We start from the raw sequence: 144,179 nt of genomic DNA, 5'->3' as shown, positions 1-144,179 counted from the left end.
GGGGTGGGATGATAATACACAGGATTTCAAACAGAAGACAATTGTTTGTTTACCATATTCTAACTGTCACCGTTGGTTACTTTGATTTGAGGTGATGTTAACCCAACCTCGACCCCATAAACACAGCAACACAACACTGGCGCTCTAACCAGATGTTCTTACATGGAGGAATCACCCCTGAAATGGAGTTAAGACATTATTGTCCCTACAACTACAGGCCATACTGCTCCCACTATTATGGGCAACAATTCTGTCTTCTACATACTGTATGCCTATATGAATGAAAGTGGAAATTTTTCAGCATTACATCCCTTATTTATTTATTTTTTTAAATATTTGAGCATATTATAAAATGTACTATGTGTCCCAAAGTGTGTTTCTGCTTAATTTACTTAAGTAAAGGCTTTGGAGCCTCTGCAACATATAGTCTGTAGACATATAAACACAAGTAGCTACCTGCTCCAAAGTTTGCATTGTGTCATATCAATATGTTCATATTTAGTTCTATAATCTAGACATTATATAAATGTCAGTCAGGGAACTAACAAGGCAGCGACAGCGATGGCGTCACTGTTCCATTCCAAATGCAGAAAACAAATACGATGTAGCCAGCTACCTCCAAACTGCCACAAACACATTCATGTTTCTTATCTTTTGATATTACAAGGTTTTCTCACTCCTTTTTGTACATCCACAGTAAGTGAAAGTATTCCCTGTGCTCACTGCATTCGCCACATGCAGGGCCTCAAACGCTGTACGCTCCATGTTTGGGTAAACTGCGTAACAAATTGGAGAAAAGAGGCTGGAGCTGGAGCTGGAGACACAAAGTAAACTCCCTCCTGAACAATATTGTGCTCTATTATTAATACAAAAGCATCGGTCCCTGCTAAGATGTGCGAACATGCTCATTGATGATATCAAGGTGACTGAACACACACAGAGCAGCGGGCCAGCTGCTGTGCAGGCTGCATGGTGGGGCTCACGCTGTGGACTAGGTGCCTGGCTGCATAATTGGGAATTATTAAACATGGCTCTAGCAGCGAGGTGATCATGAAATTGTATTTTCCCGTCTTGAGGGATGGAAGCAAGAATTAAAATGTTACCGTTTGTTAGGAAGCGAGGGGGGGAAAAATTGAAGAGTCTTGTCCTAAACCTCTTATGATTCAATTTCTCTTAAGAAACAAAGGAAATGCATTTGGACAAGCGGGGAGATGGATGGTGTAGACTATTGTCATAAATTGTAGATTGTTGTAAATTGCAATCTGGATAAATATTTCAGCAGCAACTGGACTGACATGATGAAATGCAGGTTGAGAGATTTTCCATTTTTCTACAGGTGAAAGAAATGTTTTTGTAATTGTCTGTGATGTTGACAGACCTTGCACGGCATTTAGTTACCTTTATTTATGTGTCACCAAATCATATTGAACATTTTTAAGCCTTAAACTAAAAATTCTAGAACTAAATGTGTTGTAAATGTTTGGCATCATAAATCTAAAATACAAACACTTCAGATACCTTTGTTTGTTTGTTCGTTTAATTGGTTTTATTATTTTGTTTCTTGTTTAAAAAAGAAAAAAAAAGCATGTCTCATGGTAACTGAAAATGGCCTGGCCACTGAAAGATTTATCATCATAAAATGTGATGATAAATATCAAAGAATATGTACTTTTAGTGAGTCAGGAGGATTTGAATGGGGGACAGAGGACAGGATAACTGTTTAGATGCACACTCTTGTCTTGTTTAATATGGATTCACAACAAGGCGTCGTCATTTTATCCACCCTGAAATGTTGATTTCTTCTAAGTGCCATCTCACGTTTCATTTTCAATATACAAGTAGGATAAATAGGGATTTTGTGCACAAATGGTTGAACTAATTTGCACACACTGATAAAATCATGTTGTGTGTAAAATTTAATAATCATAATTGATAACACTTCCATTAAAAACAAACAAACTTTAGTCTAATACCCTTAAAATCAATGAAATGGAACATTTAGTCCGGTTATGAAACGATGGTGCCACTAATACTGTTATAAAAACACACGTCATGGTGATGCCAAAAAAACAATCTACGTTATTTCAGTGCACATAAGTTCAGTGCTTTTCTCCAAACCAAAAAATCTCATAGACCTAGAATTACATTTAAATTAAGTTAGACTGATGCCTATGTTAGTGCTGCTTTATGAATCGTGCATGCGAGCTCAGGCTGTGTCACTTCTTACAGAGTCAACATTAAAAACAACATAAACCAGCCAACAACTTTCTACTGTTCCACCAAATATTAACTTAAACTTTGCAAATCAGAAAAGTGTGACAGGTCATGCGCGTGTTTGAAATGATTTCATCTCACTGGAATCATTAGTTTGAGGCTGAGAGCAGAACATTTTCCTTTGTAGCAGCAGTTTCACATCACGATGCAATAATATTTTCCAGCATAATCCAAAATGATGTTGGAGGGGGGAAAAGCGGCGAGTGGCTTGATGTGGCAAAGAAGCAGAGGATGTTAGTGATTGTCCTATATTGCTCATGCTCTCATGGATTACTTAATTATCAGCCTGTGCCGACGTTCTGCTCTGTTAATGGTAGGCAATATGGCCTTTACCTCACTTAAGGAATAAATTGTATTGCTCCATCTCTCTCCATCTTGTGGCGAACATGCCCTCCCACACACATATAAACATCCCTTCCCTTCTCTCTTCACTGCTCATACAGATCATTTAAACTGGAATGGCATAGTTACTGAAGCAAAATCCCAATGAGAGCCAGCGCTATTCACAATAACAATTTCCTTAATTGGGCATCTCTGCCTATTTCCCCACAACCTGTTTTATTCGTCTTTGCAGAAAAAAAAGAAAAAAAGAAATCATGGATGGGATTCTCATTGACACATGCTGGGTTTATGATTTTGAATCATGACGAGTGCAACTTCTCAGGGAAATTGTTATTGCCTCAGCGGGAAGTGTTGTTGTGAGCAGAGGTTCAGAAGATTAGAAAAAAAAAAGTTAATCATGAGCTCAGTCAGTCGTAAGCTGTGGCAGGTGCCGGCTGCAGGGTCGAAAACAGAAGAGTAATGTACACGTTGAAGGTTAGAAAAGCAGGGCAGAGGACAGTCCTCGGTGTCATCGGCAGGTCAGTGTCATTAGCAACCACAGGACAGAGGACGCAGCGGTGGAGGAGACGTTAGTAAATAGAAAAAAAATGCATTATTTGATATTTGTATCGTGTGTTATACAGTCCATGTCCACTTTGGAAGCTTTGAGCACTCTGTTCCTCAGTTTTACAGAATAAATGGTACAATGTTGTGTAGCACTTCTCTCAGACACAGAATGGAGCATATCAAAATGTACCAGGAAGAGGAAACCTTGTTGTCGTTTTAATCGAGCTGCTTTGAGCTTAAGCATATAAGAGCAACCCAAAATATACAAATGTTTTACAACTGTCAAACGTAGCGAGCTCCAACCGTCAAGTGACATCACTTGAAGCAATTCATCTGTTTGCACACAGCTCCCTCTGGAGACTCAAATATACATGTTTTTGTATGCAGAACTACTCAAAATTTGTAAACATACTCATAGAGAAAAGTAGTGGTAAAAGCTAAGAGAGACATTTTGAGAGATTTGCTTGTTTCTTTTATTTCTTTTTTTTTCTTCTTCCTCTAGATTCCGTACAATTTAATTTGTATATCACGGAATCCCAACATACTTATACAGTTACAATTATGAAACACTTGGAGACAGGGAAGGGGGAAAAACAACTCCACACTCACAAGTGTTTTTCGTTCCCTGTGACACAGGAGCTACTGGTCTAGTGCTGCCCTGTTTGATAAGTTTGTGTCACTTATGTGCAAAATTCAAATGAAAGAATATTGTGGAGCATTTTCTCGCCCGAAACTCAGTGGTGAGGTTGCAAGGTAGTCCTTTTCCCTGTAAATTAAATTCCAGTTTGAGAATAAAGTGTCTGTACCAGGGGGTCGAGTGCAGCCAATGCTGAATAAAAACCTGTATTTATGTACTGCAGTCTTCTCAGAAAGTGCAGAATGGTTTGTCTCCCTGGTCACTTGAATTAAAAAAAAGAAAAAATTACTTTCCCAGTCAGCATGGACAAGACCTGAAGAATAACAGTCAATAAATATCCATGTGCCCATGATTAACAATGTAAGAATAACTGTGTATGTCTTTTTAATCTTTTAAAGTACCCTTTTCTGGCCGAAATAATAATAATAGTACAAAATGTGCCAAAACCAATCAAATGTCATTTGACATGCAGTACACAGAGTTAAGTGATTAAGTCAAGTCATTATTGTGTAATAATAAGTATGAGCTGCAAACAATGTGTATTTACAACAGTCAGTGTGGGGGGGGGAAACCTTTCAGATCATTTATTTAAGTATAATACCAATTCTACAATTTAAAAATACTCCATTGCATTAAAACCTCACAGAACTATTTGAAGCAAATGCAGTTGAAGCGTTAAAGTAAAGGGTTTGATCCCTCTGACTGTTATAATGTGTGACATAATTACACTGCAGCATCAGTGTGGGAGCAGCGTGTTGCTGATGTAGGTGCTGCAAGTGGAGTCTGAGAAAAAACTCTTTTTTATAGATTTATAAACTATAAAAAAATCCCTGTTTGCTGAAGCTGTTAACAACTGTGTACATCTGCAATGTACACACAGCTCTTATTAAGGTGTCAGAAGCTGGTTTAACCTTACATAAATAATGTAACGTTGAATATTTCTGACCACTGACTGAGAACAGTACTGTGGATTTATATGGAGTGAGTTTCACTCTCACTCCAGCAAATTGGCTGTGGCAACCTTAAAATCTCATTTGCCAGATATGTGTGTTTTCCCCTCACAGGCCTGTTTGGAGTAAATATCAGGCATTAATATCCACACACAGATCTTTTTCCAGAGGATTATTGGACATTAATTACATTAGCATTTTCTCCCTTACAACAAGGTGGCTTCTTATCAGTGATCTTCAAACTGCAACTGGGAACTATTGATCTGGGCCATGTTGTCATTCAGATGATAATTAGGAGTGGGTGAGGGGTCAGCCTCCAATCCGTTTGAACATCTGGATGAGAGTTCCTCAAGGACAATGGAAAGCCGCAGGATGCCACGCCGCGTCGCCAAGTCCCGCGCGTCTTTATGTGCCTAAGTCCATTATACAAATTGTCTAATTAATTCCCACATTCCATCAGAGTGGCCCAACAATCAATGGAGAAAAAAATACTGAGGAGAAACCCAGTCAGTGTGTAGTTACAACATGTGCATACGGAGGATGCACCTGCTGTGGGGATTCAATCTTTTTGTAGGAGGAAAACCTACACTTTATATTAAGACTTAATTCATTTTTATTTCAAATTACTTTTACCTATAGTGCACTAGATTTATTATTATTTTTTTTTTTAAATACATGGTCTTCCTGTAGAAGAAAAACTATTAACATTAATCTATAAAAAATCCAGACCAACAACACATGTGGTGTTATCACAGGTTAGGCTTATCTATAATTAAAACTGTATTTTTAAGGCCATGCAAATTGAGATATTAACAGACCTAACATATATCCTTCACATTGTGCGGGGCACAGAGTTCAAAGGAATCCTTTTACAGAGATAGTGCTTTGTGAGATGTAGCGCAGTGTATTCTTTATTTCACGAGTAAATAAAGGGAATCTCCATGGGTGTATTAAATTCTGTCACTGCTGCATTTATGTTATCGTTAATGCGATGAATAATTCCGTTTGCACACTGCAAAAGTGCTTACAGCACAAGTTTGGAAGAATCAACTGAGCAAATTGTGTAAAAAAAATTCCTAAATGGTCTTGTTCGGGCTGTTTAAGTGTGAGAAATCTCTCCTGCCTCTCTCAGTGTTTTGTACCAAGCTGTACCACTGCACTGTTTGACCACTTGGAACAATGGCCTGTTAATCCAAAGTTCCAAGGAAACAGGAGGAGAGCAAGACAACAGATGTTGCTTGTGCTGAAAATTTTCCAAACTGCAGATAAGCATTGGATATGAAAAAAAAGTGACTGTTTTAGTCAAATTATTGTTGACTGTAAATTGTAAAATAACGTGCCTGCAGGTCCTGTTAGTCAGACAGTGTGAGCTGTTGTCACCACAGGAAACAGCTTATCATGGTTTCTGTTAACATGCTGCAATGTAAATGAACAGCTAAACTGTACTTGATCCAAATGTGCATAATGCAAAACATAAATGTAAATCAGTGTGTGTGTGTGTGTGTGTGTGTGTGTGTGTGAGAGAGAGTGTGTGTGAGTGCCTGGGGAGGTTGCAGACAAACAATGCAAATATTGCCCCCTTGTGGTTTGTGTGCACTCATGGGTGTTGAGGGAAGCTGGAACACATCTGGGACAAAAGGGACAAAGCACCTGTTATGGTTTGATTTCAAGACGTAGGGAGTGAAAGAGGAGTTGTTTCTTTTTAACTGAGGGTGACATCATATGATAATCATGAGCAAAAGGTGGGGGGGAATCTGACTTTTTAGGTGTTGTTTGAACTGAGAGATAATGTTAAGGAAATAAATGATTTCTTTCTGCAACAACATTAACAGCTTTTCCTTCTCATGTCCACCTCTCTCTCTCTCTCTCTCTCTCATGCTCCATCCCTTTCCTTTTCTCTCTCTCATTAGAGCAGAGTAAATTTCAATGTCACTTAAAGTCACGGCTGTAATTTATTGGCTCCTTAATACTGATGGACAAAGGTCGTGAGCAGCGCTGTGAGGCGTTCTATCAGGTTTATCTGTGCGGGTCATTAACCTTGACCTGGTGTAAATGCACTTCAGTCCAGGAAGCTCCCCTCGTCCTGCATACAAACGTTTCCATGCCCCCAAGAAGTTCCTCCCTGCGATGGCCACTCACTCCGCTGCCCTGTTAGCTCAAGTGCTTTAAACTTGCCTTAATTGTCATATGGCAGCCAACGCAGCCTCCTTAATTGATCTGACCTTTCACAGTGCTTTCTAATTTCCAATCCCGCTTTCATTGTTCCATCTGGTACTTTTAAAACGACATCTGGCCGACTGTACTTTAGCCGGTGATCTCTGTACAGATATTTTGAAACTTAATGTATGCTTCAACAGATGTTAGTTTTTATAGGTGAGCGAGGAGCTGGACTGTGCTCTCCAACATTGGCACATGTTCATAGCACTTGCCGGAGCAATTCAAATATTGACAACAGAAATTAAAAGCTAGGTCACCAGTAAATTCTCTGCTTTTATGTTGGACGTCCTGTTGTATAAATAAATTAAAATATTAATTCACTGCTGCTTGCACTAATCACTGTCCATATATAAAATATTAACGTTGAATTATTTCACAATTTTCTGTTGTGAAAAGTTTTGCTAATTTGTCTGGTGGCAGTTTAATAAGGTATAAGCTAAATGTAGGAATGTAAAAAAGCTGAAACAACACAGTTGCAACTGAAGAATCAAGATTTTTATTTGCCACTTGAACATGCACAGTGGGGCAGGCATTTAGAGTCACAAGTATAACATAAGAGAGGTAATGTGTTGAATAAATAATAAATGAAACAACAAAAACCATCAAACCTGAACACAGTACAGTTAAATAATATAATCAAATACACTTATAGTATATAATAATACATTTTCCAGTGGAAGGTTTCACTAAAACTCCAAACTCCACTCATTCTTTCACAAAGCTTCCATAATCTTCTCCTTTTTTTAACCCTTTCTTGTCTATCTCCCCTATCTCCAAACATGAATGACGGACTTGTCGCAGACTTCCATCCCCCTAAATTGAAAACTTCATTTTCTGCTCTGACATTTTTTCCGAAAGATAAATTTCCTATAGCCTGTATTTTCATGGGTTAGCGCTCAGCCATGCTTCTGTACTTGCAGGCTGTTAAATTAGTGCCATATAATTGACTGATTAAACGCTTATTGATTGCTGAGATCCGGATGATGGAGGCTGAGGATATGGATACTCATGCCCTTGCATTTTACACTGTCCTCTGTTCATGGGGGAATGTAATAAAAAAAACTGGACCCTAAAAATAATAATACTGGCTGGTGCTACATATTCTGGACTGAGGGTTGAACTTTCATCATAATTGCCAAGTAATAACTTTTTCTGAGCAGACATTTTTATTTTAATAAATGCATATCAGATATGGAATGTATTACATTTTTACAGATTTCTGCCCATTTGATAACAAAACAGGGCAGTGCTGGGCAGCCTCACAGGGCTTTAAGAGAAAGGGATTGACATGCGGCAGCCTCAAGGTCAAAATCTGCTACTGAAAGCCTCCAGTCACTGATAGACACGTCTTCCCTCCTGAGCCGTGCTGGAGCAAACACACCACAGAACATCTGTTCGCAAACAGCCCTGATGCAGCCACACTGACACTGAACGCGCACCTCACCACCCAATTCCCCGGTCGGGACCAGATGGCGGCCCGCGCAGCCGCTCCCTCCTCTCCTCGTCCAGGACAAATCATGAGAAAGAATGGCCTGCAGGTACCGCCCCAGGCACGCCTGTGCCACTCACCGCTGACCACCCTCTGGTGGCTTCCAATGTTCCCTCCTGTCAAAAGACAAATTGTCCAACAGACTGCTCTTTTATGAATTCACCCTGCGGTCCATTTCTCAAAAGAGGTTAAGGAAAATCCTTGGCCTGAGCTGCTCAACTTTGAGACAGAACTCTGTCCTCTGAAAAGTTACAAAGCCTGGAGACAGAGACAAGCGACGGGCCTATAGGCAGGTTTACCATAATGTCTGAGTTCAAGTGCTATGGACACTGCCTGTCCAGTGTATGAGAAGCCGCTGAACTTCTTGACTTCTGAAATATGTGCAGTGGTGCCATCATAAAACGACGAGGAAGGAAAGAGGGCATAGGAGAACCTATTCTTCACAAATCACCTAATAGTTTATAATGACCCAATTATTGGAAAGTAAAATAAAAGCTACCCCTGGCTTCTGTCAAATGTTTATTTAGTGTCAGTTTGGAGAAACGGAACTTAAAGTCTGAATAGAAATGGCTGAGGTTAACCGCTGACACGGCTTCATTTCCGTCTGCTATGCAAACACGCAAACACAGACGTACAGTATGTACACACAGACATACACATCAATCACCAGGCAAATAACCAAAATCATCCTGTCATCATTAAACCAATTGTTCTGTTGTGATACAGCAGCTGCTTTCTTTCACGTGATGGTGGGATGTTTTTCACTTTCAGAGAAGTCTGGACTATTTCAGCTCTGTAAAGAAATCTTTTTTTTTACAGGTGACCTGGTTAGGAATGTCACCACAGATCAGGGCTAAGAGTGATTAATCTCCTCTGACATCCTATTGGCACCTCTTACACACCATTTTATCTTGAGTCTGCATTGGACAGATGTTTGGGAAAAAAATATGTGTCTGATGATATATAAATATCTGACTTATGCATAACAGTAATACCATGGAGCCATTAAGTGTGATTCAGGGGTTTTACCTCCGTTTTGTGGTCATTACTCATCACAGCTACCACTAATATCACTGCCGAATGTTGTGAGCGAGATCAAATGGAAGAGATTTTCTTTGGCCATTGTGTCACTGGACAAATAAAGCTTTATGTAGCTCACAGCTGCTTGGATGTTTACATCCAGCATAATTACAACCACAGCCGTTATAATTACAGTATAAAAATGAGGCCAGGCAGGTTTAATAGGTCAAAACATATGTCACCACACGGAGACCTTGCCTATTAATACTTTGTCATCATGTCACATTAGCATTAGCATTTGTATTTACTGAACATGATTTCAACGAGACTCAGGGTGGACCACACAGGATTCAACAGCACTTTTCCAATTGGGGGAATTGGACACTGACAAGTGTGGGAACAGTGGAGTGAACGGAAATGTTGAAAAGATTATATTGTGCTGCAGCAAGTAAAATGGGCCATGTGACACAGCTTGCGATCCAAAACGTTTGCTCTTACTGAAAACATGACTGCCCGTTTGGACTCAGTGAAAAACTAATTTTAGTCTCAATATCTTATGAAAACCTACGCCACTTTATCTACCATTAGGCAGCCTGAAAGTGATGTTTGTGTTGCTCCCCTCACTAACATCCATAGCGAAAATCAGTGATTTTCTTTTTCAACGTAACACATAAGTGCTTGATCCACTGCTGCCCCCACAATCCCCCATAAATAGGTGAGCCTTTTGTTAAGAGGCTAAAATCAGTAATTCCTTGTGCCCCCACTGGCACCCATGTGCTCGTGTCTGAAGCTGTTTCTCTAAGTTGGGGTCACACACAGCGCAGTCATCTTTGACCTTGTGTCAGTGCCTCATCCTGGACGAACCCTTTAAACTAAAGGTGACAGAGGGAATAAGACTAACAAGAAAGTCTCTTCAGTGTCACAGGGTTAATTATGTAGAATTGAGCAGTGGGTGGCGGCATGAACCTTACACTTCAGGAAGAAGAAGAAGACATTTAAGCCCCTCCCCCTGTGCAAGACAATTGCTTCCTGCAAACAGCAGTTACTGACTAAAGAGCAAAGGTAAACCTGATTTGTGCACATGAATGTTAGAAGTGGACATTGTTTTTGCTGCTGTTTCATTGAGGTTAGAAGAAATTACACTGTTGACCTATGTGTGCTTTTATATGGTGCTGTCCAAAGAGTTGTTTTGAGTTGTGTTGTTAGCATGAAGCTACAACATGGTTGGAGATGTATTTCATTAAGGTGATTTTTCATGGAATTTAGTGGAGCTTATTCCCATTTTAATTGGGTACATTATGTCCACATGTGACAGAACTGGATTATACTGTTCTGACCTGAATCAGAAGTGGGTTGTCAGTGGTGCTGTGTTTTATGAGATTATGCTGATGACTAGATGAGAAAAGCAGCTAATGGGCTAATGTCTACACTGTGATTGGCAATCATAGAAGTTAACATTAGTTAGCTTTGTTTGCTGCCAAGTCACATGAAGTTGGCTAGACTGTCTTGTATCAGAGTTGCATTCACATCAGGCACATTTTTTCACCATTTCTCCTCCTAAAACTTTCTAAAACTCCAGAAACCTTCAAAAAAGTAACATCCTGGTGTTGTATATTGTAAAGCAGATACTTGATTGGCTTAGCCAAAGGCCCTCGACCTGCTGTACTCTAAATAAAGAAGTCGATTCACCTAAAATAACAACCACATATTTCTCCATTATGGTATTATGGATGTAATTTTGTTTGACACTTTTTTTAAAACAAATGCATTGTATTTAACTTGTGGTGCTCAAAGCATTGACACGGTGCATTTGACAAAAACCCTGCTTTGATATGTTCTCCCAGAAACAATGTCCATGTAATTTTGGATAATCCATAGATGTAAAAGTCAATAGTTTCTTTTTAAATGTCATCATTCAGTGCTGTAGTGTGTCAAGACATATAGTTCTGTTCTTGTATTTATTGGGGTGGCGACAGAATGTTTCACTTTGCCAGACAAAGGCATAATAATTTTTCTACATAAATTCCAGGGTTTTTTGTGTAAAAGATTCCTGTTGATACTCCAGATTTTTGTACACATGGAAAGGTGAGGTCCTGATTACGTTGTTTGGGTATTTTTAAACGTGACATAATTCCCAAAAACTGTGGGACAAGGTTTTAAGTAAAAAAAAAAATCAGTCGTCCTTCAATGCACATTAGTTGTTTTTATTGAGTACTTACACCTACAGAACAATGTGGTATTCACTCAAAATAAACAATATCCATGTTCATCTTAATGAAGACTTTGGCAACATCTGCTTTATAAAAAAACAAAACACACAATCAAGTGTTGCTCTCCATGATGACGTACATCTGTCTCAGCTCCGTTCAGTTCCGGAAACATTAGAACTAATATTTACACCAACTGAGAAGATTCATAAACATCAAATATCAAGTCAGGCATTATCAAAGCCTCACAAGTGCTCTTACTGAGAAAATATTGCTAAATACAGTCAGCCATTACATCGCCAGGATGACTAAGGCATTTTTAGACAGCTTCTATTGATATATGAACTGCACTGCCATTTCCTGAGCAACACTTCTTGCATGTTTACAGTAAAACTCAGGGCTCTCCAGACACCCACATAAGAGTGCACTTGACCGTGTGATGCACTCTCTGAGAAAGAGTTAAAAACATCTTGAGCAAAGCAGGCCCCTACGGCGAAAGATCTCCACCAAAATGTACTGGTGTTTTTGATCGAGATTGAGCTAATTAGAGCTGTGTTTTGTGGTAGAAGCAATGGAGGGGATGTATTTTTCAAAGCACTTACAAGTCTGATGGTGCAAAGAATCTCTACCTGACGAGGGCATTGCCACCACAGGTATGTGGTCTGACTGCCAGGAGCGCCCCCAGCCAAACAGCAATTTAGCACTCAACTGCAAGTGTTTACACTGCACTTTGGCACTGCGGCTTTTTCTTTTGATATAACTTGCTGTCTTTTAATATTCACTGTGTATTTACATTAAGAGTGTGAATTTGAAAACTCGCAAATGGAAGAGTAAGCCTTTGAGGTTTTAGTTTTAGCCCTCTGGGGCCACAGTGTGAGCTTGTACCAACAGAGCTATGGCAGAAACCCACTCACAGAGCACAGCCAGTTGGATCTGCAGGGAGAGTAGGGATGAAGGGACAGGATAGGTTGGAGGGGAGAGGGTGAGGCGAGCACTTCTCTGCCTTCAATCCCACATGATCTCACTGTCTTGGAGAGTATATCAGGCAAAGCAGTGTGATCATTAAATGCCCATCCTGCAAATCTTTTTAATTATTCTCCTTCCTCCCTAGCTTTTTAATGAGAGGGGTATTCACAGATAATGCAAGTAATTGGACAATGGGATTCGCTCATTCAATTATTGACCACTGAATCTGCTCAAGGGTTGATGGGTAATTTTCATTCTCCGCTCTGGCTCTGAGGCTCAGTGGTAAGCATCCTGGTTTAAAAAAACAAAACAAAGAATACTTCTCCTGGTGGTATATCATTTAAATACATTCTTGGGCTCCATCCAAGGAAATATTATATTATATTATATATATTATTAGTTTGAACCATGAAAGGTTTAGATTTAAATGCTGTATGGCAGGCTTATAAAATCTTGCTAAGTAACTTGTGGTATGTTTTCGGTTGGAATTCTGTATGTTAAGTGATCGGCTTTTGTTTGAGCTATTGAAATCAGAGAAGCACCAGTCAGTTTAATGGTCTGCTCCGAATCTGACACAGTTCAGATGCATTCATAGAGTTCAGTGTTCATCATAAAAGGCAGTGGTAGGAAGAGTTTGGCAGTCTTTAAAAAAAGGGGGGTGGGTCGTTCTTGCCGAGATGTTAACGTAAAGACACAATGCAGGCTAAAATAGGAACCTATTGCACAAGAGGTAGTTAGCTTAGCAGTGTGGCTCCAAAACAAAATTCACCAAGTAGTAACTAAAAACCTAAATGTTATTTGTTTTAACAATATGAGAAAATCATATTTCATATGATTTTATGTATATGTATATATATATGTGTATATATATATATACATACATACATATCTCATTTGGGACTCCTTGATGTCTCTGCTACGTAGTGAAATACAGGATATTATTTTGTGACATGAGATGTTTCAATTCTGAAAAACTGCTATAACCAGCAAAAAGATCACCTTTTATCACCTCATCGTTATTGATTCATGGAGGAAAATAAGAGTAACTCGCAGCAAATGTTTGTGTAGTTAAGTATTCTAAGCTACGATAACCAGCTGCTAATTCTGGCTTCATTTTTAGTGGCCAGTCATTAACCAGATGTCAAACTATTTCTTTAGATTAAAATTACACCGTTTTTTTCTTATTTTCTGGGTGTTCAGAGGATCTAAATCTGACTTCAACACCACACAAGCAGTTTAGATGTCATGTAGGCCTTCAGACGGTTATTTTGGTTTAAAATAGCTAATTTGGGATTGTGAGTAGCTGAGTAAACACTGTTTCCCCATATAAAAAAAAAAGGAAAAGTGACTGTCCCCCCCCCATCTGAACCCCCCACTTCATGCTCAATTGAAAAAAGCCAGTCTCTGGATAAAGCATTTCAAACCTGAAGGCAAAATCTACAAACCACAGTGAAAACCTCCAGAGAGAGTGAGAATTCCCCCACTGATCATCCAATTTGGCTGATAGCAGTATGTGTAGAGGAGAAAAAAAGAGAAAACAAGGAGATGGAGAGTAAAAAAAAAAATCTCTCTGGAATCTTCCATCACCCTGCTTCTTTGTGGCGGCCCACATTGATCCAGCACATTAATCATGTGCAGACAAACAGCGTGTTGTGTCTGTTGGTAATTGTGACTCTCAACCATACTTAGCCCACAGCTACTCTCAACATGAGCTGATAAACCACTCTATTACAACAGCACAATGTAGGACACGTTCTGTCAGTCGAAGCTTCAGAGCAAGGAGCTTCCTGTAGCAATATCACAAAAGGCAGTTTATCTGTGTGCAGTAAATGGAATTACATACTGTATATTCTACCAAGGAGAGGCAAAGATATTTTCTCAGTGGCACTGCTCTATTAGAAGAAACATATTTTTACACTGGGAAGAACTGGCTTGCCGTTGCCAGCTTTCCAGCACAGCGTTTGTGTTAACAGCCCCCCCTCCATCACTTGTGAAATTCACACCTCCAGCTAGAGTCATTATCATAATTGTTACCAAATACTGTAACTCCCAAGTTTTAATTGCAATACCATTAATTTCCAATCTGTATAATCCCCCTGCATAGACAATTTAATTTCCAAATTGACACACCAACTCAAATGATTTCATATAAACACACTGATAAAAAAAATAATAATATCTCAAGGGCGAGAAGGGACGGAAAATTATTTCAATATGGTTTCAAGGCAGACAGACTGTATCAAGAACTAGTCACCGTTACTCCTCCAAGGCTTTAAAACAAATATGCCCTTCGACTGATGTGTTATCATTGTCTCGGAAAAGCAAATAAACTATGCTTTGGCTCATTTCTTTCTAAGATAAAAGACCAGTCGTTTGGGCATAGTGGTCCGGGCCAACAAAATGAAATTATAAACCATTCATTGAATCACGCACACAAGTGGTAACTTTTCTAATAAAAGATCCTCAAAGTTTAATTAATAGCAGTCGTTAGCGCTCGTTTAGAACTTATCGATTTAAACATAGCAATATGTTAAAATAATGTATCCTGTTCCCGTAACGACATCACCCTCCCTCAGCAGGGCCTCTGCTCTCACCACATTGTAATCAACAGATTGTTAGACATGCATTTTCTGAGCCACTGTCAAAGCCTGATGTATGGGGTTGAAGAGAGCATTCGTAATCCATCCATTGCTGAAATTTATTATCTTATTTTAATTGTATACACAAACATTGAGGTGATTTAGGTGACATGGTGGAAAGATGAAATCCGTTTATATTAAAAGGGTTGCTCACCCCTGGAGCCCACTGCCAGCAACACCTTTCAAAGACTGCTTTTAACAACATGGTTATTGTTTTATTGATCAGGGTTTTATTACATATTTGACACACATGTTATGTGTTAATCGAACTGCATATAATTTTTTGACATATATTTTACGAGATTATGACTGCAATTAATTTAATAACTATTATTTTTTCGATGATTTCAGTCTTAACGAGGTTTGTGGGAGAGTGCTCCATTTGTCTTGGCGGTGTTGTCACTCATGCACTCTCTGGCACGGTGGCGCAGTGCATGACCCCAATGGAAGGCGCGGAAATGGCCAATTGGAGCTAGCGTTTGCACTCCCCGGCTCATCCCAGAGCCACCTCCTTTTGTTCTAGGAAGTGATATCACTATTAAGGAAGCCATTCATAGCCATATAATTCCTCCTTTCTACACTTAAACACTCCAAGCTTATGAGAAAATTATACAACTGAGGCTTTGCTCAAAAGTACCTTGAGGATGTGTCATTTTTCAGGCAGTGTACATTTAACCTGGGAGGGGGGGAAATAACCTTTTTGCTCAATATGAAGAAGGATTAATATCTTTTCTTAAAACACAAATTATGCAACATTGGCTTTGCACACAGTAAATCAAGAAAACTTGGACGTCTGCTGATGATACGTGGGCAGTTATGGCGGGACAGGAGGACAGGAACATAACAATGTGTCAAACTGAGATAAAGCTTGTACATCTATAAAGGCAGACACAAAATGGGGCCACTGTTGGTCAATAGCCTCCATCTGTGTCTCCTCTCATCTCTAAAAAGTGCACAGCTGCTGAACACGGCACAATTTATCTATCAGAAGAATTATTAATTAATAGTTCATCTCATCCCGTGTAATTGAGGACAGATCTGGAACACCATTAGCAGGGATAATAAAGAGAGCGATACCTCCCGCCCACCTGAGCGCACAGGGAAAAGCCTCCTCTGCTCCGGTTCTTTGTGGCCTTGTCAGCAAATGTATTCTTTTGCAGTGAGCAGTAGTTAACAACTTATAGGTTTGTCAAACCAATTTCATTCTTTTTTAAATCTTCATAGCAATTATCTTTTTGCATAATCAGTTTCAAGACCTTGGGGGTCTACTGGGTCTTGTAACGTCTTTAAAAATAATTGTTCAGACAGTAATTTGAAGTTTTGTGGAAATTGCTTAATAATCAGATCCCAAAGTCAATATTTGGCTGAAGAACTAAGTTGTAGATGGAAAAGACTTCATGGGGCTCTGACAGGAAAGACGACCAGCTAAAAATAAAATGATAAGTTGGAGCCAACTTCAATTTAAAGGCATGCATGTGTGCACTGATAATCAAACCTCTGTCTGCTTGCATGCTCGAGCTGTGTGCGAGTCTTCAGCTGTACAGGTTCACATCAAGATAAAGTACACGCATTTGAAGTCGCAGTAAATTTCCACTGTGTTTTGCCATCAAAAGAAATGAAATCACAAAGATTGTTAGTCGGAATAAAGCTATGTTATCATGTTATGACCTAACATGAAATATATCCAACTTAAATTGAGGGGGCGTGGATTTTATGTTTGTCCGAATTACCCTTGTTATGTGAGGTATTTGAGCCTGTCGCGATGACAGTAATGAGAAAGATAAAATGAGAGAGCTGGCATATCAATGACTCGCCAGACAGAAGTCCCTGTCTGATGTACTGCTCGCTGGGACAAAAGATCTGTGATCCCAAACAACAAGGACAAATGGAAGAAAACACGTATAGGTCTAACACACAGGCTCCCCTTGACTCCTAAAGTATGTATGAATGACCCTTATTATTACCCTGACATGGTAAGGAGCTTTGCTTTATGAACACTACTTAAGGAGCATCTCATAATGTGCACTGACTAAACCCAATCATAATCCGTCTCTCCCAATAACAACAAGACAACGCGTTAAAGAGAACGTCTGATGTCATATTATCATTACGGTTATAGCAAAAGTGCAGGCGACTCTTAGCTCCACCTAATTAGTCTTTTTAAACAGCTTATTGGTGAGAAAAGCATCAGTGATCAATTCAAGCATTTAGCCTGTGAAGCATTGGTTGATTCAGTGCCAACACTGATTATCCGGAGGAGCAAAATGGTCTGTAATAATGGGTATTTCTCATGATGCTTCTGTGAAGCTGCAGACCTTGCTCATTTCATATTTTGTTGAATGTCGCATGTCATTCCAATCTAAATGTAAAGCTTAGAAATACTATAAATCAGAAAGGTATGTATTAAAGTGTTGACATGAGTGTGGGTGTTTCAGATTTATTTTTAAGGCCCGTTCACAGCAGTTTACAGCAGCAAATAAAACTAAACATTATAGAAAAATGCTTCCAAGTCAGCTATTGGCAAAAATAATACAAAACTTATGTTGCTTGTTCTCCTAGATGTGTTCATAAGGATCAGAGTCAGCATATAAAAGCACATGTCCCAAATCCCTGTGATGGAAATTCACCATAATCAATGTATTGTATTTATTGTGATGTGGGATAAAATCATACATTCGCATAGTTTAATGGATTTCCAAAGAAATGTCTATATTTATATTGTATGTAGCCAATGTAGAAAGATATTATGAATCCTATCAGCAATAGTAAAAGGAAAATGTGAAAATGATACCCAGTCCTATTTTAAGAATATTACTTTAAAAACATATTCTTAAAAATGTTTGAAAACACCTCTTTAAAGGTTTACTATTGTTTGAGCATCTGTATCCAGTGTGACACAATAAGACCTCAGACATTAATGAACCTTTCAGCTATGCAAATTAAATACAGAGTATTGACTGACTAAAATGAAATAGATTGCCTGAAACCAGTATAGAGGCTCCAAAATCAGAGCAATACGCCTCAATGTTAATAGAAAAAAAATCTATTTAGCCTTTTAGTGGGTTGAATAACTTCAAGGCTTTTTACGAACACCCCATGGATCATCATGATGTCCCAGGTGGGACTGTTGCCGTAGGAAACACTCACTTCCTCCATGGTGGAAAGAATCCCCAGTTGGTAAAAGTCATATACTGTTTGACGCCAAAGAATCCAATTTACCCCATCCCCATACTTCTTTGATTTCCTTTGCTTTGTAAGGTCATTTATCTACAATCTTAATTTGGAAACTGTGATTTCTTCCCTCCGTGACAAGCAGCAGTAGTTTCTTTCCCCCCACCCTTGTCAGCTGTCATAAAGGTAGGTAGGTGTCCTCAAAGATGTAGAAAACCCTGACTTCATCAGACATGTTCAATTAGAGCAAAATGATCTCCTAAATGAATTATTGTGCTCTTAATGGGTTGAGCAGAAACGCTCCCCAGAGCACACGAGGTGAGCTCTGCTCCAAGGTACAGCGCTGTAAGTGGATCAGAACATGTTGCTGCACAGGAAGCTCTGTGGTAGTTAATGATAATGATAATAATAAGAAGAATAATAACAGCACAAATGCATACTCTTTGAGAGATCTTTACTCGTAGTAGAGCAGTCAGTCTCTCAAACATGGATACTTCAGTTTCATATTTCATCCTTTTTTCAAGTTTGACTCAGTTTCTCAGATGTCATCTTTCAGGATTATCGTCTAATCTAGCAGTGTCAAAAGCACAGAACTGACACGCCAGAGGGTCCAATCTGGCCCGCAGGATATTATGATGAGAATCTAATGTGAAATACTATATTCTTTACTTCCAGATACCAATATCTGATATATAATATTTTGTGCGTTTGTAGATCCACTGTGATCTGTAAAAAGCAATGCATGTGCGTAAATGGTAAACTTTATAATATTGTTTAAACTGCACTTATTTTTCTCCAGAAATGTCAGATTGTTCATAATGTTTTGTAAAAAGATACTTTATTAAATGTAAAACAAAGGGAAACATTTGGATTTCTTGTTGTTTTATAGGTTGTGCACCCCTGATCTAATCTTTTGAGGAAATAACTTTTGAAGAAAGGTGTTGCCGACTCAACTGTGCTTAAATTTAACCGTTAAGTTGATGTGAAGACAGACAGGTGACATATATTTGATGTCTGACTCTAAAACACTAACAAAGTTTTCAATTAACTATAAAATTCATGTAATTAATTTACATAATTAGATAATGCTGTTGGGCCAATGGGGAAAAAAACAACCCATTTTTTAATAACCTGTATCTGCTTCATGTTTTTTTAATGAAGCATTAATAAGCAGTGGATGAATGAAACATATTGACTTTCTGATCAGTTTTAATATTAATGCGAGCGCATTCGACCTTGTAAAACAGTGTTATCAATTAAGAATCTCCATTTTGATTGTGATTACCATACAATCATTTGCGCAAACCAAATACTCATATTTTTGTTGCATCATCCGTCACATTTTGACATTGTACTTTTTTTTTTTTGAAGAAAATGACATCTGCCTATTAAATTAAACTTCACCCACCAGGGTTAACTATTTGTAAAAGAATAGATTGAATATGACATCAAGTGCTGTTTTCCTTTGTCTTAGCCGGCCTCAAGGTGACATGGGAGTCTGCTCTCATCACCAGAGCCAAGTATGACACTTATTCTCTATGGAACTCATTAAGGGACAAAAGAGGACCTCTGCACCGGCAGCATGTTCAACAAACTCAGGCGCTATATTAAAACTAAGAAAAGAAGAAAAAAAAAGACAAGGGGAAAAAAATTGCAACTTCCACTCAGTTCAGTGAAGCACCTGCCAGGGCCACACATGGCGTAAATGTTAAGTTGTCCTTCCAAGGTGATATTTTTCAGTAAGTCTCTTGTGGTTAAATTATGCCTGCGTTCATGAGAGTTTCTGTAAATACAACCAGCCGGCTAATGAGAATTTCACAAAAGTCATTTCTGATAATTAAATAATTAAATATCATAATTGCATATCTTTCTGTCATGAAACAAAAAAATATCTTTTCATAATTCATCTTTAAAGTGGCAACAAGATAGATCATACTAAAGTGATTGTACTGTGCACCAATATCTTTATCTGGACTACAATGCAGATTAAAGTGTAGAGTGTAAAGTGTAGTCATCACTGGCTGCGCTGTATGTCTGTTAGTTCATGTCACTGTTTGACAGCCTTGTAATCCGCTCACCTTCCTGCACCAAACGAAGGATTTTTACCTCTGAAATCACAAGATGACACATCTGTAAAGCAACAGTCGATCAGCCACATCTGTCTGCTGTGATGGCAAATTAGTGATTAACGTACGCCGTGAAGTGCCAGTTTAAAAAGGAAGCGGATTCTCTTCAATGCATTTGTTTGCTTAGTTTCAGAAAATGCTGCTAATGATAATAGGAGCAACAATTTCTCTAATGAGACCAATGACGAGGCCAAAGTGAAACTGAAAGTATGTTAAATGTTGAGTTGTGCCCACTGAGAACCAATTAGGAAGTGAATGAGTGTGTTTTCAAGTGTCTCAGTTTCTTCCAATTCAGACTAAAATTGAGCCCTGGTTTTCAAAAGGAAGAGGGTCGTGTGGCTGGCGGACATATCCACAGCAGAAAAACAGAGTAGTGTAGATGTAGCCTAGCCCTAACCAGCTGTGTGAGTGAAAGGGTTAGACAAACATCAAGGCAAAAGAGTGGGAACACATCATCACTGAAGGCCCTTTGAAGATCACAAGAGCACAGTTTAATTTTCCCTTTTCTTTATCACATTGTGTCGTCATCATCACAACACAATGGAAAATGAAAGCAGGCATAAAGAAGAAAGCACCACAAACTCTCAGTGGAAGTATTTTCAGGAGTTGTATTTACAATACGCGCAGCATAGTGGGGGCTCAGTAGACAAATACTCTCACATCTTAATTTTTCAATTAGCATGGCTCTTGTTCTCTAAACATATGCAAACACAGCGGGGCATCCATTAAAATGCAACTCTAGTGTTGAGCCTAATTAGAGTAAATTGGTTGGCTTGTATTCAGAGAAATTTGAATGCAGCTCAGTATCCATGTTTCAACGTGCGTTTTAGCCCCAACAAACAAACTGGCACTCGCTCGCTGCCTCATGAATATGTTCAGCAGAAGCCTTGAAGGAGCGAATGAGTGTCGTGTGGGTGTGTATTTAATAAATATATTCATATGTGACCTATTACTGTACCTTTATGTTGAAATTTTAAAGTCATTGCAATGTCAGCATGCCCAAAGTACAAAAGATGTATACACCAGAGACTTGAATTGTGATACATGTAGTTTGTTTCTTGTTTGGCGATGAACTTATGCCATAACGGTAGATCGTTGTTTTCTTTTTTTTCATAGTTTTCTCCCAAAAGCCCAGCACACTTTGCTTAAATTTGTCCCTTATACACTGAAAAAACTGTGTAAAACCTTAATTGAAACTGAAAAGTAACAGTTTCTCTTGTATAGAAGTTTAGCAAATTAGAATGCAGAGGCTTGATAATAACAACATGCAACATGCGTTTTCATGTTTTTATTTCAACCATCAAGGCAGTAAGAAAGGTTTTTGTGAAACGGTGTTAATTTGTCTTTTTCAATAAAAGCACGTTATAGTGAAAATGATGTATTCAATTTCTTTCTACATAGGCTTCTCACTTTCTGCGTTTGTATTAGCAGTGAACTTAAATCAGAAAGACAAACAAGCAGGCTTGAATCCATCCGTGTGATTCTCCCAAATGGGAAATCATTTCAAGCTCTCGTTGGCAATGCAGTCAATCATACTGAGTGTGACTGGTGCAGTGTTCTATTTATCAAGGACTAAGACTATGTCAGAGATGACAACTCGATCTCAAATGTGAACATGACATTTCCAAAGCCTAAATCCACGTCTTTGAAGCCGTAAATCTGAGGAAGCATTTGGAAGGAAATAACAAACCCACTTTTTTTTTTTCCCCTCCTTATCTTTCTCTTGTTGTGAAAACACATGTCATAAACACTTTAATAGTGTTTGTGCAGAGGAAGATGTATTGACGGCCCAAAATTACAGAAAGAGCATTTCTTTAATGCGAGCCAAGCGGCGGCACAGAAAAAATGCAAAGACAGGATCATAAAATGTAGCCATTGACTGTCATAAAGTAGGAGCAGAGCAAGGCAGCGGCGCTCCTTCTCTGTAATTAAGATATCGCCATGAATTCCCGCATATGCCCGGCTATGAACTGACTATTTATCAGGTGAGAGAGAAGAAGCAAGTGACAGGAGACTTTGCAAGGCAATTTTCAGACGACCCTCGGGCTGCACACAAGTATCTTTTTAGTTGTTGACGTTCCGGACCTCAAAAACGTCTGATACGATCAAATTAATTATTCATGTGTGACATTTCAACTGAACTTACTTGTGGCCTGTTGAGTGATGTGATGACACAGCTGTCTTGTTAACATTTGCAGCTCTGCGCACATGTGCGTTAGTCGTTTGAAAGGAGGTAAAGAAAGAAAATTACAGAATTCCAATTTAATTACGTTGATACTGTATGGCGTAGTATCAGTTCTATTAAGTGCATACTGTACATACCAGAACACATTGGTATGTACTATACTTAATGAATGGGAATATCAAGCAAAAAGGCCTATATGCTGGTATTCATCATTTCAAAGAACCAACGCCTTTGAAATCACAGAGTCCATTGAGAGAGTTGCAAACACACACACGCATATTCTGTCAAGAGCTTTCTCCTAAAACCTTCTACTTTCCCCCAAAAAGACGTGACAAGACATCCCAAGGGTCATCATTTTGATTACATCACACTATCCATCCCGTTAATACCGTAAAGGTTGCAGTAAAGTGTGTGTCTGCAGTCCAGGGGGAAAAATTATATTTTTCTTTCCACCGCCTGTACAATAATAAATAAAAAGCACTTACCCTGTGATAATTGCTCAAGCGGTGAGTGATTGCGTACAAGCGCACAAACACACACTCAGACTGAAATCCATTCAGGGAAAAAAACACAGGTTATTACTCAGTTGGTAGCCACCAGTGTTGTTGCAAACTGTCTCATGTTTTAACGTCCATGTCCATAACGGCCATTATTCAAACTTCATTTGGGGACCATTTGTATTCTGCCGGAAAAGTAAAAATGAAAACATTGAAATGAACGTCTAGTTTTTTTCTTTTTTTATTCCAGTGCTCTCAAAGTGAGTGCTTTTCTAAAGGGACACTTGTAACAAATTAAGTTTGCGCTGAGTTAATCTAAATGTCTAATTTATGCTTTCAGTCTTAAAGGGGATTTTGGCAAATCCTTCGTATTGCCACATAACCATGTTAGCATTAACTGTTGACTTGCCAATATAAAAACAATTGCATTCCTGGGCTAGAGCTGCACTTTGCAGTGGAAAGCAAAGCGGACTACAACACAGTGAGTGAGTTCTCTTGTTCACTGTTTGTCTTGTTTTCTCCTTCAGTAATTCTTGAAGCCACGCCGCCTCAGCAGGCGAGGAGGGGGAATGCGTTATTCAAAAGGTTCGGTTCATCTCACTCAAGTTCAGTGTGAAAGCAAACCCTGCCTGGCTGAATGTTGCAACCCAGAGTCCCCAATCGCACCGAGCGTATTAGGTGTGAAAACGACCAATCGCTGTTTTGTTTCTAGAAAAGTCAACGCTCTAACCACCTATATAGGTATATTTGTTCCTTAATACTAGACACTGGAGCATGCAGTCTGACTTAAAGAAGTAGCGCTGCTCACAGGATATGTTATAATTATAATAGTATATATTATTAAATAATATAATAGTAAAAAAAATACTGCCAACAGTATTTCCTTTGTGCAAATGTAAGCACATTTAAGTGTTTACATTCCGTAATACAACACGACGTCTTTATCTGTGATTAGCTACAGTAATGTTCGGTCAAATCAGCCAATGAGTGTGCTCAGTTAAGACTATACAATCTCCGGTTCTGCGCCATTCCCCTCGAATGGCAGCCTGATAAGATTGTTTAAAATGTAAACAGATTAAAAAATAAAAAAAATAAAAATAGACAAAGGCCTAATCATCTTAAAAAAAAAACAACAGTGGAAAAGAGATAAATTGCAAGACTGCCCAGAAATCTCAACTGAAGCCAATTACGAAGGAAACACTGAAGTCGAACCACTCACAAGAAACTCGCACGTAGTGAGAGTTTGAAAAGGGGGCATAAATCATGCTGCATTCATGCCATAACGGGAGGTCAAAAGTCAAGAAGAGCTTCCAGTACTCTGAAGTGATGATCAGTCCAAGTTGGTTGCCATTTGTTAACAAACTAGATGCATTGAAAAGTTTTTAATGAGTTATTTGCAGTTCATTAACACATATAACCATGTAAGACTGAGTGTGAACTGTCATGGTAACAGTCTATTGAGGTTGTATCGCACTTTGGACAGCGGTACCTGCTAATACTTTATAAATAGATACGACATGTATATAAGGTGTATACAGCAAAAAGAAATAATGCTATGTTGAATTATATGGTGGTGCTACTGGGATGTCGGGGGTTCACCAACATCATTAATAAAAATATTGAAAATAAGTTAGTACTTATTAGGACTGAAGAGATGACATTGTTGTCTTAAATTAAATGACAAAAGACAACACAAATAAAGAGTTTACGACATGTTATGAATGCAGAAGTTAAACCCATTTTAGATTAGGGAGAGAGAGAGAGAGAGATTAGCGAAGAGCAACAATGGTAAAAACACAAATTATGATTGCATATGCATGTACATTTGAGAGTTACGACGGTAACTGTTGAAGTTTTTATGACTTTGAATGACAACAAAAGATTAACATGCAAGGACAGAGCAAAGGGTTGTATCATGTAAATGGGGATGGTACTGACCAGGGCACACTGCTATGTTGCAGAGTTTGGTTTGAATCTCGGGCCGTCCGCAAATCACAGCCACCCCTCCGTTCACACACTTCCTGGTTCGTGTCCTAGAGCCTCGCCCGCAGGTCACGGAGCACAGACTCCATGACGACCACTCGTCCCACAGCCCATGCACTGCGAACACCCACAAACGCGACGCACAGACGCACACACACGACACGACACGACACGGGGGATGAGGGATGAGGGATGAGGGAGGGAGAAGCATTCCATTGCAGGCCAGAGGGTCAGAGAATGGGAGAAACATGAAAGAATACATGAGTATTAGCACAGCACAACTTTGGCGTTACAGACAGGAAAAGAGCAGTTTATGTTAGCGCATGAATGTTAGGAATGGACGACCTTGCATTTGACATCATGCGGCTCAAGTCATCACAAGGAAATGAACATGGTATGAAGTTATTACAGTCATCAGTTATTATATAGAGTAAAGCAAATGATCCAAGGATGCCACTGAGTTCAAACACATTAAAATATGAAGAATGTTTCTCCTTTTCCCCCATTTCCTTCTTTCTTATTGTGAAAATTCCATTTTTGGCAACAAACACAGTTTGCCATACATCTAAATAGCAAAAATGATCAATTCTGCAAATAATAAACAGCTGTACCCTATGAGTGAATATAAACACACACAACTGTGCACACATTTACAAAGATAATAGTCAACAAATCTGACACTGACTATAATCTCTAAACCATGAATAAATAAACACAAAAGACCACGAAATGGATGAACAAGGCAAAGTAGGAAGTTATGAGCGCATTTTTAAAGAATAGTAAACAATTCCATAAAGTCTGAGAGAATGCCAAAAATGTGTTTGTTTTGGAATTTTCTGCGAGACACCGTGAGGAAACCACAAGTCACATTCATAGTGATGGAGGAAATAGAGCAGAGACACTTGAAGACAGATAGAAAGCAAGATATGGCAAAGGGGAGGTAAAGAGGGGAGGAAACAGAGAGAATTAGTAACAGCAGGATGGAGATTGCTGGTCCTGTATTGAGCAAAGCTAAATAAATCATGCTGATGAATAATTAAGTCTACACTGTGAAGGAAGGCTCAGAGGATTAGAATGCTGGGAGAATGGAAGGAGGGCTGGTATATAACAAGATATCAGCAAAATATGGATCGATGCGTCTTTACATGTAGGCTGATGCACAAAGTGGCTGCATGTTGCAAGCAGGGCAGAGGAGAAAAAAAAAAAATCACAGCTTTTCCATGTGAGCATAAATGTGCTTCTCTTTAATGAAAGGCTTTTCAACTGAGCTAATTTGTGGGGCTGACGAGACGGGAGCTACTTGCACCAGCTGTACTTAAGTTTAAACTTTGTCCGTATATCACAAGCGTGTTCTGCGCTCACTTCATTGAACTGGAATTGCATCATATGAAGAGGTTGCTGCGAAGAAATCTGTAGTTACACAATATTTACACATGCTGAGTGTCAGTCCAAACTAATATTAATATTACTAAAAAGCTTGGGGATACAAATGAATGTACAAAAATCCCCCACAAAACAGATCTCACCTCAGCATACTTTTATCTATAATCAAATCTCATAACTATAACTATTTTCCATGTATGTGGAATAAATAAAGGCATACCAACATTTATCTAATTGAAATAAATGAAAGAATAAATAGACTTCAAACTTTTAAAATTGACATTCAAAGCAACGCGCCAAGAAAGATGTAAGGTGGTATTTTAATATTGCTAATATCTGATGTCCTGAACTAAGTCTGTCAGTCTTTTCAATCAAATATGAAACCAATTAAGCACAGAAACAACTTAAGGAGCAACTGAACCAAAAGCTGACATCAAATTCACCAGCTTTGCTCTTCATGCAAGTCTTCCAATCAACCACTGCACCACGACATCAGCAAGTCAAGGTCCTTCTCTTACCATGTTGCACCTTTCTCTTATCTTTGCACTACACAGAACAAATGACTGACTCCACCTCTTGGTACATGCCTTCTTTACTCAACTATTGCGATGCGTCCCCACATGCACAGTGACGGTCAGGAACGTGGTGACGCGTCTAGTCTTCAGTCAGCCCGAAAGGTCACATGTCACTCTGCTGCTCATTAACCTCGAGTGGTTATGCACGGCCACTAATGACTGCCAATAGACACACTCCTGGCTGTGCAATTCTCTGCATGAACTCGGTCACACCGGCTTCTGCTCCAAGAAAAGCAGTCCAACATTGCTGCCACTCCGCACGAGCCAATCACAGTGCAAATCACTCGGGGCTCCATGAATGTGTAACGAGCCACCATATGTAGGGGGCAACTCTATCTTCAAGAACCTCTGGAAGACCTCTATTCTGAACACCGTTACAGGCATTATATGCCTGTTGAATAGGTTGTAACTGGAGGGTTGCTGGTTCAAATCCAGGATAGGTCAAGCTGGGGTGTCCCTGAGCAAGGTACCTAACCCCCATTGCTCCTGTGTTCACCACTGGTGGGTTAAATGTAGAGGTCAAATTCACTATCACTAATAGGTGAGCGTGAAAATAAAATTCATTCTAACGCTAATGAGCACTTAATGTGCAGTCTCGGAGCACTTCTTAATCTGATCAACTTCCTGTTTACGGAATAAAAAGATTTAACACTTAGTGCATGGTTTCCTCCTAACGTGAAGCCGTGGCGCCCCTCGATCGCTCATTTACAAGTAGCTTTAAAAGCGTCTGACCAATAATTAAATACGACGTGAAAGTAAAACAAATCCGAATAAATCATGGCAATAATAAAAAATAATAATAAAACAAAAAAAGACCCTCATAATAGAGATAAGCAAGAAAAAAATGGTTAATTCACAGGTCTGTTATTTATTTATTGATTTAATTAATTAATTAATGGTTAAACTACAGCATGACTGAGTTTCAATATAAAGTCTGAGCAAAGTCAAATTAGGCCAAACGGTCACGTTTAAAGCAGCCCTGGTTCGAGGAAACATTATATCGGTGATATCAGGTAAAATGCTTCAACATCCGGGAGCTCATGCTAGTAAAAAAAAAAGAATAATGAAAAAAAAAAAATACTGTCTATGATGACAACAAGTGCATTAACATAATACAACCGCTCTTTCATTTCAGCCGAGCACATTAAAAAAAGAGAGTTTATTGCCATCAGGGTTGCGATCACAGAGGGAGGTAGAAAAGAGTATGTTTACAGCAGCAGGCACAGGAGAGAGAAAAAAAAACACGGAGCCGCGCTAATCAAACAACAAAGTGACAGATCTGTGCCTCCAACAGCCAGTAATAAAATCATCAAAAGTTCATGAACCCTAGAATTTCTTGTTTGTGTGGGGGAAATAATGTGCACAGTAGGAAGCACATGGACAGACTGCATAGCAGCCTGGGTTTATGATGCAAATGCAAATGAGCACAGGAATTAGAAGACACAATTTCCAGGCTATATTAATGACGGAGTCTGTAAATCGCTTCTGAAACAGTCCATGATGTTATTTGTTGAAATCCTCTTCACAATTGGATTGCAATCAGTAAATAGAGTAGTCTGGGCGAAAAAATGAATGGCTTTTTGTTTTTTGGTTGTGTTTATTATTGAGAGAGCTGGATTTCTTCATATTTTTTTTTACAAGAGAATTCTAACAAACCAGATTCTTGAAAAGCAATTATGGACTTAAATATAATAAATGGTTTATATAGGGCTTGTCAGGTCTAGATGACCACTTAAAGTGCTTTCATACAGTTTTTTTTCACCTATTCAAACATGTTTTCATGGTGCCAAACCCTGACCTTACCTCACGTAAACAATGTTCTACACACATGTATACAAACAGTGTCAATACAATCAGAACAAACCAACGGATTTAGTTAAATATAACGGTGTGGCAGTTGTGACCTTTGTTTTCTAATTCCTTGCTTTGAAATGCTTAGCTCAAAATAGGGCGGATCAAAAACATCACTGATCTTTTCATCTGCAGTGCCGAACAGCATGGCTGCAGTATGTGTGTGTGTGTGTGTGTGTGTCATGCCTGCGTCCATGTGCGCATCCTTAACCTCTTGTGGAGTTGTGAGCGTTTGACTGCTCACTGATCTGGACATTGTGTATTCATGATGCGCCGTTGTTCCTGCTCTGCTCTGTTTTAAATGTCACTAACTCTCTCGCAAATGAGCGGAGGATAAAAGCGAGCACAAGTAGGGCTGCTACTTTACTTTGCACACTCTGGCGCATGGAAGCTGTATACTTCAGCACACACAAAAAAAAGAAAAGAAAAGAAAAAAAGGTTAATTTGCAGGACCAATTACCGTCTTGCTTGCTTTGTCATGAGCCAGACCATTACTTGAAATTGATTAACTGTACCACCGTAATTTAGAGTTTTAACCATGAAAAAAAGGGGAGGAAAAAATGTCCAATTTCACTTCATCGGTTTTCTGTCCAAGTTACTTTTCTTTGACGTTCCCTTACTTGTGTCGAGTCTCATGCACACGTGTGGACAGAGATGCTCTGACACATATGGTGTCCACTTGCACCCACAGTTGTAACACACACACATTGAATTACCTAAACTCATTCAAAAAGACAAATAAATTGGTTTAAAAGAATTGGCACGCAGTTTTAATTTAAGTACAGGGAGGGCATTCACCCCACTTACACCCGACGGTATCAACTTTAAAGTGCAGTCAGTTGAGGTTTGGTTCAATATCTATAATATTCAAAGATTTCATTCTATTTTTCATTTGCATACTGAAAGCAGTGCTTTACTGAACTGCCAGTGGTTTAATGGGGTTTGGCAGGATATTTCGTTGTGCCAGTGTTCATCACATTATATAGTAAACAAGCCAAGCTATCCTCTAAACTAATGATTGTGAACTACACTGATCACAGTTCAGGGGTATGTAACAACCGTCTTTGCCGACAGTGAACAGGACGACAAACGCTCGGGACCACAAACTGTGAATTCTTCTACGCAGAAGGTAGAAGGTAACGTTATTTCAGTGCTTTTATAGAAGACAGCTTCCTCCAGCTCCAATACCCCGTCGCACACATCTTCAATTGATTAGGCAACTTGGTGTAGTCAGACTTTCTGTAGTTTTACTCCAGAGAGCAGTGAGAAACCTCAGCTGACCCCTGAGGTCTCTGATTGATGATCTGAATCTCCAACTTTGAAGAGACAGTTCCAGGACCTTGTATATATCGTACTGTGTACAGTTAGGGTCACATATATTTGGACATAATTTGTCATTTTGCCCGCATACACCACCACTATGAATTTGAAGAGAAGTGTGGACTCAAATTAAAGACTTTAATCACATCTTGACTGGTTCATTTTTAAATTCATTGTGGTGGTGAACAGAGGCAAAATGACAAGATGCATGTCCTTGTCCAAGCACAGTATGGCCTTAACTGTATTTGTTTATAGCGTCTGAACTTCAATAAAATAAAACAAGCCCATAGATGACAAAATGATCAGTCACTTCAGATTCAAGAAACAGTTAAAGGTTTCTTTGCGACCAACCCAACATCCAAACATCCCCGGTCTACATGCATTTTGTGTGATCCCACCGAGGCAGAGTGCCCCAAACATCCTTCCACAAAACATCAGAGGAGCAGGGGAAAAAATTCAAGAATTAGCACAACATAACACAGCAACAAGTATCCCTTCAAAGGCACGACGGAGAAAATTAATATCAACACAGAATGGAAAATGAGGCACTTAGACATACAAATCTCATTGGCAACATTTGCATAAAAACAAGATTAGCATATGCACCGACAGGGATGGAAAATCTTTTTCTTTTTTCTTTTAAAGGGGTTTTGAGATGACACTGACTTCTAAGTTGGATGCTAATGTGCACGTATATAACATGTAGGTACGCACACGAACACACACACACACATACACACAAGAACACTGCATGTGGATGACATCACTAAGACTCAAACACTGGTAAACCAGTAAACCAGCAAGTACTCATACCATATAGTATGGTCGAAAGCTCAGCTGCAGAAAATTTCCGTTTCAGAAGTTGGCAAAAACGCCGATATCAGATCTACCTTCAGCCTGTGTCTTCGTCTTGTGTATCTCCGTGACAGAACGCTATTTCACGTTGCCTGTGCCACCGTAGCCGATCAAAAAGGCCCGCTGACACAATGTGCAGAAGGCTCAGCTTGAGTCGCCACTAAAGGGAGTTTAAGCCAATCAAACGTTTGTTCCCAGTCTTTAATGTAGGAACACAGTCTTTTCTTTTTTGGAGCAGAGACAGCAGCTGACGTCCCAGCATCCTCATCGTTCTCACTCGCTAGACTCCTGTGCTCCGCAACAAGTGCGCACAGCGCCCTCACCTGAGCCAGTAACTTCCACCATCACACACACACAGGCAAATGGCACAAACACAGAGACCAGATTTGAAGTGAACGCGTATTTCTATTTTGAAAACGCGACACATGTTACAGGATGTCCCGAGTAATACGGGAAGGTTGGTAAACCTCGGCAGTACATACTTTATGTGGCAGTCAGCGATGACTCAACACACAAATAAAGATGCCAAAAACAGAACCTCCTATGTTGGAGGTAAAAAAAAAAGAAAGTGACAGAGTTAAATATAGAGAGCTTCTGAGCTGTGGAAAGTGGAATACACTTGCTGATATGGAATATAGGTGTCATGTTTGAGAGACTCTCTCTCTGTCTCTCTCCACTGGTCAATAGTGGGAATTGAAACTATTTTTTTCTTCTACAAATTTATTTACACATCAACATTGCATCCTCCATGGGTGAGTGCTACGCAGGGGTTGTCAATGTTTACAATGTGTTTCTAAAGCTGCATTCAAGCTAAACACAATGGCGAGTTGAGACCTGACCTGAGTATTTAGATGCTACACATCTCAGTCGCCCATATTATGAAACATATAACCATGCAACAATGCTTAACCTTGTGCATTTGTTGTCGTAGTAATAATATCCGAGCGTTTACTGTTGTGAGTAAGACAGCCTGGATTAACGGACAAAAAACACAACACCACGAGATCTTCCTCCTCTTCCATCTCACACACACACACACACTCACACACCTGGCGCATGAAGGTAAAGGTTTGAAAACACAGCAGTGAGTGAGGCCATGTTTGGTTATCATACCTGAGCCAGTGATGCCAGGTTCACCTGGACAGGAAGCGGTGTTGTTGCACATGCGCGTTTCCCTCAGGGCACCGCTGCACAGTGTCCCATAAGGTGAGGAGACGCAAGATCGTGTCCTCACTTGCCAGCCTTGGCCACATGTGAGCGAGCACACACTCCACTGTGACCACTCCTCTGCTGCAGGGTCGCCTGAGGAACAAGCAGAGGGGAAGGATGAAGACGATGATCAGCTGGAGTCTTAGAGTCTCTTCAGTGCGCTCTACTCTTTGGAAGACAAAGAAGAAGGACACTATTATTTGAACACGAGCTTCTCTAGCTCATGGTTGGCAAGACGTGAATTATTTTGTGTGACATTTTGGTGTTCATTTCCACACATTTCTTTGTGGGGGAAAAAAGGGTTTCTGTCTTTCTGACGACAGGTCTTGCGTAGATTTTCAGTCATTATTTCCCAAGAACCAAAAAAGCTTTAAAACCCATGTGTTTCTATTGATTTCTGTGACCAGTTTTGTTTTTCTTCCGTTTTTTTTTTTACTTAATTGAAAACCAGATAAAATAAAATGTCAGATTGGTAGTGGTGCCACTGCAATATCCTGCCAATAAAAAAGGACAAATAAAGTCATAATCAATACAACTGTCAAGAGGACAGCGGGAGATTATGTGCAAGATATGAGAAAGGCTTTGTGGTCACAAACAGATCAGGGTAAGATCCAGCTCAAATTCATCAGCCAGTGATTATAAAGCATATAATCATACTAATTTGTAAACTTCCATCATGTTGCGTTCTCACATGTTTTGACTGCATGATATATGACATTCCTGTTCACCATATGAATATGGAAGATAAGTGATCCTCATTATATAAGCTCCTTAATGGATATAAACTTCTACTTAATATTCATGGGCATGAAGTCCATGTTAGAAGCGTGTTTTACGGTGATACCTAAAGACATGAATATTGATGGAATTATCATAACAGGAATTCATTTTCTGCCTAATGGCTTTAGCCCCAAAGGCCAGCATGTTTATGTGTACAGATGCGCTCATATTTGATTTGTTAAGACCATGATGATTGGTGATTTTTGCTTTCTCCAGGCAGCTGTGGAGTTACGCCTCTGAAAAGCAAAGAATTCTTCTCTCTGTCTTCCCTAAATTGTTTGTATGCGCCACGTCCTTTGATGAAAGAACCATCACATGGCACAGACGGGAATCAAATTAATTGCATGTCCGTTAATCGCATTACATCTTCATTAACATGCCATGAGTCAGGGCTTAAGCTTATCATACATGCCTGGAGGAACCAAGGAGGGGGAGAAGAACGAAGAAGGACAGGACAGAGCCAGGGGTTTCCCTCCGGTACTCCCTCCTCTGCACAATAGTAGCAGTGCCACTTTTCGTGTGTGCATGTATATGTGAGCACGCTAAAATGAGTATGTGACCTATTCTGGTGTGGCTGAACCAGCCGACATGTAATAATGTATGTATAGGGCAGATTTGTGCGCACACATAAATGTCATCTCATGAATAAACCTGTCTTTTCCAAATTGTATTAATTATGTAGGATTTAAACTCTTACACATAGAAGCTCATACATTCCACACTATCACATATGTGGTCAACTACTACAGTGTGGCACCTGGGCTTCTACTGAGCTTTAAATAAAAGACTATTATCTATAAGGTCTTAGCTAAGATTTATTGTAACGGTCAAGCGGAATGCTTTTGTTCAAGGCTGTGCACACATACAGTACATACATCCGACTCACCTGTTAGTGCCTGAAACACACCTGGAAGGGTCTCCTCGTTTTTAAGATTTATTGTTTACGCTCAGGCTGAGTGCTTTTGTTCAAGGCTGTGCACGCATACACTATATACAACTCACCTGTTTGTGCCTGAAACACACCTGGCTGGTCAGCTGATCGTGGTCTTTGGGTCTTCACCTTCAGATCATCGTCGTCATATGGATCTGAAATAGATCAAATAAATACTTCTACTTGAATATAATTATATTGATACAATTTTACATTCCAAGATATTAAATATTAAACATTTAACTGTAGGAAGTGGAAGATACTAGCATAATATCTCATCTCTTATGATATGCCTGGTTTGTTTACTACATGTTATTTTGTCAATTTACAGAAACTTCATCAGCATCCAATTTGCACATTAAGGGAAGTAGGAAAAAAAAAAGTACATCCACAACATGACTCTGACAAAACAAATATGCAGTCACCTACATTTCCTTGGCTTGATTCTTGTTGCTGAATATTAAACATTTAACACATCGACACACTTTAGCGCACATCTTGAGGATAAGGATAATAAGATGTCAGGTCTACAGTAACTAAGTAAATCTGAAGTAACTAATTCTGACTGGCTCATTAGCTTAAAGGGAAATCCTTGCACGTCAACGCAAATATTCATAATTCAGTGGGACGGTATTTATGTAGCAGTAAATAAGATTGAAAGCACTTGTATTACATTAATAATATTTTGTATAAATAAAATAACATGCGGCGACAACTGGAGGATTTTATGAAAACCTGCATTGCATTGCAAATGATTGGTGTGTGTGGCAGCAATTGCCTTGAAAATTGAGATTAATATGGAGAAAGGGAGCCTATGCAATACATCTTAATTTGTTTTGTCTTATCGCATTTTGATACAAATAAAGAGTGGCACAGGCACAGACTATGATCTGTGCAAATGGATTTATAGGCCAATTCAACATGGTCTGTGTCAGGTTTTCAGGAACCACGGCAACCCGAGGAATGAGAAAATGGACTACTGCAACACGCCATACATGAAGCAGATAACAGAACAGGAAGAGGAACTTACCATCACAATTAGAGATTGATGAGGTACAATGTGCCTCATCAATGGTACAAAGATGCTAAGGCAAGGGGGGGTAAGTCAAGACCTACCATTAGAAGGTCTTGAAGTTGGAGCTGCTAACTATCCCACTTACAGTATCATTGAGAAGCTAATACATGCAGCTGCATCAGTAATCCTTGAGATGCCTGGTTAGCCATCTATCTGAGCTAAAGAGAGGTGAGGTAAAGAAAGAGGCTTCCTAAGAAATACAACAAGCTGTCCATATCTGAGGTAGTAGAGACTGCCAAACAAAGGCTCACAGCCCTGGCCGTCCGTCTTCACTAGAGGTGAAGTAGGCCCGTGACTCAATACCTCACATATGGATACTGGAATGCTTGGAGCTGTATGATATTAACAGGACGATAATGGACTTCATCAGGAACTCAGTGGGACCTTCGGAAAATGACACTAGAGGCCAACTCAAAGACCAAAGCACAAGTGAGCCTCAAATGTGGAATATACTAAGGTGATGCTCTGACCCCTCCTTCTGTTCTGCATAGAACCCTGCAGCCAGAACATCACAAAAGGGTGGCTTCGGCTACGATTCGGAAGTGGGACAACCGTCAGTCAACTCCTCTACATGGATAACATCGAGCTGTATGCCAAGAGAAGCTGAGACACTTTAGACTTTAGACTAGATTTAGACTTGATAAATGCAGTTGGGTGATCAGAACTGACAGAGTGGAACAACTTGAAGGCAACACAGTAGATGCGCAAAACAGCTACAAATACCTTGGAGTACCACAGATGAAATGGGAACAATGAAGAGGCCACAAGAAGGACTGCTACAGCCAAATACCAAATACCCACCTCGTAAGACAGGTCCTCAACAGTCAGTTGAACAGTCACAACAAGATCCAGGCTATCAACAGCCATGCACTACCACTATCACATAACCTGCTGGCATAATTGCCTGGTCAAAGGAAGAGAAATCCCCACCATGCATTAAGGGTTTCACCCTAAGTGCAGCACCCTGAGACTGTACACTAAGTGGATGGAAGGTGGCCAATGATTAGTGAGTGCCAGAGCAACTATCCAGAATGAATCAAGTAACATCCAAGAGTACATCAGTAAGATGTCCCCCAGTGATGACCTGCTGAGTGACTGCCTCAGGCAGCTGAAACCCAACAAACCATGGCATGTTCCTGACAAAAGAAGTGGCTGATATTGGAAAAACATACAGCACCAATGACTGGAGAAGAATCATGGCTGCACAGGAGTAGGGACGAAGCAACAGACGATAGAAGCTGGGTCTACCACACAAGGCAGGTGTAGGATGTGCAGCAATGCCCGCGAGACGGTGCAGCACATCACAGCATGGTGTACTTTATTGCTTAAACGCCCATCATAAGCAACATTCTGATATAGCCTTCCCCAAAAAAGAAGCCAATTTTAACCTCCCACTATCTAACACTCCCGTGTTCCAACTGCTCTCAGGAAGGACACTTGTGCTTAATGGTCTAAGCACAATATTTTACCCCAGGAACATCATCATAATTTGATTTGCTGCTGTAGATTGCATTTGCAGCTGGCTACAGCCGTGGCTTAAAACAAATGCACAATCTATTCCAATTGTGGAAGAGGCTTCTTCGATGAAATATAACACCTTAACAGAAAACACCAAGCGAGTGCAGTCGTCTCCAACACATAACGTGTTTCCATGCGAAAAGAAAAAGGACCAAAAAGAAAGAAAAAGTGTTGCAACTAATGTGGCAAGAGATTCCCATGGCAACAGGCCTGAGATTTGAACATATTTATTTATTTTTCCTTTTTTTTTTTTCAATAAAGCAAAGTCAGTTATAAACTTGCATGACTGCAGGTTTTAAAATAAGTTAACAGTCACAATAAAAGCATTAAGCCTTGCACGGGCATACACTGCTCCAGTGTTTCACTCATTGCCACTCTCATTTTTCACCAAAACTGCCAAGACTGAATTTCAACACCGACTTAAAGTCCAACTGGTGAAAAGGATTCATGGGTAACATCAGTAGCAAAAAAAAATCAATGTGATATCAATTTATTTGAGTTTAACTTTAAAGATTTGGGAAAATGTACTGATTTATCTTTATTTTTATAGCAACACAGTAAGTGCTGGTCCCAATTGGGAGTTTCTGAATTATTTTCTGGCACAAATTAAACCCTGTGTGTGGGTGTAGCTCCTACGCCTCTGTGCTTCTGAGACAGAGAGGCCAGTGAAGCAGGACAGAGGAGTAATGTCTCGCATAAAATGACCAGTGAGGACTACTTCTCTCCTATCTCTTTATTTCTTTCCCTCTCTCTCTCTCCCTCGCTCAGTTAGATCTACAACACAGGAGAGGATTTTAGATGAACACCGCTGTGGAGTCCGGCACAATCGAAAGTAAAGATCAATATGGATAAACCCCTGAGAGTAGTGACCTTTAGAAACCCCACGATATTGTTTAATGTTCTGGACTGCACTTTAATGGACACATCATCACACACTTCATCAAATAGTGTTGCTCTTAGTTTTTCCACCCATTTCAGCCGTTTCTTCATCTCCAGGGGAATTTTCCAACTCTAGTTGGAAAAAATATAGTATCACTTCCAACAGCGAACAGGGATAATGATGCTGTGCGATTTGTCAGGTTGTGTTGTCTTACTGTAGTGATTGTTGTTGTTGATATTATTCTAGCTCTGCTCTGTTTTTTGTAAAAATGCATTATAGAAATGTTGCACAAAGATTATTTCTACTCTTTATTTCAACTGGCTCTGTCAAGCAATACTTTAAGTTGTAGTGTGTGATGCGTAAGTGTCATTTGGCTGAAGTGTCAGTTCAAGAATCTTGCACCTGAGAAAGTATGTGGGGGGAAAAAAATAATGTGACAATGGCAGTCTTTGTCAGTCAGTGTCAGGGTCTGAAAATTGCAGCTGGTTGAAATCAGCCTTAATTAGATAAAAGATGACATTGAAAGTACAGACCATCCCCGAGGAACTTCTAATCCTTTGTTTTCAACCCATTTCATACGTCTCTCCTCTCTCAGAGCAACACCTTTCAGTATGTAGACACCGATTACACTTAAGTTCCATCATCTCGACTGGCTGGGTGAAAATGTTGCTCTGTAATAATTTGGGTTCACCGTTTTTCCAGAACATAATGGAATTCTCTGCCTGATATGTCAAGAGTTATTACGAGGTTGTAGATGTCAGTGTTTTCAGACATGAATGGTTACCTGCAGTTGTTTTGATTTCTGCGCGTGTAAATAAACCATTTTTAGCTTACACTACAAAGCCTGCAATTTCAGCCAATTATGACAATGATCAGCTAGTGTACAGTTCAATCATAAAATGTCACCTAAGTCACAAAACAGGCACATGAAGTCAAAATCTGTGACATTTTCATTCAAGCAACTGTATTTCAGTCCTGTCTCCTGTTGCCAAATGACATTGAATGGAAAAACATGTCTAGTAAAAAGTCGAAAGGGCTTTTCAGCGGATTTATTTTTGAAAAACACAACAAAAACCAGAACAATTCTGATTTTTTTAAAGATTATCATTGTTATTATTGAAAATCATTTTATTTATTTACCGAGTTGTAGACCAGCCGCTATGGATAAAGCATCTTCACCTTCCTCAACTCAGTATGAGGAGCAGAATACTCTGAATGAACGCACAAAAGCTTTGAGACACGGACACACTGAATGTTGAAATGCACAAAGAGCAATGACACCAGAGATCAAATTCACCTTGATGTGGTGCGTGCACACACGCACAGCTACACAATAGGGAGTAAATATGGCTGATAAATAAACATCATGGAGTAAAGTGGTTTCGAGCTCCTACAAAGCATCTGGCTGGGGAAAGGGATTGAGGCAGAGCCAATGAGAGCCACAGGCTCCTTTGTCGGACTGAGTCGGGATTTAATCCTGCTGGGAAGACCGTGTGTGTGTGTATGTGTGTGCATATGATAATATGGTAAAACAAGTGTTGTAAGTAAATGGCATGAACAAAAATGTCCTCTGCTCGCTACTGTTCGCTCTTTCACTGCAGTGTATATGATTGAATGCGCGCACACACACACACACACACGCACATACAGGCGAACACACACAAAGAGAGAGCGAGAGATTTTTCAGCTGTATATCAAATCTGAGCTTATAGCTCTCTGGTGCTGTCCATTTACTCCAGGGTCCATCTGGGAGAGTCCAAACTGATAGAAGTGCACGATAATGGACTTTTTATAAGCTACTGGACAAACAGACTCACTCCATCTCTCTCTCTCTCTCTCTCACTCACCTCTCTCTCTTTCTCAGCAGGCAGATATGAACCGCGTTAGTCTGACGATGGAGACCTCAAGGTCATTTGTGTGCCTTCAAAATGGAATCAGAATCTAGTTTTCTCACTCCCGGGGGCTGACTGTTGTTTTTATTTCACAACTACACACACATGCAGACCCACGTTTAAACACACAGTTCACCACAAAGCCTTGTGTGGTTCCAAACTGCCGAAATGGCTTTGTTTCGATTCACTTTCATTCTCAATCTGAAATTGAGAAATTGTCCACTCTTCTTTGTCTTATTAAATATTTTCAAATCTTCCAACTCCCACACAGCAGTCATTCGGTCTATTATTCTGCCCTTCATCCCCCCCCACTCACCTCAGCCTTTCTTTCTCCCAGGTCTCTAACAAGATGAGAATTTAGACGGATTTACAGTCCAGCAAACTCCAGGAAAAGCTACAGAGCCACAATCAAAGAACAATCAATGCAGGGATGGTCAGAACAATACACCAATTCATTCAGAGTTGAGGAAGCAAGACGACTGTGCTGATCAGCTACCAACAGTCATGAATCGTGTTTGATTTTAAAACATTTAAAACAGGCCAGTGTAGCATTATATACGTTCATGACGGGGAGTGTGTTGAATGGATCACTGTGAGGTAAGCTCAAGTCCCTGGTGAACTTGTATCTCAGCCTCGGTCTGACATGTGTTATTCAAAGATGCCACGGCTGCTGTTGATAGTTTCAGAATGGTCTTTAGCCGAGTTAAATTACACTTTAAAAATGACGTTGCCATAAGAAAATTGAACCCTTCGTGCTCACTCGGCATGGACCTGTGCCGCAGGTGCACCCGTGGTCATTTGCTGTGGGAATAATACACAACTCCTTATATGTACATCCTGGGGGGAGGCGTCTTCTTCTTATGTGTCGTTGAGTCAAGTTATGATATTAATGTCGCATTTTTAGTAGTGTTTGTTCATAAAAATGAGTGAACTTTGAACTGTGTTGAAAGTATTTCCAAATTTCACAAATTCAATGATTTTTAAACATTCTGAGAACTTTTTGCTCAGGTGTGTTTATATAGTTGGTAAAAATTATACAAACCAAAAATCACATTGTCTAGGTTGTACTGGAAAAAAAAGGATATAACACTCTATATTGCACATTCTTATACCGAACAGCCCAAATTATCTGTGTTATAAGAGTTAAGAAATCCCCAAATGTCTTACTATTCATCAAAACATGGACAAAGAAGTCTGCAAACAACTGACTCAAGATGTGTTGTTCTTTGCATTGGTGCTATATGATCAACCAGATCATCCCATACTTATTTTTGGGAACAGTCCAGGCACTTCCTAATTAACTGCAAAAACCTACTTGTGCCACAAAAGGAAAAACAAGAAGGATTTATATTCTGGGGGCACAAATGTATTCAATGTCTACAGATACACACGCCAACAGAGACATTACAAACAGACAAGACGACTTATTGAAAAAGCAGTCATGACGCAAGTGTTGAAAACCTATTGCTCAGTTTTAAATAGATTATTATACCTTCAGGTGATATTCACCATCTTCTGTTTTTGTGCTTCACAGCGTCACCAATTTCTGAAAAATGTATTAATCCTGCAGGTTTGGAAGAGTTTTGCATCAAGCTAAGCAGAAGCCTTTACTTGCTAGAAGAGAAAAGGGTTAACTTGTGAGCTTGGATGTCAGCCGCCAATTTGTCACATGTCACCTCCCGTTCTTTTATTCTCATCCTCTTTTTTTTTTTTACCTGGATCTCATCTCTTTACTACAGTAGACAATGTATATGACGCAGTCGCACAACAAGGATCGATTAGTTCTTACATACGGTATGCTTCTGCAGAGGGATGCTGTTGCCACAGCAACACCATCATGCTGATGCTGTAAAGAAACGAAAGGGGATGTAGGTGGGGGGGCTTGCAGGGTGTGGAGAACAGGAGGTGGATTATAAATCAGTGTCCACACTCTGTTTTCTGGTCTTCTGTCTGATTACGAGGTGAATGGCGTCTGCTGATGGCTGCTCTGAACACTGGTGACAGGCAGCTGTTCTGCTACTGCTGTGTTCCTGCCCCCTACTGTCTTTTACCATGTATTTGCTCTGCCACTTTAATTCTTTTTTTTTTTTTATGTTGTATCTATTTTATTTATTTTCTTGCATTTCATTTGTCTTGTTAATTTTTGATGTAAGTAGTATTTGTCGCATGTTTTTTTTTCTGTTCTTAAATAGTTTTAAGCCTTGACCACAAAAAAAAAAGTTGTAGTTCATTGTTGCATCTATATTTATAGGCTTTATGTAACTGCCTGTTTCTCACGTAGAAGCTCAAATGTTAATGGCGGCCATATAATGTTTATTCATGCAACGCATCAAGTCTTCTTTCTGGTGATCAACCACGAATAGGAGTCGGCTGGCTGACTGTGAGAAATCTGTGAATGCCATGAAAAATGAGCCACATCTGCCCATTACAGTGACATGCATTAATGAAAGTGCTGCTTCATAAACACAGGCACACTCACAGACTTAGGCACCCGGCTCACAGGCCAAAGCTAAGGAGCGCCTACTCTGGCAGGTGTTTTTTCATGACTCATAAGAGAGCACGAGAGGAGACTTGGATAGCCAGACTGTCCTTCGTGATAGAAGGGACAGTAAAAATGAGTCAATTGCCCGTCATTAGAGGGAAGCGTCAGCTGTGCAAGACAGTAGGGCAATCTTTGGAGCATTGCACGGTCAGCGCACACAGACATACACTGACGAAAACTGACACACCCTTTCTCTCTCTCTCAAACACACGCACACACGCGTGAGTTTTTAAGCATTGCTTGAGTCACTCAGACAAGCAGAATCAGTCAGTGGGAGATGGAAGGATAAGCTCATGTGAGAAGAAGCAATAACCATTCATTTATTTATCACTGCTGTTACAGTGCTTTTAAGAATGGATGTCCCTGGGTTGTTCCCGTTTGTGTGTGCGTGTGTATACTGTGGTGTGTTCCGATTAGTTTTAATATGTGCTCATGTTTATTTTGGACTGTTGTGCATGTACCAGTTTGTTCCAGATGGTTTTGTTCCTGTCTTCAGTTACAATAGTCTTTCGCTCAAGTGCAACTGACTTCCATAATGTACTGTAAAAGCTACAGTGTGTTATTTCTCTCTGTGCCTGCAATTTCAGGGCAAGGCTATTTCATGTGTGTATGTATATATATATATATATATATATATATATATATATATATATATATACACAAACATATATATATATATACACACACATATATATATATATACACAGTATATACAGTATATATATATATACACAAGTTCTGATACTAAAGAATGTACATCAGTAAACCCATTCACACCAATGATTATATTGACTTCGTAGTCTGACTTAAATCACAGCCCTTAAATAAGATAAGAGTATTGAAAACAGAACATCCTACTAATTTTAGAGAGATCGTATCTGGGTACTCAACTGTCTCGTTTCAATCTTGTTTCCCACTCCTGTTATGCCCATGCTTTTTGGGAATATTGTATTTTGTTTCATCTATTGAATTTATTTGAAATGATTCCATGTTTTTGAGAGGTGCATCCCAGCTCTTGCTTGGGATGCACCTTTGGCTCCTTGAGCACCATCATCATTTTAATACCTGCTGGGTGAGGTTGAACTTGCACCGAGATGTGCATGGTCTGAATAAACACAGTAAACGCTTGTTTCTTTGGTTTTTCTTTCTATTAACCAATGTGGCTGCGGATCTGGAGATTGCTGACGCACATTCTGTAAAAGCATGGAGCCCATATTATAAGCTTTATGGGTGGTGAAAAATAAAGGGTTGGTTTGCAGTGAGAGGTAATCCAGACACAAGAACCAGACAGACAGATATCAGAGTGTCCTTCGAAACAAAACAAAATATGTTCTCACAGCCTTATACAGACATACACACATGCACACACGCACACTAATCTTTCTCTTTGCAGGGCTCAAGGACTGCCAGGGCCCCATCAGTTCTTGAAATGAAGCCTCTCGGCTTGTTCTTTTCTTCTTCAACATTGCAACAAAATGTTCCAAGCAATTTAGTCCGAGGACAGAAAACAAAATGTTGTGCAGGAAAAAGCTCCTGGAGAAACAGAGCAAAGAGTTGTCTGGCTAGTTGATCGTACAGTGCAGTCATTCAGCATGAAGGGAACTCCAATGCTCAAGAGCCAATTTCAGCCATGAAGGTCAAAAAGGCTCTAGAATTGTGTATTTCTTCCCCCCAGAAATGCTGTGTAATTTGTATTAGCTACTGTGTTGCTGTGAAACTATTGTGCTCAGCTAAATGTTTCAGCCTTGAATGAAGAAAATAACACTGTCCTAGATTGGAGAATCACACGTTAGTGTTTCCCCACCATTGTTTTAAGAGATGGGGACCAAGTCAATACTTGTAAGTTGGAAAAAACTTACACTGCTGAAATCTTAAATGAGACAAGGCAACTCAAATTGAGGACTGTGGATGACTGCAAGGCTAGTGTGGAAAACTGGAACAATAAAGCTTTCAAAATTATGTCTAAAAGAGAACTGTTTAAATTAAACAATACCCATTTTAAATTAAAAGGGGACAGACTGCACCAGTGTTAAAAAAACAGCCATAAATAAGCCCCTGACTATAATGAAAGATTACTTAACCAAAGGGGGGGAAAGGTATATCTGTGTGTGTGTGTGTGTGTGTGTGTGTGTGTGAGTAAATGTATGTTTGATGGTAAAGACTTCTATGCAAAGTGATTTGTTATACAGTAACAAATCATGCATTTTTAAAACACAATACTCCAGAGGGAACTAGACGTATACAATATTGCACAGCTCGCATCCAACTGTATTACAGGATCAAAAAAAATTTATAGTGTTTTTTTTTTTCGGTCTTTACAACGCCTTGAGGAACCATAACACACTTTCAGCAAATCCCAGAGGGATATAAAGCCCTAACCCCTGCAGTGATGCCACACATAACACACCATGCTGCGAATAAAAACGAAGAAAATATAAAAGATCAGTGTGTATTACGTGGCATATGCTAATATTGCACGGAATTACTTCCCTTATTTGAGCCTACTTCCAATTTCCCTATATCTTGCCATAGTCATTTGATAGTGAAATGTGAATAAATGGGGAAACCCTGGAGATTAGTGTATGGCATTTAACTATGAATTGCAGGGAGAAACCTTCCACATCGTCTCACTTCCCAGGCTTCCCTTTAACAAAAAAAAAAAAAAAAACAGAACAAGAAAAACTGTCAGGCAATGACACTCCTGTCCCTTCAAGGCATAAATGTGCCACCCTAACTTCAGTATCTCCTTGTCACTATCAGTCACTCTTGCACTTGCTTGCTACATATCTGGCACTTTCTGTTGCAAGCATGGTTTTCACGCTTTCATGACTCTCTGGCTCTTGACCCCCGTCAGCCACCTTGACTTACTCTCCGCCTTCTTTAACCAATCAATCACTCTTCTTCCGCCGCCGCCTCAGCAGTTACGTGGCACTGGGCGAAATTATCACCTCCTCTGCCATTCCTCTGTCACCTCCTCTTGCCTTTTTTTTTTTTATCTCTGCTGTCATTTCTTGCGTTGGCCCACTTTCAAAGGCCCGAACAATGAACTTTGTGTGCATGTCGTAGATTGTACAATTTCGAAAAGGGCAGAGCCCACATGTCTTTTTATTTGACTAGATCAAAGCCGGGAGACTGCACTGTACTTGCATAACAGTGAACTGTAACATTACCTCATTGATTTATTTTTTAGTTCTAGTTTGTCCATGAATCAAAACAGGCCACAGGCAGACCAAACCTTCAGAGTTTAACTTCCATTGTAAATGGGTTTTACAATTGCAAATGAGAAGAATGAAGGAACACAATTAGGCCTGGTTCACAACAGACACGCCACATGTGCTAGACCTGCAACTAACAATTATTTATTTATTATTAACTAACCGAGTGTTGTTTGGTCCATAACGTATCATTTTAAAACGACAGTACTGAGCTAGCCAATAACAATGTAGCCACTTAACGTTCTGAAACGCACAGTGGGTTATTAAAAGACAGCGTCCAGCATTAAAAATACATTCCCCTGTATGTGACTTCGAATGAACACCAATGTAATGTAGATTAAGGACGTTAATGAAAACTCACCCCATAAGAAACTGAAAAGTCTTCCTGCATACTTCACTGCCGAAGTTCAGGGGTGCTTTCTTTTCATCACGGACTTCTTGGTTGTCTCAGAAGTAACCACTTATTCTCAAGTCCTGCCATTCTCTTTCTCTGTCGGCCAATCCATCCGCTTGTTGTTGCTCTGGAGAAAGTTTGCTACAACGAAGTCTGCTAGCTTAAATGCTAACGAGTTAGCGATACAGTCCGCTAGCTTAAATGCTAACATGTTAGCAATAAAGTCCGCTAGCATAGTCCGCTAGCATAGCGGACTTTATGTCTTCGTTAAGACGTACAGCCACGATTTAGTTGTTCTGCAATGCGACTTTTCCCTGTTCAACGGTAAAAACACACGCAGCTTTTCGAAGCAGCAGCATATTAAGTAGCCATGTGTTTCCTCTGTGACGATCAGCTGATTGGCCGAAAAAACAACAACAGCACTGGAATATGACATCAGCACACCCTAACTAGGAATCGATTCAAACAGCCCTAATTCAAAAACAAAGTGTATGGTTTTAAGAGCCACAATAGTGTGCTATGAAGCATGTAGTGGCTTTTTCGAAACTTCAACTTGCATAATTTTGAAAAAAAAACAAAAAAACAATTTCCTTTGTTTATTCAGTTTGTGCTGGGCCAACTTGTCCTTGGTTCCACATGTCGAACAATGTTGAAATATGTTGACTGTTGTTTCCCAAACCTCAAAATGACGATGTTTGAATTATTTGTCAAATGGAGCAATGAAAGCAGAATTTTTTTCACATTTAAGAAGCTGAAAAATCAGAAAGCTAGTCCTAATTATTATTATTATTGTTATTTTTTAAAAAACCTCTAAAGCTGAATAATTGATGATCAAAATAGTTGACAATTAATTTATTTATTAATCGATTAGTAATCAATGAATCGCTGTCCCCTACTGCATTCAATTTTAATTTTAGCACCAGTTAAGAGATCAGTGTTCACAATACACGTTTTTGATTAGCGATAAATCAGAAAGTGAAGTCATACTCATACGTGTGGTGTTATGAGAGACACAGCAGACATACACAACCGGCGAACACACACACAGCAACACACACGCCAGGCATCCAATGTGACCCAAGCGTAACCGATAAATGAAAGCGGTGGTCATCCACAGTTTTGTGGCTTTGTAAAGTCAACCACACTGTATCCCTCTGTATATTTGTGCCTCACTACTCCCTTGCTGTGATTATCCATAAGTCTTACTTCAGAATTCCCTGCGTCAGCCGAATGTCACGCTGATTAATCACTTGATTACCTCGAGCCAATAGTCGCACTGATTAACTGTGCCACATGATGACTCCCTGGTCGACTCCCCAGAGAGTGAGGACTCCCTTTGCATCCATTCCGATGGAAAGCAACTCATGACCAGGGGACAAGTGAGTAAGATGAGATCACACACGACTCAGCAAAAAGAACCCTAATCTCACTTCCCCAGAAAGATAGAGGAAAAAAACTCAGTGATAAAATTCCTTGAAAGGTTATAAAGATTATAGAGAAATAAAACATCTTGAAACTGACTAAGATTTTTTTTTTTTTTTTTAGGTGAAAATGAGCTTGTTTAAATAATTGGTATTAGAAAAAAAAGAGAATGTGATATAACATACACTATATGATGTACTATGAATTTGGGTACGTCAAGACATGGTGTGTCACTACTGTAGATCCAGAAATATCCACCAACCGCTTTTGCCTTGTACCTGTATCTCACTAAGTTCAGCCATTCCAACATCAATTTACTCTTTCAATCAGCGCCTAATGTCAGATACTCGCTGCAAAACACGCACACAAGTCACAGCAGGTTGTAAAGTCTACTACCAACAATATGTGGTATGTGTTGGAGCGGGATAAAAAGAAAAACAAAGACAAACTGAATGGATGATGAGTTTGAAGATGAGTCACACTTCTAATGTCTTCTTCTCCCCTACAGACGACTTATACGATTTGGACGAGGACTTCACAGAGCAGTGGAGAGGAAAAAAATAAATAAAGTGAAATGAAAGAAAAGACAGGGACAGAGCCTGAGAGGATGACAGCACGAACTGGACTCATCTAAAGCAGTGATTTAATGCTCTGGAGGTTTTTGTAGAGAGCACAAATAGCTGCACTTAAGTACTTGGAATGGTGAATTAATTGTAATGACAGGTGCATAAAACATAAACAGAAAATGAAATCATTAAGTGCAATTTACATGACTGCGTAAGTGGACCTGAGAGTTCTCCCATTTGTGCTTTTATCAATAAAAATATGATATTATGGGATCTGTGTCAAACCTAAACTGCTTCTTTTTTTGATGTGCCAACCCCTGGGCAGTGCAAGCATCATTAGACCCATCACAGTAGTAATGACCCCTTAGGCCACAAAGTTGATAAGGGACAAGACAGCTGTCCAAGAAAAGTATCGCGAACTAGTCTCCAGCCTTGTTACGCTTCATCAAAGCCAACAGCTGCATGCATGCAAGTGCTTCTTCCCTTGTATCTATGAGTGCTGCTGCACAGACACCAAAGTGTGTGCCTGCATCTGTGAGCACGGATCTGCCCAGGGAGAGGGTAATGAGGACCACTGGGGCTCGTTTAAACAACCAGGGCTCACAGCCATAGAAGATCTTCATCAGTCCATTGAGTAGGAGAGGAGAAAAGCAGAGAAGCTCCAGTGTTTCCCAGTCTTATCATCGCATCAGCCACATTCAACATACCCCCACCCCGAAACCCAAGGAACTGAGAGTTATCCAATGAGTGTCACTGTTCCATTTGGTCTATATTGTCTTCATTCATCACCTGGCTTAAAGGTGTCTCCTGGATTGAACATGTACGTTTTACTAAATCAACATACCCCTAAAAGAGGCTCTTATTGGCTTTAATTTGTATTCATTGCCCCTTAAAGGTGAAGAGAATTATTTGTCATTTGGTCATTGTAGTTGCATGTTTCTTATTGAATTATTTTTTTCTCAATCTATCTGAAGGTGAAGTGCAAAGACACAGGAAAGAACACAAGAAGACACACACACACACACACACACATACTGGCCTCATCACCTTACATTGATTTCCCACTGGCCAACCAACTGCTTAGCCATCTTTGTGGTGACAGGTTGACCCATGAGACCTGTTAGATGCTCTCACTCACTCACTCACACACACACACACACACACACACACACACACACACACACACGCACACACGCACACACACACACACACCCGCACATGCACAGCACTGTCCTGCAGCCTTTAGGGAACTCCCTGAAGTATTTATTGACCACAGAGAAAAGTGGCTATTAATCTGACAGAGGCTTAAAAGCCTGTCACCACCTGTTTGTGCATGTGCGCCTGTTTGACACGCGTGTACACAGGTATTCCTCGTCTGTACACCCGCATTTCCATATGCGGTGTGCGCCGTGATTGGACAATACAAACACCAACCTACCTAAATTAGCATAATGCGTAACCGTTAACATTAAGAAATAAATCCCCGCGCGCACAAATGAAAAAAACTGCCTTCGCGTCCGTCGCACAGTTAATCCGGATGTGTGTCACTCGGTCCACGTGGCGCCTTTTTAAAAGGTGAGGTGAGATTGTCAAACCTTGCATTCCAGCAAATTATCGTCAAACTGTTACTTCTGCCAGTTCATCACCCCAGAGGCAAACCTACAGGCCTGACAGAGCAACAGGATAATGAGAAGAGCGAGGGAGGGAGAGGGAAAGAGAGAGAGAGAGAGAGATGAGAATGAAGGCCATGTGATGATCCATGTCCGTCTGTGCATCTTTCTGTGCGCATACACCTCCATCCGTCAACTAAAGCTTTAACTCCACACATGCTCACTTTTCATCTCAGGAAAAAAAAAAAACAGAGAAACACGTTGTTTGTTAAACATTAAAAATCCATGCTGTGGGAACACCCAGGTGCCGTGATGTCAGAGATGGTGAGAGAGAGAGAGAGAGAGAGAGAGAGAGAGAGAGAGAGAGAGAGAGAGAGAGAGAGAGAGCGAGAGCGAAGAAGATCTGTCTTATGTCGCTGTGTTTCTCTGCCAAGAACATCAACTTAGGGGAATTTGTCTCTGGTGCCTTGTTATTGTCGACTCGGTGTTAGAGGCCATTGTGCACTGAAGTGCTTCACCAACAGAAACACACAGACAAATACACGTACACACACACGCGGTTGTGTATGGACGCACCCATCTCATGTCGGCTCAGTCATTGTTTTTTCGCAACTTAAAACTCCGGCACAGAAAGTGCTTTGATGAGTTGCACCGGAGTCGGGCAAGTGTCAAAGTGTAACCTTGTTTTCCATGTCTGTGTGTGCGCGTGTGTTCAAAGAACGTGTGTCTTTGGCTCATCCTCGGTGAATGATGGCTTTGCTAAAGTGCTGTGAAGAGAAACATTTGGTTTACTGTGCATTTGATTCATTGCTGGTGAGAGGGGGAAATTTGCATAGCAGGCAGACTCGAGGCAGATCTGGGCTCTCGTTAGCCGGGTGGCTAGATACTTCATCATTATCATCAAGCCCGCACTCTGGTTCCAGCCTCTCTGGCCTTGCTCATAATGTCTAAGCAGGCTTTGCAGAAGGAAAAAAAAAAAAAGAAAAAAAAAGGAAGAGTCTTGAGCAAATCAGGGAAATGCAGTGTATGCATAGCGAGTAACTCTGCAAGCAGCAACATTTGTTGCTTGGTCACTCGGGCCTTTTTGGGTTTCTCCTGTCACAGCCTGCTATTCTGTCGACACAGGTACCTCCACATTTCCCCTCTTTCTCACCCACTATTTTTTCCAGTCTCCCACCCTGACAGGCTTGCTGCAGTGCTTTCGGGGACAGTGCTTGTTATAGAGGACATGCTGACGAGTGTCGATCGATACAGACTCACAAACCGCAGCATCTGTCTGAAAGCTCTTGGTGTGTACGTCCGTGCGTGTGCACATCAGTTGCTGTACGGGCAGGACGTTTGACTTATGTGGGTGCTGCTGCCATTTATTTGTTTTTTATTATGCGCTCTTGAGTATGCCAGCTCTCATTGCACAGTTATGCAGGTGGTGTTGAATGTGCATACGTGTGCGCGTGTGTGTGTGTGTGAGGGATCTAGATATCAGTTTACGGGGGATTATATGGATGGCTTCCACAGCTTTTTTTTTTGTCTCTTTGAATATTTTAAAACACATGAGAGGGACAGAGTCACACAGGTGGACATGATCTGTGTATATTCTGTGGGATGCCAGGAATCATAGGTCAGGCGCAGATACAGATCCGTAACACAACCTGTCTCCAAAACACCTAAACAGTTTCACTTGACCACTTTTGAGTGAGTGAATAAAAGTCCTTGAATCTGGCTGGAAAATTAAAGAAAATGAGACTGATATGGAGACTAAGACAGTTTCCTTTTCCCTGAGTCCTAAATCCACCACGGGTAACTGCTGGAGTGTGACAGTAGGCTTATAAGAGCCAGTGTGTCGATAAATCCCAAGAGCATTTATTCCCTGCAAGACCAAAGGAGCATACCTCATTTTATGTTCCCTACAGAACAAAAAGGCAAGGTGATTTTTTTTTTTCTACCCACTTATTTATCCCGGTATTTATATATTAATGTGTTCATGAGCATCATAAACTTTTATTATATTCCAAGTCAGTTCCACGACCAGGTTTTATATGAGCATTATATGTTAATTATCTGCAGCTTCACTTTTCATCCTTTTATCTCAGAGTATCTGTGTTTGTCGTATATTTATTAGGTAAACAGTCTCCTCACCTGCATTATGGAGTTTGCATATACATTATGGATGAAACTTTATGCAGAATAGCTTGTGGTTTAATTCACTCCTTCAAACATCATCACATTAGCCATGAAGCTTGTGTTGCCCAAAAAAGAAGCAATAAAACACTAATGGTCGATTCACTTTTTCTTTCATTTACTCAAGAGTCTAATGGGATCATTATTCAAAGTTGCTCAGATAATTAAGCATAACATGTTTGTGTGAAATACAAAAAAAAAAAAACGACAAAAACAAAGGAACCCCTGAATCAACACAGGCTCACTAATGGAAACGTGTAATTGGAGGCATAGTGACAGTGGAGACCTTTTGTTTCTCTTTTCTGTTGTGCCTTCTAATTATGCAAAACAATAACAACAAAGTTTTCAACAAAAATAGAACGTGGTGTCACTTATGCAACGTTACAATAATAAACAGCATTCAGAGAGTCCACAAAAAAATAAACCTACTTCTTACTTGATTGTCATATTTTCTTTTTATTTCAATCCCTAGCATCAGGTCTTTGTCCCCACAGCATGACATCTGTTTTGTAAACTTTAGAGCACAAGCTATAGTGTAATTGAAGCCGAATGTCACACCTGCTCACCCTCTCGTCCAAATACAGTCTCTCCTGGTTTGTTTTGAGTCCAAAACTCAAGGCTCCTAAGAGCAGGCTCACAAACCAGTGGGTGACCATGATGCCACTTGAAAACAGCGCAAAAAAACAAGGATAAGCACTGAAACAGACAGTAAGAGGGTCACTCGTCTAGCTCTAAACCTGCAATGGTGCGCACACACAAACCGACCGTGGTGTCTCCCCATGACGCCAGAGAAGCACTGCTGAAGACTTGTCTTGGAAGCAAAGCACCATGGATGAATGGACCGTAATGTCTGACGGTGAGGGTAGTGCAAACACACACACAAGCAGCTACTACACACTAAGACCGACACACACAGACAGAGGAACACACACACACACAGTTTCCCCATGTGTTTTTGCTAAACTCACGAGGCAACATTTCCTTGTCTCGTAATGATTTCTAAATAGGGCTGCATTGCCCAGGGATATATTTAATTGCCACACACCGGCTGGTGATGCTAATGCGCGCAGACAAAAAGAGAGCGGGAGGCGGCCGGGGAGGCTGGGGTGTGCGGGGGACAGAGAGGGGAAGTCACACTTGTTTTGCAGTTGCTTTGACTTAGCAAGGGCACGAGTGACTGTCACTGTGCGGTCAGGCTTTGCACGCACCCACTTATCTGTGATGGTTTGGTGGTGAGGGGGTGGGATTTTAGTGTAGATACTGGAAGCAGCTGTAACACGTCCGCTTGCTCCCCTACACATGTACACACACGCACGTCCACCTCCGCCTCCACGCCAGCCAATTGACCGCCACTCGCCAGACTCCTCACAGTAGCCATTACAGCGCCACGCTTGTGAGTGGCATGCGTGCATATGCCGCATGACCATGTCCCTATGCATGTATTGTGCTGCAGCGTGACAATGGGTGTCACGGCCAAATGCAGCCCCCTCAGGATCAACACCACAACTCTCCGACTCCCTCTTACTTACTGGCACGCAATGAAGAGGTTGTTCTCCATCCAGCACATAGACACACATGGCAAAACCATGAAGAAGAAGAAGAAGAAGCCTGGGCGCACGCACACAGACACACATGGCCGTGCTATGCGCTTACGTGTGTGGGTGTTTTGTGTTGCACACAGCTGCTTTTAGAATGTGTGTGTTAGCACCCTGGTGACCGGCTACAAACAAACAACAGGAGGAGAGAACAAAACATTTTCATACTTCATTACTGTGGGTGTTTTTTTGTTGGTTTTTTTGCGTTTGTCTGCCACCGTATGTGAACACACACTCGCAAAATAATTGTTTATTGTTTGCTTGTATGGGCAAACAGATCTCTGACAGTATCTCTATCTGTGCGTTCTTGTATTTGTGGCATTTTTTTGGCATAAACTCTGCCCTTGTTGGACCGAGTAGTACTCACTGAGACGAAAAGATGGTCCTAATGAGGCAGAATCTCATATCCGAGAAACTGGTTAAGTTTAGAGCTAAGATTTGAGTTGTGGTTAGAATAAGGTCAGGGTTAGGCATGAACTGGTTATAGTTAAGGTTAAGGAAAATGGAAGTCAGTGCCGTGTCCTAATAAGAATAGCTAACAAAACCTCTCTGTGTGTGTTTACGAAGCTTCCCCTTCCTGTATTAGGATAAATAGCCTTGTCTATCATGTGAGGCTGTGTCTGGCAAACAGATTCTCCTCACGTCAAACCAGATGAACACAAATGAGCTCCCCAGAGGAGACATTTTAGGGGGGAAGTGTGTCCCTGTGACACTTACTGTGAAGGACATCTTATGGGTAGAGAGGTGGTGTGGCTGACAGGCACAAAGTAAGCATGGATGTACCATGCATTAAGCACCTATTTGAACATAGAGAGCCATCAGACCTTTACAAAACTGCAGGTTTGTGCATTAAAACGTATACGTGCGACGGCAGCAGCATGAAAAAGAACCCTGTCTTGATACTGTGTGGTGTAAAAAGAAAAAAAAAATGCATTTACATAATGGCGGGTAATGTGTCACAACCTGTGCTGCTTGGTATCAGGATTGCCCCTTGTCTAGCTCAGTATGTCTCTCTTGGTGGCAATACCATCAGGTGCCTTCCAGAGATGAATGGAAGCGGTACCTTTAGCACCTTCAGTAAACCATTAGCTAACTGGTTGTCAACTGTTATGAGGCTTTCAGTATCATTCCACCTCAGAGGTGACCGGTCGCTCACGCACTAAATCACTGTACAGTACCTAGAGGTAATTATATTGCTGCCGTAAATCTCCGCAACGGCCCCGACAAAGTTAGATCATCTTTTCACACGCCTGTGAGTGCGTGTATACGGTCAGGGATGCACACATGCTTTATGATGTGCATGCTTACATATGAGCATGCACACTCCACGGAGCAACTGATGTGGGCACAGCTGGCCGGCAGCTTGCCACATGGGTCACAGTATTGCACTTTTCACATGTAATTGTGTCATACGTGGACCACATGTACTCAAAATGTGTCACTTATATCCAGTAGTAGATGTTTATTGATGCTTTTAGATCTCATTTTTCTCTCCAGTGTTTTCATGTAGCTGAGATTATACACTTTTACACCCTCACAAAAAGTCAAAGCTCCAAATATTATTAGCGTTAGTGGAGACAGCAGCACATCAAGACTGTTGTCACTTGATGATTATAAACTAAAATCAAACCAAATCTGTTATATTTACTATTTCTTAATGGACAAATACATTGTCCTCAAGCCAATAAACAATCCTATGCAACATGCACCTTAAAATATTTACAAAAGTCAGTGAACCCAGAAACATAACTGGGCAATTCTTGTTCTGCAGCAGTAACTCACACAAAAACAATGTTCAGAAACCTTTTCCAGCTTTGGGGAAATCAACAGTTCCTGGTCACAAATCGTCTGAGGCATTTTTTATTTTAGCTCAGCAGAAGCAAGTGTCCCCAAATAGGTTATGTAAATGTGTTTCGCCCCTATACGTCCACATTTTAAACCTACTATAAATGTTTGTGTTACCTATTCAGTATGGACAAGCTAAATGCAAAGCGCTGTATGATTTGAATCAAAATAAATGTTTATTATATTAGTGAGAAGGAGACATGACTATAGTTTAAGACATATCATACTAAAGGTTGGGATGTAACAGCGTACATATTCTATAGCCTGACAGCAGTGACACATGATCAATGTTTGGTATGTAGTCATTTGCAAACAGTTGCTTAGTCACATGTCAAAGTAATTATGCAGTCATGTTTCTGGCCACCTGGCAAGTTTGAGTGAAGCAATCTCCACCAACTCCTGAGGGAAATGTCTAGCAATATCCTTAGCTGCTAAATGCTTCACTGTGTTCACCAGCTAATTGCTAACCATATCTGTCTTTGGTTTGCTGGTGCAGAAGACGAGAAGAAGCCACACTGCAAAGCCAAACAGAGCTGCAAAATCAGGAGCGTCATTTCCAATATGAATGCATTTGTTTTGAAAAAGTCATCGATAGACTTAATGGACTGCAATATCCAGCTGATCTGTTCAAAGAAGTGGGGGAAAAAAAAGAGAGCGATCATTCTCATTCAGGTTAACCTCAGTGCTTTCTCCATAGAGAGCTCCCTGCATCAAAAACACTGCACCGAATGTCGATACCTTGCTGTTCGTGCGAAAATGTCATTCTCGGCCAAGTCAACCGTGCGGGGCCATGTGCTCAGAAACCAGTGTGCAGTATCGCACAAAGAAATCACAGAGACTCATATTCAAACAAAATGTCAAACCGATCATTGAGATTTGCATGGTTGCCGTTTGACAATGGACCATTTTGAAATCATCATCATCATCCTCGTGCGAGCAGAAGTTTAGTGAACAGATGCGCCACACACACACACACACACACACACACACACACACACACGCGCGTGAAAAATACAACCCTCCGGGAATTGTATCACATGGCCGTGGGCACAGGTGCACTATGGGATGCATGTCTATTTTCTGCAGTTAATCGATCACATGGAGCTTCACTAGAAATCAGTGAGCCAGAGACTGTTATATACAGTGTGTTTGTGTGTGTGTGTGTTAATACATCCATACACTCCTTTGTCATCAAATTGCTCTATGACCACTTAAAATTTGCATCAGCCCTGTGAGACAGGGGTTCGGAGGCTCTTTGTCGTCCACTCATTCACGCACATCATATGCACTCACACTCTCGGCCTCACACATGAACAGTTTCTCTTAGAGAGTAGACGAAGGGGGCTCTCCGGAGGGTAGCTAATTTGGCCCGCTGGTGCCTTAACCACATCTCCTCTGCTTCATGTCATTTTCTCTTGCTCAAAAAAACTCCCACTTTGCTTTCGGAAATATCACAAAACTTATCTGCCGCTGCCGCTGCCGCTCTCCTTAACGTCATACAACATTTATTGGCTGCCGACAGAGCCATGGACTTAATTCACAGCCGACCTTTGGTCCTCAGCATACGCACTGAAGCCAGGCAATCCCATGAGGTCGGAAATGGGCTTGGTGTAAGAAAACGGACACTATACTCTGCTGTACCGCCGTCATATATACGTCTGTAGTAGCAGTGCGTGTGCTATGTGATACCTGAAGAGCTGATGCATCAGACTTAAGAGGTTTGAGGTGAAATACAACCTTAAGCTGTGTTTTTTACGCCTTACAGTGAAACATAGAAGAGAGAAACAAACACATTTTAGCTTATGAGATGAGGCCAGTGCACAATGCATCTGGACAAAGAGATCTATTAATTGTAAGGTACACAATATATTTCCTCCCCTTTATTTGATCGATTACACTTTTAATAGCATCAACAGGAAGTTGGCCTGCATTGAATTGTCTCTGAAATACGGCCAAGGAGTACTGTATACCAATTCATACGGATTCACAAAGATCTGTTGAGAAAACTGCAATGATTATAAATGACAAGGTGTGTGTGTGTGTAGGGGCTTTTGCTCGAGCATAAAGGGGCTCAGTGCTGAGCCCGTTCAGGGAGAGAGAGAGAGAGAGGGGCAAAGAGCCATAGCTCATGAGCACAGAATACTAATCCTGTTGCCACAGTCACCCTGAGCACATGCAGTTTTGCTTCATTAATTTTTAGGGAGGGGAAATCACAAGTACTGTTTTGCAAAGCACACACTCTTTTGTCATCAGCGGTGACACGTGTACATTTTTCACCCTGTGTGTGTGTGTGTGTGTTAAGGGTTATTGAAACACCTGCATGTACTGTACGTCTCACGCTGCTAAACACATACACTGACACAAACGCGCTTCTCTCTGCTCTAATTGCCAGATACTATTCCACGAGGAGGGAATTAGCCGTATGCGTGTGTATGCGCGTGTGATGGACCACTTGGTCCTGCTCAATGAAAGGGTGATCTGGTCCCGTGAGTCACAGCCAAATCCCAGCACTCTTTTCCTGTTCCCCCCTTTCTCTCTCTCTCTCTCTCTCTCCCTGATTTCACACATGGAACACAATCCCCACCCTCTATCTGGGCTAATGAGGATTCTCAAATGCCGCTGTGGAGTTGCTGTGCGATTGTCCAAGTCACAACCACCTTAAGGTAACATTTCAGACATCTGCTTATTGGACCACAAACCCTTATCACGACAGGGCCAGGTACAGGACATGTCTAAGAGGACTAGATATAGCAGGCAGATACTGTAGAAGGCGAATATGTACCGGCGCGATGACATAGACAGAAGTCCGGGTATGGGTCTAGCATGGTTTCTGGAATTGCAGTTTTATATTCTAGACTGGTGCGATCATTTGCTCACAAACCCAGAATTAAGTTATTATTAAAATGAAAACATCTCAAGCTGATGAATGGCTCTTTCACTTACCGAAAGCAAGTTTGGAAAAGTGGAAACACAGGGCAGAAACACACTGAATTAAAACACAAGCGCATCCGTCCTTGCACTGACTGGACCTTACGGCCGTGAAGTGAATGCATCATGACTGCATAAACCCCCGCCGACTGCACGTACACTGGAGCAGTGGACACTGCTTAACTGCTTAACTCCTGACTCCTGTGTGCTGCACTCTGATTGCTTGGCATGCGACGACGAATAAGAGTGAATATCATCAAGTATGTAATTTTCTTAAAAGGCCACATTTGAGAATATTAAACACATTGCACTTGCCAAAGGTATCTGCAATTACTTAAGCTAATGGCTGGATTTGACGACCAGCGAGAGTTACGTGGCATCATAGTAGGCAGCAGAAAATAACATTGCCTTTATTTGCATACAGTCATAATTGAAGCTCCTGCTCAACTGTGCTGTTTTCCAGAAAGACGTTTAGCTAATTTGACTTTTTATTGTCCTTATATGACAGTAATGGACATTTTGGACACTCTGGACACATCCATCCATCACAGGTACTAATCCCAGCTGACATAGGGTGAAAAGGACTGGGCCACATCGAGACAAACAATCATCCACTCTCATACTCACACCTATGGTCAATTTAGAGTGTTACCATGATGATGTGTTTGAACTGTGGGAGAAAACTGTAGAACCCACACACACCATTTTGGACTTTATAATTATAAAGAATGCATGTGTTGTGTTGTTAACATCCTGTCTCTGTACAAGGTTAAATAATGTGTGATCAATGTATAGTTTAAAAATTTTTATTCTCCGATAACCACAGATCCAACACATATGAGTCACTCATGGCGATAAAAACCACGCCGCGATCCCACAGATTCAGTAACTTGACCTGACTCTGCAGTTACCATCAGCCCTATGGAGCTTTATAGCCTCTTTTAATTCACTGTTTGGTTGTTAGGGCCCACACCTTTAATGGTTTGCTTCACTCTCACCACCATTCCGGCCTCATTTGAATCACATTGCTGGGTCTTGTCAGTAGAAATTACACTCCGAGGATATAATGATGATATGTCATTGGGGGTGCTTACAGCTAATTTCTCTTGACCCCATGTGGCAAAACAAAAAAACAGCTATTTCAGGTTTAGGGAGTGAAATCCGACAAACATAAAAATCCCTCCAACAAAGTCTAAAGGGAAGCTCCCATTTCCCAACACAGGTTAGATTGCACAAGTCACCTAAATGAAATGAAATGAAATGAAATTAGAGGACATAATCAGTGTGTCTACTGGAAAAATGATGGATGAGCCAACACATCCACACATTTGCTTGTGAATGGATGATGAATGATTGAGAACAATGGAGTCTGTATTGTGTGTGAAGGCAGCTATAGCCTATGTCTTAAGAACCAGTAACAGCTGACACAATCAAGAAAATTACCAATCGCGTGTCCTGAAGTACAATATTCATTAAGTAAAGAAGAAGCTCTCGACGGGCTGTAAAGACGTCACAAACTCCAGCTCTAACCCTTTAAGCCCGTGTGCTTCACAAGCACCTGGAGAAAGAGGCTTTGAAGGCATCCATCATCCATCATGGTGACACATTCACTGCTATCCTAGTACTGATAGTTGAAATAGCACCTCCCAAACCCAACCCCTCCATTATTATTTTTTTTTTAAAGTTCTGCCCAAACCCTAACTCATAGCAGACCAGATGAAAATTTTCAACCACAAAATCCCAGCTGGAGGCCAACATCAATACTTGATCCAGCTTGCTGCATCCATAATTTGAGTGTGAAATTAAAGGATAAATTAAATATTCTGTATCTCGGGGATCACAGAAAATACTTTTATATTTATCTGTTTTTAAAAACAGTGGTAGAGTGGTGGCTGAAAAGGTAGAATTTGTATTCTACTTCTAATGGTGATACTTCTGGTGACAGATATTAAATCAGACCTTTCATTCTTTTAATTTTAAATTGAATGATTGAGGACAATGGTTATTTACAGGACAGACATTGTCTTTCCAACTGTGGAACATGTCAAAACCTTTATTGACCCTCATAATCTTTTATAATGTATATGGAAGCTACTCCTGTTACTATTTGCTATGCAGAGTTCAAACACCCTGACATTTCTGAACACAGATGCAAACAAGAAAAAAGTCAATTTTTCCAAATTGAATGATATTTTTCCCCTTTGTTGTATTTTATAATGTGAAGCACATTTTTCATAATATGGCCATCATTCTTTGTACAAATGAGAAAGGCACAGGTCACTTTCAGGCCAGTGATGAAGTGAAAATGGGAGGAAAGTGAATTATTCTGTTTCAGGAAAGGTGGGAACATAGGAAGAGCACAAAGACAACCCTCTGAATATGCGTAGAATACATTCAAGACATGCTTTAATAAAGTAACAAGCATGGTCATCAATTTTCTTTCTTCTTTGTTGTTGTTGTTTTTTTTTGCCTCAGACACATTCTATGTTGGCCTTTTCTAAAAATATCTGTCATTCAGTCATACAACCCTGAGTGTGCGTGTCCGTGTCGTAAAACTGTTTTCTAAAGATCACAAGCATGGAAAATACAATTATAGCCCGAAGGATTTTTGCCCACAGTATCCTTGTGCACGCTAATGCTGCATTTATGCATCAAATGGCTTTAAGATGAAGCAGGTTGATTCAGTGGTGAAGCGGAACCTTCATTTTAAATGTGCATCGGGCAACTTCTCGTCATGTGTTGCCTGTCTCGGCTAAATCAGATTGGTGAAATATATACCTGAGTTCACTAAACAAGAGCATAAATAGGAAAGTTAGTGTATTATTCAGCTGCATCGCCCCAGTACCCAATTTATATGGAAATTAGACCATTTTAAACAGTGTTTTACATTGATATGTGAATGGAATTTGTTCAGAGTTATAAAATAATGCATTTACAGATTTGATGGACCAAGCCTCTGTGGGTCAAGGTGTACAGTCTTATACAGTTTATTTCTCCTCTCACTAAGGATGAAGGACAGACACAGTTGTGCACTGTATGTATATATATATATATATATATATATATATCCTACATTTTTGTGGCCAGAAATATCATCGTGATACCATCTCTATTAATTATTTGCCAATTGTGGTCTCTCTTAATTAATTATGTACAATTATCCTATTTAGAAAACAAAATACTGTCTTAGTACAACGATCTAAACATTGATATTATGTCAGAGAAAAACCACCGGGATGACAATAAGCCATAATGCTCCGCGTCAGGCGATACAACACACGCACATAAACACACAGACACACAAGCCGAGGGAAAAGTGATGGTTTGCTCGTCTAATCACTGGGAGCAATTTGTGGTTGAACGTCTCGACCGATGCAAATTTAAAATGTGAAGGCGGGGCTATAGGGATTCTTCGTCAAACAAAATGCTAATTCATACTCATTTCCATTCACTGCTTTTATGTGAATATTAGGAATTGGTTCTTCGGGATAAACAGCTGGAGGCACACTTTTTCCAGTTGGGGCAATTAAAACCACTGCCAGAAAAGGAGAATACAACATTATTATGTCACAAAAGAGCACTAATCAAACCTCAGACTGTGGCAGACTCATTGTTTCCCCCCCCTCTTTTATCATCACCTCAGTGACGCAGAAGCTTCAAAGGGCATTTAAGTCTAAATGCAAGCAAGTGCAGAGGCTCAGTTTTTGGTAATTCCGTTGGAGTAAAGCAGATAAAACAGGAAAGTAGCAACAAGACTCTGGCTGTACCTCTGACAGCCTGACAGTATTTACATTAGTTCTGATATTTTAAGGTAATTAGGACACGGGGGAATTATTTGTAAAGGAACTGCTCTCCCCTCACAAAGGCTGGTGCACAAATCTGTCGTCTCATAGTGGTTTGTTCCCAGCGACTAACCAACAAGTATGCGACGTCAACATCTTCAAGGTCAGATCCAGCTTTTGTAGCAGCTGGCATACATACAGTACAGTACATCATTTTAAAGCTGTGTATGATATCAGTTTGCGGAGGTGTTTGCCTGGTGTGCACCAGTCCAAAACATGAAGCACTCTGTCTCCCTCTATCTTCGCATGACCCTCCCTGTTCCCATGTCTGAGTACATTAGATAATAACTCCCCCTCAGCCCACTGATCCAGAATCCAAAGAATGATAACCTCCCCATCAGCAAAGTAAAAGCCTCTCTCTCTCTCTCTCTCTCAGGAGAGCTCCATATTTGTGGTAGTGAGTTGTTGAAGGCAGGCCAGGACGTCTAACAATAATAACTGAGCTCTAATTAGTGCTGTTCACTATGCAAACATGCCTATGAGCCACCTAAAGGAACTTATGTAATTCTTTGTTCTTCCACACAAACAAAGTCTCTCTGTATATCAACGGGTTTTCTGTTTCCTTCTTCTCATTATGCCACATAGAGGGGAATCCGCTGGAATCAATTGAAATCATTAACGAAGCTTTAAAATAAGCTGTTCGGACAAAGCACTTAGCGATCCAGCTTAGAAGCACACATAGATTATACAGAAGCACACGTGCATGTGTCTTACGTTTGTGAAGAATTATTGTACATGTCCTGTGCACATTTCAAGTCTGATCTTGTCCTCATTTAGACACACACACACACACACACACACCTCTGCAGCATGTAGTGTGGAATACTAGGACCCTCACATCTTGGCCACATGGTTAAATCTCAAATATAGATCAAAAGCCAGAATTTCTGTTGGGCATTTCCAAATCTTTTGATGAGACGGCTGTTTGAACGACATTTTTACATCATTCGACTAAAAAGTTCTCTGCCAAAAAGAGGTATACTATCATTCAGACGTGGTCTTTAAGTGCAAAATAAACTAGCATTTGCTCGGTTTGGCACTCACGGCTCTAGACAATTGCTAATATGTGACTAAATGGATTTGTAACACTCACAGGATAGGCTCTAACATGCCTTGTGTATTTTTGTGTTAGCATGTTTTCATATTCTCTGTGCTCATGTGTGATCCTTTTAAAATGGCGGTGGCAGCAGCAGCATTAAACCATCATCTCATTATTTGGCAGAAACACAGCCCTACCTTGGCGGACATCTCTGGGTGCTATGGCGATTGCATCATTGGAATGCAGCTCAGTAACACAGCAATCATCGGGAGCCAGCGAGCCATTGCTGAAACTATGGGGTGTCTCTGGGAGCAGCGGAACAGGTGGTGCCATGATGTTGTGGTTTGGACAGATACATCCCGTCTGGGTCATTCCGCAGCCATCCGCATCCGAAACCTCCTGCTCTCCATTGTGTCCTGTGCGTAAACACTCCTCGAACCATCGGCAGAGCACACCGCAGGTAAATTGACTCGAGTTCTCATTATTAATGAGCAACACCTCCACGAGTCTCAGCTCCAGTAATTCCTTGGTTACCTGAGGCTCATCAGCAGCTGGGTGTCTCGTGAGACATAGTTGGACGAAGTTCTTATCAAACTGTAGGAATGAGTAAGGTCCATCTGAGTTAGATTGGCTGGTGCAGAGATCAATGATGTCCTGATCCCTGGCAGCAGCTGACTGTAAATGAAGGGGACAGCTTTGATTTGCCAGATGGTGGTCAAGAGATAGAAGCATGGGGGAGTGTGTCTGGCAGATGATAGGGTGGCGGGTGAAGCGGAGGTAAAGAGAGTATTTGGTGGGATCGGGGTTTTCCAGGGACCAGGAACAGCCTGGTGCCCTGGAGGGAAATAGCTCCCTTAGGGAGAAAGACCCATAAAGGACCCCAGCTACAAGGCTGGAGCATGGTGTGGAGACGGGTGAGGGGGTCCCCTCTGCCCCAGTGCTGGGGATGCCACTGGCAGCCCCATAGGCAGCCTCAGCCAGGGCAGAGAGAGGAGCTAGAGCGAGGGCAGACGCGGCAGCCAGAGCCCCAGCCACAGCCAGGAAAGAGGACAGTACAGACAGACACACCCTACCAGCAGTGTTCATCCTATGACATTGGTCCTGCAGGGGGAGAGAGAGAAAGAGAACGGGGAAAAAGGAGGTTAGAGAGGCAATTAGACGGTTCATGGAATATCTTCAAATGCAACCAGACAAAAAAAAAAAGAAGAACATTGCATAACCAGCACATGCTGTAAAGCACAATATTCACACAAGTCAAGAACAAACAATCTGCTTTGCTGTCTCAGGATTCGAACTTAACCAACTTCACGGCAGTTCTTCTTCAGAGAGAGACTCTCACACACACACACACACACACACACACACACACACACACACACACATGCAGACTGCCAAAATAGTCTCACAACCTGCTGGATTAAAAAGGTTGAATGTTTGGCTGTTGCACCATCCATTGTGTGGCCTGCTCGGTGCTTTCCTGCTGATATGACAAACACACACACACACACCATCTCCTGCTGAGCAGCTCCCCCAAGGCTCTGGCAAACTATTACCATCACCAACACAGCGAGGGTCTGCCAGCATCCTGATTTCTGACTCGCACAATACAACACACACGCAATGTTTTAGTATTTCGCCTGAAAATATTGTATATTTTAGTGTGCCTTGCGTTTGTGCCCCCCCTCACCTTTCCAAGACTTTCCAACAAGTATGGGAAACATCCACGCTACAAGATACCTTCTGTCCTCACTGATCCAATCGCATGTTCATAATTTAAAAGAAAAAAGAAAAAAAAGATTACACTTGTACCAGGAGTACAACAAATTAAAATGTCTGCGGAGACTTATCGACATGAAAGCCACAAATAAGCTGTCCAATCCGTCAGTCACCAGCACCTTCATGAGAACTATGCAACAGCTGGATAATTGAGTGTTATTATTACACGGGGCATGATATGGTGATTAAAAAAAAAACAAGGACACCGGGGCCGTCACTAGGTCATAAACAGCCCTCATGGTCATTTACTGATTGCATTTCCACTACAAGGTGACAGTGCGTGCGTTTCCATAGGTAAAATACTGAGTGGGTGCATGTGGGTATCAATGTGGCCTTGTTTTATGCATTTAGTCATTTCTTATTGCCTGTGTCACTTTTTCCACACAGGCATATCTTGCATACTGGCAATACTATCACGCCTAAATGAGGGAATAATGGTTTCACATTATTAAATGTAACATGATCATGCATGGTTTCCCACTCCAGCTTTAACTGGTTAGCCATGTATACCAGAGGTGCCTAAACGCTTTCCAATGAAGAAGAAAAAACCTAAACCTGAACAAGGGCTGCTGGCCAAAAATAAATGTAAATAAATAAAACACTACTCTTTCATTTGCTTGTGAAGTCAGATAATCTTTTCCAATCACAAAAACAAATTTCCCTAAATTTCCTTCCATCAATGTGCCACTGGTTACTACTGCCACTCGAACCCAGTAATGCTTTGGAAGTCGACTCGTTCTCTCCGTGCTAGCTCCAACCAAGGTTGCCGCACACGTGACACAACTGTAAAAAGCTTTTGTACAAGGCACGTGTGTGCTTTTTCGAGTACTGCACTTTCCTAAGGCCTAGGTTAATGAGACACCGTGGTAGCCGGTACTTCAGAGGATTTATGTGAGTCTGTTAGGGCTCTTGAGCATTGGACACATAGTGCACAAGGCCTGGAGAAGGGGCTGGGAATTGTGCACACTTTACCATGTCAAGAAGCAGCCAAACGGGGCTCTTGGGCATTTAGCCGGGATCTGTTAATGAGCACTGTGGGGATAAAGATGTTGGAGGGAGCAGGACATTAGAATTCATGCAATTATTATGAGGAATTATGAAAATATGTGCAAATGTTGTTTAGGTACCCAGAATAAAAATTAAAAGATAAATCTCCTTAAGGTGTTGGGTACTGAGCTGATGCTAACACAGAGAGATGTATCATGGTTAAAGGGTTTAGCATCATGCTCAAGGACAATATTTAAAAGGACAGAGACTGGGTTTTGAAGATATTAAATATTTTACACCAAGGTCATCAGAAGGTCTTTAGCCAAGTTCACGCTGTAGAGCAGAATACGTAGAAGAGCAAATGCTGAGGATCTTCTTTCCTTTTTTATACATTTGTTTATTCCACTTATCCAGGTCCGCGTTGCCAAGGCAGCAGTTTCAGAGGAGAAGCCCGGACACTTCCGAGAGCTCTTCTCGAAGGATCCCGAGGCGTTCCCAAGCCAGCCGAGAGATACAATCTCTCCAGTGAGTCCTAGGTCTGCTCTGACGTCTCACCCCCCCAAGATGGACATTTAAAAACTCCAACGGTGTCAAAGTGGTGACACTTTGCTAATGTAGCATTTTGTGAAGTATGCTAAAGGATATAGTTGTCAGCATTCTGGTAGCAGAGAGTGTTGTAATGGAACACTTTTCTTTTTAATATTTTTACTTTTAAAACTCAAGTACATTTTATATCAGAAAATTACTTTTGATACTTCAGTGCAGTAAATGTCATATACTTTAAGACGTTTACTTAAGTGATATTATAAAAAGTGACTCCAACTTCTACCAAAGTAATTTTCTGGTAAGATACTTTTACTTAAGTATCCCTTTTAGATACTTGATACAAGAGTGCTAACAGATTTGGTCAAATATAGACGGATAGCATGCATAGGCAAGAACCGGAAGCAAATAAAAGCGAAGCCTAAAGTCAAATGTTTTTGGGACAATGAAGAATGAATATTCATAAACCCAATGTCTGTGCATGAATAAGCCCTAAAGTGCAGTCTTCATGAGGCCATTCTGTCCCACTTCAATCTAAAACAGCACTTTACTGTGGACACCTATAAATATTCATTCATTTTGATGTCTTCCTTCCTTCCCCCCTTCCACCTTGACATTAATGCACTGAAGTGACAATCGGATTATCCGACTCTGTCATCACCACAAAACTCAACAGCAAAGCTGAGTATCGCTGGGTTTCTTTTTAACCAACACTACTGCATCGGTACCAAGAAAAATAAATATTTCACCACAATTCTTCTACACATTGGGTCCCTGTGCAAGCAAATGGGAACCATCAGCAATTACTGTGTTTTATCCTCTATGTGCTTGTGTCCCAAAGACCCACATTGGGAACCTAAAAAGCTTCAATAATAGCTGCACTGAAATGTTAGCGTATCATGCTGTGACACATCATCTGAATGAGTGATTTAGCCGCTTTCACACAAACACTGCAAACCTGGGTTAAAGACAATCTGGCCAACTGTATTGCATTATAAAATGTCTTTTCTGCTCCTCCTTTGACACACGTATCACGTACCACCTCGCCTGTTAAAGAAATTCTTATTTACCCCGTAATATACACCACCTTTCAACATTTATAGTCTTTTGTGAATCCTTTAAAGCTGTCGCCCAGTGTTGAAATTTAGCCCTTTCTGAGGCTATGCACTTGTATCACAGGCAGATATTCATACAGGATGGCTCGTTGAGATGAGATTTAGGTTTGCCGCTGATGGTCTACCTTACTTTAATAGGACAAATACACCACTTGAGTCTCAACAATAGCAATAACATTTCACATTAAACAAACCATAACAATAACAGCGCATGCTCGGTACGCTTTAGTGCCGTGTTCGAAATAATCTATGTCTGTACGCGCAGATTGTTTCAGTTTCAGAAAGTATTAACGGCAAACAACATCAATGTAAAGTAAGAAAGTTTTAACAGATCTTTTCATTCTGATATTTGAGTTGTAGCTGGACTCGTACGTTACAAAGGGCTCCATAGACTAAAAATGAGGCCCCGAAGTTTTTCCAAATTAAAAACGGCGACAGCCGTGTGTTTTTTCAATGTCTTCATTTCTGGGGCTCGAAAATGCTGAGGTAGCGCGGGCTGCAGGTGTAACTGGAACAGAAGAACGAGAGTCGCATGGACGTGGCCTGAGATAAGAAACAGAATAATGACGCCTATTCTCGGGTCGCCCTCTGGTTGTGTCCGTTTCTCCACCTCCACATCTCATCTCTCATTCTTATAGAGCAGAAATGTAAGGGCACTGTGGCAGGGAATGGTATTGCTTCATTTAATGACGCAGTGAAATCTCTCATTTGCAACAATAAGCTGAGATCAGTATGTGGCCCTTGAGTGAGTCGCAGGCACATGCAATATTTGGAGGCTAATTTACTTAAATAAATGCAATATTGTATCCTGATACCGAGGATTTGGAGTTCCTCTCTAAAATGTCCCTTACCCTTTGAACCCCAAGCCTGCGTCTCCCTCTTTAGCCTCAGTGTGAGACATTTATTCACACAAATATGCTCATATCCTACTTAGCTTGTCTTTTATGCATGTGGATGAGGTGAATTGGATATAGACCTAAATGAAGAAGCAGCAGCATTGTTCCACTGCTGACATTTCAATGGTCAGCATTCCTTTCATAAAGCTTTCCCTTGTCAGGCAAGCTGAGAGGATCTCATGCTGTGACGAGACAGTACTACATCACAGCAAAGGGGCGTTTTTGTCTTCACGCTGCGGCGAGCGCTCTGCGCGCACGAACACGGACACAAAGCGGGTAAACACACTAATGCATGCAGGGTGTATTCAAACAGATCATTCATGGCAGCGCTACGTGTGACACGTGTACAGCAGTGACAGAGTCGGGAATCATTCAGCCAAGTAAAGAGGAACTAATTATGTAGGCTATGTTTAAATCAACGGACAATATACAGCACACAGGCTTTCAAAAGGAAAATGAGAGAGAGTATTTGCAGAGCATCAGTAATAAACTTTTAGAACTTCCAGAACTGGAAGATGTACAATACAATTTTTTTTTTTTAATCATTTTGTAGTTCTTCATTAAAAAACAGGATTTCTAATAAATTCATATCTCCATCTGCAAGACGAAAGGGAAATATTTCATCGGTACAACATTTGCCGCAGCACTGCACCGCTCCACAGACCCAATGAGACGACTCTGATCAGGCAAAAAAAAAAAGTGCATCATTTAAAGTGACCTACACCCACACGACACAGTAGATAACAATGATCTAAGTGATGCGAGCACAGATGTGTGTCGCCAGCTCGCTCTCAGGCAACACCTTGCCCTTCTTCTCGTCTCCCTTCAGTACACAGAGACCAAAAATCACAGGCTGCCGGTCGTCACCATGTCGCCATTCCGACTGAGGACAGTGCACTTGAACGCAGCTTATTATTTAAAACCAACAGAGCATACTATTTCCCATATTGCAACTCTAGTTTGCCTGCATTTTTATGCTCAGCAGTGAGGATTATGTTGGTTAGCTGGCAGTCTTTTCTGTATACTGCAGTTGTATTTACAGAAAGTGGTGTGATCCGTCCATTTACCATCCATCTACCGCTTTATCCTCCACATGAGGGTAGCGGAGGGTGCTGTGCCAATCTCAGCGGACATAGGGCGAAAGGTGGGCTCACACCCTGGACAGTTCGCCAGTCCATCGCAGGGCCACATAGAAACAACCGTCCACTCACACAATCACACCTACTGTCAATTTAGACCAATTTACCTAATCCCCATATTGCATGTGTTTGGACTGTGGGAGGAAGCTGGAGAACCCGTAAAGCCACGCACACATGGGGAGAAGTGCTTAACCCCTACAACTTTTCATCTGCTGAACTCTCGACTAAAGACCTGTCTTGCTTGTCTCTGAGAATCCAGGCTTCCTCCCACACCCTGAAGACATGCAGGATGGGGTTTAGGCTAACTGGAGATGCTAAATAATGAAAAAAGGCGGTGGGAGATGAATGAATGAAGGACAAGAAAAAATTGTATTTAATCAAACTGTGTCAATCTGATTCGAAGCCGTCTGTGAAATTGGCTGAGAAAGAATGTGGAAAGGCATGTTGACGGTGGCAAGAAATTGAAATTGGTTAAAAAATGTACTGATTAAAAACTGGTGACTGCTGAAATGCTGGGTTACGGGAATTACACAGACATGATCAGAGGTGACGAGGTTGTTATGAGAGGGACCTCAAGAACGAGACTTGCTGTGTCTCCGTCCTGTCACTTCATATAGTAACAGTAGTTTTCATACAAGATCCATATCATCTTACCAAAACAGAGCGTTTGAGCCATAGCTGCCATTACTGCTGTAAAAACCTGTCACAAAGCAATTTTGTAAAAGATTGTGACACCCAGCAGTGACTGTGTGTTTCAGCGTGAGCTCTGTGTTTTAATGGGCTGTTTGTGTCATTATCCGTTGACAAATACACAAACACGATGACGATGCCATTATAAAGGTGATATTATGCCAAATACTTCTTCGAAATGTCATCTAAGACAATTACCTTTACAATAACATACACTATAAGAACACAGTGATTTTCCAATATACTTAATGGGAAAACATTTCCGCTCATTACCATATTATGGGCTCATAGCGTTAAAAACAACTTGCTTGGCATGTAATGTTTATTCAATACAGTGTGATCCAAACGTGGATTTCAGCATTGATTGGTGTTACATTCACAGGGAGCTATTGATAGAGAGCGTATAAGCGCTTGTCGGAAATGACGATAAGCCAATTTTCACACAAAGGTTCCAGTTTAAGGTTAACAAATGAGGAGGTCAGGTGACAACAGGCCCCGATTGACGCTGATTTCTTGGTGGGTCATGTTTTTGTCCATCGTTGTAAGCGATTTGTAAAATAACACCATAAATCATCTCTTTTCCTCCCTCTCTTGGGGTCTTGCAGCTCGATTGTTGCGCCGTAACACAAATGTCACCGTCTGTTGAGTGTTTGGACAGAATCGGATGTGACACGCATGCACACAGATATTTTTCCTCACTGACCTGAACGCGGAGCAGACTGCGCCTTTGTGCAGAACACACAACAGCATGAATACACATACACAAGTCTGTCCTAATGCGTGTGAATATAAGGTCTCATAATATAGTTGGAAGTTGGAAATAGGTCGGCAGTATCGTGGAGGGGAATTTGGGTTTTATCGTGCAATGGAGAACAACAGCATGAGCGGCAGAGTGATTGTCTTCTCCTCGCAGTGCATTGTTTTTACCAACAGACGAGTCGGCTACGAAGCAGATTTTCTTCCCACAGATAACACAGACGTATGATTAAAAGACAACACAAAGGCACAGAACACTTAAATCCGAGTGTTCTTCCACGAGACGTATATAAAATTAAATCTTTTACTTTCTCCTTTTATGGGTCGCCACAGTGAATCATATCCCCCCGTCCCTCGTGTCCTCACGTCCTCTCTCACAGCATCCATGGTCCTTCTCTGTGGTTTCCAAATGGGTTCAAACCGGAGCTGTTCGTCAAATATGCTCATTTCTATTCCTGACGACTCCTAATGAAAATCTCAGCATCTTCAGGTCTGCCAGCTCCAGCTCCACTTCCTGTCTTTTAGACAGTGCCACTGTGTCCAATCCACACATCATAGCAGGTCTCACTACCGTCTTGAAGACCGTCCATCACACATCACCCCTCTTCTTCACCTCTCTTATGCACTGTCCATCGTTTTCTCGCATCTTCACCTGTCTACCACCTGTCCCACTGTCATTCACACAGACAGAGTCTTCACTCCTCTCCTCTCCTCTCCAGTGCAGACCTCCACCTCTCCAGGCTCTCTTCCACCTGTCCCCCCTATACTCTCACTACAGATTACGAAATCATCTGCATAGATAGTATACAGAGACTGCCGCCTGACCTCATCTGTCAAACTGAAAACTTGTAAAAGTCCCCTTTTAATTAAAAGTTGGAGCCGAATTTATCACATAAATAACGATAATAAGAAATGCCTGTTCCAGAAAATACAGTGGCTTCACCTCAAAATATGAAGATTAATTTTTGACAGGATTTTCTGGCAGTATTAAAATTCATGAAATAGATAGAAAGACTACAAGCATTTCCATAAGAAACTTTGCACTGTTCCTATATATATATGTATATATACATATATATATATAGTCCCCTATTCACTTTTCACTCCACGTGTCAGACAAAAATACACACAGACCTGACTCTACGCCGCTGGCTGCAGAGTTCACCGGTCACCGACTGCTTGACATGCCAGATTATCATAATTTGTGGGTGTTCTTTGGGACTGCAAGCTCAAACACGCATCATTAAACTAAGGCCACAGCATCTATTAATGCATTAAAATTGATTTGGGGATGTATGGTGGGATTTTTGTTTCATAATCAACAGCAGCATTAGAGGGACGTCAAACAAATGACGTGACTTAAAAGGACTGGAATATTGAAGAATACCCCTATGCCAATTCACACGAAAAGCTACGTCATACGAATTGGATCTAGAGGGCCTTAGGGAGGCTTAAGTTCCAGAACTCACTGATGGGAAAGCGATGGGGTTGGGTGAAGTGAAAAGAAAAAAGAGGACAATATGGCTCACAAAGCAAGAATGTATTTAAGTAATTGTGGCTTTAGGGTACGGGACAAAGACTGTCAAAAGCTCAGTGAATCATCAGCGTCACCAGTCACTAAAGAGGGAAATGGAGTGGGACGGGCAAGACGATGCATGTGCGAGAACACATTCGTCAGCGTGTGTTCCTGCGGATGTGCGCGTGTGACGATCTGTGAGCTGATGGGAAAGCCATCCATCACTTGGAGTTGTTTTGTTCCAAACATCTATGAATAAGGCACGCATATTTATGCACAATGTGTGTTGGCTCTGTACTTGTGTGTGTGTGTGTGTGTGTATGAGTGGGTGATTTGAATATATATCCTGGCTGCAGAGTGATGACAATGTTTCAAACAACTTCCTATGCCATCACCCCCACACACACACTCAGACACACACTCAGACACACACATCAGCAAAAGCTCCGATTCCTCCAGTGTTTAGGACATGTGAGAATATTTTAAAATGGGCATATCCAGCGTCCATCAGCATGTGCAAATGACTTGAATATATGAATAAGAAAAGCAGCGGAATGGGAACAACACGAGAGAAAGCCAGCGCGAGTACACGACCAGATAGGAACATGAATCAGTTTACTTAACTTTAACAGCTTATTCATTTGCAGAGTGAAATGAAACGTTTGCCTTCAGACGTATGCGGGACCAATACAACTGCACGTTTCTCATCAGCCACGAAAACCGCCCAAGTGTGCAAACCAGGAAATATAATGGCTAACCAGTCAGTTAATAAGCGCACAATTTTTGTTAATCTATCTGCGTGTAAGTGTGTGACCGTGGAGGTGGTTTTTGTTGTTATCGCCTCAACTCTTCTCTCTCTCGCTATCTCTCTCGCTGCTGCAGAGTGGATCAGGCTCTTTCTTTGATGTGTTTCCTAGCAGGGTATTTATTTCATTATCTCCCCTTTCTTTTTTTCTAATCCTCGTTTGTTTTTTTTTTCTTTCTGAACTCTGTATCGAGGGAAGGCGGGCGGGGGGGTAGAGGAGAGGAAAGCTGACACTGCAGGTGCAGGCTTCAGCCCCTGGACTGTGTAAGTCTGACGTTCACAGTGTTTGGTTGACGGTGTATTCTTGAACATGAATGGGAAGAGAGGGAGCGCAGCAAAGGGAACTCCTTTGTGGAGAAACATCAAGTTCATAGGTCATGTGTGCGAGCAGCTACTCAGGTGACATAATACATACAGCGGCAGTCTGAGACGGCAGCATCAATGTGTGTGCGTGTGTGTGAGTGAGGGACCTTTCTCCCTCTGTTTGGGTCGGACACGTGTCACACCTCAGCTGGGGGTTAGAGGTCATAGGTGACTGTGTTTGGTCACACAGAAGGGCTGACCTTTGACACACAGCTACTGACCTGGCACCAGCTGTGTGGGGATGTCAGAAGACTGCCGTTGCATTTCAGGCAGATTAGACATGTAGACCGGACGCAAATGTTTTTTTATTAAAATAATAATAGTATGCTTACATGAGTCTGGCTTGATTCTGTTAATGACTGTAACTTTTGGCAGATGATGGACCGAGTTTATGATGAATGCAAATGAACAAAAAAAAGCTAATTATAGAATTACTGCTATTTACTGCTCTTCTGTAGTGCTCTTTTTCATCTTTTTTAAAAAAAAACCCAAACATTTATATACTGTGTATATATACGTATACTGTTTCACTTAACTTTTTTTTTTTAATTTTGTATGCTTGTTATGCACCAATGACACCAGAACAAATTCCTTGTATGTGCAAATCATACTTGGCAATAAAGCTCTTCTGATTCTGATTCTGATTCTGAATTGTTGACTTTAAATGACCTTTAGATTGTACAGCCTTCACATACTAATTTCTCCATTTATACAGAACAAATGCAGGCATGTGTAGGGCCAATCACATGACCAGCACTGAATGAATGAATGAATGGGTGATCACACACACTCACGCGCGCACGCTCACACACACACACACAGTTCAGAGAATAGGTATTCAAGGCCCTGAAACCATTATGAACTGGATTGGATGAGTCATAATGAAGCCCACACACAGTTAATTTAAAATACAGTGATGCTGTTTTAAAGTGAAGACTTTATCCAAGATCAGACAATAGCAGAACACATTATAAGTACTTGTTATTATGATTGAGGTTTCTGTGCGACCTTGGTTGTGTGATGGGGATGGAAAAAAAGGGAAGAATCTAACAGTTTTCCAGTAGCTTCAGTCCCATCTCACACTACTGTATTGGACACGTCTGTTAAATGTATGTAATGTATGTAATTTGCCAAAACACTAATGTTACAGCCACACTTATTACACGCAAACACTGCGGTACACCGTCAACATCACTACATTCCATAAAAGTGCATAAAAGTGCAACTGACAACGACACGCTCGTATGAAAATGCTGAATATTCATCATCTAAGGAGGAAACCTGTTGTATCGTTACCATTTTACATTCATTTGGTTTCATTTGTGCATGATAATGTTAGGTGGACCAGTATCTCACAGAGTAAGGCAGACGAGGACATGTCTCTAGACAGCTTCCATTCATGCACGTTTAAGAAATGTGTCCACATGTGACCTCCCCCCAAAACCACGTCCCAATGTGTTTCTTGGTGATAAACTCTGAAGACATATTCAGGACAGATTGGGGGCATTCAGACCTGTACTTAAAGCTGTCCACATGCAATCCAGGTGTCTCTGGACAGATGTAGAATTTACATCTGTCTCACCTGCTCATATATGCTCGCACAACTATCTTCTACCAACTCCCCTCTTATGCTTCAAGTTATGTTTCATATTTTGCAAATGTTCATGCAAAAGTCATTATGGGACAAACACAAACTCGGTCTCTCTCACCTACACTCATTACCAAGGACATCAACTACGCAGTGAAATATCCCATTAAGGAGCTGCATTATTCGTGTAACAAATTGCCGTCTCAAACCTACTGCAGACTTCGCAGAGAGATAAGTCACGGTGTAAATATGCAGCATCATCAGCTTGCGGTCAAGCATAATGCCTGGCGATGCCCAAAAAAAGCAGGCGGTAAATTACCCAATGAATGCCAACAGACAACGTTAGGTCCTTTACTGAGAGAAGAATGCTGGTCTGAGATCAGATGTAAGGAGAGCTCATTTCCACTTTGGTCAAAAAGTGCTCGCCTTCCCTGTCCTGACGGCACACCAAGAAATACTGCTGAAGTGTCAGGTACAGACCTTTACTGAAAGAGACGTGCAGTTTCGGAGCAGAAGTACGACTTCTCCCCGTGCCAGAACAAATGGAGTGCAAATGATATGAAAAAAAAAAAAAGCTTTCACAGCTTTCTACTACTGTAAATAACACTGCGAATTCAGATTGGCCTAAACATTACAGATATAAGCGGAGCGGCAGGCGTGCTCACATCAAGTCAGATCAAGTACATTTAATTACACCATTTCAGCCAAATACACTATATATCTGTATTTCCAAAGTTTCACATTAACCAAGATGAGAATAAAATAGACCAACTTAAAACTGCTGGCAGTGTGATTAAATAAAGTTTCATTAAAACATATGTGGATTTGAGGACAGTATAACCCTTGTAACTGTGTATTTATATAATGTTAATAAATCTCATCATTTATGGATTATGTGCCGTTCCCTAAATTTGTAGAATTCTTCTCAATAACCCCAACATGTAGCACTGCGGTGAATGTCTAGCTCTGTATGAGCATAATTTAGGTTGCACTGTTATGTGGGTTGCGCGGCCCGTGCACTGTGCCGCGTTCCATCCATCCTCATCTCCCCAACTAAACAGGCGTAAAAGTCAAAGAAAGAAAAAAGGTAAAAGAAAAGTAAAAGGGAAAAAAATAATCCATCCGTCATCTCCCTCCAGTACAGGTGAATATGTCTCCTCTTTATTTTATTTAACCAGAACTTTCATGGTAATATATTCTTGTCTGGTTCACATCGTCTCGCCTCACGCACTGACAGATATAGATGGAAGTGTGTAGAGCTGGATAAAAGTAAAAAAATAAAAAAAGAATTCTGATCACGGAGATCACGTTAAATGAAACCCGAGCGTAATGGCAAACAGGGAACGCACAAAGTGTCACAAGGTGAACTGTATTCTCCTGTCATTTCAAGGCGAAATATCCACAATTTGTGGTTTGATAATGATAATGTAGAAACAAAAAAGGACTAAAAAGCAACGGAGAACGTCTAGAGTGAACATCAGTAAGTATGGACGCTTGGATGCAGAAAGGAAACTTGCCCCGGCCAAGACGCTTGTGCTGCTGTTGGTGTTCAACCAAGCGAGGACTATTGAAATGCAAACGTTAATGACGGCGAAGGAGCACAATCACTCTCACGCGGAGAAAGCCAGTGTCTACACATTTAGACGGAAACGGAGCCAAACAAAGCCATATTGGAGCCACATTTACCGTCAACACCATCTGAAATGTGACCAATAACTGTTGAGACAGGTCACAACATGCTCCGAGATAAGAAACCAGTGTGCGGGCAAACAGAGGACCATCTTGACAGACATTACGTTAGCAGTGGGACGTGGGATGTGTAATCATTTGAGATTTATTCCTCCTCTGAAGACTGCCAATATCCAAAGAGCTAAGTTCATGGAGCAGTCAGTGTTAATATCGGTACAGTCGAAGACTTGTGGGAGTCACTACTCATCTCAAATCTGAGATGAGGTGAAGTTAAATTGCAGCCTTGGTAGAAATGAAAGAGAGCACTGTAACTGTGACTCCTTCTTGGCTGGATGTTTCCATACGTGCCTGGACATACACACGAAACTATCCCTGCCACGAACACACGCTCATGCACAAACAAGCCTAAATGTGATGGATGGCCTCAAGTCCATATTGTGCGAGTTGATTTTCATAGTGGTGAATAAATAAGAACTAATGGCAGCCAGCAAAGGTGGAATGCAATCGTTTGCTAATGGCCTGCTTTAGAAAATGCTGTTCTTTTCTTAATCGGCAACAGCAGAGCTCATTTGTCAACGCAATAAAATGTCTGATAGTGGAAATGTTTCAACAGGCGCGTACAGAGTCGTGCACAATAAATACCACTTCCTCCTGAGGTGTCCATATCTATCATATTCCTCACAGTTGTCAGTAATGTTTCAAATGGTGTCGTACTCTGTAACAGCTACTGTGCAATGCAGTGTTTGAGATGATATATGAGTGTTTTCCAACACCAGCCCACAAAAAAATGAATCATTCTCAGTGTAAGGTGCAATTTTTTGATTTCCTGGATTTCAGGTGACGATTAAAAGGCCTAAGAAAAAACACCTCAAACTATAAAAACTCCCAGATTAGCTATATCTACCATTTTTTCTTTTATTAATTATTTTCAGAAAGTTGATGAAAAATCAATGAGAGGATTAGAAAGTCGATGAAAGAAGGAGCGACAGCTTGCAAACATTGGCATGGCAGAGCAGATTGGTGGAGGTGGCAAACTAAGCCGGCAACTATGACTATTTTCAATAAATAGTTCTATTATTTTTCTTGTAAAAATTGATGATTTATCAAGAGAAGCCTTTGTTTTGTCAAGAAATGGTAGAAAAAGATTCACCCTCAAGAAGCGGCAATCACAGTTGTTCATTTAATCTCGAGGATCAACATAGCTTGTGATTTATTTTTAGTGAGCGGTTAAATAAACAAATGACGTGAGGGTTGGAGTGAGGAGTATTGAAGGACTCGGGTCTGAGAGGTGGTAAGCAAGAGGAAAGATTCTGCGATAGAGAGCGAGGGAACAAGTAAAGGAGGTGAGAGGGATTAAGCAGAGAGAGGATGGATGTGGTCTGCCTTCCCCCTCCTTTAGGCCAGAATTTTATCTCCAGCCCCAGACTGGCAGCAGCACGCCAGAGAGACCCGACGACCAGGCATGATTCAGGACTCAGGCTGTGCCCATTGACACACACACACACACACACACACACTGATTGCAAGAAGCTGATAGTGACCACAAACACACATGGGGACAAACATTAACTGTAGGTCTTTAGGTCTCATCTGTAGCCCCACAAACATGTACAGTATATACACACACACACACACAATCACCACACATGTAAAGCATGCCGAACCACATCCACATAATGCAAAGGTTGATATTTAATCTACCCAGGAATACAATTCAAATGAACTCCCTACAATTCAAATTAACTCCCACTGACATCTGTTGACAGGATTTTTTTCTTTTTAATCAAATTCACTGTAAAATAGCTTTGATAAAGTCAAAAGAAATGAGCTTTTCAGACAAACATTCAATTAAAGCAATGGAATCTCACGTGTAAACCTGCAAACGTCACCATTGGTGTCAGTTGAGTGAAATATGAATGACGGCTCGTCTTCACAAATAACATCCAACAATACAACGAGACTATACTTAAAAAAGAGCCCCAATAATTGTATTGCTTGGTTTCACCTTTGTCCAGATTCATTTATGATTAGTTGTGTTGAAGTTAAATCTCTTTTTTTCATAGCAGTGATAATATTTAACTCTGTTGTTCACGGTGTTGTATATTAAGACATAACACTTCATTCGTGTACTGTATACATACATACTTTTTTAAGGCCTGGCCTACGAGATAGAGGAGAGCAGAGGTCCCCAACCACAGGTACCGGGCCCACAGAAAATATTTTATTGATTATCAGAGTCAGAAAGACCTTTTATTTTGAAAAAAATGCCTGTCTCCAGACTTCCCAACCACAAAATACCCATTTGTGAACAAACCGAGCCTGAATTGAGCCTGTCGGTGCTAGAGGAAGTTCAACTGCTGGAGACTGCAAATGAAGTATGTTTCAGACAACAACTCAGCCGATGTTCTGGATTAAGATCAAAGCAGAATATCCAGAAAATCCAGAAAAAAAAGCACTAAAATACCCTCCTTTGTGAAGGGAAACAAGCTCAGGGCTCCCACTGCTTCAGCAGGACTTTGTTTTTAGTTGTTTCAAGTTTTATATGAAACTGGTCCGCGTCGCAACAAAGGTTGGGGACCGCTGGTATAGAGGGACAAAGTGACCCTTAGATTTAAATACCACTGTGTTTAATTATGTCCGTAGAAGTAATATACTATTAATCTCATCCACGTTCCATTTTCAAAAATGGCACATTTGAAAAATCACAGATTGCATTAAAGATGATTGATAATCGCAAAGCCAACAGATTTCAATAAGTAAGAGTGGCTGCAGGCATATTTACTCAAGGGTAAACTTCATTCTTTTATGCCTCACAGTAAATGTCACACCCAACAGGACACAGGCATTTTTGAGGCTGAATAACATTTACTACCAATCCATCATCTGCCATCCACGAGCCACACAACAGCAGCGCGGCGACTCAAGCGGAGTTCGCTTTAAGTTTAGTTTGGTTTCCCTGAATTGTATCACACGAGGAAAACAACAGCATTGACTCCATTCCTCAGGGTCATGCAGGACGCTATAGCCAACTGTGAGCGTCACCTAAAAGTAATACACTCTGGAGGTGATAATGTAAACAATACTTATTTTGAAATGACTTATGAGACGAGTGGCGCATCTTTAAAGCGGGGACTCCAACTAAAGCGCCAACCCACACACCCACAGCAACAGACAACGGCGCCGAAAGTGACGCGGTAGCAGCCAAAAGAGCCGTCTGAGGTTCAGAGGTCGCCAGGTCGGCATCGATACCCGACGCCCCGTGCCTTCTGGATTCCATTCATTGACTGTGACAGGCAGCCTGTCGATACCACGCGGCGGTCAAAGCAAGATGCCTAATCCAGCAAACGATCGATGGCGAGATAAGGACACGCTGACTGCTGGGGTCGCCTGCACAAAGCAAACACCTTTTTTTTTTCTCCCCCCCCTCAGTTTATTACAAAGACAGCGGTACAGCTAAAGAAAGGCAAGAATAGATAAACATGCATGAATGTGAATGACAGGAAAGGAAAGGACACGAGTAGGTCTTTTTGTTGGTGGTGGTGAATGCGAAGGGAGGAAACGTTAAAATGAAAAAAAAAAAAAAAAAATTGTGAGGGGGCCATAAACGCCACCGCTGCTGAGCTGCACATTTTGTCAACCGATGCAACTCCTTCCCCACGAGCCAAACGACCGGGTGCTGTCAGCTCTTTGTCTGATCCTTTGGTCGCCATATACCCTGAGTCAGCATTGGCCACAGGAATGAAACACAGAGAGAGAGAGAGAGTGTGTGTGTGTGTGTGTGTGTGTGTGAGTGGACATTACAGTAGTGGTGACTGAAATGGTCTGTGACAGGCCCGGCTACAGAGGGCCAGGTTTACACACACACACACACACACGCCACAAAATTAAAACAATCTCTCTTTTCGCCACTTTACACGACACCTTTCCAATTCTTCGAGGTGTTGAAAATCCAGGAAAATAGGAAAGTTCTCACCATTAAATATTCTCTCTCTCTCTCTTAGTCCATCACTGCAGCAGGTTCAGTCTCACAGGAGAGAAACTCATTCCCTTTTTTTTTTTTTTTCTATTTAAAAACATCTTGAATACATGTGCATTGCCATGTTTCGATCAGTCAAAGAGAAAGCTTTGGGGAAAATTACTTTCATTACTCCTCCATGTCACAACGTCCTCTTGATGTAAGAGCTAATCAAACTAGATCCACAGCACAGAAGTGACTGGAATATAAATTCTTCAGCTGTTGCATCTTCTCATCAAACCTGACATTAGGGTTTCACATGACCTGCATCATTCTCTATGGTATTTTGATGAAGCCTTGTCAGAGTGACCTTGGGAAGCGGCTCAGTGTAGTTTGTGTGTAAACAGATCTGTAAACATCTGTTCCAGCATTATAATCTAAAACACGCACGTAGGACTGTGATGGGTCTTTTTTCGAGCAGCCCTTTAAGTTACTTTATGGCAATTTCGTCTCCCGTTTCTATTCCCCAAAACATAACCTTTCAAAATTGCAGCGCAAATGACTATGTTTATGCATGAATCTCAAATTGCACCCCGGGGACAAAAATCAATCTCTCTTCTGTGACTGACACTGACTGTTTAGAGAGTCCAGGGCTTGGGGAGGATTCATCTTTTTGGCCTTTCACCTGCAGTTCACTGCCAACAGAGACGAGTGAACCAAAGGCAGCGCTGTTTGCTGAAGTGTAGCCACAGGAAAACCGAAAAGCTGATTTTTCCACTTGTTCTTTTCTCCAACATGTTTGTTAATTTCTTTGCAAGTATGTGAAGACACGCCGGCAGCTACAGAGTACAGCTCAACACAGCACAGAGCTTAAAGCATCCATCTCTCCACCGCTTGTAGTGAGAGCCCGAGGCTTGCAAAGGCTACACACGACTTACAATCAAGATGTGGAAAAGAACGTATAAGGAAGTCACTTATAGCTACCTATTTTTGCTTTTTTTTTTTTTTTCCTAATGGTAATTCGGTGGTAGATTACAGCGCACTGTAATGCTGTGGGCAAACCACTGCCATTTGATTTATATGGGTAGCAGTGGAGGAGGGGGATGAATGACAGCGAGGGGAAATAGTATGGCACATTTGAAAACTGAATTACATTTTGTGCAAAAAAAGAAAAAAAAGCGGAGTTAACTTAAGCTTGGCTCAGGGCGATGTGCGTGGGCTTGCGCAATCATGTGGGGAAATTTAAATAAGTTGGAATCAGTTCCCAAATTTGATCTATGACAGTGACGGCAGAGCAAATGTTGCCTTAGCTTTAGGCTAAACCCGCGCAGACAGGAGGGGAAGCCACTTAGCATACTTTGGGAGTCAAGCGAGTGTGCTTCTGCTCACAAATGCCTTAAGTGCCGATGTGCAAAGTTGTCCCGTAAATAACTGTTTGCGACGCCTTGCAATGCCCATCCAGCTTCACACTAGTCAATGACGCTCCGACATGACGTGAGGTGACTGTAATAAAGATCCCGCGACGCACAGTCTCCGCGGATCATTCACGACCAAGCTTGTGACCTGGGGTTCTTTGCAGCTGCTGTGACTTCACCCTTCATGGGTGACGACAACGGTCACGCACAGCACAGTCTCTCTCCAAGAGATTGTCTCATCACATGTAGTAAAAAAAACAACAACACGTGACATGGAGAGTCGTGCTTGGAAACTGCGGAAGATTTCCTGAAGCGTGTACTGTGAACAGCTCTTGGACTGTGGACTCTGAAATGTCCAGTATGTGCTGTAGGAAGAGGGTTGGCGGACACTATCAGGAGACCATTTCATACTTGGCAAGTGCCGACTGTTCATCGAGTGAGTTTTAATGTTGGCACACAGATTAGGCTGAAAATCGGGTGTGAACTAGGCTTCACAGAAAAACTAACCCCGGCGTGCACAGTATGTAAGACCTTTTGATGATGGAATTCACAGACAACTGTTTTCACATTTCTCCCTCCATGCACTTGTGCTTGAATATGCATTCCCCCTCATTTCTGCTGTGGCTCATAGCAGCTCAGTTCTAGGGCATCACTGAATGCTGTGGCTGAATATTTATATCATCAAAAATCTACCACGGTAGGTTTGTCACCCAACAATATGATTTTTCTTTTTTTTTTAAAAAAAGCAGACATTACTAAGCTGCTAAAAAAAAGAAAGGTGAAAACCATTATTCTGACCCCTCTCCCATCCATTCCTCTCCCTTTCTTACACATTTAGTCATGCCCTTGTTCAGATAAAATGTGATTGCATACAAATACCCTGACCTTCAATGTACCTGTGGGGTTTGCGAGTGCCGCTTGTTCCATCTCCCACCATCTTTCTCCCGTTTTCTCACCGCCTCAGCCACCAGTATAGAGGAGGGTGAAAAGGTCGGTCCCAGCAGGCTTGGCCACAGCCACTGCAGCTGCCTGTCATCAGTCCATGAAGGCACCACACTAATAGACTTCCCCCACTCTTTTCTTGTCAAACAAATGGCCAGACCATGGTTCCTCCTGAGAGAAGGGCCATGTCATAATCGATGCAGCTACTCACGTATATCACTCCCTCCCCTTCCCTCCGTCCGTCTGTCCCTCCCTCCCTCCCTCCCTCCCTCAGTCTCTCTGTTGAGCTGAAATGCACACGAGAAGGAACCATGGGTCTGAAATACAGTCAGTAAAACTTCAATCCCCATGAGTGGGACTCATACGCGTATATGCTAATTAACTTTGCCCACTTATTACTAATCACCGTGCAACCTCACTTTGTGTCCCCGGTAAGTCCCTCCCCCTTTCAGTCTATCTTGTTTTCCTTTGCAATCGGCTGCAGTCTTCTGTGGCACACTTCGCTAATTAAACACAGGCAAAAATTTGAGAACACTAACTCAAATCCAATTACAGGCGTGATGAACCACATGTGTCCCCATGGCGATGAGCCTGGCCAGGTTCCCCAAAAGACAACAACAGATTAACAACAAGCCTGATTGAAATGGCAGGCTTTCAAACAACATCCGCTCCGATTGGAGCAGAACTATACAAAACATACTCCCATTGGGCTAAAAATAATAAGCAGAGCAAAGTGTACTCCAGAAAGTGGAGGACCAGGGTGTTTCACATACTGATGCAGAGTCCCCAACTTTGTTGTTGAGCTCGAGAAGAGAACGAGAGGCTCCTTTTAATGTAGTGCGCACGAGTTAGGCCAACTCATTTCAAAAGAGCAATTTCAGATGATGATGATTTTAATAAAGAGGTCAGATCACAATTGAAAACATACTCAACGAGACGTTCTCATCACCAGAGAATCTTCACGCAATCACCCTGCGATGGAGAGGAAAAAAAAACAAGACAAAAACAAGCTCTTCCTCATGATCAATTGTAGATTGTGGAATAAAGTGCCTCACAGTCGTATTCAAACAGTAAAGGCCCGAGTATGACAGAGGGGGGAAACCTGCTGATCACACGCTTTGGTTAGAACACGGATTTGAGACCTTATTAGCCTCTTTGCTGAGCACTGAGTGAATGTGTGCAGAACACTTCAGAGGCGCGTGTGGATCGCTCGCCACGACGCAGCCACCGGAGTCAAAAATAATCCCAGGCTCCAATTTAACGTGTAAATAATCCCAGAGAGACAGGACATACTTATGACATCACACCGAAAGAAAGCGTGGCTCTCCTTGAATTAATCACCGGCAATGAAGGAAGCGCGGGACTATGGTGTCATAGCACGTTTAATGGAAAAGTTGGTGTCACCGGTCCAAAACTTTCGCCTCAATGTCACGCCTTTGTTTGATGTCAAAGGGAAAACAACATCGAGGAATGAAGACGGGGGAGGAGCAACGGAGGAGCGAAGAGAACAAAAGGAAAATGCAAATAAAGTGTGGCTCGAGAACTTGAACGTGTGCTATATGAATAACACAAAGGGGATGCAGACAGTGTGTGCGGGTCTACCTCTGTATTGAAACGCTGGATTAAAAATTCATATCCAAACCTGTGAAAAGCGAGGACAAGTGAATGATGAGTGCACTCAACTCTCGCCTACCCTTTGGGAATTCGACAAAAAAAGAAAAAAGAGCTCCCGCTCAGAAAAGGAACTGAGGTTTCGCTCCTTTTGTGACAAAGTGAGGGAAGTGACAGGGTGAGAAAATAAATTATAAGTGGCCCTGAAGGTCAAGAGAGAAACTGAGGAAAAGAGGAGAGCAATTGTCAGATCCAAAGACACTTGTCAATCTCGGGGGTTCCTGTGAATAAACTCCTTCAAACATGCACTTATGCAAAAAAGTAAGAGAATACTGACAGCTCAACAGATTACAACACTGCATGAAAGGGTTAAAGGGAAAAATAAAAGAAACTTGATGTGAGGGACATATTTTTAGATAATCACATCAGGTCTTTGTCCTCCCCTGCACATTGTTCTTTAAGAGGAGAGAGGAGAAGAGAGGTCACTATGTCTTACATGTCAATTTGGCTTTTTTAGCACAGGAAGGTAGAGGGGCCCGGATAGGATGAGAGAAAAAGTCCAATGGGGGAAGAGAGGGTGTTCTTAGAATTAAAAGGAAGCTATTGATGTATCTTGCTCCAAGGCTGTCTTCTTTTTCTTTTTTTTCCCTGACTTCTAATTTAGTATTTCGCACACAGCACACAGGGAAGAGGGAAGAGAAAGTGGTGGGGCAGGGAGAGGGGGGAGATTTGGGAGGATGCACTCTGTGCAGCACACAGAATAAAGTAAGGGGTGAAACAACACACGTTAAACATAAGGAATACTAGTGTTTAAAACGGTGAAATGGGTTAGGGTTATTGGGGAAAGGATTGCAGACTTAAGGCCTGACTGACTCCGCAAGAACAGAGAAATGTGTTCTCCGGTGGCAAGAACAAGAACTAAGTCTTCTGGCAAGGACATGTCATACATCACGAGAAACTCAAGTGCAGAACTCCTGGGAAGTCCTCACAACATTTCTGCATTAACTGCGTCCATTTCAAATTTCTGGCCAATCACACCACCCAAGCAAAAAAAAGCTCTTCCCATGATGACGAAGAACAAGCTGCAAGGAAACGATGTCGTCATTCTTTCCCCGCAGCCCTGGGTGAGAGAACACAGAGTATGAACAGGCCTTAACCCACATACATGTGGCAACATAAACACACCCACATGCTCGTCACAGCTCTTCTTTTACACTTTATTCTGAAAGGAATTAGAGCCCCACACACTGTTGCCTTGCAGATAGAAGACCGCGTGGTTCGTGTGGGTTTCCTCCCACAGTCCAAACACATGCAGAGGTTAATTGAACACTGGAAATTGCCTGGAGGTGTGAATGTGACAGTGAACGGTTGTTCGTCTCTGTGTGTTGGCCCTGTGATGGACTGGCAGCCTGTCCGGTCGGTGTGTACCCTGCCATACGCCCTCAGCTGGAATTGGCTCCAGCGGCCCCTGCGACCCTCAGGTGGAGGATAGGGCGGTGGAAAATGGATGGATGGTGCTGATATGGTAGTTTTCAGCCAACTACCATATCAGTCTCTCTCCTTTAAAAACCATAAACACACTGTGGACACACACCAACACAAGATTTATACCCATCCCTCACGACACAGATTCATTTCCATAAATTCAACCTCCCGTTCTTCAAAATCCTTCCATTTTTACAGAAGGACATCTAAACACAAAGACACACACCAGCGTCCACACAACACACACTTACACTGGACATAGTCACGTGTGCACATAGATTTATGACCAATGCAAATCCCCTGCCCATGCAGGCAGATTGCAGTGACCGCAGACATAGCGGGACAGAAGAGGGTAATATCCTCCACCGTGGGATAAGTGAAGACCAAGACTGCCCGGCTCCCTTATCATTTTTTGTCTACTCTCCTCATTTCCTCCACTGTCCTCTTCCCTCCTTCCCACCTTTAGTATATTGCGTTGTGCTCCTAGTGTAAAAGCCAGTTTTCAGATGTACGGCACCTATTTAAAGATGTAACCATGTAACAGGTTAAGCGACCAATAACCGGAGAGTCACGACTCGTACACAAAGGCAGTACATACAGGGGCACGGAAATCGAACGCTTGGGATAGAAGGACAATGACGGAGAGAAACGAGGAGCTTATGGGAGCAAAAATGTCAACTGATCCACTCGCCGTGGACTGAATAAATGTATTATGGTGAGAGAGAGGATTACATTTCACTGGTGCCTCACCACCCCCACTCAATAGAAAGTGTAGTATGACAAGTCGGCATGATATCAGTTTGTACAAAAATGAAACACCAGCAGCTTAGGACGATAAGATCACATTGACTTACTTATGATTATCTTTTTTTTTGGTGTATGTGTGCGCGCCTGTTCTTAAGCAAAACAGAGACTTTATTCAATGACAGGTGAAGGTGTAATACAAAACCTCCCACAGCAACTGTCTTGTCCTCCTTTTTCCCTCCCTCTTCAGCATATTCCAATCCCCCAGTATCCAGTCCTTTATATCCATATCTCCGTGCCTTTGACCCATGCAGGCGAGGCGGGACCAATCCGTAGAAAATGCTCTCCGCGCACCAACTGTCAAGTTCCCCTTTACCTCATCTCTCGCCCTGCTCTCTTTGCTCTCTTTTCCTCGACTCAGAGCGGCAGCAGAAGCGTCGTATCAGCAGAGTGGTAGACTAAACGTGCATACGGGAGAAAGCCTGTGCTTTCTAGAATTTGGTGTATCAGATTTTTCTTCTCCAAAAATCACTAGTTACCTATAATGTCACCCAGAAAAAAAAAAATCATAAAACTATCTACACTGTACATTTTACTCACCTAATTGTACAACAATATTTTGGTTTTGTGACTGCTTTGTAGTTCATAGTTGCCCCCGCCACCAATGAAAACAACAATGGAACCAATGCATATAGTGGTAAAGACGGTGTAGTCCACTGAATGACAATATCAGTATCACACTGTTGTCGTACTACATGTTCCTCCAGGTTCCAGAGCCCGCCCTTGTCTTCTGTCCATACGATAGATGGAGGTTACACAGAATGTTGTGAAGAAGAAGAGAAAGATGGAGCTGGGGCTTTTTAAAAATAACACTGATATAAAATAGATTTCACCTGATCAATACCAAACCATCTCAGAGCAGCATGTACTGGTCATATTGCAGGCACCAGCTGCTGGACCCCAAACTAACTTAAGCTTGCTCACAGAAACTTTGTTCTGTAGTTCACCAGACCGCGACTGACTGTTTCCCCCTTTTCCAGTTGCTAAAAATCTTGAGGGGATTTTCGAAGAACCGCTTCAAAGCAGACGATGTGATAATCAGTCAAGTTCCATCTAAATCGGCTGAATCAGACCCTCACATCGCTCCATCCCAGATCCAGTAATGAGACGATGAGGTCATGTGCAGAGCACCCCTGGTTTATAATGATGGTTATGGTGCCCAGTCCTCCGCAGCTCACATCTCTCCTGTTGCAGATATTCAACGACAAAATGTAAATAGGTCGACCTAAAATCATTTTGACATTTGCTATTTTATTCCTACTAGTGTTATTGTGCATAATATGACAAGACCCGCATCTAATATCTCGCGTTAGAGGGACGTCAGAGGCTTAAAGTATGATATTTTTGGGAAGTTGGCACGTGATAAAAATGTATTTTTAATTCAATCAGTGCTCTGCGAGGTGATATTACAAATGTAGGTATTGACACATGATCACACGCACACACAGGTAATGGGTAATCTAGCCACTCAGTAAACGTAATAGCTGAATTGTGCATTTCTGTGCAATTCCAATGTCAATGAGTGAGAGCCTTTGCAGACTGACATGTTTCCTCCTTATTTCAGGCACTGTAACAACAATCACACTTCTTTGTGATGAGTCGTGAGACGGAAACGACGATTTTCTATCTATTCCGCTTATCGCGTGTGCGTTGCAGTTGTGTGGGTGGTCAGCGAGCGCGCATTAGCGACATGATACTGATGCTCCCAGGTGTAAAACACGGCCGTGAATGCCAGCCAGATTCCCCATCAGCCTTCACGCTCACATTTAACATTTCATGATTGGAGGCCCAGAGGATATTTCAGGAAACTTAGGAAAACGGTTGGATGCCCCACATCAAAACCACCTGCTCCCCATGAGGTGTGACATTTCCCATCGCCCCCAACCCATACACATCAAACACACAAATGCACGCACGCACATGAAAATATACAAACTCCGCGTCCCACTTTAATGCGTCCCCCTAGCTGTGACGTTAAAAGCTATGTTAATATAGCATAAATGTGCCTCTTCACAGACATACACACGCACACACACACACACACACAAATATCCACATACGCTAATCTACCCCTCCAAGCCTGCCTAAAGTCAATTCAAATCTCTCACAGCTGTGTTCTACCCCTAGGATTAGTTGTGACTTGGACACACACGCGCACACAGACATGGAGCCATATGCAGATTTTTAGCACATTTTCGACAGTGCCAGGCGCACTGCTGTTTAAATGATACGCCGGGATGCAGGTGTACCAGCCAAAGCCAATAGAGTCGGAGCACAAGCAGAGGAAATAAAAGCACATATAGGCCACGACTTTACACAGTCCGTAAAACGTGTCATACAAGAGAGACATCCGGCTTTGGTTGAATTATAAATCGAACAAATTCAACTCACAACTGTGTCTCTATTCAGGTCTTTACTGCACTTGACAGATCCAGTGCCATCGAAGCCATGACTTAATAAAATACGACCTTGCTCAGTTTGATTCACTGAAGGTTTGGTGGCTAATGTTACCATGTTGTGGTAAAATATTGGGGTGTAACTGATATTACGGAGCCAGTTTATGACTCATCTGTATCCATGCTACTGTTCCATTACACTTTATAATTATTTATCATTACAGTTGTGCTGCAGAAACCCCGCTGCGTTACAATTACATCGTTTTATTTGGTGAAACAGCCAAACTGGACAAACGGAACACTTGTAAAGTAAATAGCTTCGGCTCATCTGCCAAGTTAAATGTATTGCTATTAATTGAGAGACTGATAACATTCATATAACTTTCACAAATAAGTGATGAAGTGGAACTACTTGTCCCCGAGGGAAAGGAAAAGTAGATTTATGGTACAGGCTACGACAAAAACAGCCAAATCTGCAATCTGCTGTCTTTCAATGAGTGTAAACAAACTTCTTATAATTTTTAATTCAAATGAAGCCTGCAGCAACGCGAGCCGAGCGATGTACATTGTGCTCACGCAGGGTTCTCTGTGGCAGAAAGGCGCCAGACTCCCCATTTATAAACAGCAACAGTCTTCGAGCACACGGAGGCAATGAGGCGCCGCCAGAAAGAATTTCACTCATAACACCACAGCACATTTTTCTATGTGTGTTTGAGCGAGTGTGTATGTGCTTTTCACATGAACACATATACACACACACACACAGATGCACACGTTCTGTGTTAAGCCGCAATAAACCACTGAAGCAGTTGAAAGGCAGTTTGGCAAGGCTTCTATGCTATAGCTGAGAACAGTAGAAAAGGAAATGTCCTGCCAGCCTATTCCCCTATTCATCAATCCACTGAGCCTTGTCCTCCTAACCCAGACTAATGGAGGACGGATGGTGCATAAAAGACAGACATGCCTTGATTCATACAGTTCCAATGAATTCCCAGCTGGCTGCAAGTTCTCCACGTTAAATGATATTGAGGACCAGGAATGCACAGCCACACTGATAGCAAGGGACAGGGATATTTAACGTGAGGACATAAAGGTAGGAACAACACTGGCTGTGCCATATTCATGTTGTCTTTGACTGTGGGCCTTCGAGACAAAGTGGGCTGTTTTGGCCGCTCTACTTAGTCCACTGTCAGAACAAATTATGCTGCTGATGATTATTCATCAAACAGATGGGAAATTATAAATATTAATCCGTGATTTTACATAGTGAGGACCTGGTGTGTGTTTCTACACTCCAAATATTCCCGAGGCTTGTAATTCCTGTGTACTCACTTATTGTAAGCAAATAGAGCATAAATATTACAATGTCTCATGCAAATAGGAATTTAACTTCACACACACACACACACACACACACACACACAGGGGAGGTAAGGTAAGTAAGGGGACACAACAGGCACAGAAATGTGGGATTTCAGCAGACAGTACCCTCCACATACTGGGTCTAAATAATTCAACACAATTCAGTGGGTGCAAATGGCCCAATTATCAAACAAAACCTGAAAGAGAATGTGATAAGAGAAAGTGGGCATGTTGAATAAAGGAAAGACGGGGATTTGATGACTGGGACGTGACGGAGTCCATTGGTGAATGCAGAGTGAGAGATACAAAATCAGCAGAGCTATATTCCCCGAATCGGAGAACAAAACCCTGCGGTCACTGCGTGCAAACAAACATGTGTGCAGACATACTCGCTGAAGAAGCCTCTCTACTTTCCTTTCTTTAAGACCCTCAATCTGCATTCGACCTATAGCCAACATATGACGCTGCAAACTAGAAGCACAGGGGGGGAATGAAACAGCAGGTATAAACACGTGTGTAGTATTGACACTCAAGCAGATCATTAGCTTGCCTATTAACAAAACTAACAAAAGGGCGCAACTGCGGCAAAGTAGTGAGTGCCCCCCCTTTATATTGATTATGAGTCCATATATTGATTTGGACGGCTCCTGTAAGTAATCCATACCCATCGATCAGGAATCAGTGCGGCCAGTATGAGCTATTGCTCTCAAAACTGCAAGCTGACATGAGACGTAACAGCAGGTAATCAAACGTGAAAATTAAAGAAAATTGCATGTGCCATGTAACCGCACTCCGTGTCCCGCAACAAGCGAATGGATGAGCGGTGATTCTGCGAGACCTCGGTGACTTAGAAATCATGTGCCTTTGCCTCATCTTCAAAGGTCTACGACGCCTGCATCTGCTTGGATAGAAAGCCGGATCAATACATATGTATATGCCTGTGTTCATCGTTTGAAAAAATGCAGACTGTCGCCGTGTTTGCTCCCCATGGGCCTACAGGCGAAATGTGCAGAGAGAAGCCACGGGCAATCGATAAACAGTTGAATCTTCATATACAGTAAGTGCCTATTGTGGGTAATGTGTGGAATTAGATCATAAAGTCAAGCACGAGATGAGGTGCGTTTGGACTGGAGGAAACGCAAGTAAATGTTCCTCAATCTTTCTATTTCTCCTAAAAAACAAAACAAAAAAGCAAAAGTGCTGCCAGTTCAAAAATGAGCACACCATTAAAATATCAGCCCATGTGGAGTTGAAAGACACATTTTCCAACTAAATTTCATCACATGAAGTGAGCCGCTGCTATTCTCGTCTCACTGACCAACAGACAGCCACAGATTTCCCTTTACTAAACAAGGACTTTACTAAGCAGGACTAAAGCAAAAAAAAAAAAAAAGTCCAGCAAGTGTCCAGCTGGATTGTGTAGCCTCCGCGGTATCAGACAAACATATGGTTCCATGTCACAAATCTGTCACATCCGTCTCCCTGCCTTTAAACCAGGTAACAAGGCAGCAATTGCAATAAACTGTCAGATGATTGATCAACCAGATGCTGAAATCATGGGGAGTGGGTGGGATGAAGCAATGATGATTTGAAGAGATGAGAGCAGACTGGTGGTTATGTGTATGTGTGTGTGTGTGTTGGAGTTATGTTAATTCCTTTTCAGGTGAATAGAAAGCCATACAGACTACAAAATCTCATTATTCTGGGCTGTCATAGACTCTGTCTCCTCTTCCAGATGGGTTGATTTTATCCTCCCCCTTTCCTCTCCATCTCTGTTTTTGTATTTCTCTTTCCTCACTCTCCCTTCCTCCCCCTTCCCTCCACATCCAATCTCTGGTTTTAAATAACTTGTTTCTGCATGGATAGACTGGAATCATATTCACGGTGACACACGACAGATTTTTTTTTCTGAAATTAATTTCCATGACAGAGCACACAGCGCTTTAATGAGTTTTTATTGCTTATTGATCACACGTTGATACCACCGTAGGAGCATTTTGTATACATTAAGCAGTGATTGGTCCTTCATGACAGCTGCTGCCTGTGTGTGTGTGTGTGTGTGTGGGTTTTACATGATATCCAGAGCCTGGATATTAATTTGAGTAAATTCAATTGCATAGAAGAAGATATGGTCTGACATGTTAGCTTATAATGAATACAGGCAGCTGAAACTCAGTATTCAGGATAAAGCCACAAGCTGTGGTTTCAAGTTACCACTGTGCTGAGAGAATTACAATTAGCTGCGGCTGACAGTTTTTCCACTCACTTTTCCCCAATTTGCTACATGGTGTGGGCTCAAGTGTGGATTCATCATCCACTGCTTTTATGACCTTCCTCTATAACTGCAGCTATAAAGGTTTTTGAAAGGAAGAAAACAATACTTGAGGCATGAGAATGAAGGACAAGCTAAATGCCAAGTGTCTACAGTGACCTGAAACTACTGTTAAACGAGTGAATACCCAGTGTTTTCATGCCACGGGCAGTCATGATGACCAGATATAAATTCGAAATAGGCCGAGGCTGATGTTAACACCATTGGTTCTGTGTCTAATTGGTAAACCAAAACAGTATTGGACATTTCAGCCTGGTATTGCGATGATAATTTAAGGAGTGACCTTGACTTACAATCAATCCGGAGGGGATAACAATGCAATGCTGTGAGGAGATTTCACTCACAACCTCTCACGTCAGTCACATTGAAGGGATCAACAAAGATTCTTGGCGATATCATTTGGGAACACTGGCTCTCTCCATCCGCTTTTGTTGCAGTAGGCAGGGAGGCTGCAACTCGCAGGTTATTAAAATAATCATGTTCTGGGATCGCAGCTCTTTTCACTGAGCACCTCTCATCAGATGAGCAAGGACAGATGCCCTCTTTTCATATATTCAACAGATGACCTAAGGCAATCCCTCCACCTGCGTAACTCTCTGCTGATATCGACGCATATGTTCTATTTCTTCTCTCTCTTTTAGACCTTTTCCTTTTCCTTAGGTTTCATTGCGGCATATCGGGAGTTCTTGTCAGTGCATCAAGCACCAAAAAGGACCAGTATGCAGAGTAGGTGTAGATTAAGAGAACCGCAAATGGGAGTGACTATCTCTACTGCCCTGATCTCTCAAAGTCTCTTGTCACTTTTGAAACGGCCTTATTCTGGCTGAGAGCTGCAAAAATATTACGCTGAGAAAATGATGTCAACTCTACCTTTAATTGTTGCACAAGACGAAAAGTAAACGACATATTTTGGATATTTTAGTCTGGATCATGGAGGCTCACCGTTCATGTGATGGCATAACATGACAATGAATGTATGACCACTGGCTTTTCAGTCTGGACCTGGAGCATTTTTCTCCAGGAAGAGAGGAATTAGAAGAGGGATGAAAAACACAGCCCTCCTTTCAGAGGCTAATCAAACATGTACCCTCTCATCTTTCTCTTCCACATAGGTCACTGACATAGGTTGAAAGCTCCAATTCAAGGTGACCAACATTAAACAGAAACGCAGATGCACAAGTACGGACAATGGAGTACCACGGACCACGTGGCAAATAACAGTACGGAGCTCATTTGGGAGCACGTTGATTTGCATCCCGCGTTAAGTATTTCCTTAGGAGTGTTTCTCTGCAAACTCCCCGGACATAATAACAAAGAAAGCCTCCAAATTTCTAATGCAATGGCTTTTCTCGCTAAGGAGAAGTTGTCGTAATCGACATTAAATATGCATGTTCAAACAGAGAGCTCGTTCCTTACTTAACAATAAGCCACGCAGGCTTAGACATTTGATGGGACATTCCCCGGCGGGCCTTCCTCCCGGCAGACATGTTGAAATGTCAAAGTAGTAAAAGCACAGGTGTAAATAATCAAATTAAGGAGGAGCTAATTGAAAGAGTTCAAAGAGTTTCGCTTCCTGGGAGACAGGGTCCACGCTGAGGACAGTGACACAGTCACCGCTAATGTGATCGGCAACGCCCGTGCGTCCATCCGCTCAGACGATGGAGAAGAATGTCTCAGTGTACAATCATGTCGATGTGTGGATCGTTGGATCTAATTACTCCATGTATGGAATGCTGTTCCAATGTTGAAGACAGGCCCTGTTAGTGTCACTCGCCGGGCGTCACTAGTTCATGTCTCCTGGTGGTGGCGCTGCTCAGACTAATGAGGGAAACTTGGGTGGGAGTTACCTGCATGGCCGAAGAAGAGGGCGCATACAGCGGGATAATGGAGGGTGAAATTGTGTACACTTCATTCTCTATGTTGTGAATTAATAGCAAAATCCTGCACTTTTAACTTTTCACAGATATGTTGTTGTCTTCAGTTAGACAGAAATCATGTCACAGAATCGTATCGTGATATTATTGATATTGTGGACCATGGGTTCCAACGCCTAATAATAATGGTGTACTATATATATACCTGTTTTAATGAAACCTTTGGCCACATATTACTGTTATGCCTCGTTCCTTTTTTCCCATTACCATTAACTCAACATCCTTTAAGATAAAAAAAAAAAAAAAAACTTTTTACAATGGCTAATTTGCTGCTCACTGAACCTGAATTAATTTAAGTAATGGGTGCCTAAATGGTCCATACATCCCGGTGATAAGCCCTCCCTCGTCACTGAGCTATTACACCCTCATTTTATAAGCAGCACAGAAGACTTCTTCCGTCTAAGATCAGGAATCTGTAACCTGAAGACGAGCGCTCACAGATAACAGTGAGAATCACAAATATTTAACGCTTGTCTGACGAACAAAGGCGGCGAATCAAATTAAAATCAATCAATCCATAAATATCCTTGACAGCTGTGGTTGCATGCAGAGACTGGGATATGTTTTGCATGGTAAATATCCATCGCTCCGTAACCACATGCACGTCCTGTGTGTGTGTTGTGTCCTTGTCCCTCTCATCATGAAAAACATTATGCTCAGAAACAAGAAAGCATCGAACACCCGATGAAATAAAACAAAGAAACTATCTGTAGTGGAGGTCACGAGTGGCTAATATCCACACACTTATAATTAAACACAAAATCACAGAATGGATTTGCTGTGTGCACTTGTGCCTCTGCCTGCGCCTGTGTGAGAACATTTGGCAAAAAAATGTTTCTCACAGTGCAATTTACTGGTCCAGCGAGACATTTTAATTTCAACTGAAGGGTTTTGTTATTCAGAGTCTCTTGCCTATGTGTGTGTGTGTGTGTATGAATGGCACGCAGCGAACAAGAGATTTAAAGAGAGCGTCAAACTGCATTGAGATGACTCAGAAGGGGATTAGTGAGGGGTTATAAGTCTGTTGTAGGAGTTGAGGCCTTTTTAGCTCAAGATCAGACAGAAGGCAGCTCTACAGCCAAATCACTCGCTGCCTTCTTCCCACACTCTGCTCTCTCTGCTTCTTCTTATCATTGTTGCAGTATAATGACGACCGCACATGCGCGATTGTGGTGCCAGACAGACAGTGGTGCTTTAATTGTCGAGTACAACTTGCATGCATATGCAAAAAAGACGGCGGGACACGTTAGTCAGACAGTGATTATTGTGTACACGCACGGACTAAACTGATGTAGTGACAGTGATGTGATAAAAGGTATAATTTCACTGAAGGAAACAAATCACTGGAACAAAACGCGGTAGGCACTTCCTCGTGTCGCGCAGCTACACAGGAATGACACCGCCACAATCGTTAACCCTGTCCAGACATGAGTCGAACACACTGTAATTGACAGGATAAGTGACATTGTTGTCAGTGTTTATTAATGTTTAAACCCCCGCGTTGAATATTTAAGAAGGAAACATAATGGGCCTGTTTTGTTCCTACCATTAGTGCCACAAAGAGCCAGTTGGTTGCGTTTCTTACACAAATGCAAATACGCACACACTCATGTGTCTGCCCCCCCATAAGGACATGCATAAATGCATCTCACACCTCCCTGTGTGAGTCGGTAAATGAAATGGTGAGAGTGTGACCGATGAATGTTAGCCCTCTCTAGCCAATGTATCAAACCAGTAACCATTGCCAACTTTAAAATTTTAATTTGTCGGATAATTTAAAAACATCCGACAGAAAGTATAGTAAAGAATTGACACTTGTGACAATAATGAATTTAGTCCGATGTTATAATCTTGGGCCGTTTTATTTCCTTGTGACTGCGCGTTCGCCCCCAGTCGCATATGACGGTCATATTCAGACATTCACCTTTATGCTCCGAGACGGACTGGGTTACGATTGTGGGAAGGTTTACAATCCCGGTTGTGCAAATGAAGAGAATGTGACTGCATTTGCCTTTGCAATGCGCACAGATATGATGGAACATCCTGCCAGAAGGAGACAAGGACAGGGATGACACATCATTTCACTTAAAGAGCTAACATACCCAGGCACACACACACACACACACACACACACACACAGAAGGCACACATGAACACGCACTTACACACGTTTACCAAAAAAAAAAAACCTGAATGAGATTTGTCTGCCAGCCAACAGAAGATATCACAACCATAATTCATTGCTCACTGGCTGAATCCAGACTCTATAAAAAAGGAAAATATATTGAACCCAGGCGTGATAACGGGGTCCATGGTAACATGGACGACGTGGTGTGATAAATAAATTGATTGCAAACTGAAGGAGGCGACGAGAAAATGCAGTCAAACTAGAGAAAATGCTCTGAGCAAACAAACAGATTTGACCTTTTCACTCAGAGAAAAGGAAACTGCAAGGTAAAAAAAAAACGAGTATAAAAAAAGGTTGGCTTAAAAGAAAACAGAGACTGAAAAGACCATCGCCTTTCTGTCCATGTCTGCATTTCTCCTGCCTGTATCCTGTACATTTCTTTTGTCGGGCAAGTGTTGGACTGTGTATTTAAAATGATCTCAGGAAGACATCTTAAGATATGTGGCCTTGTTTTTGTGTCTTTTTCCCACCTGTTCATTTGGCAGATTAGTCTCACACTGCTGAGGGTCTGCTTCTCCCTCAAACACACACACACACACATACATACAGCGGAACACACTCACACAAGACCTTAATAGACGTATGCTTTGATCAGCTACCCATTAAACATTGCGCACACATGGCTGTCCTTTATCACCAAGGTGATATTTCTATAGGTCTTGACTGAAATGGTTATTTTAAGAGTTAGTGGTGATGTAAGGCGTTGTACAACATCTCATATTCTGCTTTCAGGGAATCCATTACCCTCATGAAGTGGATCCAAGCACATGAGGAGCCAAAAGAAAGGGGGTCAGTTACTGACGGCCATCCATCATGACAATCCTGATGACAGAGGTTATACAAATGATTTGTAATCTGCAATGAGAGAGCGCAATCGTAGGGACGATTGCTACAAATCCATTTACTCTTTTTTTTTTTATTAACAGTATAGTAAGATTTAAATGAAAGCAACGATGAAGCAAAAGGGGGACGCGTCAGTCAGTCAGTCAGTCTATCAGAGCTCAGATTTGATTGAGTTCATGCATCAGTCACATCATTACTTCCTGTGGAGGACCTTTAGAGTAATATACTGTAACTTGGATGGAAATAAGGCAGGGAGAATCACTGCCAAAGATAAAAAGCACAGAAAAGAAATCCTCTTTAGCAGCACGCCCCCAGAACTGGAGTGTGGTTAAGCACTGCTCATAAATATGCGATGATTGAATCCTCAAAGCCGGAGCCGAGTCACTAGGCAAAATAAAAAAAAATATATAAATATAGGGAGTGGTTTTTGTCACAGAGCTCCAGGAGTGAGGAACGTTGGCAACACACTTCATCTGAACAGTGGCTAATACATTCAGCCGCTGAATAGTTATCATCCCTCTTATATTCTCATCATCCTATATTGTCATCAGACTCTGAAGCTTTTTCATCCAACAAACTCCCAGATGAGCTGGAGTGCACTTACATTGATCCACGGCGGATTCCACCCATCATTTACCATGTGGAATTACAGGTTTCATGGTATCCACTGTCAAATAAAAAAAATAAAAAAACAACAACAGAACGCCAACTTGAAGCTGTTTTATATGAAAGTTTGCAGTTGTGCTACACTGAGTGACAGATGATGGACATTTCTATGTATGGCTCCACACAGAGGGAAGACTGGAGACAGTGAGAGGCAGAAATACAGGTGCCTTTCGTAGCTCGCAGGAGTTTCACAGCACTAGCATTAAATAAAAAAAAAAGCAGCCAGCTTGTTACCATAGCAGCAGGTCAGCACAATACACATTAAAAAACATTAAAAGTAATATACAACACAAAAAAAAAGTAAGGGAACACAGCTATAACTTAGCTTGAGTATAAAATTTGATCTACACGCGGACCACATGTAAAAGTGAGAGGACTGAACTGCTGTGTACAGAGGTACGTATAAAAGCAGGACACGAAGTATCCCCACTCAAACTATGTTATCCGACTTGGTGTCTCATGGAAAACGAGTCTGCGTGTGTGCATGCACACGCTTGTTAAGGCAGTGTGTGTGTGTGTGTGTGTGTGTGTGGCTCCTTATGGACCCGAGCCAAGAAAGGCATCACAAACAACAAACACAGCTGAAGAGAACAGGACATGGACAAGGACGCCTCAGAAAGAAACAGAAACAGTATAATTCTGCACCTCTCTCGCACTAGATAATGACACACCTTCCTCCAGGTGTAGAGTGGACAGATATAATCCTCTGCTGGAATGGTAGAATATTCAATGAGCAGAGAAAATGAAAAGATTAAGCTTTTACACAAGATGCAAATACATCTGCACTCTGCAGCGTTGAGTGTGGCAGAGGAGACAATGTGAAACAAGGGGAAAACATACACACACACACACACACAGCAAAGAACGCCAGTGAGAATAGAAACCAGTGACAAATATGGGCACGGGGGGGGGAGAATGTTGGAAAATGGCTGAGTTATCACTGATAGTCTGTGGCTGCTGCAACACACCTCAATCTATTCCTTGATTGGTGCCATGGGGTGTTAATGGAAGAAGTGAAGGAAAGGCAAAGTGGAGAAGTTATATCGAATCGTGAGAGAGTCCAGTAAGCTCGGGATGACTTTGTGAAGCATGCTACTCTGATGGGTCCACTAACACCTTCTTGTGGTGCAGCATGGCAAAGTCGTTTTCCACCATCCTTATCCTTCCTCCCACGTGCACCCCCTGCTAATCTATCCATCTCACACGGACAAGACAGACCCGGTTGCCTGTAGACGCAGCGCCTTCCAATCATGTTATCATGGCTAACCGCAAGTCAGTATCGAGGGAGGGGAAAAGAAAAAAGTGCGAGTGAGAGAAATGGGTATCGATTTGATCAGATATACTGCTGTTTGGCCGTGCTCAGCACCTTAACAACTCGGAAAAAAAGGAGGCAAGAAGGAGTGAGTTTGTCTGGGTGGCAGTGTTTAGAAGAAAATAAAAATAATTAATAAAACGGAAGCAAATTAATGCACTGGTCTGTTGTTGCTTTAAAAAAGAAATATAGCACTTTATCCTCCTAGTACAAGATTAGAAACAAAAACTAAAATACATAATTAGATGAATTAGTTCCAACAGCAAACTGCAATATTAAATTCAGCTCACGGTGTAATTTATAACAAGTCAAATAAATTGGGACTCCACAAAAGCCAAAATGTCAGCTAACAAACCAAAAAAAAAATTAGATTCAAGTCGTGAAAAATTCATGACAAATATTTTTTCAGTACACGATCTGGACCAATGATATGTGACTGAGAGGCTGTGTGTGTTTATGGGTCAGAGCTGTCTCCCTCTGGCAGCGTGACAGCCATATGACTGGTCATAATTGCCTGTTCCACTCAACCCAGTGAGGGGTTATAATGCCAGCAGCCTCTTATTCCTTGGTCCTGATACATTTTGCTGCCCAGCCTTGACAGTGGCTCTCACTCTGGCCTTCAGCAAGTACAGTGCGCACACACACACACACACACACACACTCAGCAGGAAGGAGGCAGACAGAGTCCTATCACTGCCAGACACATGCATACATGCTTTCATGGGGGGGGGGAACACACACACAGACAGGTCTAAACATATTCACACAATGATGCGCGCTGTCGGACCTGCACTCTCATCCCCTCGATAATTATTTACCCCCATTTAGCTTTGCCTTACAGAAGAATTAAGACCATACTTTTGCAGGCAGTGTTTATACGCACATTAACGAACGCCTTCCACCGTCTTTTCACCATGAAGTGAGGTGTAAAAATTTACAAGATAATCTTCTAGTGGACGTTTCGTAAAAGCATTTCATATATAGCGGTCTCTAAATGTCATAAACAAACGACTCCTGATTTAGTTTTTGTAGAAGCGAGTGTCCCATAAACGACTCTTGTAAAATCGGTATTCAGGTAAGATATTGAGTGATTCGTCCATCTTGAATGTGTTTACAGAAGGTGAGCAATTAATAGTAATCATAAATAATGACATAAGATCGATCAGGGCGTCATTGGTAATAATCCACATTTTAGAGATGTTTTTGACGTCTGAAAACGAGTCTGCTCCTACGGTACTTCCACTGACATGTCGAAACCATCTCCAATCTCCATCAAGAGACCCAATAGTCCCTGTGTTCCCAAGTGATTGCCAGAGATTGGCACCATCTAATTATATTCTGAGGTAGTCTATTCCTTAAAGGTACCAGGGTGCAATTCCACAAAGAGCACTGTTCTGAATCTCACAATTCTACAGCATGCTAGATTTAGGATCACCAGTTAAATTGGGTCCGGGAGAAAGGTGCTGATGGTGTCGAGAAGAGATTGGGCTGCTATGATACTGGAACCGCGAGGGGAATTAAAATGCTGTCAGGCCTCAAGCAATAAAACTATCTAAGCATCACCGGGGATTTTCTTCTCCACTGGAGCACATATCGAGAATGTCATACAGTATTAATGGTTGATTTTAACCATTAATGTACTAAAAGGGGCCAGTATGTATGTTGTAAATGTACTGTAAATATATTTATTAACACAAAAGAGGCCGAGTGTTTGACTGTAATGTGAATATCCCAAGCAGCTCGGTTGGATCCACGCAGTTTCCTCTGCATTCCTTGTATAGTAAAGTTCCTGTACACTGTCATTGGGCCAAGCTATATGCCTTAATAGCAGCACAGCCCATACCCCGCCCACCAAGTAAAAGGTACTGCTCCCAGTCGAAACGCAAGCCTGACCTAAGGCTCTACTATTCCAAATCACAGCGTACGGCACCAAACTGAACCGCATCATGACGGGAACAGAGTATCTGTGCATGTGAGTGAGAGTGAGAGCGAGAGCGAGATAACAGAGCAACACACTCACAGTGGGAAAGTGCTGATTCATAAGAGGAACAATTGAAAAGACGCAGGGCAAGCGTAGGCCGTTGTGTTCCTGCACAGCGAAGATCTCACCGTGGAGATGTTAATCGGTTGTGCATGTAAAAACACAGAGGCTGCGGTGTAACGTAAGGTGAATGCCGGTCACAGCCGTAATATATACTTGAATACAAGTTGTAAAGCTTACTGTACACGACTGCAGACATGCAGCAAATGTGTACACGCACACAGTTGAAACGATCCTACAAATAACAAAGGCTACACAGTCTTGTGAGAGAGAGCTGCCTCAGAAAATGACTGACTGAATCATAGAATCAATATTTACCATGAGCCATTTCTTGAGGGTTGGGCTTTTAACCCACCACATACACAAACAGCTTTAAACTGTGTTTGTGCCATGTGCAGTTCGAGGGAGTTTTATAATCCTGTATTCGAGATTCAGTGAAAATAAAATAAGAATGCATCAGAAAAGATCACAATTCATACAATCCAGATGTGTTTTTGAATGACATAGAAGCCCAAATCAGCCGGACATGCGAGTGACACGTCAAATTGCACTGTTCAACCATTCGGTTGCAGCAGGCATGAGAGAAGGTTTCACACAGCCTTAGCTTTACATTGGCCACCAAACAATTCAATTAGATCTTTTTACAGCCTATTTACGGCAAAACAAACCACCTCAATGTCAACAGAGTGCACTCGTGGGAGAGGTTTCAGCACATAGATAATGTGAAACAAATCAGAGCTACCAGCTATCATTTTGGTGTTTTAAGTGTCAATTAACCACACGACCCACCAAGAGGGATGTTAGTGCTATCTGTTTGACGAGTTTGTGAGGACACATAACAACCCTACACCACACTGTACAACATATGGCTTTGATTAATGCAACCATTCGCCATCTGTTCTACAGCATTTGATTTGTAATCCAGGATGACAATGTTTTGGACTTTGTTCATAAATGCCGCCTCTACATGTTCTATTTCCAAGCATAATGCCGGATTAACGCAAACTGTACACAGCAGCGTGATTCATAGAGAAGGACGGCGCTTATTTAAAGTCAGATTTATCAGTAAAGCCACTCTTTGAGTGAGTAAAACTGATTATGCAACAGTAATCACCCATATATCAATCAATTCCAATTCCAATTAGTCTATTTATCTGTCACTACAAATATACTATTACAAAGTACATAAAGTACATGTTTGCTTACATGTTAAAGATGCTGATTAAAGGATAAGGGTGTAAACATATCTTCTGACAGCATGATACACAAATACAGTACAAGAAAACTACTCAGTATGTTTACGTGCACAGTTTAATCGAGCTAAGGCCATAGTCTGACTAAGACCGGCAACCGGACAACTTGCAGTCCGAGTATACATGCAGAGGAGAAAATCTATTTATTAGAGGTCTGCCTCCACCTCTGCAGGTGTCGTATCCCTCTTATAGAGCTAGTGCATATTGAATCACTTTCCTCTTGATCTTGACGTCACAGTGAAACAAACGGTGACCTACGAGACGGTTCGCGCTGTGGTTCCGTATGTTTCTCATGCTACTCGCGATACAAATTAGATCGAGCATGGCTCTTGAGGTTGCTGCGGTGTCCGAACAAGGACCCTGCTGTCTATACGTCGTTTCCTTCTACTTCCTACGAGTCAAAGAGGCAGGGAGTGGACCTGTGTGCATGTGCAGATCGCCAAGTTCAACTTAAGCGAATACATGCAGGAGTAATCGGACTATGAATCACATTATCCAGGTATGTTAAACCGACTACGGACTAACTAAGTCTTAGTCTGACTAAAATAAGACTTTTGACATGCATGTGAACGCACTGACTGATGGAACGCGGTATATTGATGAAAAACACATACAGGCCATTGTGTGTATTTGCAAATGTAGATGTAACATGTATGAGCAAGCAGAAAACTTAACAGGCACCCAGAGGCCTCTCACACAAAGTTTAATTACATTGCTGGTCCCCGCAACCTTCTTATTTTATCTACCTGTTTAATTGCCGTGAAGGTAGCGGGAGGGCCGCATGATGACGCAGCCTCTGGTCACAGTGTTTGGTGGGGAGAGAGTAAATTATGAAGCACTAAAGCATCTGTGAAGGAACCACTGTCTGGCTCCAAAGACCTGTGTCTCTCTGTGATGCTTTAAGAAAATCAGAGTTGTGTTATTAACTTCAATAACTCATGTAGACATTTAAAGCTGCACAGCTAAAGCCAATTTGTTTTGCTGACACCGTTTCTTGCTTTGCACCTTATTGTTTTCCATGTGAATTAATCTGTTCAATATCTCCAGAGATGGTAGACTGTGAACACGGGAACCAACAATGGGCCAATAAACAGTATCATGTTTAAAATTTTGCTTCTTTTACGTTTTAAAGCCAAACAACCTGCAACTATGCATAATTGTGGGATGCTGCTTCAGAAAAAAGGGAAATAACTAACCAATGAACCTGGGATTGTTATTAAAGGTACCTATATGCTAATTCAAACCTGACCAACAAGGGTCCCATTAAGCATAAATAAATAAATCCTATGCTGGTATGTTTGATTATAGTGGAATAGCAGCAATTCTCACAACTCAGACATTCTGTATCCAGAGCTGCTTCCCGGCTGCTTTTATATTTGCCCCCCCCCAATTTACTCTCGACCCATGCTGGGAGTAAACCTGCACCACTGCTTCATAGCAGTGATGATGACTGCTGTCCCTCAGCTGCACTATTCAACAATAGTTGCAAACAACGACGCAAAGAGAGGCATACATGCACCTGGTTTGCCATGGATCGCAACAACCAAGGCAAACACCAGTCAAGTGTAATGGAGAACTGCACCTGATGAATGCAGAGAAATATGAGACACAATGGCCTGAAGGGAAATAACTAGGGCTTCTTGCAAAGCCTGAATTCAGTCAGCCTAAATTAAGCCACTTCCTCTCTCACGCACACTCTCACTTTGCACTTTTGTATAGCTATTTGGGGACATATGCACTTGTTAGCAGGTAAAAAGACACAAACAAAGGAAAGAAAAGAGAAATCAGATGCCCTTAGATGGTGGCATGAGAGAGAGAGAAGCGTCACCTTGGTGTTCAAAAGAGCTACTTGATACAAAATCACACAGTTACACACATTTTCCATTATGCACCACTCACACATGCTGCAAGGTCCAGGCCTCTATGCAAGTTGAAAATAGAAGTTTGGTTGGTGGTGTTGCCAGTGAAGCAGATAAGAGCTGGCATGTGCCAGTACCCACTGTATTTGTCCTGCCCCTGTTATGTTTTCCTCTAATGTCCCCGTCTGCAGTAGTTTCCCCAGGCTGCGCTGGGCTGGGCTGTAATAGTTCCAAGTTAAGGACATGGCTGGAGTCTGCCAGTCCCAGCATTCGTGACATATTTGCACATTGCCTATAAGAAAAAGTCCAGCCTTGGAGGTGATTTGGATTCAACAGTGCTGGATGTTCTTTGACAGCAACAAAAAGAAAACATGTTTCTTTGCCTGGTCTAGACAAAGAGTTCAAAAACACCAAGCGAGCAATTGCCAAAATGATCAAAACATTTTTAAATACTTTATTATATTATAGTATAATAGATGATCCCCTCAAATATGTTGTTGTTAGCATTTTTTAATTAATGCACTAACCTATGTTTTACAGCTCAACACACAGTGAACATTTCTTTATAATTCATTATTCTTGTCTTCCATTGTATCTGTTGCAATGCAAGAAAATATGGGCTCACAACTGAGACAAAAGGCACACAATAACCTCCATTTAAATATTCTAACATGAATAGAAAACATAAAAATGCATTATGCACCACTGTGATTTGAGTCATCCTCTCAATGGCAACTCGCCTGCACTGTCAAATGTCCACATGAGTCAACCCAGCATGCCTCTGGGATGAAATTCCACACGTCCACTTAGTTTTGCTACAAAATCACACAAGCTGCAAGCTCTGTGTAGCCACTGAACTTTGGAGGGTTTGCACACACATGGCTTAGCCTACACGTCAGCATAAACATACATATAACACGCGGAATCACACAGAAGTAATGAAACGTGACGGGAAATAAAATCAATGTTTGGCAGTTTATTTCATCTTAGAACATACCGATAACCCTGCAGCAGGTTCCGCACACATTACACAACTCATTCGCTCACACCACACAAAAGGCCAGGGTGCTTGCATCTGCTTAGGAAGCGCACAACATTCCACTTGTTGTCCTGCAACATGGTGTTCCTTCCTCTACATCAGGACCATTCAATCACACACTCACACGGGCCACATTCTCAAACATCTTCCACTGCCAGTAAGCATCTAAAACCAGCACAAATGTATGTAAGGTTTATCAAAACGTGCATAGAAATATACTTAAGCAGAATCTTGAGGTAGCAGCAATACTGTTCTCTCATTAAAAACATACATATACTGGTCATACCTGTCCTTTCGCGCACCTGCATGTGCACGATATCAGCAACAGCATTTGTTGCTCTTTGAGAGAAGAGAAACATTATGTCATATATATGACCCGCAAACATCTCAAAGTGCATTTAACGCGACACAAAAGAACGAGCAATGCTATCAAACCTATCAGGCAACACAGTGGTGCATTCCTGGAAGTTACGTAGGAATCTTTGAGGGACAAAGACAAGTGATGTCTAATTTTCCTCAGTGTTTCTGGTGGGACCACTGGGCCACTAAGAGGTTGATTGTGGGCCACATGTGGGCCACAGGCCATACATTGACTAGGCTGGCTCTATAAGGACCTGTAATGAAGGCTGATGGGTGTCACTGTGCTGATGCAGTTGAGCCCGCCGATCATCTATCTGCTTGTATTGTAGGTGAACTGCAAACGACAACTTTGGAGTACTGTTTTTCACAATATATATAAATATACATATATATATTCTTAATATATATATTAAAAATTTAAAAAAAGAATGGATTTAGGGAACTGAAATACTTAATGAGTACTTTTACCCTGAAACAGGAACAATACATTTGTTTATGACATACGCGACTGATATAGAATTATAGACATTGTAATTATAGAGAATTATTGTCTAGAGCAGAATAGACATTGAAACTGTTGTGAAAGATCATTTTCACTGTGTCTAACGCAGGCAGTGTGGACACTCATGTCAACATGTGTGCGCCTAAATGAAAAGCAACACAAATTTGCCACACATGCATTTGGTGTGTTACGGCAAATACAAGAATTGAGAGATGGATAACAACCACAAAACGAGAGAGACAGCAACGAGATAGCGTGAGAGAACAAAAAGGAAATACTTGTACAGTAAGTTGCAAAGAAAGAGATGAGAAGATGCAATCATGAAAACATGTCTGCTCGGGCTATCCTCACGGGCCCTCCTTCCTGTACTGCTACACAAAGTCGCAGTTTCCCCCCCCCGAGGGACACACGTTAAGAAAAGCATGACATCAAAAGCTAATATTACTGCTGGGACTCAGCCAGTCAACAAACAAGATCACACACACACACACACAGTATCTTCATAAGAACACTCATTGAGTTAGTGCATTAACCCAACCCTTAAACTAAATTTAACCAACACGTTTAAATGAGTAACTGTCAGCATAACATGAAGCTATTTCTGTAGAAAATCAGGTGTGTTGGAGCAGGGCATCATCTAAAACATGCAGGGCAGGGGTCACTGAGGACCAGGATTGGGAAACACTGCCTTAACTAATACCATAACCTTAAGCAGTGATCTCAAGTTTCCCCTAATAAACTCTGTCGTCGATTGTTAAATAACTAAATTAATCTAATCGATGAATGGTGAGTTTTAGGACGGTGACATTTTAAGGTTTTGGGGAAGGAACCAGTCTATGAATTAATAAAATAACCTACAGGTATGGCAATAATCAGCCCTAACACATACACACACATGCATGTTGACAGACAGAAGTAAAGTAAATGTAAAATGTTGTGGGAAAACACTCACTGGTAAAGCTTTGCTGTTAACACTTAACTGCTCTATGTTGTATTGTGGCATTTTCTGCAATCATTCCTGCAAAGTTTAGTTTTCTCTCCCCCTCATTCTCCTGAACCCCCAACCTGTCTTTTCTCAAGGAGGACCCATCCTTTTACTTTTCTTGCAAAACTGCTTAACTCATCGTCATTAACTTTTGTTTGCTGTTCACTTTCCTTTTAGCCTTGGCCTTTCACAAGTCCAGACATGCTTATAGACAACCCCAAACCAAAATGGCACCCAGTGCAAATATTGACACGGTCACTTGAGGCCTTGCCAAATGCATGCCGCCCCGGTGACAGAGGCATCTGCGACTCCAAATGAAGCATGGCAGAGCATACGAAATGGGGGTGAATTGTCGCACGCTGAAGAGAGGAACAAAGAAGACACTTGACCTGACAATTGCTCTCATAACCCTTTTTTTAAGTGACTTCCTGATAGTTGCTTTCATGTATTTAACACACACATAATTGGCAGTGTGTCTAGCTATCATTTAGCCTTGTTAAATATATATATATTTTATCATCCACCTAGGCTTCACCTGTGCAGACACATTTAAAAAGACCTACATAATAATGATGTAATGAAAAGACAGACGAGGGAGCTTGTTAGGAAAAAGGCCAGCAAGGGGAAGAAGTGTGTGTTTATGACTAAGGGTAAGACAGGATGGGGGTGTTGTAGGAACAATGGCCCAGCCAAAGTGCAGTGATCCAGGCAAGACCAAGCTGTATCCTTGCCTCTGGTCCACATGCACCATTTAAAATGCATGCATGTGTGCACACATACGCACACACATAGTTTGATCACTTTGCATATTTTATGTTCTCCCCCCTGGTGCGCGTGTCATGTGTATGCTTTGCACATTTTGCCCAGTTTTGAGTGAAAGTGAGATATGGAATAGAGAAGGAGAGAGGAGAAAGATTTAGCATTGCCAGCATTAGTGCGTGACACGTGGGCGGATATGGAAGACGTTATTAGTATCACATTTACAGGCCTTATAAAACTGCCAAAGAACTGTGTGTTTTTCATACATCTTCAGCAGATACGTGTCACACTTTCATTTCAGCTGTGTTTCCAGAAGCTACGCAGATGATCATTCAAAGACAGCACAGTCATTACTTGCGGCCTCATTTCTGTGTCCCATTTAACCTTCCTGTTCTGCCTCAGTCAAAAATGGACCGGTCTCATCATCTTCTGTATTATTTGTAATCGATGATTACCAGATTTTCACCACCAGTGAGAGCCGTATCTAACCCCTCCTCCTTCTGCCTCCACCGTGTCCAATGATTACAACAATTACACATGCACATGGTGAACAAAATCACGTTTGACATCAGCCGTTCTACGACAGCTTTGGCTAATATGTAACGTGGTAACACATATGGTATTCGTATGGAAATAATATTTGTAATAAGTAAGTAACATGTTGGTAACACCATCTTATTTCTAAAGTTAAACAGGTAATAGCTTGGAATGTGTCTTAGACCTTATTTCAACTACATATAATACAATATTGATATGTGAAGACATGACACTGATGGTACTTTATATTAATTCTCATTACTGAACGATTATGTGGGAAATAACATAGTATTACTGTCATTGTTACCACACTCTCACCATTATTACCAAACTGGAAATGGCTTTAGAAAAAAGAGGAAATTACCTTATAATTACATCCCTTAAAAAAGCATCATTGTCATACTGTTGCCATGTCACTGTACTTTAATGTTACACATTACCTATAAGGCCACATTCAGTTCTGTTTCTGTCGTGACTGGTTCTTTGAATGTGTTGACATGGCTGCTGTCCATGGTGCTGAAGTCTGCTGTGTTTCTGGCTGTTCCTCTGCATCAGCAGACAGGGATCCCAGTGTAGTTGGAAACATTTTTTTTTCTTTGTTGCTTCCACTGTTTAAACGTATGCTGCCTCTCCAAAAAGCAGAGAAAAAGAAGAGAAAATACCCAGTACTTCTGCTTCAGCATTGAGAGCCAGTGTTCCATAAGCCCATTAGTCACATGCTCTCAGGATGAATGTAATACAGATTATATAAAATGATGTAAGACTTGAAATTTCTGTTTGCGAAATTTCTGCAATAAGACTGAGGGACTTCCAATCCCTGGCCAACCTTTGTCCTCTACCCAGCAGGATTTAAAAAGGTGCTTTCTCTCGCATCCAACTCATGAGCAATCATCATCCCTTGGTCTCATCTCTGCTAAAAGGGGACACGGCCCTGCTGGCTCCATTAGTTACGACAGTAGCCCCGAGGAATAAAACAAACGAGGTTATTCACTGTGTTTAAATTAAAAGAAAAGAAGGCCATGGAAAAAAAGAAGAGGGAGGTGATGGTTATTCACTGTTCAAGCTGGAGGTGGGACACAGTAAAGAGAGCTCTACAAAGTCAGTGTAATATTTTTTCTAATGTTGTCCTGTGTTCATTCTCCATTGTTTTGCTGGGATTCTTTTTCTTCTTAAACTGGATTACAGGATTACTGAACTCCCCTGTCAGAATATGAGTGATGTTAGAGGTTTACACTGACCTGTTAATCTAAATCCTGCCAAGAACCAGGGAAACAGATGAATCAGTGAACCCTGTTAAATAGCCAACACCAATGGGATGTTGACAGTTTGGCTATGTTGAAGGAATACAATCACAGACTTATCACGTGTGTTATTACCTCAAATAATGTAATGCAACATAGATATCATTGTTTTTCCAGGTGCTATAGGAGAGCGCGGAAGACTTCATGCTCAACAGATGTACAACACGCGCACACGCGCACACGCGATGATCGGAAGGCCCTTTGCACACCCGGTTCTCGTTCCCGCACAGCGTCACCGCAGCCACCTGCTCGCTCGTGGAGACGTCGCGAGTTGCGGCTTTTTGTCGGACTGTGTTTTAGTTAAATCGTCTTTGACTGAAAAATAACAGGCACAATAACAGACTTGGGTAGGGTTGAAGCTTCACTGCGGCAGACGCAGAGATACCCAAGAACAAATCGGACCTCGAGTGCGTGATCAGGTATCTTTCAAAGGGCTTTCTGTTGCGTGGTGAGATGCGGATGTAAGTCAGGGAGCCCCCCCTCTCCTCCCCTCCCCTCCCCTACATCCTGGCTGTTTAGCATTCACCAAGAGAAGGCACCCACTCACTCAGACGCACAGTGCGCCCATAGGGAGAAAGGGAACATCGGCACGAGCTCTCTAACCTAATGCTATTCGTAAATCAGAATCAGAGCACGGGGGGAACCATCCTGCTGCCAGGAATCATTTCCACCCCAACCATTAGGAGGCATTGTTAAAGAACCGTCCATGCGGGGAGAAGAACTCTGATTTATTAAACTCAAAATGGCATCGTGGAAAAGCCCCCACAAGAGTCAATGGAACATTTTTTGTTTGCGTGTGCGGTGTGTGTGTGTGTGTGTGTGTGTCCGTGGGGTCGTGATACTTGATCATTAAAAGGCGAGCCAGAAATAAGTGTCCGTGCAGGTTACGTGGGCGCAATGTGCTGTGCGCGCGTGAGTGCGCGCGCGCGTGATGGGGTTTCTTTTGGCCACTGCGCAAAGTTACAGATCTGCCAGCAGCTTTAGGAGGGAATCATACAGCTCTCTGTGTCTCCCACCAGACATTCAGCATTCACAAGGGTATCGCCGTCCACCTGTGCCCAACGACCGAGCCGACATTTAACTGCTGAGATTCATTTCGGCTTTTTTTTCCCCTCTCTCTCCCTCTCTGCCACCGGTTCCTCCGTTCCGTTCGGGTTCACAGATCACACATCCCCTCGGATAACTACCGACGTACTTCACTCTTCTTGAAAACGGCACCGACTGGAGAAAAAAGGACTGTGCAGCAGCAGACTGTGTGTCTGTAAATGTGAGAACGTGTGCGCCAGCACCACACTTCCAATCTGATCTTTGCACGACGACGTGAAGGATGAAACACATCCGTACATAAGCGAAAGACTGCAAAGTAATCTGGAGCGCATGGCGCAAAGAAACGCTTCCAACGGTTTGCATGTGGAGGTTAATGGATAGAGCACATTACCTGATCGCTGTCAGCAGTAGCCGAGTTATTTGACGTGACGGCTATTCTCCGATCGGCTCCGTAGAAACAAATTAAGTTTCCCATCCATGGCACGTCTCAGATATACAGGGAGACTATCATTCATTCATCCTTGCTGCTGCTGCGCGGAATCTTCTCCCCACAAATGTTCTGTGCGAGGCATCTCACTTCCACGTCTCCGAAACGGAACAGAAAATAAGTGTACAACATAAATAGATAAATAAATACGACGTGGACTCGAGGAGGACATGAAATCATAAAGTAGCCATAAATTAAACGGGAACAAGCTGAAAAAGGCACTTGGAGGAAAAAAAAGAAGGGATGACGTTATTGTAGATGTCCAGTTTTGTCCAAAAAATAAATCCACGTCATATAATCTCCATGTTTTTGCGCATATAGACACATATATCCCAAAAGTAGCAAGAGGACGCGCTCACAGGCAGCAGCAGCAGCGCCGCAGCAGCAGCCTGGGCAGAGTGGGATAACCAGCTTTTTTTCTAATGATGCCCGGTACTCCAAGTCCAAGAAGGCTCCTCATTTGAAGCAGACATTGACATAGAGAGACCGAGGGGGCGGGGACAGGAAAACAAAATAAAAAAAAACCAAAATGATTGTTCCGTTAACTGCCAAAGGGTGAAATGTGTCTGTGGTTCTCGCCTGCTTGTGCATTTGGAATAAGTATCCACGGGCAGCGGCTCACTGTCGGGCATCTGGTTCGCCTGCAGTCGCTTCACAAGCAGAGAGATGCGCGTCCTCGCTGCCCTTCGCCGGGATCTGTCGAGCGCGTTCTCAACAGAGCGGCCGCCCCCCTCCCCTCCCGTTTTTTTTTTCTTCTACCGCAACTGCCATCGTCGTGACGTCAGCAAGCGAGCGTGTATTCAAATATACGATAAGGCTTTACATCACATTTGTAACATTAACTGACGTCAGTTCATAGTACTTCACTGCTCTGCATTGTGCACCGTTATACAAATATATGCATTGTTTTTTTAATATATATATATATATATAATAACACACACATAAATCACACAGCATCACTAAAACATGCTCGTGCTCATTCTTCCAGCTTTTACTCTGAAAAATGAGGTTTGCCATTCTTCAGGCTTTTGTTTCAAACCCTGCAAACAAAACAAAGAAGCTAAAATGTGTGAAGAGATGCATACATTTTACAGGCACCACCTCTGCAGGCAATGGTGTATTTAGACTTTGGACCACCTTGCTGCATGTTTTTGCATATGGATGAGTAAAAGTGGTGGAACATTAGTCAGCTCAAGTGCTTCTCCTGAAAGCTCAGATGTGGAGAAGGCACTAGTGCAGCGCATCTAGTCCAGACAGATTACTAGCCATCCATCGTCCATACTTCTGTTTTCTTGTTTTGTAATAAGTCGTCCATTTTGAGGAAGAATGTATTAAATTAGCTACAGTCTACTCTTGCTTTATTCTACTGCTGTAAACTATGACCTGATATTTATTGGCATGTGAGGGAAGCCTTTGTGCACATGGAACTTTATTCAATTTGTATTTAATCTAAAGTCAATGTCGTTAAACCTTTTCAGTCAAATGCAGACAAGGGCAGGAAGGCTGTGGAAATTAACTTTCCAAGAGTGGACAATATTCCCCAATGGACATTTAGAAATTGCTCCACTGGACTCATTGGTCACGGACATGTTCCAGAGAAAAGAGAAGGTGTCAAGGGACTGTGTCCGCCAGTTTACAGCCTGTGAAAACTACAGGTATACTGCGAGCCCTTAAATGTGAGATTTTTCTCTATTCCCTTTCTGTAGATCCTGTTTATTTACATGTGAATAAATTGTGTGGGTTTTCTTTTAATTCTATTTCACTTGATCTGCATTTGTATCTTTTTTTTGTGTTTCGAAATCTTCTACGGTAACCTGGAAACCTATAGAGCGCCGATAACTGACATCACAAGATGCAAGCGCCAGAACCAGAAATAACACAATTATGGCAACATATATAACAGGCAACATGCCAGTCAACCTCGCCTCTAGTCATAAAAAGATAAGAAAGTGCAAAGATGTTGAATCACCGCAGATCCCAAGAGGGGGCAGAGTTCCCCTCATCCTACTCTCAAAAGTAGAATGAGGGAAAGTTTAACAGAAAGTTTCGGTTTGTGATATATTGCTCGAGCTCCGTGGATGTAAAATGCACAATGAACTCTGACCACTGTGGCAGTGGTAGTGGTAGTGGAAGTGGCACCATTCATTTTTTGCACAAGCCTTTCCTGCCCCCATTGCAATGCAAACAAAATGGAGCCACTTCACGTCTGGATTGCAACTGCAAGCTCATGTTCACTTGCACTCTGAAATGAGTTTGGCCACTCCCCCAGCTCAGAAACATTTGCATCTGACCACTACTAACAACTGACTGACAACCAAAATGGTAGCTGCAGGCCTGGAGAGGTTATATGCATTTAGACAATATTAATCCAAGCAAATGTTGTATTTACTCACTTAAAAAGAAGATCAAACAACGATGTTTCTGTGAACTGCAGCCATTAATATCACCCCTGGGGAATATAAAACTGACTGAAACATTTCAAGTCGATTTAAAAATGAGCACACAGAGAAGCACTGCACCTGTTCTTCTCCCCATAAGTTAAATGCAGGTTGAATGTGCGTTCTGATGATGTCACACACAGACACACAGTCAGTTACAGCTGCAGATTGTCCACCACTCCAGTGACAAACAACGCAGATACAAAGCATTCCAATCCAGATGATGATGAAGAATGAAATACACATCTCAGACACACAAACAAAAATCAAACAACAGATATCAAAAGCAAAAAAAAACAGCAGCATAATCTTAAAATCTATTCCCGAACTCAAAGATAACCATACAGGACATAAGTGTGATAAGGCTTTTTGTAAAAAGCGTAAAAAGTCTGGCAGGAGTATTTTGTAGAATAAAGGGTGCTGCAGTGGTTCAGTCTGGAGGAGATAAAAGAATGGATGCCCTTTTGTAGATGTGTAGATGAAAGAATTGACCTAGTCTTGGCTCAATATCTCAGTTACACTATACTCTACAAAGCAGGACTGCACATCTTGCAACACCTTACCTTTAAAGTACAACTCGGAGTGGAAGAGAACATATAGGTCACAAGTCTCTTTTTTAAACAACAGGTGGTATAAGAATAAATGAGAGAGTGTCAGTCCTGGCAGTAGTGGGAGCAGGTGGTGTGTTTTTCTTACTAGTACAGTTCTTTTCAGTCTGTGCTACAAAGTAGCCACTGAAGCCATGTCAATAAATGTTTCACGACTGTTGTAGACAGGTTGAAAAACACAAAGGGCGACAAAACAGAAATACAAGTCGTGCTGCTAAGAATCGTTCTTAGAGCAAGGTTCCTAACTGTTGTAACTTTGGCTTCAGTCAGGCTAGACTCAGGACAGAGGGACCGAGCGTTCCCACAACTGCAGAATCATGGACACATCCATATACTATCCACCATCCATTGTAACTTATTTAGCCACGCAAATCCATGTCAAGGAAAACATACAGTGCACCCACTGTAACAGATAAGCTTGTTCAGGCTACCACTGTCAGTCTCAATGCAATGTTTCAGCACCAAGGAAAAAGCCCACTGCTTTACATCAAGGATGTACACTAGCACACGGCCAATATCTCTTGGATATTATTTACACATGTTGCTATGCAGGAAGATTAAATGATTGGATTCAATACAAAGCAACTGAAAGCAATGCAGTGCAGAAGGATGTGGTAATGTAAGCCAAAGGGTAACGGATTGGATTTGTCTTAACCACCCGTAGCAGACAGCAGATATAACCCTTAAAGAACCATGTTTTTGTTTCTCTAAATCTGAAGCTCATTTATGGCATTTCCTTTTTTAACTTGGCCCTTTAACGGACAAAACACTTCAATGAAATTGATAGATGCCTGAAACCTTGTTCCATGTCATGTACCCAGCTCGTTTGATAACCTAATACATTTAAAACGAACAGCTCAAAGCTGCTAAGGATTATCAATAAAGCATAGTGCAGTGTGTTGTAAATACTGTTAGCAGATGGCCAACAACTCAGCAGGTAGGCTAACTCAATGTGCAAAAAAAAGCATTGGCACTGAAAATTTCACATGCCTTGTCAAATTGTCTGTCCCAAAATGTTTGGGTTGTAGGAAGCCGGGTAGGTCATCCTCCCCATAATAATCTTTCAACCACCTGAACAAACCTGCGACTCACACCATACTTGACCAAGTTACTCAGAGATTCGCACGCTAATTGCAGTTTGACGTAAGGGAGCAGACATGAGATATTAGAAAGCAGGAATCCATCTACATAATCAAGTTACTGTATATTGAAGATCAACTCCAGGTCTTAGCGGTACAAAAGTACATTGTTCAAATATGAAGTAGAACATGGGTTCAGAGCAAACCTGATAATCAAAATCAAATTCTGTGTAGTCCATTCTTTAAAGGTTAAAGAACTTTGTTTTTCCCACTTTCCTTCATAGCGACACACTTGCCAACTACTAGGTCTTTGTCAATATTTTTGCTCAACACATGGCAAAGAGAGGTAAGATGTATGTCTGGTCTGCAAAAAGCTTGAAATGAGCCCTTAGATATAGGTACAACGTGATTTTGCTCTGGCACAGACTAGTTGTTGACAACTACTACATACAATAGTGACTTCAAATTGATTACCACTGCATCACAATGCATCTTAAGTTTACAGACTGAACCTTTGCACTTGAAATCGCATTTGTACATGCCAGCTCACTGATACATCTCAGTGTCTGTTGGGTAGTCAAATTAATCTTTAGTCGGAGACCCTGTGGATGGTGACCCTGGGTGTTTACCACCTCCTTCCACACAGCCGTACGTTTTAGGGCTCAGTGAGTTGAATTGCAGCATTACAAGCAATTTCATTTAGATTGGAGAATGATAATAACGTGCATCTAATGAAAATTAATTGGGTCTACACTGACGACCATAACATTATATCTTTTCCAAGGGAAACAAGGATTTTTCCTGGTGTGCCAAAAGATATGCCAATGATCATTTTTGCTCCACTCTACAGCTCATAGGAGAACCATTTTATAGACAGTTTGCCTGAGAGGATTCTGCTCAGGATTGAATTTGTGGCCTCCTAAATTGGCTGAAATGAAAGCACAAAGCAGATCAAAAGGGAGAGTTTCTCTGACTGTGATAATCATGCTCATTTATTAGCATTACAACATGCCATCACAACTAATTCTGCAGCTGCATATTGTGATGAAAAATTCTTCGCTCACCTTATTCAATTTTCTTATTGCCCCGAGAAACTCTCTTTTACCATTTATCACTTCTCATGAATAAGTGGAAAACGGATTTTATTAAGAAGATAACACCAAGACCGTCCTCTTCTCTCTATATCCATGGTTCTCAACCTGTGGTAGGTGTGTCACCAGTACGCAATCATCCTCTGGTGGTACTTGGTGGAAGAAATACTGTTCTATACCAGTGTATATGATCGCAGTGGAGCTGAGGAATTTTGACCGGAGTGCATAGAAAATCAAACAAATAACAATAAGATTATAATAGAGTAATTTTATCTCTTGCTCTTTCTTAATATAATTTTGCTATACCAGTGTCTTAAGTATATGTGAGGTAGAAAAGGATGATGAGTGAGCAAATTATCTTATTGCGAATAAATCGGCCTCCTGTGAAAAGTCCATAGCCGACTTTGCTCAACCGATTTACACCATTGTATTTTAACATTGGTGACAATGGTGTTACTCCAAGCGCTCAGTATGTTCTCAGGTGGTACTTAACATAAAAAGTTTGTCTGATGTGATGCTGGACAAACAAACTCAAGCTCCTCCAGTCTTTCATACGTCAACCATCTGGTCGGACTGCACCTTGGAATCACAACATCACTGGAGTAGGACATTTTTAATCAACCACAACAGCCCATTTCCTAACATTCTTGGCAAAGACAGAACAATCATTGTCAGGACATGTATCCCTGTGGTGTACAGTGGGGATGGTTGGCAGGTGCTTCATGTATGCACACTGCAGGCTGCAGAGTAATGAACCAAATAGATGCTGGGTATGATCTCGTATGTGCGCAGCACAACGGTTTTAATTTGACAAATGTATTCATGTGTGGACCTGTTTTGAAAAAAATATAAGACAGAAAGATTGCTCGTCTGGATATATATCAACCATCCCATATCAATGAACACATCCTTTGACTTGTATCCAAGGAGATATTGGAGTAACATTAGCATAGTATCAGGCCTATCATATCCCTTTCATTGGAATATCATCAAATTGTGCATTCGTCTTGGAGAGCTTAGGATGTTGTTGCCATTGCTGGCCTGTAATACTGATTGAAACTCACCCTCACTGGTTACTCTATTATGTACACCATGCACACACATGGATTTTTGGCAAAACAACCTGCTGAAGTTCAAAACAAGCACCAAAATGGTGGAAATGTGATTTAAATAACCTTAAAAGTGGCATGGTAGTTGGTGCCAGATGGCCTTCTCTGAGTTCTACTGGGATCTCCAGGGTTTACAAAGAAAGATCCAAAAAAAAAGATAATATCCCAAATGAGTGGCAGAGGTCAGAGGAGAATGACTAGACTTGTTGAAAATGACAGAAAGCTCACAGTGACATGCAACAGTAACTTAAATAATTACACAGTACAACCAAGGCATGCAGAACACCACCGACAGCTTAATGGGTCAAACCTTAAAGCAGTTGGCCTGCAGTTGCAGAAGACCACGTTGGGTGCCACTCCTGCAACTTTATTTATTCTTCTGTGAACCTAATAATGGGAAACTCAGTTGTTAATTTCTAAGAACTGGCGTTTTAATTGTTTTGTCAAACATTTAGCTAACTACAGGATACTTAGCAGTAGTAAAAATCATTCCCAGCACCAGAGCTGACCTGCTTCTCCAGTGGCTATGCTTCAGGAAGCAGCTAGGTCAAGCTTTGTATTGTCCATGTAAATGCATTATTCACAAGTACTATACTGCTTATGATGTACACACATCAGCACAAGTCACTGGGCCCCTTGACCTAATTAGGAGACATCTGTTGTGGCCAGAGGGAGAGTTCCTGTGCAAGACACTATAAGGAAAAAAAACGACTGAAATAAATGTTTAAATCAACAAACTACATATCACCTTACATAATCCAATATTTATAATGAGAAGCAATGGTTCTCAATAAGTGCATCTAACCCTGACTGCGCAGTTTATGCATCATGCCGTGTTTTACATTTTGGCCAACAACAAGAGCCTGTACTGTATAAGGTGATCCTTTCTGAGTAATATCTCAGCCATGTAAACAGGGCAAACAATTCCTGTCACAGAGTGGGTCTTTGCTTATTTAAGCCTTTGGATTCCTCATTGGATTGTTCCCATTAGAAAATGGGACTGAAGTGGCACATGAGGGCCAGAAAAACATTTTCAAAATGGATCAAGCTTGGAGCCTTTATTGTCAAAGGCACAACCAAGAACAACAGTACTAGAAAATTCACGTTATTTTCATCTAACCTTCTTTTATATTATATATATAATATAACCAAAAACACACTAGCCTTTTCCCCACTCATTGGCACTTTTTTGCCAACCATGGAAGACTATCATTTGTGGCCAACTTTAATTTGTAGAGAAAGGGGAAAAAAAAGGCATGCATTAACTCCAGTGCTGCTGTAGGACACAAATCAATGTAATTGTCTATCTTTACGCTTTGTTACTTAAAATCACCTTAATTTTGTTGAGGCAAACTGGCTCAAAAACAACAATACATTTGATTTGCTTCCTGTGATTCAGGACAGGCCAAAGCTCTGGTGCTCATCTCATGCTGTCACTACAGGTTTTCACTTTCCTTATTCACATAGCGAGTAACAGGGAAAACTGAGCCCAATGAAAATCACTGTCACTTTGACAGCTTGCTAAACTCACAGAGAAAAGCATTTTCAGACTAGTATTTTCCCTGCAGGACCTCAAAGCAGTCTGAACCATCAACTGTTTCAACGTCCATACTGACTGTTTGCCTTTAGGATTCATTCTCTTTCTGATCTCTGTTTGCAGTAATAGCTTTGATGTTTTCTAGTGCACCGACATCAATCACGAATAACACCGTTTTCACCCTACCTCACATCTATTCACGCTTTCCATTGAAACATTTAAGTAATCCTTCCTTTTCTGTGTTAATGAACACGCTCTACTCATATTTCAAATCATGACAATGCTGTGCTTCAGAGATGTGTAGTAAATTCAAGCACTAGAAAATGTATGAATAACACATAACCACATTGCTACGGAACTTGCAAATAAGTTACTTATTTGCGGTAAATGTGCATATGTGCATACTTGTATGAGCATAATTAGCTGTACGCTTGCGTGCATGTTCACGTGCATTCAAATACATGAATACTAATTTGGGTGTGTATGTGGCCGTTTGTGTGTGTGCGTGCGTGTCAAATGCTCAGTCTACAAAATCGTTTGTGGAGTGGGAGCTTGGAAAAAGCAGTGGTCCATAAAGCCAACTGAAGTTCCTCCCTGATCAAATGTGACAATTATGATAGTGCTCCTTGGTACAGAACTCCCCTCTGGCTCCTCCGCCCAATCCTTCCTTCTCTTCCTAATACCACCTCCTCTTCACATCCTGTAGTCTGCTGCCTGTTTCATCATTTCATTTTTAGACTGTCTTCACTACCTGCATTAAGCTTCTGATTTCTCAAGGGACAAAGTTATGATTTACTCAAACAATCACATTTTGTTTTTAACATTCAAGGGACTGTAATCACATTTCTGTGTCACTGATAATCTGGAAGACTTCAATAATATGCTGCAGCCAGACTATTTTGTCTATTAGGACAGTGGCAAAGACACATACTGCATGTTTCTTACTGGGCAGTCACCATTTGCTAGAAAGAAACATCCAAAACACACATGTAGGTACAGTTTAACATTAGAATACCAAAAACATAATTCCTGCTACTGAACGGTTTTCATGGTGGATATATTGACAGGTCATTATTGTAAATATGGTTATTGTAAAAAGACTAGTGAGTTTTATGGTGCATGCTAGTCTCACACTGTCCTGACTTACATGGATTGAACAGAGCCATTAGTAATGGCATCAGTTACACCTGTACTTTCCCGGCTTTAACTGCATATTTAGCATAGCCCTGGGATTTAGCTGTTGGGATCTCTACATTTGTTTCAAACTATGTAAAATGACAAAAAACTTAAATAAATGCTAATATAAATATGAATTAAATGGATGTAAGTGCAGTCTAACCCCATGCTACCAAATGCAAAGCTTGCAATGTCATTGTGATAATGCTAGCAAACATTGTCAGAGTGCTAGCAGTGCTATCAAGCTGATGTTTGGCAGCAGATTAAGAGTAAGAGTATGAAAATACTGTTACAACAACTCTGAGCTGCAACAGTTTAGATTATTTCTTTCCAACAGCTCATTGTGAGTGTTTAGGTTTTAATAGCAACACAGACGACGTGAAGAAACCGACAAATAAATGCAGAGGCAGTAAAACAAACAAAAATGAAAAGAATTATGAAATAATATGTGGATCAAACTGAGTCCAGACAGAAAATAAGCTTCAGACAATCCATCTGTTGAAACCACAGAGACACAATGATGAAAAACTCAGGAGAAGTTAAGGTGATGCAAGATAACACACTGCTAACAGTGCTAACACACTAGAAAAGTGTGAAGAGAGTAAGAGGCTAATTGGTTACAGGTGTAACTAATTAGAATGCATTAGGGCAGGAAATAAAACAAACAACACACAGTACAGTGAATAATTTCAAAATAAAACAGGAAATACTAGTAAGGCGTGCAGGGGAGTGCAATATTTAAGAAGTGGAAAGACTGCATTTATCCTATATGAATATGAATATAAATGTATTAAATTCCATAGTAATTGTTTTTAATAATTATGGGATAAAGCGGTAGAAAATGGATGGATGGGGGTATTGAAGGCTAGACCAACCCTCCTGACATTTAGACTTAACTTGAAAGTAAAAACAAAGGAAATAAATTAAACTTATAATTTAAGATATTAAAAGACAAAATGTTTAAATTAAAATTTTCAAAAGGGACCCAGATGCTCACATAAAACACATTATTCGTAAACAAAATGTAAATGTTATTTCATTGTGCCCACCAATGCCTGTCTCCTCATCCTTTCCACAATTTGCAGGGCTAGCTGAAGCAGCCAGGTTTCATTCCTTTTGGGCTATAAATCACTCACATACAGGGGAACATGTGGTGAGTGGTACATTTTCCACATACCCACACACAACCATTCTTACCTTTAATGCAGGTGAAAGATTTTAAGATTATTCTTTCCTTCATCTGACAGAGACAGATCACAGGTGGACCATGCCCTCCGTCCCTCCGGAACCACCTACAGTGCAACTTCTCTCTGGTCATCTTGGTCTGTCTAACCCTTCCTTCTCCCTCTCCTCTTCATAGATAGCTATCACTGCTCTGTGGCCTTCTTCACATATCTCCCTTGGTTCCTTCATCTCCACTTACTGTGTGCTCTATACATCCCATCTCTACAGTCCCCTACCCATACATTTAAGAGCAGCTGAAGCCCACAGCAGAGCACACATTGTTGCCCCATCCATCACAGTTGATTGTAGGCCAAACAGGTCCACAAAAAAATCTATGATTTAAGTCTACCTTGCTCTTGGCTGGACAGGCCGCTATATGGTGCCTCAGCTGGTTCAGATGAGAAAATCTTAAGTAAAGTAAATTTGTTAAGTCTGGACTTGTGCCACTTCTTGATTCATCCTTCAGCCTCAATCATGACTGTTTGCACATTTTTGATTTCCTCCATCGATTATGCGGCATTGTCAATACAAGCAAAGATTTTCAGGGCTCTCCTCTTAAAATGCTAGAACGTGGACTGAGAGCAAATGTCTTCATTAGGACTCAACTTGAACTAAACAAGGTGCGTCATTTGCATGACATGTACAGATTATGTCCAAGCAGCCACACTGCAGTGACTGGCAGTAGGCACAGTACGAGAGTGTGGTGGATTAAAAAGCATTAAGATTGTGTAATCATGTATTACACAACTGCATGGAACAATCAATTCTGCTTGGTTCGAAGGTACAATCAATGGTTTGAATATATTAACTGTTGGGATTAAGCCCCGGGAAGAAATAAAAAAAACAAAACATTTAATTAAGCAACTAGTAAAAAGTTGAAGAAAATAAGTTAACACAGGTTTAGCTTGAATGTGGCGTCATTTAAGATGGCATTCAAGATAACACATGAAATAAAACCTTGCTGAGCAAAAAGTCAAGTTGCTCGACGGGAAATGGAAAAAAAAATACTATTTCTAAGTATGCAATCTGTGACACACAAACACATCAAAAAGCAAGACGTGGACTCTGCAATGCCAGTAATTTGTTTGTTCACTGTATATTTTCCTTAAGTGGCACATTTCCCGTTGGTTTTATCCATTTTCGACATGAGCCATTTTAACGTTGCTGCAATTGAAAGCAGAAATAACAATGACTCCGAAAAGTTACTCTTGTTCCTTTGCTCGAAAAGGAAAATCTAAGAAGCGCTCATGCAAATATTTATGCAGCTCGTTCATGGCATATATCCATGACTGCTCTCCTTGCCCACCATGTTCCTAATTTAGTGATTCAGGCTGTGATGAAATATGAGGCTTTGTTGTACTCTATCACCATGAGGTGGGCAGAGGAGGGCAATGAATAAAACCTAGCGTGACAGTTGTGATGATGGCTGATCTTGCCCTCAAGGAGATGAGTTAGCAATTTCATGTCACACCCATCACTATTAGGCAGCAACACTCACTGAGGAATTGCACCCCATCATTTTGACAATACCAAAAGGGAATCAAGTTGAGAGTGAGATTGCTTGCTCTGGTGGTGAGAAGACGTTGAACTTTCAAGGAGAGCGAATGGAAAACACTTGAATAATGGGAAAATGGCTTAGTGGAGGCGTTGAGTAACTGTTCTCTGATAAATGTGAAACTTTCATTTAATGAATAAAGAATATTGGTTTTGAGGCCGAAGGAGAGAACAATGCACAACAAAGACTGGTTAAGATAGCATTAAGCGCCATTTACATATTGCCATCTCTGTAATCTTCTTGAGTTCTGTCTACTCCCTTGATCTCTCTCCCTCTCTCTCTGTTTTGCTTGTCCAACCCTTTCTGTGACTCTGTGTTTAGCCTGGAGACAGGTCTTCTATGGGCTCTTAACTAAATGGGATCTTTGCTGAGGCTATTGTTGAGAGCTGGGCCACAGCACAGACATCACGCTCCAATAAGCACAGCAAACACTAAAAGGTAAAGGCCATGGATTGTGTATGTGAAACAAACTATAACAGCAGAAACTGGAGAGCAAAAGCATTATTGATGATGTTACAGTTGTACATTTTATATGTTCTTTTTATGTATTCTACTGCTTGCAACACCTCAGTTATTGGTCTCACTGTGACAGATTGAGTTACATAAACAGTATAACATGGGCGTAGTGAGCACATGCCGTGTCAGCTGTGAACACATATGTCTGCATTTAAGGGACATAGACTTTCCAGATGCAACGTACAGTAGTTCTGAAAAGAATCTTCAATTCTGGCTCAAATTTAGCCTCTGACAGTCCATTCATAATTCACACGTGTGGTTTCTTTTAATAGCCAGACTCAAAAAGAATCACAGCATGTGCTCAGTGACACAGAAAAATATACACACTGAAAGCACTTCATACTCGGTGTTCAGTGGGTCATGAAATATTTAAAAAATATATATGTTGCATGTGTTCATTTTTTTTTTCTTCTTTTCTGGACAGTTCATCGTACTATTGCAACAGAAGTACTACCACAACCTCAAAAGTTCTGTAAAAATTCATTATTTATAATGCACTTTCTTTTTTCTTTTTCTCCTGAAAGGTTTTGAAGGCCACTTGCCGACACTTCACTATCGCCTGCGCTTTAAGGTACTGTATTAGAGTGTAGTTGTACTCAAAGAGGACATTAAACATGTCTAGTGATGTGGATACGACTTGTGAGATTTCAATTCAAATGAACATATTTACTCTAAACTAAATTTGCAGAACATCTGCATAATATAATACAGACCTTGCACATGTTTCCAACTATTGCTATCAGGTGTAAAGCATATCGTAGGTTCGTGTATAGCTTCAAGATAAAAATCATTTGGTTTTCTTTTATAAGTGTTTTTGGCAAGGGCCTTGCTTTATAGAGGCCACTATCTTGTGCTGCCAACAAACCAGCCAGAGCGTGTGTTCTGAGTTTTAAAACAGAAGCTCACTATGCAAATTAAGAGGTACAACATCCTGTCTGGTATGTGAAGGCCACTGTAGTTCCCTGGTGCATTTTTTTTTTTTATTATTATTATTAAAGGGAGTGGATGGGCTATTTTTAATTTTGATTTTTTTTTTCAACCATGTCAAGACCCACTGATTCAACTTTGTCTAGTTTGCTCCTTCTAAAAAACAGTCTCCTTATGTTCAACTTGATTAACTCCGCACATCAGAGTGTTGTGTTTATGTTCTATATGAGCGATTTGGCTTTTAAATTAGCAGGGCTCCACCTGTTTCCCTCAGTGGCGCACATTTCGTTTACTTGTTGATGTGATGAAAGCATCTGCTCTGTGACATTAAGGACAGTTTTATGGCTTTACATCATGTATTTATTAGCCTTTTAGAAGGCCGCGGATGCAGCAACGGCAACTTTTGTGTTCATAGAAACGAAGGGGGATTCATGTCTATGTACAAATGTTCGAAAACATTTTTTTTTCATTCATGTGTTGCTGCGTGTGGTGCTTACTGCGGTATTTCTGCTGACATGCACACAATGACAAATACAAAAGAGAAAGCTAAAGGAAAACTAAAGATATAAAATAAAAAGATATGGGGAAAGAAGTAAGGTGTTCCCGGCATTAACTACTATTGGTCTCCTCAACCTTCTAACGATTAACTTTTATGGAAGACTGTTCTGAACATTATCACTGTGAAGGATAGAGGCTTATCCTCCCTGAAGAGCTGCAACAACTTAAAGCATCTGTGCCAGGCCTCACTGCCTGCTGAAGCACAGTTTGTGGTTTCCCAGTGCTCTAATTAAAGTCTTAATTGTGTGATGGTAATGTTTCTTTTATCCTCATTTTAGAATTTCAATAGAAACCGCTAAGCCAATGTACATATCTTCTGGTACTTGACTATTGACTGCTATCAGCACTGTTGGTCTGAAGCTCATTTGCCCTTATTTCTTTCCAAATTTCAGGTAGTTATGGTTCATTTGTGGCTTGATTGCTTTTATGTATTCAATAGCCACTCAGTGATGTTTAGTAGTGAGACTCGACCGACTGCCACCCACAGTGTCAGACTGCGAGGATTGTAAAATACCTTAAGCGTGTGTTGTGTCATTATACTCTCAGCTCCTCACGCCTTCACTTTAACAGCATGGCATTTTTTTGCTGTGTGCTGGTGACTGTGACTGTGTTAAGGAGAGATGACACCGCCTTTCTCTGACTGATCCTATTTTTCTTATGGAGCAGACTGGTGTGTCACTTAATCAATCAATTTTGTTATGGAAGACAAACCATTGCAATTTCTGCCTTTTTTTCATTTTCTTTACTGCCTTTACTGTTTCTGTAACACTGAAAATAACTTCAAAAGATAAATCGGCCATTTTGTGTTAGCTCATAATTCTTTAGAAAAATAAAGCATATTCCGCAAACCCAAAAACAATCTCCCCTGACCCATGTGTGGGTCCTGATATAGTCTGAGTGACTGCCTTAAATCAACTTATGTATTGTAGGTCACTTTGGATAAAAGCGTCTGCCAAATGACATGTAATGTAATGTAATGTAATGTAATCTTATGACTAAAGGTTGGAGTGAAAATCCATCATGTCTGAATAATTAATCCCAGTTGTGATTCCTACATCGGGAACACATAAACACACAGCTTTACAAATGCGATACAACATGCATGCATATTTCTACAGCTTTGTGCACACATATCACAATCTACAAAGACTTTTATGCACCTGCCCCCGGATGTTCGGCAGAGATTTCTCCCCGTCTCCCTGTCTGGTTTGCGGCTTGCTCAGTTGGACATGCTATCCGGCTAATGTATGATTGATTGTTGGAATATGAGACACTACACTGCCCCCGACTTTCCTCCCTCTCAACATGGTTAATGGGCCAGCCAAAGGCAGGTGCAGCGTTTATGTGTGCGTGCACGTGTGTGTTTAGAGGTGTCACCCACAAATCAGTGCAAGGATTTTAGCCCTTTTGTATAACATTGATGGATATTTCTGCCATTTGCGCCTGCGGGTGTACTCATGTGTGTACATGTAAGCGTGTTGCTACCTATAGTGAGAATATAGCAACAGTGTGTTTGAATATAGGAGAGCTAAATGAAGCAGCGAGAAGCATGTGTTTGATGTACAATGTGATTGACCCAAATGGCCCATTTATTGTATTACACCCCCAACATGCCAACCCCTGCTCAAAACCTCTCTTCCCCCATACTTACACACCCCACATCCGCTGCTCTCTGCTCAAACCTGTCCTTGAAATAGCGGAATGCAGTCCATCAAGGGTCTTTACTTTAATGAGTCCGCATTGAGAAATTACTTAAGTATAAGCCTTCCTCTATCCATCTACGCCCCTCACCTTCTTTCCCCTCCCTCTGTGCCTCTATTATATGTTTTCTATAATCCTCGCTTCCATCCTTACAATAAACACTGAGGTCAGGGCAATGCTAAGTGCTTCCTGGCAATCATCATTGGCTTAGTGATGAATGTATGTGTGTGTAGAGCTGGTGGGGAGAGAGACAGACAGGGTTCTGTTCAAATGGGCTACTAATCATGTTATCCCCTTTTTAAAGGGGGCTATAATAAGTGATTTACAAAGGATTATATATACATGATTTTTTTTTATGTTAGCAGGATCTTGGCCCTCTTTCTTCCTTTCTTTCTTTCCCTCCATCTCTCTTCTCTCTTGCTATTCTGGCACTTATGTAACTCTGTTACCAAAAGCAGACTGCTTCACCCTGACCATGCAAGGGGAGAGGGCTGGGAGGACAGAGGGAAATAGAGAGAGAAGGGGAAGAGATGATCAGAATTTCAACAAGCTGTCCTTGATGACTGACCGGAGTGGCGTCATGGTAACACTGCTGTCTTGTTGCAGTTTCGTAGAGGGAGCATGTATGTTTGATGTGTAGGAGGAAGAAGTTTCACATGATAAGAAAATGTGGCATCTTATACGTTTGAATTACTATAGGGAGGCTTCATAAATCATGTGCTTGGACGATATGGATTTTTTTTTTTACCCACACCCTTCCCGTATTTCTCCCCTTTAATTTCCTGAAATTGCATATGAAATGCGTTTTCCCTGACACGTGCTAATCATGTTTCTACAACATCAGCATCAGGATGTGAAAGCATCCACCGTGCTGCAGATAAATCAACATTACCTTCTCAATTATGCCCCATAACCTGATTCCACGCACACACACACACACACAAATAAGGCATCTTATACCATCTAATTCATGTTGCATCTAATGTAGCCAATCAGAGCGAGGCGAGTTGGCAAAATGCAAACATTTTATGGCACGCCACTTTCTTAATAGCGACAGATAAATTACAGTAAAGATTTACCATCGGCATCATTTACTAAACAATGATATGAGGCTTTGTAGACAAGCCACAACAATGAAACTGTAACCGGCGTAGGTCACGGACCTAAATCAATGAAACAGAGGAAATGTTTCACATTGACGTTGGTCATTCTGCGCACCCAGTCTTGCATCTCCCAGTGCATCTCAGGGACAACAACCCTCTGGGAGCAAAATGGGAGTACCAGATAGTAGATTTATGAGGCCCCATTACCCTTTTATTACTGTAAGTAACAATGAATAATTGTCTGTAATCAGGACATTGGGTTGGTGAGAACAGTATTAGGTTCACCTCATATATCACTGGACAAATACTAGTGTTGGGGACAATGAGGAATGAGTATTGTGTTTGGGAGAAAACTCTCTCTTATTTATAATTGTTTAACCCCCAAGTGAATACGATCACATACAATGGCATGAAGGTACAAAGGCCCGGTCCAGAAACGTGTGTGTGTGTCTAAACCTCCCACTGTAGACTTTCTCAAATACGCTCAAATACGCTTACTCAAATTTCCCCAGTAAACAGGCATTGGTGGAATTGCTTATTAACAAAGAGCAATTAATCACATCCAGGAACTGGTCACCTGGGCAACTAAAAAGCAGTGGGGGCAGCAGGGAGTGGACTCCAGCAGCCTCTCTAAATGGCTCTAATATAACATGCTGTGCTGTAAACGCTGCCACTCTGTTGTTTGTCAAAAGGATGCCTGCTGCACGCAAAATACCAGGCATTAGATGAGAAACAGGCTGTTTCATCATGCTGGTGCGACTGTGAAATAAATAACCTCACTCTGTTTCCCAGCTCCCTTTTGTCTATCCCCACCACATCATCTTGCATTTGACAAAACCTGCAAATGTGTCCTCAGCCAATATATTCATAACACACAATATACTCTGCTGTGGCACTTCAATTTTCCTTCATGACACCAATGTTGGCCAAAGTGTCACATTTTAGAGGAATAACAATGAGATTTACTGCACACAATAAAAACAGCAATTCCCAAACCAGATGCTCCCTAAGGAGAGTTTGCAGGTTGGTTGATGAAGGCTGGTCAAACTACACTTCCCAGGGGGCAGAGCTTCATTGCCAGTTCTCCTTCTGGGGGTAATAAACTTCCATTGATCCAGTGACAGCACAAATTAAAATCAATCCTGAGTGCATAGTGTCCCAGTGTGGCAGATTGCAGGGACCATCAAATGAGGAGCGAGGGTGTGTTGGAGGAGACAATCAATTTCAATACAGACCTGATTGTTTCTTATGAACTTACGTATAGGTTTATTTCTCCCTGCATAACTTAGCTGCCATTAAAAAAACAACATGGGCAAGTTTTGTTGAGGTGGAGAAACAAGAGAGACCAGGAGCAGATGTATAACAGTTGTATTAAGTAATTAAGACTATAGAGTCTAAATTATAGATTAAAGACTTTATTTTTTTAATAGTATGGTAATGTAAATTATAGTAGCAGTAGCATGTATTGTGATTCAATTTGAAAGAGGACTGTTTACACCGTTGAACGTGAGTGGAAGGACAGAGGTTACGTTTCGCCTAGTTGGATGCAACTTACTGAAAAACCATAATCACTACCATTATCTAAACCGGCATGAGAAAACAAGTCACCAATTATAGACCTTTAGTTTTTTCCCAGTGTGTTATTGTTGTACCCGTCTGATTAAAGTTAGGCAAATAAAACCACCAGAAAACAACCTGAATAATGGTTACAAAATATAAATGCACATGTACCTGATATTAGCCTGTAATAAAATAAGACATAATACCAACAATGCCAGTGCAGAAGCAAACATTGGGTCTGTTCCATAAGGTTCACTTTATCAGAGCTGTTTGTGATATACTGTATATGTCTTTCTTTAAATGAGTGTGCAGAAATATTTACATTTAAGGATCCACTTTCAGAGCAGATAACGTGACCATAGCACAATCTTGTAGTTTGAAATGTGCTGCCTCTCTAATCAGTGGGTGTTAAGTACAAAACGATGGGGATGGAAAAATACATGTTAGTTACCTACTGTCTACGCTCAACAAATAAACCGGAATATTTCACAAAGCAGGTAGACCAAAAGCGGATACCCGTCTTATTTTCCATTTTGATATTTTTCCATCTTCCTTTCCTACATAATATATGCATTGTAGCCTAAGGGAAAGATTCAATACACCCCAAGGTGAAATCACTACGAAGACATACATACATGTGTCATGTGCGACGTAAGCACCTCTGCCTCATAAAATATTATTGAATGAAACATGGTGTGAAACGCGCAGACCTACATTATATGAATGTCACATTTTCCCCCACACAAATTGCATGCCACACCATAAATGAGTCACACTACTTTCATCATCATAGGGAATTATGGTGTCCTATAATGACGGACACCAAATCTTCAGTTCAAGACAATCCATGGACAATGGCATCGTCTTTTAACAGGAGGGAAATAAACCAAATACAGGACCCAGTGCATTGATTTTTAAAACCAAGACCAATAAGGTAGAATTGCTTTGTTAGTGGTAAAGTAGTTACATTTCACACTTTATATAGGCGTAGAAACAGCAGGATGTGGTGCCGTCACAACAAGTGACTCCGATAAGCTCTGACAGACTGAAGGTTCAGCACTGACACACACAGTCCTGTCATGAGTGCTGTGGCGCCGACATGTTGTGCCCACAGCTGACATTAAACGTGTCAGAGTTTTGCCCCGCAGTGAACATTTATTGAAAACTGTGTCTCGCTCAAGTTTTTGTTATGTGTGGAATACTACATTTGCAGTTCACATAATACTGTATTTCAATCAGACATGTGTAAGACGGTCTAACCCTGATTATATACGTTCAATATACTAACAAGAATAAGAGGTTAAGCTTTTGTCAATCACTTAAAGAAAATGACATGAAAATATGTTTATGTGGAATGATAACTAATGTCTAGCGCCACACAGGTGATTGGTGTTGAGTTTACAAATACTTAAGTCATGTTTCCATCATGGTACAGTTGATTTTTACAGCACAGTTCAGAATGGTAAAGCCCTGGGTCAGGCTAGTGTTTTCGACTGAGAACAGTATCTGTACTAGGTTGGCGGTATGTGCGCATGAGTGCGATACCTAAGAGTGACGTTATACTGGTGCACCGACAACAAACAGCGACATTGAACGCAACACAGTGGACAACAAAGGAGGACATCCGGCAGCTCGTTCTTTCTGCTCCGTCTGTGGCTGTTTGTCTCGTCAAGATTTGTACGAGAATAGACTGTGGCGTTGAAGAAACACCGGCCGCAAGAGAGTGACGCTTTTCTGTCGCCCAATCAGCTGATAGAGTCTAGCTCCACCCGTACCTTACCTTCACTCTGCTACCCCAAGGGAAGGGTACAGAAAAATGGAACTGGGGCCAGTTATGTTGCTACTATTCCTAATGGAAATGCAAAAAATGAAACGGCTTCAGCTGAAAGAGTTAAGTAATGCTACTATTTAACAGCAACATGTAAACCAACATGGACGACACGTAAACATATAGTTCCATGATAACTCGGCAAGCTCATTCACCACTTCTTTTCCGGTAAATAAAATGAATCTGACAATTTATAGTCGACAATTATTTTTCCCATTTAAATTATGTGTTGGGTCACGTTTATGTGAATGGCTGATTTATGGTGTCAGTCAAAATGGCAGATGACAAAGGTAATAAAAGAGGGCTTAGAGTAAAAGCAGGAGAATCTACGATTTCTAATATATACACACACACACAGAAGAGGGTTTATAGTGTATCCAGCAATGATCCAATACTGCTGATTGTCAGCAAAATGTTCAGCATGAACTGGGTACATAAAGCAAAGCTCTCCCAATAACTCTTGCAGAACAGCCCCTGCGTAAAGGCCTCGGGACCCAACATTGATTAAAAGGAGAAGTGAATCTCTGGATTATTCCATTGACCCTTCTCTTTTAAAGTCAAACCCTGCTGGTTTACTCAAAACCCTCACTGGGCGCGCCAGCCCCTTTGGACAGTGACTCACCATCAAGACAACATCCATAGCCTCTGAACGAGGGAAGGTGGGCTCAGGAGGCCGATGATAATTGGCACACGGGCCACTAAGTGACGCGACCAGCTGAAATTCATTGGGAGAAGTCAATTTGAATGTGGACAAGTCGTAGTGACTAGAGAAGAAGAAAAGAAGCTGCAGGACCTCTGGAGATGAGGAGAAGCTGGGCAGTGAGTCATGAATAGAGATAGGTTTCCAGTGGGCAAAGATTTACCAGTATTCCTTGAGGTGGGATGAACAGTTTGGTGTGCTCTTGATTGGTAATTGAGATTCCCCAGTGCTCATCTCCCCCTGAATATTGACAGGCTGGTCAATTCTGCGTGTCCAGGATCGATAGGCAGTCACATTATTCCCTTGTGACAAGGTAGCAGAGCACAAACTTTCCCACTTGATTGATCTGGCACCTGACAAAATGAGTTTTTTTTTGTTTTGGTACAAAAAAAAAAAAGAAAGAAAAAAAAGAGAGGGTTTCATTTGCTGTATATTCAGCAAAAGCACCTCATTCTACACGATCAATAGCACAATATACAGTTTACAACACCAGGCTCTCATTTTATCTCCCAAAGAAAATTAAAGGTTTCATCATTAAAATAGATCTGTGCCTGTGACTCACTTGAGGAGCAGGTTTTTGGGGAGATGATGCAGTGTTACTGGTACGTGCAGATTATATCTAAAGCTGGGCATACACTGCCTTTTATTCATTTGATTTTAAATTGAAACCCAAATTCTGATTCATTTTGTATTTTGACAGTGAGTTAAGGGGGTTCATAACAACCTCGTGCAACGTTTGAAATGATTTTGCAGCTTGATCCACTCTTTAGTCTTTAATTTCCCACATGGACAAGAGTTTGTCTTATAGTGGAGTATAATTTCACCAATTTTAACAGATTTAGCAGAGGGCTTCAAAACAACCAAAAGTGTGAGTCAAAGAACTTTTTTTATATTTATTTTTTCTTCTAAAAAGTACTATATGTGATTAATTAGGGGCTAGTTTGCTGCATGGCGCTTTAATGCATCCAAACTGTGGAAAACAACCATCTTTATGGCTTCTGTTGGTGTAAAAGAGAGAAACTGAATATATGCTGCATCTATATTTAATGTGTGTATATATATAAAATGTGCATGGGTGATTAAAGAAAGCTCCGTGCAAAATGACCGACAAAAGAACACAATATTTATGGAAGGCAAAGCAAAAAATGTACTTTAAGATGACAGAGGCAAAAATAAAAAGAAGACAGTACGAAATTTAGCACCACAAGCAAAACTGTGCATCTGCTCTTAGCACCGTTGTGAGAAAGTACCACATTCATGCTGAGATCTACAAAGCTCAAAAAGCTCTTCATGCATTTGTAACATTTTAAAAGGCACACACTTCAAATCCCCTGCAGTTCAAGGCCGACGCATACAGCACACCTGAATGCACCGAAAGATGTGAAGTTGAGTGAGAGGCTACCGTGTTATCTTGTAGTTGCTTCTAAAACAAAATTGTCTGCCGCGTGTGCGCCAACTTATCGTGCACAAAGTCATTTGGTGTGAATGATCACAATGTGGCACTGGTGTCTCACTGACTCAGTGCAGAGAACGTGTCGCTCTTTGACACCAAGACCGCGCGACAACGAGCCTCATACACCTTTGACAAAGCAGGCGAAATTCATGCAGGTCTTTTCAATGGATGGACACAAAGCACAGTCTGCAGTCAGCATTGTCAGTGAGAAATCCCCAGTCATGATGCTTGTATTGAGTGCTCTATAGACCACTGATAAGCAAATAGACACACTGGAATGGTTCTAGCACTGAGACATCACTCTCCTTACCACTGTGTGTGTGTGTGTGTGTGTGTGTGTGTTTTGATTGGAGTGAGTGAATGAGAGTGGGGAGAAGCAGAGAGAGAGACGCACAAAAACAAACAAATCCCTTTCACCACCATCTGCACTTGGTAACAAAACTATTTTAATCCTATAATACTTAACAGATGACTAGACTTTAATTTAGGACTCACAATGAGTAAATACATGCAGCTCTAACTAGGCTTAAACTTCTCATATGTTAAACGCAGATGTGTCAAGGAGATAAGCCAACAAATTAATTCAGGGTACCAGAACAGGTGCCAATTTCTAAACCAGTAAATCTTTTTCTTTTTTTTTCTTTTTATCTTCTTTTTTCTTGCTGTTGTTGGTGTTCCATATGTCACAGTGCAAGGTGTCGCCCACGGCAACCAGCCTGCAGGATTGATGTTTAATGAGGATTATTCTTACTGGCTCCTTATCACAGTCATGTCAACCGACACTGACACTTTTAATACCACATGTCACTCAAGGTACTCTGCACAATGCCAGGAGGGCTATCAAAAGCCACTTACCCTCACGAGAACACACACACACACACACACACTCACACTCGTCTCACGACATTTGTTGCAAACCCATTGTGGTTTCCAACAAAGCTGTCAGACTGCAAAGCAGGAATATAGTAAAACACACACACACACACACGCATGTGCACTGTGCTTTAGATTACCTGCGGGCACACATACACATCAAGGAGGCAGTATGCAGTTCATCTGTGCATTGCGTTTCAGTAGCATTGCATCCAAAGGGATCAGAGGCCTGACGGACCAATAGAGAGCAGGGATTTAGTTTAAGCCACTCCCCAGGACAATTTGCATTGGTGACATTTTGCTTGAGAAACACAAAGAGGGATGAGGCACCAAAATCCATCTTATCTTGGCTTAGTTCAACAGGTTGGAGTCTGGCCCAAGTGCTCTTGGCAAAACTGCAACGGATGTCGGTTTGCATGCGTGTGTGCCAGAGCAAATGAAGAATGGAAACAGCAGGTGTGCTTTTTTTTTCTCCCCCTGAGTGCGGTTCTGGAGAGGTAATTGTCTATGGTGCCTCATCTTGTGACACATCAGATCAAAAGCCTTATCAGATGCAAAGGTATTCATAACCATTTTCCTTGCTGCTGACTCACTAATGTTTCTCTTTTATTTCTTTTTTCCCCTTTCCACTTTTGTATTAATATCCAAAAGCAAAGAAATATCAGTAACTCCTACTGGATTGTCTCATAACAGATGAGTCAACCTGGCAAACGCATGCGATGTAAAACGACAGGCAGGCAAGCATGATGTTCTTTTTTCAGGAAAACGGAAGGTGACTTTATCCATCAAACAATACCTCAGTGACTTGAAATTGGGATTGTTCCAAAGAAGTTAGGGGTTAATCCAAACCAAGGGCAAAAACACTGTTGCTTGACATTTCCCTGAGTGAGTCGAGGAAAGCAGCTGAAGGAAAACACACTGCTTAAACTTTAATTAGCTACAAGGCAGGTCGCTGCAGACTCTGTATTTTCTCATTTATATTAATAGTTCCTCACATATACAACAGACATCTTCCTTCCCATTTTTACACACTTCATTTGTGGATGATTCAGTACTGTCACTTTAACCAAGAAAAGAAATATACATATCTATTCTCAGGGTCAGATATTCTCTGCAATGTCTACGACTTCTTTCAAGTTAAACCACTGATATTGTTGCAAGCCAGGTGATTATGGACTCTAATTAATTATATTTCCCTCGTTATTTGATGGGTAAAATAACACAACACAAATAGATCCCATATGGTTTATCTATTTCTTTGAGGGCAGATATTTCCTTTCTGACACAAATTAAATCAGTTAAACCTTTAAATCAGTGGTCCCCAACCTTTTTTCCTTGAAGCCCCCCTTGCTTGTGTCCAGGACTAACCAGGACTTCCTCTGTTGCCTTGCCCGTCAGTCACTGATAAAGAGGAAAGGGAGGGGATTAGCTCTTCAGCTCCACTACAGGCTGATGTGTCCCTGGGAAAGACACTCAACCCTGAGTGGTTCCTGGTGTACGGGAAGCTTTGACTTTTGATGCAAAACAACGTATAATGAAGTCGATGAACGGGATGCCCTCTTTATTTTACTTAACACCCATGCTAACGTCCTGATGTAAACATTCCTCAGTGGGCCACGGAATTAACACTTAGCCAAGTGCAGATAACAGCTCTATTCACTCTTGTTTGCTCACAAATATATTGGGGCTCCAATTAGGGGACATTATTCAAACATTTTCCGACGGCCTTGTGTGGATGTCAGTGAAGTCCCCTGTCACTTTTCTCATTATGCACACTCCTCCTCAAAAATGAAACACATCCTCGAACGCAAACCTCCCTCTCGCGGTGTGCCAAGCGACAAGGAAGTGTACACATGGATCAGACAGAGTCAACATTATTACCGCTACTCTCTGGAGTGGAGTGGAGCTGATTCGTATTTATTTATTTATTTAGGGTTTTTTTTTTTTTAAAAGTACATGCCGGTGGCTTTGATCCCGAGGTCCCCACTACAGTGCCTCCTTCCATCCTCAACAAACCTCTTCCATTCTGTAATGAGGCCTCTTGGCCAACCCAAGAGTAAACACTCTCGCGATACGCAGACGCACAAGCGGTATAGACGCAGACACAAATACTATACAGCAGACGTTCACTCGTCTTCACTCTTCTGTCCGTCAGAGTGCTGCAAAGTCATCAGCACTGCTCCACCCCGTCTCCTTATCTATAACCTCTCTCCCAAAGCACATTATTTATTTATTTTTGACAAATGTATCTCAAGTTTCCATCTCACTGTCATGTTCTTGTTTTTCCCTCCCCCCGCGACTTCACTGCCTCTCTCTCCTCTCTCCATCCTTGCCCTTTCAGTCAAACTGTGTTCTCTTGGCATTTTCAAAGCGGGGGCTTTAGTCATGTTGCTTTCTCTTGGACAATTAATTCTATCGTCTGTCCCGGAGGACGGTATGTTCTGTATATAGTGAAGGTTTATATAACACCACAACCCCCCCCCCCGTTTCACACACACTGCTTGGATCCAGACAAACTCAACAAACAGCTGAATCTGCTCTGTCGCAGTCTTTCCATTGATGTTTTGCCACTGTTTAATACTGAAGGTATCAAACCACTTTTATGGGAAAACAGCGATTCACAACACACAACTCTTGTGTGATCAACTTCATGCAGTCGTTATCCATTCTGTCCACCTGATGTGAGAGACTGAGGGAGTCTGGGTTGGACACGGCACTTGATTGGACAAGACCAAGACATCTACTTGTCGTGTCTCGGAGGAACTTATACTATATATACTATAGAAAGCAACTGGCTGCTTTGTGCACAAGTAGACTACATATATTATATAGTCTATAGTCTACGTACTGTATTTTACTATTGTTCTGTATTTGGTATCTTATGTTCTTATTATTTTTATTTCATTTTATTGTGAGTCACTTGATATCTGTTATCTGTAACAAAGAAATAAACTTTACTTTACTTATATGCAGTGTTTGGAATAATAGTTATTTTTTCAGTGACGGGGTAATCTAACTAATTACTTTTCCCATCGTTACAACGCCGTTAACGTTACTGAGCGTAAAATGCGGTGCGTTACCATGCATTGATTGAATAAACTATTTAATAAAATTATTTATTAAACTGGAATAAATAATCCCTACGCACCCCTGACTCACAGCTAGTGAGGAGGCGGGTTAATAACGAGGTAAGCGATTATGATTGACCAAGGCAGAGTCACGTTTCATGCATTCCAGCATACGCGCCACACACACACACACACACACACACACAACAGCTAAACAGAGAATCAATGAAGCAGCAGAGATGGCGAGTCAGGATTCCGATGTAAAGTTGGCATTTTCATCGTTTGTGGCGATAAAATCACTTCAAGTTCATTGTGATCAAAGCCAAGAATGTAATGTACATTATGTCCCGGAGCAAAAACTTTGTCGACATCCGTAAGCAATTCTAATTTAATGAAGCATCTCACAATGGCACACGCATCTACAAAGTTAGTTGCCAAAAACACAGATTATTGAGAGTTTGATTTATTTAATTAAGAATAAGACTACAGAGCTAAACACACTTTTTGGTTGTTTAAAAGTTTACATTTGTTGTCTCAGGTTGAGAGAGTTTGATTTAATTTGCTAGAGGTAAATGCACTTTATATGGTGTAACTGTTTACTTTTCTTACAGAGATAATACTTGAAGTGCAGGATAAACATCTTGCTGTCTGTCGACGTGCAATAAATATAGAAAGTTATGTACAAACTGTCTGTTGTACTCATTTCAACTGACTTGTGAAAACTACACAAAAAAATCCAAATTCTTTGACATGTAGCAACTTTCTTTTTAACAGTAACGCAAATAGTTACTTTCCCTGGTAACGAGTAATTCAGTTACTAACTCAGTTACTTTTTGGAACAAGTAGTGAGTAACTATAACTAATTACTATTTTAAAGTAACGTTCCCTACACTGCTTATGTCACACATCCTGTTTTCCTGAATCAATTACCCCCCCCCCAAACATTTGCAGAACTGACAGATGCTCAGAGTCCTGGCATTTAGTCGAGTACGGGGGAGTATGTTGATGACGTCTATGGTCATTTCCAGAGGGAAACCCAGTGTAAAACAGCAGCAGCTCCACAGCAGACATGCTTTCTGTACAAGCCCTGGGAGTATAATTCCTGATTCATCCTACGATAATCAAGGCTTGTCAAGTTGGACTCACAATACAATACTATCCACAACTGTGCTAGTTCAACAACAGAAAATAAATGTCCGTCACAGATAATCAGGGAAGACAGTATCACCTCACCTCTTTGACCTGACACCACCCTACTTCACCTTTCTTTTCCAGTATCTTTCCCCTCTCTGGTCTTTCCAACTCCCTCTCACTTTGTTTTTTTTTGTTTTTCTCCAGGTCTCACTGTACCATAACCCAATCAGTCTCATTTGACATTTAAATAGAGTCTCAGTGGGGACCCATTGGACGAAAGAGGAGGTAAATGTCATCACACCAATTTTTTCTTCCTCTTGTTTTTTAATTATATATTGGTGGTGTGAATAGCGTGTATGCATTTCTGCCTATAGCAATATGTTTGTGTGGGTGTGTGTGTGTGTGTGTAATGTGTGCGAGAGGTATGCCTCCAGCGCAGTGCAATGACAGGCAGCCTAATGAAAAGCTGGGTTCTGATTGACTGGCTGACAGAGCGGCCCACTGCATAATTACGTCTTGAATTATAGATGCCCACAGTTACACTTCCATGACTGCCCTAGCCTTGCCAACTCTGTCCCTCAATCAGGCCGGCAAATCTCTTGGAGCTTCGATTAGTCGTGGCCGGGCACGTTTTCACATTCACAGATTGCATTTCCATATCAACACTGTCCCCTAACCAGCTGAACATGCTCCAGTGACATTGCCCACATGTGGCAAAATGATCCTTATTATCTTAGAACACCAGAATCATGTGCTGTGGCTGCCCATCAGCCTCGGCCCATGCAAAAACATGCAGTCTCCAACAGCACAGACTTAAAGCAGTGAGAGGTTGACGACAAGCACTCATTTCCAAACCCAGTTGCAGCGGTGTTACAGAAACCTCACACTGGCCCCTTTGCTTTGTCCTCAAGTTCTATATTTAGTTACATTAAAAGTAGTATTCATTCACTGGCTTTTCAAATGCTCACGCTTCCTGTGCTGCCCCCACTCACTGTAGCTAGGTTAATGATTACTTCAGCTGTTTGCTATCGATTCCTGAACAAATGACACACTACTGCTACTGCTTGACCAAAAGATATTTCCATGTACTTCTCTTAATGTGGTGGAGATTGAAATAATCTTCCAGTAATAGTTTCCTTGAACTTCACCGCTGAGAAAACATGCTGTTAAGGGAGAGCTTTATTTTGAGAATGCAGATCGCTTTGGATAGATTTTTTTGGCCAGTTGGAGGGAGCATAGAAAAGAAGCTCTGAGCGCAACATGAATGCTATCACTTTACAAAGGTTATGTGACGAATACATCACTCTGTGTGGGCATTCAAGCAACAATGAAGCAGTAGAGATTTTATTTTTGTTTGACACGTTTCTCTCCGGTGATTGTTATTAAACGTTAAACGCATTACACTGAAATTCAGTCGGCCCTTTTAAGATAAAATGAATATAAATAAATAAAAATGTTGATTAGTGCAGCCTTAACCCTTCAACACCTACACCTCAAAATGTCTGTCTGGACAAAGGGCCCGAAAATGTCCTGTAACTAAAATTTAAGTGCTTTTTGCCCATTTTTGGAGAATAACTTTCAATATCTGGCAGTTATTTACAATTTACTGAATGTTAAAATAGTGTATTAACAGTAAAAAGAAAAAGAAAATATTTTATTGAGGAAAAGACACTGTAGTACACGATCACGCGATTTGAAAATTGAAATTTGAACAAAACATATTTAAAATAACATTTGTTTGCGTCTTTTTCGTCTCAAAGTGCAAAAACAGGCCCAAAGAAATGGAAAATTATGTAGAGGCGTATTTTCCAACTCTCACAATAACTGTAATAATCATGCAACTTCTCAGCTTTTCAGAAACTGTTGGATTTTTTTCCGATAGCACAAAACCATCGCGTAAACACGTAATGCAAAGCGTCCCTGCGCAAACGTTATAGGGTTAAGTTCTCTTTTAATCTTTTTTGGTAGTATTTTGGTTGTTTTAAGCACTAGCTTAAGCACTAGGTAACTGAAGTGCACATATCAAACAGTAAATATTTAAACAAATTAAAAGGGACAGAAACCTCCAGCCTCTGAACTGTGCAGTCCATAAAACAAGTATATTTGCCGGTGATTTAAATAATGAATTTTTTTTTTTTTACAATAAAAGAAAATAGAATAAAATAGTAAGATATTTCAAGGTGGTCAATTCTGACAGCTGTCTGTCAGTTTATACTGAAAAAACCCTTTTCTTGTTTTGTGTTTGAAAGCAAGATCGGGGGGGCACAACAGCTATTTGATCTTGCAACACTTTTACCACCAAGCAACCCCAGTGCACTAGATGCAGGCTTTTTATCCATCACAGCTGCAAAAAAAAGAAAGAGAGAACAACAGGGAGCAGAGCTCTTTGTACGCTGTGCTTCCTTTTGATGAGACTACATAACTGCTGCAAATAGAGGGGACAGTGAACATAGATCTACAAAATAGGCTTAAAACCAAGATAGTTTTTCTCTATTGATGTTATTTCAAACCTAAATTTGGACCATTACGAACGCCTTAGTCTTACCTTGCTGTGTGAATCGGGAACTTCTTTCAAGTTCAAGTTGTTTCTAGTGGGCTCATCTGGAGTCGCCTTTATAGTGTTTTTTTTTGTTTCTCACTTATTTTCAGATTATTTTTTGAGACTGACATCACAGGTATACAATTATGCTGACCTCCAATACAATACTGTGTATTTTTTTTAATCCTTTCCCATTTTCTGCACCGGTCTCACTGTGACTATTACTGAGGTTAAAGTAGCTTAATTGGTATTCAAACAACTATACTACATACGCCGGTGTGTCCTTTACATTGTTTATATTATATCTCCATTTATGTCACTCGAGATTTCGATCCCATGGTATGGAGCACATTTAGGATGCACGGTCAGGACATCCCACTGATTACTATTACACTTTACAAACCATGGCACATTAATCAGAATAAAATCTATGCAAGATTGTCTTGTTTGTCTTTGTCCTATTAGAGCCCTTTATTGCATGTGCTGTGTCCAGGCTAATCTGTTTATACTACATATGATGAGCACACAAGCATGAATGCAACATCCTCCACTGCTGAGAGCGAGGAGTTTATGTGTCAGTGTGGTCAGGATGTGACTCAAGATGACGAAACAGGCTTTAAGGTGTAAAGTTTTGCTGAATTAATGCACTGACTCTATGGGAGAAACTCTGTGGATGTTTCTTTTTGTATTAGAAACTCCTGAGAGTCACACCTTATGTGAATTTTCCCGCCAAAGTACGTGCTTCCATAGGTTCCGCTGCTTCCCTGTTGATGTTTCAACGTGATCCTTGTGTACAAGTTGATGTCAGATGTCACTGTGTTCATTTCAAGTAAATCTGACTGCTTTGTCCAAAGTTGCAAGGTTTACTGCTACACTCGTACGGCCTCTCGCGACTTAGTTTGCCACAACTGTGCAGTTGTTGGGTCTCAGCGCTCTGCTCTCCTAAAGCCTATGGATAAAACTTGGAAAAAATAGAGAAACAGAACAGCAAAGCAAGAATGTACATAGTACAGCAGCCGTATAACTGAATTTTCCATTCAGTTACTGCCAGATAACTTTAATTATATGGGCAATTATTTATTTTTTTATGGAAAATACACATCACTCAACTGAGATAAATGGGGAAAAAGTGCAAACAGAATAATGTATGTCCATTTAGATCTACAGTTTGAACAGTTCAAATATACAGCACGTCCAGATCACGCTGAACATTTTTGTCAAACAAGACCACTTAATTAGAAAAAATTCTTACAATAAATTCAAACGACAATGGCTGAAAAACGGGGTATTACATGACGCGTGACCTCCAGACCTTTACTAGCAATCACTGGCAAACGCGGCAATGCCAACAAGACTCAGCTATCCCTACACGAGTCTCTGGCACCGTTTCAGCCTCCCTCCCCCCGCTGTCAGCCTGCGCTTCACTGACCTGCAACAACAAATAAAGTCACGACACAGAGTAGCGAGCGGGCTAATCACAGAACAACACGTCTTCATTCACAGAGAAACTCTCACTTGAGCGAGGAAGCGAGCCCGACGCATAACACGGCCGCTTTTGTCATTTGCTGATCCGGAGAAGGGTTCCCCCGACTGGCTCATCAGGCAGCTCGAAGCATCTGAAACATCGCCGCTAAGGAGCTGCAAATATCAGCAGGTGTATGGGAGGCGGCGATTGTTGTGGTCCGTTTCACAGTGAAGGCCCGAGAAATCGGAGAACATGGCAATTATTATGGGGTCATTATATGCTATTGGCACAGTAAACGTGTACTCTATGGTTGGTGTTTTCTTCAGGTTTTAAAATTCTTCCACCTAACATTTTCTCTCCGACCTGATGTCACCCTTGTGATTGCCGAGACGGGACACCGAGGATCTTGTTTATCCTGTTGTGGTCGGCTACTCATGGGTGACTAAATGCCAGATGTGAGTGTAATAAGGACTACAGACAGAACTGATTCCTCGGTGCTATATGATCATTTGTTCGTGTGCGCTGGCACACGGGTGAAGCTTTGTGGGGGCACGCATGTGCCTCGTACGTGCCCGTGTATCCAAACAGCAGAGGTGTAGAAAGTACTTGAAAAAGACAACTAAGTAAAAGTACAAATACCATAACTGAAAATGACTTTGGTAAGAGTTAAAGTCACCCATAAGAAAATCACTTGAGTAAAAGTGTTAAAGTAGCTCACATTAAATGTACTTAAGTAAGGAACGTACAAAGTATTTTTATAGTACGCATAAAAAGAAGCAAAACAACCAAAAATGGTTCAAAAGTGGTTGGATGGAGAGTTCTTAAACGTAGAGTAAAACTAAAACAAAAAAAAACTATGAAAAGTATAGTACAGATCCTACTTAAGTGCATCTTCTTCGTTACTATCCACCTCTGCCAAACAGGCACAGTTTCACGACGGGCAAGGAGACGTCTCTCTGTTT

At 41.3% G+C, this 144,179-nt stretch overlaps 1 protein-coding gene across 3 annotated transcripts; it reads right to left on the bottom strand.

The window, feature by feature from the left end:
* Window positions 1–23,228: 23,228 nt before the first annotated feature.
* Window positions 23,229–112,616, bottom strand: adgrb2 (adhesion G protein-coupled receptor B2). Of its 3 annotated transcripts, XM_044052142.1 has the most exons (6): window positions 111,877–112,616; window positions 62,892–63,795; window positions 34,225–34,308; window positions 32,347–32,535; window positions 25,205–25,366; window positions 23,229–23,451 (listed from the first exon to the last, which is right to left on the bottom strand). In XM_044052142.1, the coding sequence occupies exons 1-6, from the start codon at window positions 111,958–111,960 to the stop codon at window positions 23,423–23,425; spliced, it is 1,452 nt and encodes a 483-aa protein (XP_043908077.1). In that variant the 5' UTR covers window positions 111,961–112,616; the 3' UTR covers window positions 23,229–23,422. The 3 variants fall into 3 exon arrangements, with proteins under 3 accessions (XP_043908077.1, XP_043908075.1, XP_043908076.1); XM_044052140.1 differs by lacking the exon at window positions 23,229–23,451 and having other exon boundaries at window positions 25,115–25,366; XM_044052141.1 differs by lacking the exon at window positions 23,229–23,451 and having other exon boundaries at window positions 25,115–25,366; window positions 34,246–34,308.
* Between the last annotated feature and the right edge of the window lie 31,563 nt (window positions 112,617–144,179).

This window comes from Solea senegalensis, linkage group LG20, assembly GCF_019176455.1.
Source record: "Solea senegalensis isolate Sse05_10M linkage group LG20, IFAPA_SoseM_1, whole genome shotgun sequence".
In the NCBI taxonomy this organism is placed as follows: domain Eukaryota; kingdom Metazoa; phylum Chordata; class Actinopteri; order Pleuronectiformes; family Soleidae; genus Solea; species Solea senegalensis.
The sequence above is the reverse complement of the archived record's forward strand: the minus strand, read 5'-3'. Positions and strand labels throughout refer to the sequence as shown.

Bases quoted from the DNA above. Each gene is read 5' to 3' on its own strand.
- adgrb2 (XM_044052140.1), bottom strand. From the start codon at position 111,960: ATGGGAAACTTAATTTGTTTCTACGGAGCCGATCGGAGAATAGCCGTC. The intron at 63,796-111,876 runs GTAATGTGCTCT...CTCCCCCTGCAG, and splicing joins CTACTGCTGACAGCGATCAG to GACCAATGTCATAGGATGAA. The intron at 34,309-62,891 runs GTAGGGCTGTGT...GATCTATTTCAG, and splicing joins ACCCAGAGATGTCCGCCAAG to ATCCATATGACGACGATGAT.